General features: G+C 40.4%; 1 protein-coding gene across 1 annotated transcript; it reads right to left on the reverse strand.

Moving 5' to 3' along the window:
* Positions 1 to 21,107: 21,107 nt before the first annotated feature.
* Positions 21,108 to 104,428, reverse strand: cntln (centlein, centrosomal protein). Its single transcript, XM_053330923.1, has 26 exons — positions 104,348 to 104,428; positions 100,678 to 100,766; positions 97,682 to 97,766; positions 93,804 to 93,938; positions 92,642 to 92,821; positions 90,297 to 90,430; positions 89,192 to 89,354; positions 88,316 to 88,540; positions 81,062 to 81,190; positions 76,063 to 76,182; positions 71,444 to 71,565; positions 67,819 to 67,935; positions 60,111 to 60,211; positions 57,556 to 57,653; positions 56,057 to 56,586; positions 52,853 to 52,934; positions 50,824 to 50,905; positions 50,216 to 50,484; positions 45,310 to 45,540; positions 43,611 to 43,708; positions 40,726 to 40,852; positions 39,539 to 39,676; positions 38,598 to 38,783; positions 34,389 to 34,586; positions 30,326 to 30,400; positions 21,108 to 21,575 (listed from the first exon to the last, which is right to left on the reverse strand). Exons 1-26 carry the CDS (start codon positions 104,426 to 104,428, stop codon positions 21,465 to 21,467), a joined length of 3,906 nt encoding a protein of 1,301 aa, XP_053186898.1. The 3' UTR covers positions 21,108 to 21,464.
* Positions 104,429 to 144,179: the final 39,751 nt, after the last annotated feature.

A 144,179-nucleotide genomic window follows, 5' to 3' on the forward strand; every position in this document is an offset into this window, starting at 1 on the left:
ATGTTCCATATATTACACAAAAACAAAAACACAATACATTGTGTGGACAGTATACACACACACACACACACACACACACACACACACACACACACACATCACAACGGGAGCGGCCCAATTCTGTGAGATGAACTCCGAGCCCCCATAAGGCTGTGCAACCAGATCTGGGGCTCGAAACCCAGCTCACCAGAACCTGGCACAAGACAGAGAGTGCAGAACAGGCTATGTCACAGTCAAAACAAGTGTACACAAAATAAGGATATTGTGCATGTACATATATATATACATACATATACACACATATATACACACACATACAAACATACCTGCACACAAACCCATATATACATAGATACATACATATACATGCACACACATACCTACATGTGCACACCTATACATACACACCTACACCCTTGTCTGTGTAATGTTCTCGCTATTTCACATGAAAACAAAACTACAGGGTTTTTAATACGCTTATCACATTTAGGGTTATACCAGAAGGAAACCAAGGAGACATCTTTACAATTTGCAGATATAATCTTTTGTTCCAGCCATTGCCAGCTACCTATGTCTTCTTGGTCCTTCTTATGGGCCCAGGATACTGGGTATATGCCATTGGAAGACAAATAATATGTGTACACATCTGGTATTCCCAATCCACCCTTGTTCCTAGGAATTACTATTTTTTTCAGACCAATTCTAGGCTTTTTACCCTTCCATAGGAACAACGAAAACAATTTGTCAATTTCAATGAACCATTTCTGAGGGATTTCAAAAGGAATGGCAGAAAACAGGAACACTAATCTAGTGAGCACGTTCATTTTAAGCACTTCAGCTCTCCCCCACAATGAAAGTGGTAAATGTGTCCATCTATTCAGATCTTCTCTTCTTTCATTTGCTTTTAATCTAAGGTGTCTAATCCACTGCTCAGTCTGTGGGTGGTGATGTCATATTAAATCTGAACTGCAGAGAAATAACTTTACTAAGAAGCTTCCAGCACTTTCTACGAGTCAAGAATGATGAAGAGGCTGATTTACACAAAGCACAGATGTGATTAAATACTCATTACTTAACTGCACGGTCAACAATAACATTAGGGCAATTATAAGGAGAGTCAAATTAAAATTCATATTTATAAAGACTCATCCCATTCACATCAAGTGTGTCCAAACTTTTGACTGGTACTGTATATTTAGTGTATTATATTTACCAAAAAACAGTTCAATATACTATGCCTGCCTCTTCAAATGATCACCCTTGCTTTTTTTTTTTTTTTTAGCATAAAGCAATATAAATGAAAGCTTAAGCTGTGCGTGAATGTGAAAATGGTTTATCAGCATCAAAATCCCCACAAGAAATCAACTAGAAATGCGTCTTAGATAATAAGAGGACAGAGGAGTCATGACTCTCCGACTCGTCACATGGTACATTTGGCTGTCTGGTCCGGCACATGCAGCACGTTTCACAGATTACTGCTGCAGCGCTCCGATTCAACTCCAATATGATGCAAAGTCACTGTGCTCTGATTAATCTGAGTATAATCCCTGACAAGCCATTCAGCCTCAGCCCTGCAGTCGGTGGGAGGACGCTGTGTGTGCAATGGGAGGGTGGGTTTACTGTGTGTCAGACAACTATAAAAAAACATTAATACTGGGGAAGCATCTCATATACTGTCTGCCCAAAAACACTGCTAGACTCTCTCTACCAGCAGACATGTAAATACAATAAAAGCACACACTGTTCCCTCACATCCCTCATTACTGCGCCTTCATGAGCCAAATTAGGCATTAGATTGAGGACATGATGCTACAGCTGGCTGAAAGCACAGCCTCCCTTTTCTCTCTTTTGTCCCTGACATCCTCCTCTTCTCTGCACTTACTCCATCACTTCCTTTTCTCATCTCTTCCTGCTCTCTGTTAGACTTTATCTCTCTGACATCTTTTCTCCCGCCATCCTCCTTTCAGTTCCACACTTTTTCCTGTCCAAATGTCTCCTCATTTTCGGTAAAGGAATAAAATTGATCTGCTGTAATAAACAAGTTATGCTGTTTCATTCTTTGGTATTTTTTTGGTTGTTGTTAAATCCAGGCTGGAATATCTCTAAAATATCTACTGGATGGATTATATTTCCCAGAGGGTGAAATCAACTAAATTTGATTCCCTGACTTTTCATATAACACCATTATCAGGTCAAAATTTCAATTTATCTACTACTTTGTTTTGTAACCAAATACCTCCACAGTCAATGTCATTCCCATCAGCCCCAACTGTACTATACAATGTGTTTGATGCTACTTGACACTGATTAAAAACTGCTGATCTTTAAACTGTGTATAAAAATGATACATGCTTTCTAAATGTGTCTTATTTGGTCTTATTTCTCTCTGCGCCTCATTGTTTTATTCTGTGTTGTACTTTTACATTGTTTCTGTTATGTAAGTATTTTAGCTTTTGTACTCTTTAATCTGTTGGTTTTACTGTTAAGCACTTTGTAACTCTGCTTAGAGAACTGCTGTACATATAAAGCTATCATTATTAAATGATATTATACTCCTTACATCTTTCTAGCATTTTCTCCATATATAGTTTGAAATTTTGGACTTCAAAGTATATCTAACAGTTTGGTTTGCACTGATAGCATGTCTGCAGACTCTTTTCTTTAATATTATGTTCTATAATTAATGTATTTCATTAGTGCAAAAATATCTATCTCAAACTTGATAATAACACAACTGGATTATATAACTTGATGAGCTATCTCTGCTCTCACAATGACTGAGAAAATGCTCCACACATCACAGATAATACCTTTTACAAGGTCTCTGAGGCTCTAAACACATCCATATCTGCAAATGATGTTGCGTTGCCCTTCATTATATTCACACAATGTCAGCGGCTATAACAAAAGCCAATAACCACCAAACTGAATGGGTTTTGAGGAAAGTGAACTACAGGCTCTGGGTTATAGATTTATGTAATAATGATGTGACCGAAATGTCCCTGAAGTAGAAGTGTAGATGTGTGTGTGTGTGTGCGTGTGTGTGTATGTGTGTGTGTGTGGTGGTTTAATTTAGTCTTATCAATGTTTGCAGCTATTTCCATGCATGAAAGTAAATTGCTTCACTCTCCACAAGAATGGCAACACATTAACTGTGGAATAAACACACAATGAAAATGCTAATCATATTTGTTTTTGGGGTAATATAATTGAACTTTAATGCAAGTCATATTAATGGCAAATATCTTTAAAGGCATATAGTTTAGAAAATTAGCTAATTTTCACCTCTTAATTAGGCAAAAATTTACCTAATACTTAATCATTTCCCTTTTTCAAGCTTCATGCCATCGGTTGGTTGTCTCTCCTGCAGTGGTTGATGCCTAGAATATGTAATACACCAGTCGTGAATAAAACATCAACCATGGCCTGAATTCTGATGCTGAGAGAGAGAGAGGGGGGGGGGGGGGTGCGAAAGGAAAAGATGAAGGAAAGGAGGAGGAGAAACTGCGGACAATGATGAACAGCAGCTCACTTTCTACAGACAGACCAAAACACCTCAACTGAGCATCCCTGTCAAAATAAGGAAGGGTGAATCTGCAGAATATCACCCACCAGTGTTTTCTTAACGCAGCTCATCTTTCTTATTTGACAGATTTGAAACTGGCTTTTTTTCCTCCCTCCACATATTCATTCAGATTTCTTTTGGATGAGGATTTATAATGAGTTTATCTCGCCAGTGCTGTTACTCAGAATGCGCCGACAGCATCTAACCACAGAATGGGCTAAAAATAGATGTGATACAGGTATAGTCCGTCTGTCATTAACCTCGAGAACACAGCTGACGTCAGAACACTGAACAACTCCACAGTCCAGTTTTCAACCCTCTGGTTACTGCATGTGCATTCATGTCTAAAGTGATATTACTGACAGTTTATTCAGTTTCTGCTTTTTCTCTTCTCCTTCTATTTAATAATTTTAGTAAATCTACAGGATTAAGTCAGATATATTGGTGTTTATGGGCTTGTAAAGTTGTGATGTACAGGCAGGTAGAAGAAGCTCCGGAGCTTCTGTTTATCACATCCTCAAGACTCAATCATAAAAAGTCACTGCTGCAATGGTCTCTGAAGGATTGATGTCATGTCAGGGGAGTGAAAGAGAACATTCGCTGGAGGTGAAATGATGGAGGTGACATTTTGCACTTACACTAGTCAAAAAACTGTCACTGCTGTTTTAATATATAGCAAAAACCTGTCTGAGAACTAGTGAAAGATGTCATTGTTTCAAAGATTGTTGAAACAATGACTGTACCTGTCAGAGGGCAGACCAGAATTTATGCCTGTTTTCACAAGCCTGAGCAAACAACAGCAGAGCCCCTTGGGAAAAGGTCTCCCGATGAAGACACTTCAGAAAAAGGGCTTTACTGCGGTAAGTAAAACCTCTGTGTTGAAGCCGGAAAGCAAATAACAAGCAAAAGTAGCGCAGATTGTGAGGGGAGGAAAGAGATAAAAAGATGGGAGGTAGATGGCTGCAGGTACTGTACTGCTGGACTCAACCCAGTACAGCATCACTTTTGCTGCAATGCTGAACCGCATTTGGCCACAACTGCATTAACTAAGTGGGACTGGGCAAATGCTTCAACTCTTGGGAGACCATTACAGCAATGACTTTTTGTCCTCTGACTCATGAGCTAATGACAGACATTAAAAATCATATTTACAGTTGATACTCAACTCGGTATCCTGCAGAATTAAACCCGTAATGGACAACTCTGCACTTTGCGATTTACATCAGTGCCAACATGCTTTGCCAATGCAGTAAGTAGATGGAAATTAAGGCCTTCAGGGAGATGCATCGGTATGTAACACATCTGCCTTATGTGCAAGAGACTTAAACATCTCATCACAGATCTGCAGTAAAGGAAAATTTTCCTTTATCAATAAATGTAATAAACCACAGTCCTTCCCCAACCTGAACCATAGTTTATTTGCATGATCGGATTTAGAGGGGCTGAAATAAAATAACAGGCCCTTCATAACCCCTGGGTTCTCTTACCATCTGTACAATGTCTAATCCTACCTGGACTACCTGACAGTATTAAAATCTAAAAGGACAAATTTTAAGGCCCTTACTGTGTCCGTTTGTAGTAGATAATTACCAATCATATGTAAATTAACACAAGCTAGTTAATAATTTATCTTGTTTTTTGCCACAACCACAATGTTTCATAACCTCAACCATACTGTAGTTACTGCAGTTTACATAAAAGGTTGTCATTAAACAAGATTTGCTGAATCATCTGGTATTGATGTTCTTCACTTGTGATATAACAACCACACTTACGTAGTAGCACTACCTGCATGCATCCTATGACTGAGACAAATGAGTCTCTTCACAGACATCATCCAGTAATACTTCAATAAATAAGATGGTGCTCATTTCTCAAAACTGATAAGTAAATGTTGGCATACTGTAGTGACAAAAATCAAATTTCTCCTAAAGCCTGCAAGAATCCCTGCAGATCTGCTGTTTTCCACACTCTCTCCTGTTTGACTTGGCAGACTCCCTCCTCCTGCTCTCACTCTGCTCAGTAAATCTTGGCTGAATTTTCCCTCTATCTCTCTGCCACTCCCTACCTGCTCAAGGGTACTTTCTACTGTAGCTCCTTCTCTTTCCCCTTTCTAGTCTGCTCTTATCGCTCTTTCCTTGCTTCACTCTTTTTGTCCCTCCCACCCCATCTGTTATCTCCCAGCTGGATCTGTTTTACGCTGCACTGCAGTAGGCCCAGTGAGGATCCAGGCTGGATGAGTCACCCACTCACAATCTGCTGCCCTAAAGCCCTGCAGGCGTCAGCCACATCCAAGGACCCCACTGCTGTCCACAGGCATGCACGGATATACATCTATGCACACGTGCACCTTGCATACCCTTTTCTAAGGAAAACACAAATGCTGGATATGTTTAATGTACGTGCACGTGTGTAAAATTTAAACTTAATGGACCAAGAAAAGGCCTCCATAATATTTAATCATCTGCCTTTAATCTACAAACTAAATTGTGATGGTTTCCAAATGACAACTTAAAATGCTACAAACAATACAATGACGGTTAAGACAAGAGAGGTACAGATATTAGTATTCAGCTCACACACTGGGAAACCTCTGCTTAGACCAAGGCTGAATGCATAATAAAGGATTACTGCTCAGTCACCCTCAGTAAGAAATACACCCTGTTCAAATTTGAACAGGGTGTATTTTTGAACAAGGCTGCTCCTTGATTTTAAAACACCACAAAGGACAGATGTGTAATCCAACAGTCATCTGAGTACACGTGTGTAGTTATCTACACAGATCATTTTGTTCCCATGTAGAGGACAGGTGATATAACACTTTGTGCTGGTTGTGCAGCTGTTCCTCAAAGGTGTACTGGCTGTGTGTGTAACAGCTGAGGAGAAATTTCACAAAGATAATGGCTGACATTGTCACAGTGACCAAGTTGACCACGTGATTTTCTTTATTTTTCTTACTGTCAATAAATCTCATGTGATGAATAAATTGAGTCATCCTACTTATGTATTACCTACTTATGTAAGTATTGTCTGTGTACTCTGTGTCGTGATATATCTTATTCCTCTCTTCTTGTCCAAAAACTATTAAAAGCACATCAGTGAGTCACACCACTGCATTATAAACATACTAATCATCTGTATTTTCTCTCGTGTGCATTGGTCTCAGTTTTTTGTCTTTTAATTTTTTTGGTTTTGTTCTCTCATCGTTTTTTCTTTCTTTATGTTGTCACTTATTCTGTCTTATTATCTGCTTGTCAATCTACTGTAAAGCACTTTGAACTACACTAGCCTGTATGGAAGGTGGTATATAAATAAAGTTTCATAGATTAATATGAAGACAATAGTTACAGTAGTTTGTTTACACCATTGACCAGTTACAGAAATCATGTTTTCAGTCTCAGCTGCTAGTATTTAGCAATAGCTCAGATTGTTTACAAGTTGTGCTTTCTGTAAAGTGGCAGAAGTATCTTTTTTTAAAGTTAAACAATGACTATAATTACATGTCATAATTATTATCCTAATATTATTTCTATATTATTATGTTATAGTTAATTCACTGTTTATAGCTACATGTTGTCAATCTGCAGTGAATATTATTGATTTCAATTCTGTAGGGCTGCAGCTGATGATTAATTTAATTATCGATGAATATGTTGATTATTTTCTCTATTCTATTTATATTGCTCTAATTACTTGTTTGGCAAAAAAAATGTCTCAAATCATGAAAATTCACAAACATTACATAAAAAGAAAAAGTCAGTGGCTTTAGTCAGTGGATTCATACGTGACATGCATGTAGAGACATCCAAACTTGTGAGGAAACTTGTCAGTCTCTTCCTGACACGGACAAGAGACTAAACAACCATTCTATCTGGAATAGCTGCAAGACCAAAACCCCAACACTCTTTTTTTGTTTTCTTCTCTCGGTCACTCTGCCACACTTTCTCTGGCTTCATCTTATCTCTCTATCCTGCAGTACTATTTATCTAATGATCACATTTCGTCACACTGCTGGCAGCACACACTCAATCCATTGAGATGAAGTATGCTCTCTGCCGCCTTAAGATAAATATAAAAGAATAGTATTTTAACAAAGGTTTGAGTCAAATATAATGACAAGCAGCACTGCAGTTGACTCTTCTAAAACATCAGTTTAGAAAAAGAGTCCTCCTCATCGCCCTCCCCCCCAAAAAAACATGAACAGATTTCGCATGCACACATGCACAATCAGCTACTAACCAGGACACACATACAAGACTCTCTGCATGGGAACAGAACCATCACGAATGAAGCATCTGCTCCAAGCATGACTCATTTGACTCTGAGGTGAAGTCATGAGACGTCATGAGTGAAATATTAAAGGCAGAATTTCTAAGCTTAAGGAGGATTACGTGTTTTTTAAAAAATAACAAGATGATGTTTTTCTTAAATATATTGAATTCAGAGCTATATATCACTTTAGGACATAGCCCACAGTGAGAATGAGTGAAGGATTTCTAGGTAAATAAATAAATAAATAAAACCTACTGAGTTTACCCTTCATGCTCTATGCTTCGCTTCTTTTTTAAAATGGCCCCCGTTATTAATGCACCACTCTGAGCCCCGATGTCCTTGTGTAAGAGAAAGGGAGAGAGTGAGAGAGAGAGCTGTCTTGTGTCAGAGAGAAAGTGTGATTGTGGTTGGGTGAAATACATTTCTCAGTGATGTATGTGATAAGGTGACACTGAGGGTATTTGAGCATTTGTGTGTATGTGTGTGTGTGTGTGTGTGTGTGAATCCCATAAAATCCCAGTCACTTCATGGCATTCTGCCTTCTACTCTATAATGGAGAAATGATGCAAGATTCCATGCACAAGAATGAGGATTTTTTTTCCCATCTCTTTCAAGCTGTACACTTACTCCCAGACAAAGCTGCACAACTAATTAGCAATTAGTGACGCATGGGGCTATAAGGTCAATGCAACTTTTCAGGATATGCAATCTGTTCCAATCTACATATAAACTGATGGATGTTATCATGGCTTCATTTATTCATAGAAATGTTTCATCTTGAGGTTTTATGACATCAAAGATATGTAGACAATGAAGCCCTGTTCTCTGTGTGGGAATATTTAACATGAGATAATGAAAATTTCTCAACCTTCAGAGTATCTGCTATATGTTTTATACCTGATAATTCCTTTCATATTTGTGTTTATATTACACCATTGACGACAAAGGTGTCAATCAACAAGCAAGACATTTTTGTGACAACATTGGATCTGAGATTTTTGCATTCATGTGATTAAGTACCTTAATCTTTAGTATATTCAATTTGCTTTATTAGCTTAAAAACATTGCTGTTATTTGATCTATTAACTGTTTCTACCTTTTTGAAAATATCACTATATAAAATTACACAATACCATGATAGAGGCTTTGTCCATTTTACTCACACTGGTGTATTGACACATAAGAGAGCCAATGATTATCATACATATTATATAAAATGAACACCAACAATGCTGTTACCCATTCTGTCAAACTTCTTTTAAATCTCCCTTGCTATCCTATCTCTTAATCTCGTGACCCCCCTCTCCTTGTGTTGGAGTGGGGGTCCTTCTAATATCTGGTCAGATGAAGTGTGTGTGTGTGTAAGAGAGTAGACAGATTGCTGCCTATGTGAGTCTGGGCCTGGATTACAGGGCTGTGGCAGAGGAACAGAGGGCTGAAGGGAGCCTTCTGCCACTGGGAGTCTGGGGAAGAAGACAGGGTTTTTATGTGTGTGTGTGTTGAGGGGAGGGGGTGAAGCTGAGGAACAGACGGCAGGAGACCACAGAGACAGCTAACTTTGAGCCTAAAGCTGATGGAATCTCACAGGGAATGAAATTGTGTAGTTTAAGATCTACTAATTCAGATATATTCATAGTGTACACACTCATTCACACCTCTTTATGCATGCATTCTGACACTCACACAATTGAATTCATATTTACAGATAGAAACGCTCATATTCGCCCCCAACCACACACACACACACACACACACACACACACACACACACACACACACACACACACAGATGCAGAGATTTATTTGAGGCTGTAGAGGAACATCTACAGGGAGAGAGAGGGCTCTGCTAATGGGTGACAATAGACTCATCAGACAGAATTAACACAATCTGTGCGGCCGTCTAATGCCCCATGTGGGCTGCTGTCTACTTCCAATCTGACCAAATGAGCTCCTAATTAAAACTGAGTGTATTAACAGCAAACCACGGGCTTTTACAATTTTTATTTTTATTTAATCATTGGACATAATGGAACTCTTCAGGTATGTTTTAATTTTTTTATCTCAAAGTGCTGCTCTTATATACGCAACATTTCCCAAGCCTGGCTTAAATTGTCTATATAACCGTCTTGAATGTGACATGAGCAACTATATAAATGACTAATAACTGCTTTAAATGACCTAAAAATACCATATTGTATCTGTGCTGTATCACCATATTGAATCCCAGCTGCTAACTGTGTTAATTAACTCCTGTCACCAGACACTGCTACGTTATTCTCAGTTATTTGTTCCTATATGAAATTAAGAGTTTGAACATTGACCTTTAACAGACATGCCATTATTAGTGTCACAATTAAGTCCTTATAATTATCACCTCTCAACTCAGGGAGAATTGCTCATAAAGATGAGAAATGGTGCAAACTGGGAGCTGTAACAACGGCCATTTAGACGCTGGATGAACTGGAGAATAAGGAGGAGAGTAGTGCCTGTGATTCACCCATGCTCTGGGCTTCCTGCTGTGAGGGGCCTGAAGCTGGCTGTCAGTGTCACTGTGACTCACCCCCGAGACCCTCAAACCCCCTGGGCTCTCCGCTAAGGCCAGAAATAAAGCCTGGAGTTGTAGTGACAGATCAGTCCCATCAAAGACAATCAAAGACCAATTTAAGAGCACTGGTGACTGATGGCCACCATTATAATGGGCTCAAGAGTTAATGATGGTTAAAAATCTCAGTCTGAGCTTTTGGATACTAAAAATGGGTAAGAGCCTCTGAGTAACCTTGAACTGATATGTGCTCATGCATTGGGCCCGCATCTAACAATAACAGCTGTTTCAGCATTAGACTGGGATGGCGTAATTAAATTAATCACTGGTATCCCAAAAACAGCCTTTAAGTGCGTTTAGAGGGCGCCGAGGTCATGGCGTGCCAATGCTGACAGGAGCGGATTTCCGCCGCGGCGCACTTAACGATTGCATAACATGGTGAGAGTCGGAGTTCCCACCGTGGTTGGCTGAAAAAAACACTAATTTTAAACCCTCCTTCATTTAGGGCTACAGCTTGCGCATTGTCAGTGTGAGCGGCTGCCATGAGCTGCAGCTCTGATGGTTTTCTGTGTGTGTTGACGGTGCGGAATGTCATCTGAAGGGTACCGAGAGGAGAGGACATCACTATCATCACCATCTGCCTCCCAGACTGCCACACACAGAAATGACACTGAATATTTGTCGTGCCTTTTCCCAGTCACACATCAAATAACCTAATAAACCTGAACGGAGCCTGCAGTGTACAACATGGGTAATAAATTACTGTTTTGGTGCAATGCTGCACCACGCCAGTCTATTCACAGGATTTCAGCACCAGGACAGCGATGAGTAACTGATACACAGTAGAGGATGGATGGAGTACATCTACAGTAGACTATTACTACATATGAGTGCAGCATAAGAGGTCAATTAACCACGAAAAACGACTAAAGGTGAATCTGTACAATCCAAACGCCGCTCCACTCCTCTCCAACTATGTGACACCTCAGCGTGAAGATTTGGTATGCAGGACGTCGCGTCCTCTTACCTGAGTGGCTTTGTGGAATTGCTTCTTCAGCCCCGCTACAGACATGGTTGCTACACGGTGTTTCTACCTGCAAATATGAACTGATGTTAAAAGTACGTGGAGGAAATCTCGGTGCTAATTGTATCTGGTGATCTTACAGCCGTGGCTAAGCCCCTGTCTACGCTAGTCTTCACCAGAGGGATCTCCTGTGAGAAAGGGGCTGACTAAAGCCCCGATCAGGTTATTGGATGTCAAACCCACATGTCTCAAACGGCGCTGACGTCAGAGCCAGCCTGATTTAAAGCGGCCGGCTCCTCACCACGACTGGACACCACATTATAAAAACAGGCTGAGGGATTTCCAATCTTAGACCGTTTAGTAGCACGGTGGAAGAATATTACATATATACATATATACATATATATTACTGTCCAATTGAAGTGAACATCAATATGTCACTAAGATGAAGAGAAAAAAGAAAAAGTAAAAACATTCCCAACTCTGATAATATCAGTAGATCAAGTTTGGGGGAAGACTTCAGAAATGCGAGCTGTCCGTTGGAGTGATGGTGGTAATAATAGCCTTAATTACATCTATTGGCTACACACTTACTTAACATTAGGGACAAAGAACGAGAAAAAGACTTCAAACATACTAGGTTTCAAAAAAATATCGATGTTTGCCTTCTGATGAGACTCATGACAGACTGGAAAGTTCAAGCTGCTTCTCAACACCTCCAGCACCCTGGACAGCGCCCATCAACAGAGACAACCGATTCAACTCCTATTTCTCTTCTTGATTCAGTAAAACATCAACATAGAAATAACAGAATCTTCTCTAGACGAACACCACCCGGATCAGATACAAAAAATGTTGATTTACATGCTAATAAAAGACCAAATAGAAACAGGTGCCATGAAAATGTTGCATCCGCCTCCGCAAACTAATACTGGAGAGCTGAGAGTGACAGACTGTCCGTGTGGCAAATACAAGCATAACAAGTCCTTGCAGCCATCATAATAACATTTATATAAGCATAGACACACCATGGCGTCAGTAAATTGACTAATATCTGTGGCCACACCAATCGATTAATCTGCAGGTTATTTTCCTCAATTAATTGATTAATCGTTTGATCTATAAAACATCAGAAAACAGTCTATGTCTATCACAATATCCTAGAGCACAGGATGACGTGTTCAAATGTATTTTTTTGGTCAGGCATGCCATCCAAAACACAAAACAATTCCACAATGTTAGACAGGCAGCACAATTATCACATCTGAGAACCTGGAACCATCAAATGTTTAGCATTGTATGTATTATTATGATTATGATTTATTAAAATGATTCAGAATAGCTGCTGAACACATTTCTTTTGATCAACACATTGATTAAACGACTAAGCTGCATTTTAAAATCATGTTAGTGTTTTGTTTTCTCATTAATTGTCAATCTTTCCACATTGTTAACAGTAAAGTTAAAGACTACCTAAAGTTTCTAAATGTTAAATGATGACCTTGACCTCATCAGTCATTTCATGGAGCCAACTGGTGCGTTATGGCACAAAAAGCTGCCATGACACCATCATCGGAAGTATTAAACAGGAGTGTGTAGACATGATTGATAAATATGGACTTTAAACTAGGCATATTTTCATCACAATAGAAATTCTTGCTGTTACAACACATTGTATACACGGGCTTCTGTTAAATGTGGTGCAAAATGTGCAGTCTTCTTCCCTTGTACATACACACACTTTTATCTCTGCTGTGACACCTGCTCAATGCGGACATCACGACATTTATTGGCTGAGAAGATTAAAACGACTGCCCAACACTGCAGGAGGAATGCGAGTCATGGCACTGAATTAAAGCTAATAAGTCACCTGCACACATTTATCAGCTCAACGACAGCCCCTCAACGCCAGATGGCTGGGGTCGATTGTGGTAGGACTACTTGGGAAGGCAGTCAGAGACTCATCCCATATGGCCATCATTACAGGCCTGGAATAAGACTAACAGTGAAGATCACCACATAGGCTGTCGGACCTTATCTGTGCCCACAACTGCGTCCGTGACTGTCCAAGTGATGCAAACTAACGCTGTATTTTCCGGGATGGAAATTAACTCTTTATTTACGACTAAAGCCATAAAAAACATTTTAAAAACTTAAAAACTCCACATATATTATTTATATAATATGAACATCAAAAGCTCATAAGCATAGTCAGTTTCTTTTGGGTCCTGAGAGGTGAGAGCTATGTGATGAAATGCAAACAATGAGTATCAATAATGCGAATATTATGTGCAGTAATTTGCACAGCTGTCTCTTGTGGGAGTTGTATTTCTCATCATTACACCACAGACTGCGTGTCAGGAATACAAAGGCTTGATTATCAATTGCATCAATAAAATAACCCTAGATGAACTTCCTCAAACCAACAGCACACAGCTATATATCTGTTGACAATTCTTTATGTAAACTCCATTAATGTTAATAACGTAGTAATTAGTAATCCTGCATCACTGCATTTGAATGTCTATTAGAAAACAAGCTAACACACTTCACATACATGCACATCACCTATAAATCTATTAGACGATGCATTTTGGACATGCTGTTAATTCGTTCCTGTTAAACCCTACAAACTCCATCATTATGGTTTTATTGGTGGATGGTATTATGCTTTTATCCTATTTTTATTTGCGTGTTAATCTTATCTCCTGTAATGACTAAATTCCACCACAGCAGATAATTTAAGGCGGTGCTGCCTGAAAACAAGGAGAAACATTTGTTATGTTAGTGGCGCCACCACGTGGAAAAACTCTGGACATACATCTAAGAACAAGGAAGGCGAAAGAAAGTTTAGAGCAGTGATACTCAAACCTTTTCACTTTAAGTACCCCTAAACTGACACAAATTAGACTAATGGACTCCCGTTTGTTAAGATTTTGCCCCACCAGATATAATGTAAAATTATAGTAAAAATATTATTCACCTTTTTTCTGGAAACCACAGAAGGACCTCTGGGGTTCCCCGGACCCACATGGTGAACCACTGGCTCAGGCTGTCTATATCATCTAAGTAAATTAAATTAGGATCTATTTACCAATTCACATCATCAGCTCACCGTAAAATCATATGATGATGCCAGAAAAAATCAAAACATGTAGTGTTTTCAGTATATGTTGAGAATGATGTCACTTGTCCATTTGAGTTCTTGTAGTACAAACTATGATGATTTGCTTCCACCTAGTGGTAAAACATGATGCAGCAATGGTAATGAATATGTGAAATGGAGTGAAACTGCTACTGCAACACATGACTACAGTAAACCACATTACTTCATCAGATTAGACCAGCTCCGCAGTGAGAGCTTGATACATAAAAAGGTTTTAAAGATGTGTAACAACACCTAGAACACTAAACATTTATTTTGTGAGAGTGTCTCTTATTGGCGAACACAGAAAGTAAGAGTGATACATCAAAGCAGCTGACAATGACCTGAGTGCAGTTCTTTGCTCAGTTTTCCTGCTCACTGGCCTCCGCGGGCAGCTCTGATAAAGTGCTTGGTTCCACGGCTCAGTGATCTGTATGTGTGTGTGTGTGGCCTGAGGAGAGTGTCCATTTGTCTTAGCTCATGAGACAATAAATCTCACCTGCGCTGTACGGACAGATGGAGGCTGACCTGAAGTGAAATATGAAATCGTTGCCATTTACTTTATTACACTGACCACTGCTCTCATTTTTGTCACCAGCAGACTGAAAGCTGGAACAGCACAAGTTTTTATAGTTCACGCACAAGAAAGGGGTGTATAATAGTCATGAGTCTGTGTAAATATCTTCTGCAGGTTCTAATCTACATTCAGAGCCTATCTCTTCAGTTAATATTGTTTTTAATTATGGATACCTTTTAAAGTCAATAATTCAAAAGTTTTTTCTGTTTAATGTGTAGTATTGACACCCAATATGTTCATTTAAGTCCAAAAAAAAGCCCCAGTTTGTAGTACAACTGAGATAAACAGATATTCCTCACTTCATTAATAATCATCATGAAAGTATATTCCACTATGATTTTCTATACCCCCTCTACAGATACCTGAACTCTTGTAATTTGGGACACTCACTCATTAACTGTAGGGGCACCATATTCGCCTCTAAAAATGGCTGACTTTCAATCATGCCGGGAGGTCATCAAACTGGTTATTCTTCTCTGTGTTGATTTAAATCCCAAACAATTTAGGACAATAAATAACTTGATTGAAAGCCAACACCATCAAGAGCAGGCTTGATTGTTTTGCAGTGAACACATGTAGCTCTTCGTTAAATTATTCAAGGACAGGAATGTATGCAATGCACCTGACATCCCATTTTCACACAGTACATTCATCCCAGGGACACTGTTACAAGTCTTCTCCAACTTCACAAAACATTTGTAGACTGGACAAATGTCTCTCTAAAGACTCCTCTTGTATATCTGTAAAACTAGAAGAGCTAGTCCACTTATCCATTAACTATGACTGATTCTGTACTGCAATTGGCTGGTTCATCCCTCCAGCGTCTTGAGGACGCTGAACCGTGTGATATGCAGATGATTGGACCACATCCTCCAATCCCCATTTTTAAAAAAAGAAAAAAAAGGGACCACCAACTCCATCAGCCAATCCATATGCCCTTCTCCCAAACTTTACGTGACATTAATAAGCCAACCAAAGCAGTCCAACAATATCCACAGCTTTCAGCATCTCAGGATGAAATTCATGCATTCCTGGCGTCTTGCCATTGCAGAGGGTTTGACTACTTTATTGACTTGACCTCTGCCAGAGAAACGGGCAAGGTTTTGCTCGAGTCTTCCAACTCTGCCTCCTCCACAGAGGGTGTGTCGGCAGCCTGAGAAAGGTCTAGCCTCCCTTCGTCTGATGGTTTGCCAAAACCTCTTTAGGGCCAAACAAAAGTTGTACGTTCAAACCCTCAACTATAATCATGAGCTCTGGGTAGCGACCAAAAGAATAAGATCACAGATTGAAGTGGCCTTTGCATGGTGTCTCTGCTAACCCCTAGGGATAGAGTAGGGGTCAGGGGCACAGACATGTACGCAGAGTTTGGAGTAGATCCGCTGCTCCTTCACATTGAAAGGTGCTAATTGAGGTTGTTCAGGCATCTGATCAGGACCCCTCCCTGTTGAGGTTTTCTGAGCACGTCCAGCTGGGCAGATACTGCATGGCAAACCTAGAATATTAGGCCTGGGAACGCCACAGGACCATCATTTTTAGTCTAATTAGCTACTAGTTTTAATTTTAATCTAAATTTAACCAGAGGAGTTTTGCTAAGAACAACAGTATCTTTTACTGCTGAGGATCAACCTGCTTCACATTCAATTAGTTACATTCATTGGCTGCAACTGAAAGACTAAACTCATTGTGAATCACATTTTGCTGTTTTACATTTTTGCTTGTTTCTATTCTCCTTTAAGGCAACAACCCACTTGAAACTGACTAAACTTTTTTCTTATTCATCTTTAAAACATTTGCAAATGGTTATTTTTTATATTTAATCACAAATAAAGCACTGACTTACTTTCATCTACAGTATGAAAGCTTCAGTTGTATTAGTAAAATGCATGTGGAGGTGCAGATGGAAAAGACAAGATTGGCTGTGACAGCAGATTAGGGGACATTTGTCACCCATATGTCTGTCATGTCACGGGAGACAAACAACTAAAACATACCAGGTTGTGGTCAGGTGTTTGTGTTTCGTAAGGCTTACCAATCCCCATGCCATCACACTCCACTCAAACATGCTAATGTACCTGTGCTCTGCTCTAATTGGTCCCAGTGATGCTCACCCTGCTCCACCTGTGTTCATGGGAAGCCTCCAGTCAGTCCTGCAGTCAGGCCCCCGCCACTGTGTGCGAGCGTGCAGTGCTAATATTATGCAAACAAACACTTCTTTGTTGTTTGGCACTTCTTGCACAGACCCGCCACTGTGGAAAGGAGAAAGTAAGTAAAGGGAGAAAGAGAAAAGAAAAAGGGGTGGGTGGGATGGGATGGGGGGGACTTGAATTCATTAGTGTGATTACCTGAGGTGTGCTACTTTACAGGGGGTAATCTGCCAGCCCGCTTCATACCCTCCAAACTTCAGCCAGTCCGCTAATGAGCGCTTGGAAAAGTTAGCCAAGGTGGAGAGGTGCTTTGAGGAGCTATACACCCCAGACTAAGGTGTTATTATATATGCTGGAACAGAAAACAAAGGATGGCTGCCTATTTTACAGCAGGTGAGACCGATGAAGATGGATACTCTGCTTCAGATGTTTGGATTCTGAATTCACATAACAAAATGGTACTATGGGTGCCAATTGATGAACTCAAAGCAAAAAGAATAATAAAATCCCTAGCTTAAAGCTTGGCATATATCAAAGCAACATCTCCGAAAAATATACTGTGCCCGAGTACAAGTTTGAATGTTTCTACATCATTTGACAACATCCCAGATAAGGGCACATGGACACCAGAGGGTTCAGTTAGTCACATGCAGTCACCTCTCTCTGAGGGAGAAGGTGGATTAGAGACCAGATCAACCCCTCTCAGTCTCTTTTTTCCTCCCCAGGAGCTCAGGCCATGGCTTTAGAGAGACAGCTGCCATGAGCAAGGCTTAGGACAGTCCGTGGGGACGGAGAAAGTGTGAGTGTCAAAGAACAATAAAAGTGCAGGAAAAGCTTGGTTACGATGGACAAAACAAAGAGGTGAAGGAGGAAAGGAAAAAAAAATCCAAAAACAGAAGCCAGAGGATATATATATATAGATAGATCCTTTAACTTTCCCCTTCCTCTTGCCCTATGCCTCTGCTTTATCACACAGCATCAAAACATAGCTTTAGTCCCCTGAGTGGCTGGCCTTTTTATCTGCTCCCTCGCTTCCCACGGCGGGCCGCATCCACCCATAATCTGCTGCCGTTTCATGTCTGGAGCGCTGTAGAGGAGGATAAGGGACTTGTTCAAGTCAAGATCAATGAGGTTGTATACATAGCATATGTGCATCAGGAGAGTGCGATTCCTTTTCTTCTTTTTAAGGTGGCATCTGATCTAATGAAAAAGAAAATTACACATGGATGTATTGAGAAGCTGTGTCTTAATTGTAAAAGTTTGAAAATAATTGCCATTAATCTCTGGACTAAAATCATACACCACAGCAAGAAACACAACAGCTTGAAGAAAATTCTGTCATACTAAGTGTAAACAACCTCTACCTTTTGATACTGAACTGAACATTCTCCCTGTGGTTCAAACATGGAGGACAGACACAATGAAAACTGTAAACATGTTGCATTATACATTTGTCAAAAACACATTTGGCTGTATGTCACAAGTACCTTGTTTTTTAAGACAGTGCCAAGTGTCTGTGCGTGCAATATCAAAGCAGACTGGTGTATTGGCAGCGATAGCCAGAGTGTGAAACTGTGTCAGTGAAGTAAAGGAAATCACCAGAGGCTGTTTTCTATCCACTACACAGCTGGCTGACAAGATCTGCAAGGACTAATTGTGCATCAGTTAGAGGCTGCAGATATTCTCTGCTTGTGCTCCGACTGTTTTGTGTACTGTGGGCTACCCTCCTTCCCACCCAAGTGGCACGCACTCACACCAGACCGGGGGAACTTAAAAGTACAACAGAGAAGCCTTGGGACACACACAACACAAACACACACGTACACAAATCATCGATCGACCCAAAAGTCAACCCGTGACCCTGACCTCCTCTACCCCTCCAGGAACAAGCTCCTGCAGGAATCTGCGGAAAGAAAGAAACATAGGAAAGTTGGATTTTAAAAGAAGTTGTGGTGAGAGAAAGAGACAGAGACAGAGGAAAAAAATGACACAGAGTTGACTGTGTTGGAATGAATAAAAGGGGAAGGGAGGAAAACTTTGCATTTGGAAGTACTGATCAAAGTAATTCCCACAGGAAACCTCTCTTAATGAGAGCTGTACAAGAAAAGAAGGGTGGAAGAAAAGGAGAGAGTGAAAGAGAAGAAAAAGGGGTATGGCACGCCATTCCTACACAGGAAAAAAAAAAGAGATGAATCATATACAACGCCTAGTGCAAGACATTGGTGTGTGTGTGTATTAGGAGGGGGGCTTGTTTGAAGGGTGTTTTCAAGATCGTTTTAACGTCTTCACTGAGGGAGCGTCAGAGGCAAGGCCAGGTTAATTAAACCCAAGGGAGTACCAGCTAAGGGGGCCCGCATTTGAATATGTCACAGAAATAGCACGAGTGTGTCAGCCGAGGCCGGATGGCGGGGCTCAGCAAGCAAACATGTTGACTATGCATTACACACTAAAAGGAAGAGAGAGAAATAGACACAGTCAGACAGCGAGGGGTGGGGGCTGAGAGATAATTTGCGTGGCACCGATGCTTTGCTCTTCTATACCCACTGCGCCACCGGATTTCTCTGAGTTATTAATGTTTGTCATTAGCTGCATTACGCTGGAGGACAGTGACTGCAGAAAAAAAACTGCAGAAATTTATATGGGACAAATATTGACAATAGCTGGCTCCTGGGTATTGGAGAAGAAGAAAAGATGCAAACTATGTTAATGAATGGTAATTAACCACCAGGGTTTGTCTCTCCTGGATCCCAGCTAAATTGGTCCCCGAGTTGCAGCTAGAGACAGTCCTGGCCTAATCCTTTATTATAAAAAGATAAAGGAAAACGACATCATTAGCATATATTTGAGAAGGGAGGGGGATTAAAAAGTGGAATTATTTCTTTTTAATTCCTGAACAGAGGATTCTTCACACCATTGTTAATTATACATAATAAAAAGAAAGGAGCAAAGTAGTGAAGAGGAAAACAAAAGCTAGGAGAGGTTAAAAAAAAGGAGTTAGAAAAGGGATGATTCGAAGGGAGGAGTGTGTGTTCTCCTGTGTAGGATACTAACTCAAGGACAGTGGAGACTAGGATCATGGTTTAATATTCAAAATGAATAATAAGAGATGGAGGAAAAGACAAACAGATAAAAGGGGTTGGAGGTAGCTATGTCAAGGATACAACCACTCCTCCAATACACCCCTGTGCTGCGCTGTGCTCTGTGCGTGTGCTTACGCTCATACGGACCCTTGTTAATGATGTCAACAGCAGGGGTCACTTGTTACAGACAGGAACCATGCCAACAGTCAGCTGTCAATCATGACAGAGGCGTGAGAACCCTGCTGTCCACAAGAGCATCCTCCGTCACCAACACGGACTGACTGACAGTCCTTTGAACTGCTGGAACAAGAGAACGTTTAGACATTTAACAGGATTTTCAACAATAACGCCGTCTTTGAAGAATAAAATACAGACAAAAATAGGTGAAATTGTTTTTTATTAAGAAGCTTTTTATAAGAAAATCATTCACACATTTAACATAATTGCCTGTTAAATTATCAGTGGAACAAATATTTACAGAGTAGAAGCTATAACAGGCATTTTAAGCATCTACAGTTAATTTCCTTCAGAGATAAATACTCGTAGTGCATTTGATGAATAAAATTCATTGGCTTCAGTCAGTCCACAGGGTGTCAGAGTACTTTACAGTATCAGGTCTGATAAATGGATCTACCCTCTTACAGTGAATATTCTGCTCTGTGCTGTACTCTTGACTTTCTCAAAGTGTCAACTTGGTATTGCTAGGTCAAGTCCCTGCACCCTAAGGTCCTTGAGGTGCCAAATAAATTAAAGGGAGAGGTAAAAAAAAAAAGTCTAACTTAAACATTAGCGTAAGCATTTGCCTTATCACCCCAGGTCTGCGTTGAGTGTGGGGGAGAGTGGCTGCACTGTAAATTAGCTTGGCGCTAAAGGGCTCTGTCTGATAGACATAGTGCGCTGAGCACTAACACAGATGTCGAGGGCTCATTTACAAAAGCCGGGCTGCTGTGTTGAGCCAGTGGCCCAGAGTGAGTCGACAGCGCTTTTCTCACAAATATTGGTTCTGCTGCCCCGGCTCAGCCCAGCTCCCACTGAGTAGGAACCGGGGAGGAGGAGAAGAAGGCGGGGTTGGGGGGAGAAGAGGATGACAGTTTTCCCAGCCTCAGCCCAGGGAGTCAGGCTTTTTCGCTGACTGGTGTTGCGAGCGTGGCCAGCTCTTCTGTCAGCACTTTCCTCTCCTTCATCTTCACGCGCACAGCCTCCATTAGCTGGCCGGCAGAGGGGATCTGCAGGGGAGGGGAAGGATAGAAAAAGGGGTGTGGGGGCGGTTGTAGAAAGGGTAAGAGAAAATGAGGAAAACACACAAACGCACCACTATTAAAAAAAAAAAGTCTGATTTTTGACACCTGGCAGCTTTTCAGAGAGCCTATTTACTGTCTTGTGAGTGAAACAAGAGAACCTCAGATGTGTGCCTGAGGTCTTGTGAAACTTTTGAGGGACCGTCCATGTTGAGTGTTTTGACAAAGCAATTCACTAAACAGGCTATACAGCAGTAGTTCCAAAAGCTTATTCCACACCTTACTTTTTTAAGTATCTATTTTCAATCAGCGATAATTTATGATTCCCAAGTACCAAGTGCAGCAAAACGGCGACCATTGCCTTTTTTGGAGTAGTTGAGGAGACACTATGCTTTGCCCAGAAGCCAAAGTTGATCAGTTTTCAGCAGACATTCCTGGAGGCATTATTAAAACAGTTTGGGCATCACTTAGGACATTTACAGTATCGTTGTGTTTTTACTGGACTGCATCAGTGCTGGGAAGTTAATGAGAACTGATGTCCACTTAATCATAAAGGATTACAAAAATTGTGTATGAAGAAACTTTCTATAGGTGTTTGCTTAGTAGTTGTCCTGGAAACGATGGAAAGGTAAAAATAAAGAGGGGGGCAGGCTTTTCCTCAGAGCTCAGGCTAATTTTGTTTTTCCTCTGAATCGACACAAGGATTTTATGGTCATTAGGGCGCCTGATCAAAGGCAGGCATTCATACTGTATCACCCATAAATATTCACTTCAAGTATGTGTGCAGCTTTTTACAAGTGCCTTTTTAAAGCGAGGGAAACAAATTCATTCCCTGAGCAACTTCCCAAGTCACATGGCAAGAGATGAGAAGTGGACAGGCCACGCTGGAAATAGTGACTTCAATATCATAAAATCTTTCATTTTCTATCTCTTAAAAGAGAATGTGAAAACATGAGCTATTGAACCATACACAGAAAAACAGGCTGACACAAGTCTGAAGTACTGCACCAGAGGAATACGAGGTATCATATTGCTTTGAAGTGATTAACACACACTCACAAAACATATTGGAATTAGGTTCACAGCTGACATGTTTTAAAGTCACAGCAAAGGACTGTGATGTGATTTGAAACCATCAACTTATCACTTTCCAGTACGTATAGTGAGTGAGAACCTCGTAAAGCACTTTCAACACATGCACTTACACATGCACACGCACACTCACACACAAATGCACGGACAGTCCCTCTGCCCCTAAAAACCTCTCTCTTCTTCATTAAAGGTAAGAGGAGCAGGGAACACAAGGCCCAGTGTGCCGGGTAGTGTTTGTGTGTGTGTGCCCACTTGAGCATGTGTGCAGTGGGAGTCAGTTCCAGCAGCACTGGATGCATCAAACACACAGCGCTATTCCTCAGAGAACCACTACACTGAAGTAACTGCTGAGACATCTCCCTGTGCACCCATCCTCTTGGGAGAATTCACTCTGTCTCATACACACACTCACACACACTCACATAGGCACAAACACGTACACACAATTTCCTAATCAGCTAATTGCACTTAGAGCCACTAACTATGCAAACAAACCCACTAAAATAGAGACACAGCCACAACACAGGGCTCAATGGGACAGCAATGAGGGAGACTGGATCATTAAAAGAACTGATATGGGAATATGGGTAAACAACACTAGCAGGTAAACATGATCTAGATAAACCTTATCACTAAGACGATTCATAAGGTTTAAGATGCTAAAAGTACGAAAGATGGAAGCCCAATATGCTTTCAATTCCTTCATGAGAAATCAAAAACAAAGTGTAGTGTATCTGCAAGGGCATGACGGGATAAGGCTTCAATTAAGATGATATACTTCACGAAATACACTTTTTGGGTCTCTTGGTCGATAAATGTTTATATAGCGTTTGATAAAATACCTCTTGTTTTGATTCGTCTCCCAATCGTGTGCGACTCACATCGGCAAGATTCTGGCATCAGCAAGCGAAAGGACACATGAGCACCCCTACACAGGTTCACAAACGGGACAAGCAGGGCTTTCATTCCCTTTCATCTAACTGCCACATTTGCTGGGGACCGATACCCTGCAGGGTGGTTGGAGGTAAGCTGTGATGCAGCTGCTCTTCTGGATCCCCTGGGCTGCTTAAGGCAGTGTTAGGAACTGGCACTAATGTTATGCTACAGTTGATTTAGCTGGCCCCCCTGTCCCCTTTGGCAGAGCTGGCCAGCACCAAAACCAATGCTAAGCAACTAAACCACTGTTTTACAAGAGACCCTGTCCCCTTTGGCAACACTAAAACAGCTACCGTAGCATTAAGCCATGCTAACTCTCACCCATTACTATTCAACAGGCCCTGCAGAGCAGACCTTTTGTCTAGATATGATTTCATGAACATGTTTCAGAAGTGAACTGACATGTAAAGCCACTGACACTGACAAGTATGTGTGTGTGTCTGCTAAGACAAGGACAGGGGCTGCAAGCAAAAGGTGTTTTTATGAGCCAATTAAATGACATTGCTATTCGATAGCCTGGGGCACACCTCAAGGCAAGGAGCAGCTCAAAGTTGCAGCACTCCAGTGACCATTGTCTGGTAGTGGCATTACACACACCAACTTTTTTTTTTTCTTAACAGATCGATCATTCCTGCTCTTTTGTCTTCTCCCTCAGAACGGGTTAGTGCAATTATTTCCAAGGGCCCAATTTGTGAGTAGTTGTAGAGATTGTGTCAGGATACTGGATATCTAAATGAGTGAGAATAAGGAGGGAGGGGGAATCAGAGAGCCTAAGAGAGACATAAGGGGGTAACGTCATCCAAATTTCTGCATGCCCTCACCGAGTGACTACTGTGTTTCTTTCTCAGTCATTCACTGGTTATTAACAACCTACAGTAACAATAGTCGTATATAATTGTCACAATCAAATATTTTTACTGAATTCAATTACAACACTTTCCTATAAAAACAACATTCCGATGTCAGAAGATGTGTGTACCTGTGTACCTGTAACTACATCATAACTTTGTATATCATTGCTGTGGTTAACAAGGATGTATACTACATTTTAAATTTCATAATAAGAAGACCAAGGTAAGGTTTCTGATCTCACTGGTATGACAGCAGCGTTTTCAGTACGGTGAAGGATTCCTGATACAAATCTCTGTCCCTGGTTTGTGAGCAGTCTCCAATCTAGGCCACTATTCAAGGTAAGGGAGAAGTAGTTACAGTAGTTTTATCACAGAGGGGAAAAAACAGCTCTTTGATCTTTGATCTTCTCACTTTTGTTTGAAAATCAAATTTATCAAACGGGGGAATAACAACAACAACAACATGATAAATAGATAAAAAAAGCCCAAGCACAAAGGCACCATACTAAAAAGTCTTGCATTTGATTATCTCCGATAATGAATATGTCACATTTGCAAAGAGGGGCTCAGGTAAGAATACCACTAAAGCACCGACAAGCCTATTCTCTCTCTCTCCTTCGTAATTACCTACCCCTGCAGCGGAGCAGATCCCTCTCTTTTCTCCCCTTTAGGCCACTAGAGACTGATATGAAAGGGAATTGGACACTTGGGGCCACAAATGCTGTAATTAAAAATCTCTCCTTTTCTTGATACGTTGTTTGGAAACATCATTTCAGTGCGCAACATGCATTTGTTAGGGATCTGACCTAAATACACCCTAGATTAAACACAGGAAAGCACCGGGTCTTTGTTTCAGGTTCCTACTCATTAGGTGTGAAAAGGAGGTGATTCAGGCACCACTGGGGTTTAAATATAGAAAGGTGATATCCATACAAAAGAGATGCAACCTTTAGGTAGAATTCAGCAATCAAGAACATACCCGCGATTAACAGTACGGCTCATTGGCTGGCGTAATGTACTGGGAAGCAGCTACGATCAACAGAAGTGGCTGTGCCAACAGCAAACTGTCACATACGATACAAAAAGGTGTTGGAAATGACTTCCACCCCCCATGTTTACTTAGTGACATAAGAGGATTCAATAAATATAAAGCAGGAGCCATCTATTCAGTAAGGAAATGTCCACTTTCATCATTAATTCTCTTTCTGTGCAACAGTAACTCAAAGGGGGGAAGCCCACTGTTCTCCAGAGGACTACCCTGGGGTCCAATCAGACTGGCAGTAACCTTAAAACTCTAAAATAGCCTCATGTGTCAAAGAATAATAATAAGATTCTTCACCTGGCTTATTCCAACGATTCTAACCTCCTGAAATGTGCTGAAATGTTTTCTATACTGTAGCTGCTGAGTTAAGTAATCTCCCAAATAGTTTAATGGCAAAGAAAGAGCATCAGCAAGCTGTATTTCCCATTTATTTTTATGTGAAATACAAGATGAACAGAAGAATAAGTCACAGCGAGCTCTGGTATTAACAACTCTAACACCAGCCTTCAATTGGGGATCCCCCCCCCCCCCCCCTTGATCGTGCCACTGTTCTAGTGACATATTTACAGTACAAAGGCTCGGCTCAGGTCCCCTCCACACACATACAAACACACTTAGAGACGAAAAAAGAGTAGCTGATTTAATTAGCCCAATCATTAAATGAAGCTTAATTAGAGTCACTTTCCTTCAGAGAGAAGAGTGGGACTCAGAGCTGTTCCTTGTCATTACAGAGGCATAATGAGCCACACAATGCAACACACTGCCGCTCACCCTGCCAGCACAGACAACAATAGAAAAGTTTCTCAGTACGTTAGCACTGTAAGACACTGTGTCTTTGATATGTTTAATACAGAGGGTTAATGATGTAATGCCCTATGGAAGTACCAATAGGGGAGAGACGCCTTGACAAGAAGTGACATGAAGAAAGTCTGTTAACATTAGATAAATGATGCCATTTACCACTGTTGGAATGAGCTACAGCAGACCTTCCCCGAAGTTCAATATGGTTTCGAAATTACAGGAATTATTTGAGCCCTGTAGTCCATCCATAAACGCCTCTGATGTTTTATATCAAGTCCAGTCCAGATTGGTCTGGCCTGTCTCTACCACTGTCTTAATGTTCGCTAGCTTGTTATAGTTTGGAGGCTGATAAGAAGTGAAGCTTGTACGTCTCCCCAGGGGGTGATTGTGAGGTAAATATTAGCAGGCCCTCAGCGCCACCCCATACCAGTAAACCAAACCGCTGTCCTCTCATAAAGAAATCAACAGAGTCAATGACTTTTTAAATGTTATTATGCTGTCATGAGGCTTGAGATGGGTATGTGTGTGTACAAAATGAGTCTGAAAAATGATCTGGAGGGAACGTGAGTGTTTGCGTGCATGTGCACACGCTTGCATGCACATGCTCCTCCTGTTCATTATTGGCCAGCAGCAGAAGCCAGTCATTTCCCTGTCTTCATAAAGACTTGGCCCATTAAATTCTACCTCCAGTCAATAATTAGGACTCCACAAATAAACCAAAGGCAATTAAATCAATGCTTCCCCGGGCCGGTGCCTGGACCCCATGGCCCACATGGACACTCCATCTTCACTGCTGGCCTTATTCATGGTGGGTTGCGGTGGAGCCATACAGTACACCCCCTGGCCTGCTCATGATTATTAGATAGCACCGTCCCTCGATCCTGACAACGGAGCGTTGCTTATGGTGGCTCTCTACTGACAGGAGCAGGGTTTGATTTCATTAACTCGCCAATGGAGCTGAGGAACGAGGAAATGAACGCAATGTTTCATTTGATTTTGAGTGGACATGTGGGGCAGCGGTGAGTGGGCTCCAGAAATCTATGCCACTTCTTTGGTATGAAGGGAGCCGTAACTCAACACATACACAGTCACATATCTCAACAACACGCTATTTTCCAATGTGTTGCAGATGTCTCTCTTTCTTGTTATGTTGACATGTGGCAGTACATGACAGTGATGGCGAACAATGGCTCACACACACACGCACACACGCACACACGCACACACTCTGAGTGAGTGATGGGTTTGCTATTGACAGGGCCACTGAAATAATAAAGTGCTGTCCCACTGGCAGCTCCATTAGGCACTGACAGTGACAAGATGAGGCTGTCGTAAGAGTGTACATGTGCACACGAATATGTACACATACTCTCATACACACACACACACACACACACACACACACACACACACACACACAAAGACACACGCACACAGACGGACACATCCTTGTCCTCCTTCAGTGACAGCCCCAGCCAGTTAAGGACATGGATCTCTCTCTCATCTTTCCTTTCACTGGGTCTATTTCTGTCTCTGTGTCTTTTTATCCAAAGAAGTGTATGAGTGCAGTTCGGAGGTAAGATCATATCACTATTAGGGGAGTGTGTTATTAGTGTCACAGGCAGGGTGACAGGACAGGCCATTTCACTTCACAGATGTTCTGCTTGGTGAGCCTTTCATAAGCTATCATAGACAGCAGAGAAGCTGTAGGGGAACAGTGTGAGAGTTCTTGAAGTGTATTCCCTCACTAAAGAAAGTAAAGAATCAGTGGGCATGTATTGTACAGGCACATTATCTTTGTGGTTTTAAAACTGTCACGTTAAGAGAGCCACCTGACTCAAGTTCAGCTGCTAAAATTGTCTTCAGCCCCTCACAAAAATTACAGAAATATGTATGAGGGGACACAGGCAGAGATAAAGCCTAATGCTAGTCCCCTTGATCGACACTACGCTTTTAAAAAAACAGACAACAAGAGGAAACTGTGAGATAGAGAGGAAAGGAAGAATTTGAAATAAATAAATAAATAAAAAACAGAACAAGATGGACTTGAAAGGGGATAGAAAAAGTCTGTTGCAGTGAGGGGGGGGGGGGGGGTTACTGCAATGGTCCCAGCGGTCCCCACAGGGACCTGGGGGCAAGTCTCAGCCTTGTCATACTCCGCTCTTCTCCTCCTCCTCCATTCCCCACACCAGCTCCAGCCAAGCTCCCCCCTCCACCTCCACCACCCCTGTTCTGCCCACGGAAAACGTCGATAGCAGGCTGCCGGTGCCGAGGTCTCTAGTGGACACTAGCTCATTCTCCCGGCATCGACAGGCCCGCCAAATCAATATTTAGTTCCCCACTAACAAGCTGCCTCGGGGTCTGAGCCAGAGAGAGAGTGAGAGTGAGAGTGAGAGTGAGAGTGAGGGTGAGAGAGAGGGAGAGAGAGAGGGAGAGAGAGAGAGTGAGAGAGAGAGAGAGAGAGAGAGAGAGAGAGAGAGAGAGAGAGAGAGAGAGAGAGAGAGAGAGAGAGGAATGCGGGACAGTGGAGGATGGCAGAGAGAGACAGAGAACAGGGACTGAGAGCTGTCCAGCTAGAAGGGAAAAACATGGATTCAATAGAGTGTTGTGTGTGTGTTAGTGTAGGAGGGGGAGAGGAAGGTGGAAAGGTCAGAAGAAGATCTGGGGAACAAGAGAACAGTGTCTGGTGTGTGTCGTGGTGCGGAGGCGACGCATGAGTGCCTGCGGCAGACGCTGACAAGAACACAGACAAGACACACATACACACACTCGACACTCTCAATCATACACATATCACAATGAGCAGCCGTTGACAGCACTTGAGTAAAGCTCCAGCAGAGCACTCACAGATGAGTGGCTGTGCACACAAAGACTACAACACTAAGTGAGGACGGAGTTGCTTTTCTTTGTTTTATCTTTTGCATCCTTGTAATTTTCACAGACTGGGGAAGGACACATTGGAGTGGGAACTGAAATTCATCCAATTACAGTATTTGGGTACAACTGTTCCTCAAATCCTTCTACAAGAAGACTGATAAATCAGTGTATGTTAGACTACAATAACTGCTGTGATTGACACAAAGATGCCTAACCATTATAATTCAAACATCTAGAAATAAAGCATAAAAACACTACGCTAAATTCAAACGTGCTAAAAAATGTTTAAAACTTCTTGGCATTTTAATTATTTGTAGTTAGATACATTGAGTAAAATTATTATTCAGTACTAAAATGGCAGTGAAACAATGATTATTATTATTACAATAAATCAAATATATCACAGAGCATTTCTTTGTAAATTTTGTGGGAAACATTTTGGCAATAATTAATAATAATAATAATACTAATAATAATAATAATATAATAATTAAACAAAACAGCGCTCAGCTCATTGTGACATAAATGTAAACATCTGACTGTTTGTAAAAGAAACAAAAAATCCCTCAAATTTGAATTAAATGAGGTGCAATTTAAGAAAACCGTATTTATCCCAGTTTGAACAATGTATTATTTTCTTTGCGACTGAATCAGTCAAGCGGTGTTGTGTCTTATGTTTCAATTTGCGCTTCTCCCATTTCAGCTTTTCTTATGTTAACAACACTGAGAGAGAGGAGAGTAGCAGAGAATAAGATGCTCTGTCTCACGGCCACACAGAGACGCTTGTTTTAATAATATGAAACAGCGGTGAAGTGATAACCAATTCTCCTTTTTACTTGTATAAAGCAACACAGATTATAATCCCACTTCAAATTAACTCAATGTATGTTTTTTCCCCTACATGTTTGAGTTATACTTTTTTGTGAGAAAGAACCACTCTCCATTTTCTTTTTTTTTGGCCATGAAGTTAAAAAAGAACAACTTTCTCCCTTTCTGACAAATGTCTACCTTTTGGCACAACAGACAAATCTACACCTCAACTAAGACCACCTCAACAACAACAACAAAAAAATAAAGGAATAACTTAAGTTCTCTGTCCTGAATGTGCAGGCATGAGTAACCTGATGAAAGAGGCTTACCTTCTGCTGGAGGATGTGGTTTAGGTGGTCCAGCCACTCCTGGTCTCTGGGACTCTCTGAATGGGCCTCTGTCCCCTGTAAACACAACAAATACATATATTTCAATGACATGATGGAGACTAAAAATACACACTAATATTCCTAGGATTTACTACAAGTATTCTCTCTAATATCTGCACTAAATCCTAGGAATATTAGTGTTTTGTAGATGGATAAATTGTCCAAGTTTTCAAATGAGTCAGACTAAAGATATATTTGATGTTTCTAGAGAGAATCTGCCACTGTATCTTAACATTGGCCTCTGTGAGCCTCCTGCTTGAGGGCAAAACTGTAGCATCACTCCAGCCAGGACCTTGAGGAGGCACTCTGGAGACTCAGTGGCTGGGTACGCCAGTATACCTTTGCATGCTACTCATGTATAAAGACCGAGCAGAGTGGTAGCCTTGTTACTGCTAATGAACAGGGTGAAGAGTGACTGCATGGCCATGTACACCTCAGCACTAATGTGCTACCTCTTCACTTCGAAACCCCAGGTGTTCCTGCACGAAATGTTGTGACGAGCCTTGTACTACCTCACAGGGACACAGGAAGGACAGGAGGGAGGGGGGAAGTGTGTGTGTGTGTGTATGTGTGTGTGTGTGTGTGTGTGTGTGTGTGTATGTGTCCCTGCGCTTCTAGACTGGTGGACTGTCCAGTGACATGTCCACAAGGGGGCTCATGCAGACTTTATGTGGACTTTCATAGAGTGCACTCTGAAGATCACCCAGTATTCATAGCAATAATGGTGTGAGTTGGATAGACAAATGTTTGTTTGTCCTACTAAGAAAAATATCTGACTATATACGTTTTTAAGCTTAAGCTGAGAATAGTATTAGCAATATAAACACTTAGTCATTCAAAGTAATGGGGAGTATAACTACATATTAAATGACTGTCTATGTTTTTATCTAAAGGGGCACATTCAGGGCACAAACTATGTGCTCCTTGTATATGTTTTTATGGCTATTATCTGTGCAAATTCAGCTTTAATTGTCTGTGTGTGATTATTGAGGAAGATTAGTGTGCAGTTGATATTATAATCACTTCAGACTCATCACAGTGTGTGTGAATAAAGTCTACCCGGGCCCAGTCCCCAGGTCTGGAGGGTTGACATTTGTTGCATGTCACACCCTCTCTCTTCCCTTGTTTCCTGTCTTGTTATACAAAACTCTCAAATAAAGGCCAAATCCCCCCCCCCCCCCCCCCAAAAAAAAGAGGGAGAAATACATGTGTTTCCCTCCGGGTTTTCCCAGCTTCCTGGAACCTTAGGTGTGATCCTTTGTGATAGTACTGGGGCTAGGCTAATTTCAGTGCATGCCTAATTAGTGACTGGTGCTTAGAGTAACTGAGAAGTAGGTAGAGAGCAAGGGGGAGGGGGTATATTAGTGAGAGAGAGAGAAATGGTGTGAGAGGAGGGCGCTTCCTTGTGACAGCTCCCTCAGAGATGAACGTGGTATGTGCGTGAGTGAGAGCGATTCTCCACCCTTGGCACATATATAACAAAGCACTGACCCTCCATCTAACATTAGGTGCAAAACAAACTGGCCTGGCAATTACAGCCTTATTACATCTGGATCATTAACTCCACAACAAGTTGCCCAGGGAGCCTGGAGCTGGTCGGCCCTCCCTGGTCCTCTGTTGCACGCTATGGAGTGGATAGAGGCAAGTAACAGTGTGCAGTATGATACATGTGTATGAACATGTGTGGTGTAGGCGCTGATGTTTGAGAATACTTACAAGGCTTATGGGCATTTATATACATCCCATTTATTGTGTGTACATGTGCGTAATGGGGCAGCTTTAAGTTACTGTATAATTTTAATTGCTTTTGAAGCAATTAATACATGAATACATTTTAAAAACAGTAGGTGAACAATTTTCCCGTTGCCATAAAATCTTTGAAAATATGGACTGTTCAGTTTTGATATTATTCTGTCAAACTGCACAAACACTCAAGTCACAACCAAATTTCAGTTCAGTAAAACACCTCCAGGAAAAGATCAAATTTTCTGCAGGTACATTTCAGCCAACCAAGACTAATGCTCAGGAGGAAAGAAAATATGAAGCCCTTGAAAAAGATGGTGGGCATTACATGAAGGCCATCTGTTCCCAAATTTCTCCCAAAATATAACCACTACCAGGAATAATTCATTTAAAAATTATAATAAGCCTGAAATTCAAAACTACATTGATTTCAAAAGCAAGTACCGGTGCCCTACAAAGTTAAAAACAAATATTGCTGACAGAGAAATCTACCAAACTAAAGAAACAAACTATGCTGGCAACTGAGTATTCTCATTTAAAAGTAAAACCAAAAAGTAAAAGAAGTCCCACAGAGCCCCGAGCTCTCATTCAGCACACTTGTATCGCACAGCCCAGTGAATAAATGAATACACTTGCTATGTGTTGGACTTGTTGAAGACTATCGGGACATCCTGATAACCTCATGTCACGTCCTCAAGTCCAAAGAAAAACACACAATCTACAAAGATTGTGAGAATGTTTCTTACAATTTTTTAGTGAAGGGGTAAAAGAAGGAGAAATGTAACAGAATTTTCAATACTATGTCACAAACCAACCTTAGTTCAAACTGCGGATAATCTAAGTATACAGTATTGTATGCTGTAGTTTCATTTTACTTTGATGTTCACAGCTAGTTTCAGCCTGGTTTAGGTGGGGTGCATCTGATTTTGATTTACCTTGTTTCATCTACATATAGATACAGACTACCATTCAGGTCTTTTAAAATGTCCTGGAGTCCCAAGTAGTGTATATTATTCAGTGGCCTTTGTTTCTCCATGACACCCACTTACACACACAAACCATTTCCCTCGGGATCTATTTCTGACATTTACATTCAAACTCTCTGTAAAACATGCACGCACCTAAACCTTTCACCCCGCTCTGTGACACAGCATTATAATTCACTGGTGGGTCCCAGCACTGTGATGATCTACAAAACGTTCAATTATCTTAACAGGAAAAACACACCGACCATGTTAAGCCCGCCATTAAAAACCATTAATACGATGGAGGGAACAAGTGGCGAGGAGAAGAGAGTGATTTTACCCGCAGAGATTTCAGCTCTGATGAGGGGGACTTTTTGTCAAATGAGAAACTGTTCCCCGTCATCTCCTGGGTGGAGCTGTGCTGCAAAGGGCTAAAATTGGTTTCAAGTGTGAGTAAGTGCCTGATGCACCCTCTCTCATCTTGTGATAGATGGGAGGAAGTCCCCAGGGATTGGAGGTTGATTGTAACATGGACTTGCTAATTGATGACACGGCTGGGTATGATCTATGGTGGAGAAAGGGCCCACCAACTTGGAAAAGAGTGTGAAATTCAAACTTTTGCAAGCAGACAATATCAAGGAATTTCAGTTCAATGACTGGTGAAAGAAAAGAGTTGTACTTCCTCAGTTTGTGTCATATTAAATCTAAGATAAAGTTGGCAGCTGTTGCAGGTATTTTTGATATTGTCTAGAGCAAGAACACTGGCTTCTAACATGCAGCCACATCCTTCTGTGTTGTACTGTAACTTCCTGACTTACCTTGGTGTGTGGTTCACCTTTTACACATTACTTGGTGTTTAGCCTTGCTTACTTGACTACATCTATCTACCTATCAATAAGAGAAGGTCAGGCAGAAGCAGAGCTTTCCAGCAAGGCTAAATACTGTTAGAAACAGGTGGAGAAAAAAAAAAACTAAGAAGTAATTTCCTCATTTCTACACAAACACCAATATACAGTATCTGTTCCCAGAGGACAGGCTAAACTTACTGTACTCATTTAGTGTCAATTGACAAAGAAGATACCTCAAGCAACAAGTCAATCTTATTATATAATATAATATATATAATGCCTGTCCCATGTCTCTGGTGCAATCAATGAAAACTTTTAGGGTGTTTAGAAATTGTACAGAAACAAAAATCTATCATAGGTATGTTAAGTGCTCTGGGCATAATTTAAACTTGATATAGATCATCAAGTTAGTGTTTGTAATGCTGATGCATGGTGCCTTGGCCTTACCTGCTCAGTGTCCATTATGTCCGCAAGATCATTCTCTGACATATTGAGGATGGAGGCTGCGATGGACTTAGCTTTGATCATGGACTTGGCTGAGAGGCCGCCCTTTGCTGCCACAGCATTGGCCTGCCTCAACCTCCTCCTCTTCATCAACTGCTGTTTGACCTCTTGAACGTCTAAAAGTATTTCACTGGCCAGGGCCTGAAGGGGGAGGAGAAGACGGAATAAAAAAAGAAGAGGATGATGAAATGGATATAGAAAAACAAGAGGGATAGCTCTGCCTGGCAGATGAATAAATGAAATTGATCAAGCATGCGCCAGAGAGGCCTAGTACATTATGGAGGAATATTGAGTTTGACACACTCAGATTCTCTTCGGTTTCGCCTCATGCTCCCTTGTAGGAATGTGGACCTGAGGGTTTGTTGCCCTGTCGATTGAAAGCTGAGGGAACACAGCTTTGATATCAAACGCACCCCAAGTTTTGCTAAAATCTCAACAGACTGAGAATCATGCATCAGAGAGAGAAAGACAGAGAGCTACTGAAAATACAGCCATTCATTTATTTATTTGCTTTCAGAATGTCTCATAGTACAACAGGGCAGCATAACACTGTTAATAATTAAGCTATGAGGGGCTGTTTCAAATGGTGCCCAAGTGAATGGCAAGCGAGACGAGGAAGGCCTGGGATGGCACAGTTGTCGGGCACTAAATGGGAGTTTGCTCTAAATACAGAGAGACAATTAAATGTTAAAACTGCCACTGTACACGAGGAAGTCAATAAAGTAAACTCCCCTTTGCTTCATTTTGAGCTTATTGATCGAGGCAATAATCTTCTGTATCATTCCCTTGTAAGCCTCCTGAAAAGCTGACCTTGGAATAGATGGTCAGATGAGGGAAAGCTAGAGAAAGGAGAACTCATAGTACACAATAACAGAATAATAATAATAAAAAAACAAAAAAACAAAGAACAACTTGCTCTTAGACAGCACACAATGTAACCAAGCAAGGTAGAAATACAGTGCGAGCACACAAACACACTTACACAAAAACACTCAAGTGCATAACAGTAACAGGGGTAATCACACATGAACAATGTTGAATAGCTGCAAACATCTCCACTCCTCTCTCTTAATTCCACACAGGTGGACCAGATGCAGTTTATAAAGCCAGCGGTGATTCTCACAGAGTCCTGAGTGAGTAGTTTGAGGCATGCAGCTGACAATAAGTTGGGTATTGTTACCTGTCTTTGTGCAAGTTTGAATATATATTGTAGAGGTCAGTCATGTAGACATACAAAGGAGACATACAAGAAAACTATCAGGATCACATTACACAAAAAGCACATAGAGTAAAACAATGGTCTGCATAAACTGACTAGTCCCTTTAAACTCCCCCTAGATAACAGTGTGACCAGTTTAATTCAATTATATTTATATATTTTATTAACTGTCAACACTGCAGGACCATTTTCACAGGTGGCCTACTACTTCCATGTAGATGTAAAATAAGAAGTGTAGCACTGAGTTGCACATTAATCATAACTATTGTTCCCTTCCTGATAACAGAAGGCAGCTCTTTTTTTGGGGATCTAAGAACCGTGTTTAACCTTAAGGAATACACAGCTCATTAACTAACAATTGGAGATCCTATTCTTTTATTTACAGCCTAATAGGTATTCACTGTCACTAGTCAAGGGTTACATTTAATTGACCTAAACCCTGCATGTGGAATAATCCAGAAAGAGATTAAGGGGTGAATTTATCACTCATTCTCAGCCCTAGGAACGACAAAGAGAGGGAGGTGAGAGAGTGTGGATGCACATGCACACGCATGCACAAGTTATTCAAATACATACATGGAGGGTTTGTGTGTGTACATGTGTACGTGCCTATGTGTGTTTACTAAGAGCTGTTAGTCTGGCTAGTACCACAATCACTATAGCCAGAGGGCCAATTTAGACAGGACGAGGATTAGGGCATGGAGATGGGGATCAAATGAGCAGCTAAAAAGATATCCTCTTTAATAACTAGCTATCTCTGAACCTCTTCACACACGAGGACACAAAGGGCCATTCAAAAACATAAGAAGCATTATGGGAGGAGAAAATGCTTTAATTTTGTCAGATTATGCAGGCACTGATTTATAAAAACTGCTGTTTATTGTTTGTTTGGCCTACAAATTTGAGTGAGATGTTTAATCGTGTGAATGGGTACTGTATATCAAAGGAATTTGAGGTAATCACATATAAATGTGTTACATCACATCGTTTAGGATACTGTACTTCCCACACCTATAGCAATTTCTAGTAATAAAAAAAAAAAAACCCTCATACATTCCTATTCAGAAAAAAGATACTAAACAAACTGTGCACAATCTTGTACTTTTCAGAAGGAATGACAGGCCAAAATATTCTGTGCAAGAAAACTGTGTGTGTGTGTGTGTGTGTGTGTGTGTTGTGGAGTAGTCACTACATGCAGGGCCACTGTTTAGCAGTTCAACAGCAGTGCTTACAGCCTGGGGCGTGTGCATGGGCCAAAGGGTTTGCTGGCACACAATAAAAAAATCTCCACACACAAATACAAACACACAGGCACAAAGAACAAAAAAAAAAAAACAAGCTCATGAAGACACACAGACACATCTATACACACACACACATGCGCGTAGCCCTCCGGTCCTGATCAATACATGACAAGAGTAAATCTCCTCCGGACGTCAGGCAGTCCAATCAAAGGGCTTGGTGTTCTTATAGGGGATCACAGGAGCCAGGGGGAGACAAACAATGATGTGAATCCTCAACAACAACACAATGGCCCCACCAGCCTAAGGTTATGGGAATGGAGGAGAGGAGTAATACGAGCGTGAACTGTATGTCTATACGTCGTGTGCTTTTGCAAATAATGCAGCTTCTATATTTAGGTTATATGTAGATTGCATGCATATGAGTATGAGTGCGTAGGCTGCATTATTTGCAAAAAAGAAAGAACGCTAAAGGTTTAGTTGTGTGAAAGAAATCAGAAGTTAGAAAATGAAAACACATCGTATCTAGTTAAAATTCTCCTCAGCAGTACAAGAAAAATAATTGTTTTGGAGAAACTGTGGAAGATTGCCACTAAACTGTGTCCATAATATGCCACTTGATTTATGTGTGTGTGCAAAAACACTGTCACCACTATCCATCTCTGCCAAGCCCTTTCCTCCTTTGATAGACAGGTGTCAGCTGAACAGAGTTGATGGACAGTCTTTATCAGTCTCTGCCAGACACACACACAGACTGACACGGACACACAAGCATTCCTCAAGGTGATGGATTAGGCCTACACAAAGACAATAGTGCCCATTCCCACTGGGCACACTGTATTCTAACTGTGGTGGCCTCTATCTCCTTATACATTAAAAGAAAGTGCACATGCGTAATGAAATGGGTCATTATGCATGTGCTCTTTCTTCTAATGTATATTCCCATACTGGTGGGCAGCTGGCAGGCCAGGTGAGATGAGTAATGAGTAAATCCTGTACTCTGGGTCCGGGTCTCCTCCCAGTGGACATGCCAAAAATATATCAACAAGGAGACATCCTGATCAGCTGGTTAACCCATCTCTTCTGGCTTCTTTCACTGCAAAGGAGCAATGGCTCTACTCTGAGCTCCTCTTGGATATCCAAACTCTCATTAAAGAAAATTATTAAGGAAACAAATTTCAGTTGCTATTCCCCACCATTTTATCCTGTCAGAATGAACAACACTCTGAGATACTTGAACTCCCCAAACTGAACACTTAAAGAAGGTGGGATAGTTTGAACTGCTGTTCTGCACACAAGCACATGCAACAGTCTGAACCTTCATCACCATGACATAATCACTTCCTCCTTATTTGGGGAAATGGCAAGATACTGGCACTCCACTGGGGCTCTTGAGTATTCCCACAACTGCCTGGGGAACTCTGGAAAAGGAAAGCCCAGCCTGTAGAGAAGGTGAACCCTACTCTACAGTATTTAGTTGGCACATATCCACAAGGGAGGTGACATTCCCAGAAGCCACTTTTCATTTACCTCTTGCAATGCACCAGATCCCAACATCTAGTCGTGGATGCACACAACATCATTATAATTGGTAGGTGAAGGACGTGCTGGCATATACTACCAGTTTAAAACGAGTGATTGACTGTACAAATTTCTCATGACCTTTGATTCCTTGCCCTTATAGTACAGTACCTTGATGAAAGAATGAAACTGCTCCAGCTGGGAGTAGGCCTGGCCTAGCTGTCTCTGAAGCCTTTCCAAGGCAAAGGAGCTCTGCTGGGTCAATCCCTCCATTTGCTCAGTGGCTGTCTTTTCCAGTGCAGCCAAAGCCTGCTCACTGGCTCCCACACGGGCCTGTAGGGCGTGAATGCGCTGCTCCTGTAAAGAAAAATAGCAGGCAGAACTGATCGTCTGAAAGAAAATTATGTTTTTTTTCTACAAAAAGTAGAACGTCTGCATCTGTGTATGAAATATTAGAGGCAATGACATTAAAGACTGTTTTTTAAGTTATTATAGGATTTGGAAATTTCTGACAACACCTAATTTTAGGGTCCTGAACAGGCTGAAGGCAACAGATAGACCGCACCAAATTTCACTTGGATGCAATTATTACAAAAATCCTACACAAACTGTAGGCTTTAAGTTCTTAACAAACAAGAGTCAATGAAAAGCATTTTCCCAAACATTTTAAATGTATTTAATATCACAGTTTTACAACTTTGAAACAGATTTGTATATATTTTTCCCTTTGATTAATGCTTAATGAAACCACCATGATTCAAAGTTGGATAATATAAAATAAAAAAGTCCAGAGACAAAACTGTCTGAATTTACTACAGTATATGAAAGAATAAATTAACAGCTCAGGTGTTTCATAGATGAAATCTATGCTCTAATATGATGAGAGATAAGCTGTTTACATGTGACCATGCATATGCACAGTTAGTTACATTGATCAGTTACTGTACTCAACTTGCCTCTCACTGTCCAAAGGCTGCGGCACAAAACAAACTGTTCAAAACAAACATTAAAAAAAAGTTTTTCAAAACAATATGCTGAGGTAACATTTCAAGTTTTCCATATAATTTAATTTTAGAGACAATTGACAGTGTGGCAGTGTGTTCGTTTCCAACCTTTTTTTCCAGGTCCTCCTTCAGTTTGGTACAGGAGGCCTCATACTGGCTTTTCTCTGTGGTTGCCACACTCAGTCTTCTCTTCAGAGATTCAATGAAAGCCTTCCTGTTGGTGGCCTCCTCTGATAAAGTCTTCACCTGGACCAAAGTGGAGCAAAGGGGAAACAGGAAGGTAAAAAAGAAAGCTGAACAAAAGGGTAGCAGTGGGTACGTTTAATGTTCAAACAGGAATGTTGGAAGTCTGCATTTATCTATAAATCAATATAAGTGACTCTTACAGTATCTGTTGTCTACAGTGCTTTCTAATAATGTAAAACTTTCACCATCAGATTATTCCTTTCAGCTATCTTCAGCAGCCTCTGATTTAAAGAGGCTGCACAAATTATAAGCAAATGACACCAGGATGACACAAAAAACCATACACACCTCTACACACATCAGACTGGTTGGTTATAAATACATACATTCTCTTAACATCATCCATTCTTCCCAGCTTCATCTTTGGAAGACTGATGTTTTATTCTTTAAACCCACCGTGCAAACGTTGCTGACATATCAGTTACAATATCATGTAATAATTTACAATGTTAAATATAATTACAACTGAACTGATTGATGCAATAATATGAACAGGCTCAACAACATTATAAATGATTTATTTCCATCATCATTGTAGTGTACTATAATTAACTGTTCATTTAATTTGTAGAGTTGTCTGTCATGTGTTTGTGTTCATGCTGCAACACCCTACATATTCCAGACTTAAGTACAGTATGATTTCCTCAAGAAACAACTTAGCATTTGTTGAGCATTTGTCATGCTGTACTGTGATTGGTTAACTTGTTTAGGAGCTATGAAACCAGTGATGTGACTGACAAGAGTGTACTTATTAATCACCACATCCGCCTACCTATCCACTTCACCCTGCCCTTTTGCACTTTTTGCTGTTACACATACATGAACAAAAATAGCAAGTGTTCTTGGAGACGCCCACACAGTCCTTGTATCAAAGATCTACCAGTTTGCACATGTTGTTCCTCTTGCGTGATTAAAATTGGACCCATAATATTTGGGTTATGACAAATGCAGAGCACCAAAATATCTAACTTCCTCTGTGAATCTACCAAAGAGCATCGAACTAACTGGAAACCATGAGGATTGTAGCAGCTATGATGTGTCATCTGTACCTTCTTCTCTAGCTCCTCCACCTGTCCACGGTAACTTTTTTCCATCTCTTGCAGGAACTTCAGCCTCGTCTTCAAGTCTTCCACGAGGTGCCTTTTCATGTTCACATCTCGCTCCGTGTGGCTCGCCCTGAAAACATACATAAAAGTGAGCACACATACATGCACAAGGCATAAACGAGTATCTACACAGATATACACAGTCATGCAAAACCACACACATACACACACACACAAACACAAACACCAAACTGGCAGGCACAGTGTCCCCATGCAGTGCATCAGCCATGACAGCTCATTATGACAACTAAATACACTGGCATGCTGTTTGGGTAAGTGGTGGGGGTGAAATAAGGATGCATATATAATTCTAACTGGCATATATTAGGACAAGTGCTCTGGCGGGGAATGGCGCACTAAGTGTGACTGGGGAGTGCTTTTTGACAAACGGCATTTCCAATCAGCAGTGACACTACTTGAGAGACTGTAATCAAGTATTTAAATGTTCATTATTTTCAGCTCAGCGTTACACCAGTCACATATAAAAACACATCAGCAGGGGGACATGGATGCGGAAAGATTGATTATGAAGGGAATACTCTCTAAAAAAATGTTGTTTGTTTGTGTGCTGTACTATGCTGACAATGCTTCCCTACAGAGAGGCACAGGCTTTGTATTGTAAGCTGTTTGTCATGTCTTAACTGTTGCAAAAATACACCTTGTGTCACTTCCTATTTCAATAACCTGCTGTATTGACATGTTTAATATTCCAGCATTCTACAGAGCCCTATTATAGTGAGGCCTTGTTTTAAATGGGCTCAGTATGTTAGCATGTTTTATTCTGTTTTCATAAAAGGCAAATATGAGGCATTTTTCATGGTTGTCTATACCTTGGGGAATTGGAACAAATGGAATAAAGATCATAAGGATGCAGTTAATTAAAATGGTTTTTGTCTTCTGTTTTTTTAATTTCAAAGATATAGTGGAGCTTTTAGCTCCCACACGCATCATAGCTTGTGTGTTTTAAATAAACAGATGAAGCAACGCCAGAGCAAATGCTTTCGTGTAAGTAAATGTCCCTGCCTCCCTTGGTGGATGAATGCCTGAGGGCAGACTGGCTAAATAAATGTGAGCTTGTCCTATTGGAGTGACATTAAATTAAATGAGAGAGGAGTTTTGCCTGGGGACTTTGGGGGAGAAGTAGGGCTGGCTGGTTACCCCATGGATTTGGCCATTAATGAGAAAACCCATATTGAACCTTTCAGATGACTGTCTGGTGTTGACTTAAAGATGGAGAGCAGCAATAACAGCCCCAGCAGCTCCCTCTGCCCCAATGCTAATGGCAATTAGATGGACAACATTTATTTTAGATGTTCTCTTCGTCTGCACCCCAAAAAGAATAGAGGATAAAAAAGAATGAAGGATATATGAAGCTTCTGTTGGAGCGTGTGATCTCTATTTATGAGTGTTAGTGGAAAGAGAGAAAGAGAGCCTCAAACTATAACCCGATCACTCGCACGTTTGTTCCCTTTGTTCTGCGCTTGTTGGCAATATTGTTCATCAAACATGCGTGTATTGTAATGATAACAGTCAGTGGTCTGAAGAGTGTATGCGCAAGCAAGAGAGCCAGGGTGTACATTTCTGTGTATGTTGTTAAGAATGAAGTGCGGGAGGATGTTTCATGTGGCTGATAGACAACAGGGCTAAAGATGAAAGAAGCAGCTTCATAAATAAGGCAGGGCCATAGTGCCGGATATTGACTGAGGACATGCCGGTGTACTTTGAAATTCATTTCTTTTTTTCCCCCCTTCTCTTCTTTAAGGCGAAGCAGCCTTGCTCCCTGTGTGTGTGCTGAGATGTACATTTCAGAGACGTCTAGACATGTCTTTCATTCTGAGAAGGGGTCCCTCCATGGAGGCAAATGGAGTGGTAGGCTAGAAGAGATGGCAAGTTATATATATGTGTGTGTGGTTGTGTGTGTGTGTATGCTTGAGTGAGTGAGAGTGTGACAAGAGCCTGAAGAGAGGCTGAGGCTGTCGTGGAAACTCAGCTGAGGGATGTTCACTCTGTCTGGCTGTGATCCGCTGTGCTTTGGTCACACACACAAACACATACCCACTGTGATTGTACACATGCCCTGGATGCATTATTGAGAATGGCAGGCAGAGGACACAGCATACTAGACAAAGAGACAGACGGGAAGGAAAGCCAAGTTGTTCTTTGTACCTTTCTCTCACTTCAAAGATGAAATCCTAATGCAGAATGATGATATATGATTTTCACAACACTGTTCAAATCTTGACAGTTTCCCTGAGTGAACTGTTTATAGCTTTACATTCGGACTGTGTAATGCACTGGGTGCTACAGTAGGAGTACCATGTAACTCATTAAGGCTTGTGGCCCACAGGCCAGAGCAATGCTGTGTGGGTTTTAGTGTCATGGGCCAAAATGGTCCCTCCTGCGGCACACAAACAATCAATACACTGCTTTGATCAGCACTCCACATCAGCTACCCACATAAGCAACAATACACTAAATGACACACGACACCCACATGCACACATGTGCATACAAACTAATTCCTTCAATCGTTTTTTATTCACTCGCTCATGAGAACATGCATAATTTCACAAATGATTCACACAGAAGAGAAGCATGCATAAGTGGAGTGCAGCAGACAGAGTGCTGCCGCATGGTGGAATCAAACACTGCAGATTAGAGCTGCAGCAAATGTGCAAATATGCAGACAGAGACACAGAGTGATGGAAAGACAAAGACGGAGAAAGGTATGCAGAAGGACGAAAGGTAAAGTAAGAGCTGTACTGCAGAGCAAAAAAGAATCACAAAGAGAAAGAACTAATACTAATGAAGACAAAGATGTGACTAACTTGTCTTGCAGCTGGCGGAGCTTGTCCTCCTTCTCCTGGAGTTGGCCTCGCAGGGCTTTGTTAGCTGCCACCTGCCTTGTGACCTCCGCACTTGCACTCTGGGGGAAGGGAACACGGTGTGTGTGTTTGTTAATGTGTTTGAGCGTGTGCGATAGGGGGTGGGGAGAGTTTTCACGACACAGCTGATGACAGGTCAGGCACAGCATGCCTCCTCATTATAGTTACAGCGGGAGGGTGCAAGGTGCTAAAAGAGGTTAAGAGGAAAACAGTATTTTTCAAAGTGGATGAGATAAGGGGAGTAATTAGGAAAAATAACAATTTCTAGACCTTTACCACATAATATATAAGATTGAAGATTGTGTAGAAAATATTTTAATATATTTACCAACCAATTAAAAAATGCAGGTGTACACATTTTGTTATTATTAATAGAATTACAGCATTTTATATCTTTATAAAATATCAATGTATTTTTTAAATCTCTCATATTTTTGCATTATGACAAGACAATAGAATTTCACAATTTAACTACTGTTTGACCAGAAATGTTCTCTACACTAGAATTTTTGGGCATTTGTTAGCAACTGATGATGCTTTTATCACATTTAAACTAGAGATACTGGTGAGATTTTTGTAAACTACACCACTTTTGTGCTTTACTTTGCTTTTCTTCAGGAGTAACAGAGACATACGGCTCATGACGACAGCTTGGCTTCTGATCATGAGATTGATGGATATTTGAATGTACACGTACACTTTGGTTTAAAGGGTCCTGTGTCTCTTGTGGGAACTGTACCAGTACAAGCTTTTGACAATGCGCTCACTCAGTGCATGCACCCCCACAGCGCATCCCTCGCCTCTCCCTTCTGCTGTCACCTGACATGACTTCCTTGGCTGTGTGTAACGACAGCAGCAATCTGCTCGGTGACACTGATGAGCTGGCTGCGGAGAGGGTGATAATACTGTGGTACCACTCACGCCTCATTCCCTATGATGTAGGGCACGTCTCTAATGTTATTCCCCATTTCTCATCCTTCTGACAGGTACCCCGTAATAAGATCAAATGATAAGAAATGCTAATTCATGTCGAAATCACATGCAATTTCAGGTGATGTTAACTGTAAATTGAAAGGCTTAAGAATGTTTTTTTAATTTTTTTTATGCTACATGATTTGAGAGTGAAACCTTGACAGTTTCTTTCAGAGTTTTGAAACTCCTCAAGGACTGAGAGCTATTCAAACCAGTGAGATGTTAAAGTGACTCAGAAATATTGATGTTTGATAAAACACCAAGGAAACATTTTTTGGTTGTCTCTTCAACTACAAAACGTAAATGCATGTGAATACCAAGGCTGCTACACGGTTTGGTATGGCATAATGAGTAAAATTTAAAAAGGTAATTTTAACTGAACTGTGCAACATTCATGAACAATATTTTCTTACTTTTGTCCCTATTCTGGTGTAGCTCGGTAATGTTTGATAAACATTCACAGCCAAATAGCATTAATGCTCTCAAAATTGCCCTTGTTATTCATATTATTATCCACTTAAGCTTCATAGGGCACAAAATTGGAAATGAACACAATCCTTAATACCATCATCCTATTAAGAGATTTATCTCATAAGGCGTGCACAATAAGACAAAGCATGACGGCAATTCATTAACCCCAGAGCTCTATTTGTAACATACAACCTCTAACCTTAAGTTTGGCCTGAAGTTGTTTGACCTCATCTTCCAGGGCCTGAGGGGCAGGGTTAGCCAGAGCGGGCATGTTCCTGCCCTGGCAGGAGCCCTCTGCATGTACAGGTGCTGTTGGTGCTGCTGGTGGTGGTGCATTTTGTTGGGGGAACGTTATCTTCCTCCACTGCTCCAACTCCATCTCCAGAACCTTTTTCTGCTGCTCCACACCAGCCAGGTCAGAGGTCAGCTTCTGCAGATTGACCGACAAACAGAATTGGAGGTCTAGGCTACTGCTGATGCCACAACTAAAAACAAAAGTTGTGTCTACTGGTTACAAAACCAAGAAAACCTATTTGTTTTTCATGGAATGATGAGAGTTAAAAAGTAATAGAGAGATATATTATATTACTACATGAATCAATATTAACTAGGAGAAGTTTGATTCAAACCAAAATCCAGCTTTCTCTGCCTTAGGTTGTAAGAAAATAAATCCTCCAAGTAACACACAAGTCTTTACTTTAAATTTACATAACATGAATATGATAAAGGCAGATACAAAGAAAGCACAATATGTCTGAAATACTGTATGTGTTACCCACTGGAGAGCTGTGGGCTCTGCTTTAATATCTCGTCTGTGATAAGACTCTTTTTTTAATGCTAATTAGGAGACAGATGATGCCGTTGCCCGGTAAATAGGGCCTAATTCTCACTGTGATTGGCATGCATAATAAAGCCATCCTGCAAAATCAGAGAGCACTTTGGGACAGAGGGAGTTCAGCATTTGGTAAGCAGTTGGGTTTAGAGTGATGAACGATAATGGCACTAGCTCATCATGTACAATGTACAGTCTATCAATAATTCTAAATAAAAAACATCTGAGGTGAGTGCTTTTAACCATGTGTGTGGTGCAGGTCAAAAAAGCTCATTGTCTGCTTTTTAAGAAAATACAGGACAGAGTTTTGTTCAATACTGCCACAATTAACTGATCTGGTGTCATAAAAATCAAGAATGCTTAATGGCACAAATAGGAGACATGATACATGAAGAGGTATGCTGCACACATGGAGTAAATGCTGGAACACACACACATAAACAAGTGAAACCGCAGATTCCCAGTGGGTTGCTCTCTGCTCTGCATACATGGAGGTTATTGATATCTGGTTGCTGGCTGACACCTTTTAATAGAATCCCTCTTGTTTTAGGTTTCCTCTGCTCTGTTGAAGACACACAAGCCATATCCCCAGGGAGAGAAGGAGGGAGGCAGAAGTAGGAGTGATGGAGAGAGAGGGAGGTGTAGCGAATGAATGAAGTGGGGCTATGGATGCAGTGGTAGTGCTGCACGAATTAAGAGTGGCATTGATGACACTTCCTGTAAGACTGGCTTTGATTTCACAGGCCATTTTCAGCCCTGGTGAGAGATGACACTGACACAGACTGATGAACTGGTGGTCCATTAGGCTGGAAGAGAGGACACCTCTCTCGCTCCCATCTGAGTAGTGGTCGCACTGATGTGGTTCCAAGTGATACTAAATCATTAGCAGGCTAAATAAGGAAACAGAGGCTGCTGAAATAGCTACACACCCAAGAACATATACTAAAGTCACACATGAATGCAAGAACAAATGTGAATTTGTTTCATAAATAAACTTGGGAACAGACAAGTGTAACATCTTACTCAACCAGTTCCTCAATCACTTTGCATTCATTCCGTTTGGGAAACTTTTTATGTGATATGTGGTTAAAATTTAAATTATGTCTGGAGTTTTTTCCATTCAGTTATGTCTGTTTCAGGCCCTAATCCTGTGATAATCCCAGCACCCTTACATGAAAGAGGAGGGAAGGACACTCCACACTTAAAGAGATAAGGCTGGTAAAACGTGGGCGATGTCACAGTACACCGCAAACTCAAGTAAATGGGGAGGCAAGAACTGAGTAAGGTAATCCAAGCAACTAAATGATCCTGTATTGGGATGATACGCATGACTAGCACATTTTGTCAGGAGCTAGGTTTGGTAGGAATAGAGAGGGGGTGTTTCACCTGACACCTGAGTTTTTTAAGCTTCTTATGGCACCTTAAGAAATAGTTTCAGTTTATTACAACTTGGATCTTTTTTTTTTTAGATTTCTGAATGAAAATAGGCTCAGATAATCAACCCATCACGTTAGGAAGAGAAAACAAAGTTGGATAGTAAAATGATTACAGACTGTACCTACTGTAGTTGTGGGTCGACGCAGATTTACAGTTCAATGAGGGGTCAACCAACATTTTCAGAGTACTGAAAAGAGTACAGAGTATTTTATGGAAGTCCTGGGAGGCAATTGAGGAGAAAAATCTGGTTATCCATTTTCCATTTTCTATTTTCTAAGTCTGATCTAAATTGTTTTCTCTTCTGTGTTTATGACTTAAGAACAGCTGATAAAAAAGTTTTTTTACCAGGATATCTATATCTAAATTCCTTACTTATTCTCCATTTTAGACACAGATGGCAAAAAAGTTTTGCCAGATGAAGAAAAAAAGTTTTGGAAGGTGAAGGATTATTTTTCTGTTTGTTGTTGTGATATTCTTTTCAGCCACAAGAGGCTGAAGTGCACCACTACACAAAGCTAGATCTCGTTGCCCTTTCTTAATATTCCAGAGCCTAGAGGTGTAAGCTGGAGGAGGCCATGCAAGCTTCATAAGTAGTGTTTATTTAATAAGTAAAATACTTAAGTAACAGCAACTATGACTCTGAATGACGCTGTCTTGTTTCACAGAGGACAAAATGAGACTCATACTGTTGGGGAGAAATTCAAACGTGATCAGTTGTGCGTAGGTAAGGTGTTATAAAGTATGACTCAAACTATCCAAGCTTATTGAAGCAGTGAGAAAATGTCAAATGAGTGTTCCACTCTTAAGGTTTTTTTTTTTTTTTTGGGTAAAACATCCTACTTGTATGGGGGTGAAATGTCCCTGTTACCATGACTAATGTTAGTTAGCAATGCAGTCGACTAAACGTAGGTTGTAGCTGTTGGTTACCTATGAATAATATGTTTTTTTACTCGTTAGCTAGCTGGCTAATGGCTAATGTCAGTGTAGCTAATACTAATGGCAGATTAGTTAAAAAAGACATGCCAGTAATGTTAACGTGGAATTAAAATCAAGTGAAGAAAAAAGAAAATTACTTCTAATCCTATCTTTTATATGGTGTAGTGGTGCACTTCTGCCTCTTGTGGTTGAAATTAGTATTACAAAAACAAACACTTGTTTCACAAATGAAGAAATAGTTTTCAGGTCATAAACAAAGGAGAGAAAAAAATTGGATCACACTAAATTTGATTTTTGCCTCCAATAAATTGGTTTAAAATGATCTGGCTCTCTGACTGCTGGTTACTTTGGTGAGTATAACGTTGTCATAATCAAAAAGCAATAAAGGTAGAGAAAAAAGCCTCACAAACTTTTGTAGATTGGGTTTGAGAGTCATTGTACATTCTGTTGCTCACAAAGACATATATGCGAACATGATGGTGCTGGAGGTCATGACTGAATGATAAAAGTGCCACCACAGTGCTGAACACATGTTCCACACTGCTGCTCTATTCAACATTCATGTAGCAGATTTAGGAGCAACAAAGTATTACTAATTACAATTTTTTCAGACATTTGAAACTCATAAAAATAACAGTGAATGGGAATAAAAAATAACAGAAGGAAAAGCAAGGAAGAATGGAAGGAATAAGGAAGAGTTAATGATGGAAGGAAGCGAGGGAGGAAGCAACAAGGAAAGGACAGAGTGGCCAAAGGATCAGGAGACAGAGCAACACAAACAAGTTTCTGTGAAACTGCCATGCTACTTCTCACATGATGGCCCCTGTGGATGCTGTCCTAAGCCAATTACAAGCAGAGAGCTTTAGTTGGAGAGCTGGCCAGGACTGGCTGGAACGCACCCAAAGTCTTTCACCTCTTGCCCTTTCCAGAGAGGGCAACAAGACCTAGCTTTGGCCAGTCAGTCAGCTCCAACTTTCTCTGGTGGAGTGGCATTAATACTGCAGGAGAGAAGAGGAAACAAACAGCAAGACAACAATTCCCTCTCTGTCAACTCACTCACACAACAGAGTGTGTGTGTATGTAAGTGTGTGTGTGTGTGTGTGTGTGTGTGTATGCTCGCCTTTACTGTTGTGCCTGAGTCTAAGGTCTCGTTGGGCCTTGGCAATCAGATGCCTGGGTGGTAGCACAAGGGCCACTTCCTAGCTAGCAACACTATGAGGGCTGTACTTTGACCTGTGTGTATCCATTATACTGTACCTATACTATTCTACACAGTAAGCATACAGACATGCACACACAGACAGATACACCTCATAAGGCATACAGTGGGTCTGCATGCGAGTGTCTTGTGTGTGTCCATATGATAGTGTGTACAAGGAGGCCCTGACAGGAAAGATACTGTTTAGGGGCCAAAGTGTTGGGTGTTTTATTTATAGTCTATACCAAGTCTAAGAGTTTCCTACCTGGAAGCAGGTACTAAATAACTAAGTGGGTATGTGGCAGTAGTCTCTATGAAAAACAGTCACCTTGCATGTGTGTATGTACACACAGATGCTCATATTTGGAGAAATGTAACTGCTTGTGACAGATTGTTGTGGAGAACTGGCTTGTTGAAATATTCAGCAGGATGAGACAACAGCAAAGTCAGAGAGAGAATGAGAGAGAGAGATTCTCCTCCTCTCTTCTGCTCCATGGCGCTGACCTCCACAGACGAGGGTAAGCCTGTCAACCACACTTATTAAGCATGATAAGGGCAAAGGACCTGCTACTGCAACACTCTCAGCCCCAAGCAAATACAAAAGAAAGACAGAAAGAAAGAAAAAGACATCAAAATAAGAAAGTTCCATCCCCTCACAGATGGCTCTCCTCTTTACCCATCTCCATGTTTTTCCCAAGTTACCTGTGTGAGCTGCTTGCTGCTGCAGAGTTTCTCAGTCAGGGAGTTGAGCTGCGCCGTGATCTCCTCATTGGCCTTCCGCAGCTCTTTGGCTGAGAGCACAGCATCTTTCCTGGCACTTCGCAGTATGTCAATGTGACGCTGTAGGGACTCTATGCGCTGCTGCAGAGAAGAGGAGGAGCAGTGCTGGGCCTTCATCAGCATCATCTTCCTCCTCCACCCCCTTTTCTCTCCTCTCGTCCCTTGTTCCCAGGGCTCATGCTGTTTATCGTCTAACAGGAGGAAGTACACGCAGGCGCCTCAGAGTTGACAAGTGCACGGAAAAACTCCAAGTCTCTATTTAGAAGCTACTGCTGGGAGTTAACAGGCGAATGTGAAAGTGTCTTTGTGTATGCACAAGTGAAAACTGTGATATTTTTAACAATTTGAATGATTTACATTCATCATTTATAAGTTGTAAAAAAAAGAAAAAGAAAAAGCTTGTTAACTTCTGAAATACTTGTTTCCGATCGACAGCATGTGCATACATTGAGTGTTCTTCCTGCTTCAATTAATAGTCGATTAGATTGTTCTAGTTTTGCATGGGTGTGAAAAAGGAAAACTTGCGCTACCTTGGGCCTGAACATCAGGTTGTTTTCTGCTAGATTCTGCTGCCGGCGCTTCTGTACCTGGAATCAGTGCGTACCTGTGGGACTAAAGGAACAGAAAAGTCAGAGACAGTGATGAAAAGCAGCTGCTTAATGTAACACAACCGGTTGACATGTTGTGCTTCCTGAAACGCGGCTCATAATGACACCATGATCACAGGGTGTGCACAGTTTAATGCGACAAGACAAATCATCCTATGCTTTAATAATTCACCTGAGCATGTTCAACTAACTTCAACTTCAGCGCTTCTCAGCACGGATATTACGTTTGACAGATGCTTGCAAATGCCGCCTTTGTTCAATCACTGTCTGAAAGCCCTGATTCACTCCTACAGTATGACGCGTGTGTGCATGAGTGTATAGTCATTTGTGCTCATAAGTGTGCGTGCATGTGTGTATATGTGACACCTCCCAACTGCACCATCGTTTGTAGTGACATCAAAGAAGCCCCCCCCCCGCCCCAACACACCCCTCCACCCACTCTGCCTGTTTCCTTTGTATGGGGGTCAGGTAGGATTTGATCAGTGCCAGGTTTGATCATACGGTGCCTTGCAGAGAGGAGAGAGGAGATGAACCCTTTGCTTTGTGACATAGCACGTCGTGAGGGGCCGGGGCTGTCATAGCGATGAGCCCAGGAGGAGCTGATGGGCACATTTAGCAAAGCTGGAGTAGGGAAACTAAAGGGGATCTGAGAGAAAGGGCCCTGACAGCTCCCTGGCTTCATGTTCAACAACAACCCTCTCTCTCTCCCTCCCCACCTTCTACCTTTCTCCCCTCCTCCTGAAAAGAGAAAGACAGAATATGTTTATAGGTCCCCCTCTTTCCTCTCTTCATCTCTCTCCTTGACGGATATATCTCTCTGGGGTTTGGAGCTGCCATGTCCTGCTGTGAAGTGGTTTGATGTGGACAAGAGCAAGGGCTTGGGCCTATCGATTTCATGGTGGTGAGAAGAGATGGAAAAGAAGGAGCATAGTCTTACATACCTTTGTGAATGCAGGAGCAAAGGGAGTGGCCAGTTTGAAAAAAACAGAGCGTAGTCTGGACCAAACCATGGAACAAATAGTTATAGGAACTCTCATAACTAGCCATATTCTGACTTATCACATAAAACTCAATAAAATAGTTCCTATTGATTGTTTATTTGTGTCTCTTTATGGTAAAAAATTAGGAGCTCACATAAGAATACTTGTCCCCTGTAAAAAACTTCAACAGTTCCTTTCCTAGAATTCTGACAATCACATTTGAGTATTTTTGGTAAAGAGTAAATTCCTTTAGTGTTTAAGGTTAAAATAGAATATAATCTCTTATATAGTATAATATAATATAATATAATATAATATCTTATATTTTACGTAATTAGAGTGGCAATTAATACATCATGTTAATGTAGCTGGAAATAACTGCACACATAGGAATCTTAAAGGACTTAAATTGGCAAACTTAAGCTTGTAACCACGACTCTTTCTTAATACATATAGAACAGTTCTACTCCGAATATGCTGAATATCACTAAAAAAATATATATATACTGTCTAAATCAAACATAAAGTACAATGTTTCTACCGTACTGGTATGGCTTATGTTTCAATAACTACAGTTGGGAATCACTTTTTGAGGATTCAGGAATAGTCTTTATGAAGGTCGTATACAACCGGAATCATGGTTACTGTCCAAATGCCAGCATATCACTGTGAGCCATCACATGCTGAAAAAGGGACCGGCTGGCTTTTGCATCAGATATGAACTTCACTTGTTATTGTACAAGTGATTATATTTTTAAAACAAGCTTGAACCAACTTAAACAAAACCTGTAGGCACTCTCAAACTATTCAAACTCTAAACTAACACTGGCTTTTCACATAAATCATGAAATGCTGCTTTTACAGAGGTAGTCTGTGAGGGAATATACACATTACCCAAGTGTTAAAGTCTAACTGTAGAAGTTTATTCCTTTTTTAATCAAAAAATAGTTTAAGGATGAGGGAAAACTAACCTTTCTGTTTGTGCGTTGTCTGTAAGTCGCTGTCCTTGAATGCACACTGTTGAGACTGTCCGAGTAATCTTCACCACTGTCACTGTAGAGATAGAAGAAATTTTGTTACAGGCCAGGAGTTGAACCCACAACCCTGGTTCTAAAAGTACCACCCACGGACAAAAATCCAATTTACCTTTTATGGTTGATTTAGTTGACATCAAGCAAAAATATGTGCATTTTAACCCCCCTTCCTTCCAACAGAAAATCAATGTCCTATCCAATTTCTGAGCTGGAAGTGTAAATGTGGGTGTAAATTAAGTGAAAAGCTGCAGTGTCTGTTGCTAATGGTGAATGCATCAACATGTATGAGAGCGGCTGTGGCCTTCATTAGCCCTCTGTGTGTGACAGACGTGTGTGAGAGGCACGGCTGAGCGGAGCCAGGCAAAGTTGCATCTGACAGACACACGGTAAGGGCTTCCTGAGACACACACATACACACACACACACACACACACGCTCACAGACACACACAGGTTTATTGACAGCGACCTTTGACGTGAAGGTGGAAGCCAGTGACATTTACGCTGGCGGACTTATTAAGGTGGGGCCTGAGAGAAGCAGCAGAGGTAAAGACCACAGAGAGAGGATCTAACTGGAACATGACAAGGCTGGGGGCTAGTTAGGGTTAAACCTGGTCTGGAAGGAGCACAGGGACTTGCTGAGGATCACTAATCACCTCTAAGACCAGGGTTACATGCATTTCATGAAGAATGCCATCCACTAGTACTATAGTGTGAGACAGCAAAAACAGTCCAACTAAAATTTTGCTTTGTGAATACAGTTGTGAACCTAAACCCAATATCAATTTGAACATACTACTATAATCAGCTTGACACATTGAACTCTGTCTCCATCTGTCTACAGTGAGCATGAAACCATTCAGTCAACAAAAGCCACTGTAAATGTATCCAAAGGGTGTCAATGTCGTCTCTCTGATGTGTTGGGAACACTTTATGGAAAATGTATTTGTCTGTTTTAGAGATGTACCCATACTGTATGTAAATACATGTGCATTTACAGACAGGATCAAAAAGTAAGCAAGTCAAATATAGATAATACAAGAAAAATACAGAATAAAAGAAAAATGAGGACACAAGAAAATTATCTCAGTCATACACTGTGGCCTTCGTGGTCAACAGATCTCAACCCAGCTGATAAACTATAGGACACGATGATCAGGCACCATCCATCACCATGATAAATTATAAACCTATGAACTGCACTCATACAGCCCTTTTCTACCTTAGAGGACAAAGGGTATACCGGCCTCTCATTCACCCATCACACAGCAGAGCTGCCTCTCATGGCATTAGGTCACCTCAACATGTGAACAGAAGGAGCTAAGGATCAAACCACCTACCCAGCGATGACTGGACAACCTCCTCAAACTCCTGAGGCAACGTTTTGGACATTTTTTTCTTCTGAAACTGATATTAAATCCCTTAAGTACTGTACCAGAGACCTTGAGAATCTGTGAAAGAAGGTTGAAGCTGTTCTGGCAGCTTGTGGTTGGACAACCCTTTTTTTCCTTGTCACATTTTTTTTTAACACACATTCAAACATATGAAATATATACACATGTAACGTATTCTTTCTAACAGAACTATTCAATATAATATTCTCCATGCCGTCCTGCTCTCATTCTGTCCTGCCCTCTACCAAAACTGCTGATATGCTCAAAATAGTCAGCTGCCTCCAGCAGCTCAAAACTTGAGAGAGGGAGCCAGAGGCAGCGAGAAAGAGAAGGTGAAAAAACAAAGACTTGTCAGTATCCTTAACGAGTCTGACGTCTTTATCTGGCACCGTTTAGGCCAAACTTCTTTAGGTAGAAATACTGTGTTTCCGGGAGCGCGAACCAGACATATTGCTGTGGAAGACCCCTGTGAGATAAGAGACGCAGAAGGCTTTACAGTAACAAATCAGTTGACAGGTGCCTTAAATAAGACAACATCTCAGTTCAGACCCCTTCTTCACAAATCCACTTAGATCTTCCTCTCAGGTAAAGCGTATATTAGACTGCTGCTTATTAGCCACATGGAGAGGCATTAGGAAAGCAGGGCATAGCTGCACCCAGTCCCTGTTAAACGGCCTCATGTGGATAGAGCTGCGGTGGATTACAGTCTGATGAATTAGTTGGTGAAGAGATGGTGAGTTAGAAGGACTGAGCATAAGAGAGCGGATAGGATGAAGCATACGGGGAGAGAAAGTGAAGGGAAATAAATATCAGCGATAGCTCTGAGTGTTTGAAATCAAATCATTCCGACCATCACTCAATAAATGTTGGCTCAGTGGCTTTTTTGCATAAAACATACATGAAATAATTACTGTCGATGGTTCTTAATTTAGAGGGTGTTAAACAGCTTCTAGACATCTGGTACTGAGCCGAGTAGGGTCATTCAAAATTTATCTAACTAAATTAAGGCGGAGGAGAGAGAAGCGCGCGCATGTGTGTGTGTGTGTGTTTGTGCTAGGAGGGGGTTATGGGGTGGCTGGAGGAAATACGAGTAGCACACACACATTTGTGAATTGACATGCCACAAGATAACCAACATGACTAGACACAGGGTGGGGTTTTGTGCACGTTTGGTGGTTTGTGTGTGTACTGGTGGAGGAGGTAGGTGGGGGCTTCGGTACTTGCAGGGGGATCCTTAGTGCTGTCAAGGGGGGGTTAGTGAATATGCAAAGGACCAGTAAATTAAATCAAACTGCCAAACTGTCAATTTCGAGGTAGCGTGACTAGTGCATGAAAATGGCATCACTGGAAGGTATCAAGGCTTTGGCGGCCCCCTTATCCCTGGGCTTTTCTGGCATTGGTTCAACTTTGTGTGGATAGGTGGCTAATTTTGCATGCAAATTTCAGTCAATAAGCTCCAAGCAAGGCGTCCCAGGATATTTCAAAGGATCTGACAGTAGTTTCCCCCTCCTCTCTCCTTCTCTCTATCATTCTTGCTCGCATTCTTCTTTTGGCTCCTGAATACCAACTAGACAGACGATGAAATTCAATCACCCATTTGCTTACGCTTTGCATATGCACGTTGTCCCCTCGATGCTGCGTGGCCCCCCACAATTCAGCCGGCCCACCCTCTCCACTCAAACCACCTAAAAATAATGAGGCAAGAGGCAGTGAGAGTGTTTTGTGTGTGTGTGCGTGTGTATCATTACCTTTCGACACTCATGTCCTCCCACTCGTCCTTAGTGGGACTGGGGCTGCGGCCTTGCCAGCTGATGGCTTGATTGGGGCTGACTGTTGGGTGGCTGTGCTGGCGTAACGGACCTCTGAGCCTAGTTGTTTTGAATTTGACCTTGCTGTTAATGTTGCTAGCAATCCCACCTGTTCGTGCTGGTCCTGCTGCACGGTTCCTATAGAAGTCCCTGGCTGCTCTGAGAATCCCCAGTTCCTGCCTCAGCTTCAGCAACTGATGATGAAGCTTGGTAGCCTCTTTTTGAGAGGCAGACAGCCGGGCTTCCAGAGCTATGATTTCAGTGCGATGCCTCTCCCCCTGGGCCAGGGCCTGTGCCTGAGCTGCCTCTTCACGGACAACTTCCTGGGTTCGCAGATGATCCAAAGAAGCTTGGAGTCTCCGGCAGTTGTGGGCCAAGTCTTCGTTGGCCTCAAGTAGCTGCTCTTTCTCTTCCCTCAGCCTCTCCGTCTCTTCCTCTAGGGACATCATCCTCCGCTCCAGCTGCTCTATCTGAAGGAATCAGAGATATGGGGCCTCAATGGTACAACATATTCAAGTTTTTTCCTCCTTGGTACTAAAACTTCAGAACATACTGCTCTTGCATTGCTATTAAAACAACATGCCAATATGAGTTTATCCTGTTGTTGTTGTTGAGTATATGTTATCAATGACAATTTTAATGAGAAAGGCCAGTTGTAGCATGCACACAGGGGTTTCCCTAACTACTAACATTTTCTTAAGTCTTCCTAAACTAGTGCATACACTGTGTGGATGACTGCACCAGTAAGGGGGGAAACCCCAAAATTCTGGCAAGGTTCTATGGACATTTGACTGGCACTTCTTTACCCTGATCACCACTAACTAGACATCAACCAGGAGCACTTAGTCTATTTGTTAGATCTTTGGTGAAGACTGTTTAAGAGAACAGTGGATGCCTGCTGGGTTTGTGCCTCCAGGCAATTCTTCCCTTTTATTTGGTTCTCACTCTGCCCGCTGGTGAAGCCTGGTACCTTTCAAACAAAATTAGATGGCTATTCCTCACTCTTGATGATTTTGTGCCGTGAAAAGAGAAGGGGGGCAACATACTGTATAAACTCATGCATGCAGGGTTTTTAAAAGGATGTGTGCACAAACAAGTGCTTCCTACTAACAGCTTTGATCCAGCTGAATTATCTACTGTTTCTGGGATAACTTTCACAGTTTCGTCTATTCCACTCCTACACTTAATATTTGTGGTTATTTGCAGCATTTTTTAACTGTGAGAAAAACTCCTTTCTAGCTGACACTTGACTTTGAAATGATGACACCCAGACTAAACTCTGACCAGTGGAAATTTTCCCAAGAGTGATAACACTTTCAAATCATCTTTGATAGAGCAAAACTAGATTTTCTGAGAGGCATTGTGCTGTAGTTATGGCTCTGTCGGGTTTCTTTTATTGGCAATGACAAAGAACACTTAGTGATGGCATAGTGCTGTACCTTTTTAAATGACTGTTCCATTCGCTCAGAAGAAACAGAAGGCTTTTTCGGAGTGCTGCTCTTGACCTGGCGCTCTTCTACCACTTTGTGAAGCAATTCTGTACAAGGGAACAAAGCTTGTTATTGTGACATGATGTGTCAAACTCAGGCTGCTCAATCAATAGAATGATAATAAAGAGGCTACATTAAATCAATTAGCATTACTAAGGTCTAATTACCTTCTAAGGTCCAGTTTCTTTTTTCTCCTTTTGTCAATCAAATCAGAGGGAATATAGAATTTTTAATGCTGTTTTCATTGAGACTTGAAATTTTCACTGCTAAAACCCACCTGCTGTTTCTAAATCAAATAGCCTTTTTCATCCCGATTAACAGCAAGATGTTTTATGTAAAAGTCCATGTGGAAACAGTGTTCAAAAGCTCATACTGGTACATGCAATGTGCAACCTCTCTCTAGGGATCTTAAACAAACGAAGAGAAGTGCTTGAATCCCTTGTGAACACACAGCCCCAGGCTGCACTGCTTTGTAGTCCACTATGTTTCCCCAATGGACAACTAATCTCCGCAGACTAACATGCTGCTTTATTCTAAGAACTTCAATAGTGGCCTTGGAGAAGATATGATTCAGGCATCACGATAACAACAGGATGCATGCAGGAGTCCAAGTGTTTGAGGATGTGACAGACATATAGTCAGGGTGTGAAATTAGCAGCAGCCACCAGCCAAATGCTGGTAAAAAATGAGGGTGGCTGATATATTTCATACACAAAATGATGGTTTACTATTGATTGGCTGGTGAATTTGAACATTTATCTTTCAGTGGCTAGTGGATGTTCACATTCTAAAAAGTTAAATCCCCACCCTGCATATAATCATGCATGCGCATGAAATCCAACAAGCCGGTGTGTCACTGTTTGACATGAAGTGGCTGCGCACCTAGATGCAAAGGGTAACCCAAAATTCTGAGCTTTCATTCTCTTCTGTTAAACATTCATGACAGTACGACCAAAATAATTTGTTCAATGAGGCTGGAAACATTAAATATTCATGACCTTGACTTTTCAGGTCAGTTGATCTTTTGGAGAGTGTGTCGGAAAAAAGAGGCCATAGAAGGAGAAAGTAAAAAGAAAGAGGGCTATGTTGTGAGGAGCCGCTGCTCCCTTGCTTTGCATTTGACGCTTTGCCCAGGGAAGTTTGTTACTTTGAATTAGCCTGCTCTTTTGTCTTCCCAGCATGTCACATTCAATCAGACACAGCACCAAATAGGACAGGAGTGCTGCCGTGTTCACTGGGTACATAACCAGGTTGGGAGACAATTATCCAGCTCCAGTGCTGGTGGCTTGGGAGTTGGCACCTCAGCACTACCTTGATAAGAAGACGTGGTGGCTCCCTAGTCACCCACTGTTGGAGGAGGTCCTGGCACTGCGGCATACATTAACGTCCCTCCCACGTCTCCTCATGGGCTGCAGCACAAAGGCTCTGTTCCTTTCATCTGCTGTCTTTTGTTAGTGTAATCCTGGTGTGAGTACTTCAACCCTTCATCCCTTTGATCGGGTCACAAGAGGTTCTTCAGGAGTAAATATTCTGGCCATTCATAACTTTTTTCTTATATTGTTGAGTTTACTTCCTATTGCTGCCATGCCTATTGGTTTCAGTCTAGCTATAAATATTACAAAAATTGATAAATTGATAGGTCATTGAACTAATGGAGTTGTATTTGATAGAAACTGGAGAATGATTTTGCATCATAACACAAGAGACAAAAAGAGCAGGTACATGCTCTGGTGTAACGTCTAGATAGAGTGGTTATTCTTCTGACAAGATGTAAAACTAAGTATGTCCTTTCAAAGGAGCTCATTTCCTTGTATTCCTGACTAGACTGTCAATAGAAGAGGATCCACTATTTTAATTAGTGCCATCCTTTAAATCAGGCGCTTGTGTCTCCAACAGACACCATCATTGGTTGTGAAGAAAATTAAAGTGATCGAGGACAGATTTGTTATTGAACTAGTTAATTAAGGCCACAGTGGTTGAGGTGGTCAGTGCCTGACAAAAGGTTGTGGATTGGATTAAAAGTGATGTGCTTTTTAACATTGGGGATGATTTATGCAGACAAGATGAACACTACTCGATGTCCCAATCAATGTTCAGGGAGTTGATCAAGTCTTAATTGAGTTGTCCGATTAATTCCACTGGGAGTTGACTTATTAATTCTGCTCACAAATACCCACGGCACAGAGGTAAAAGCACAGCTTAAAAGTGCCGTCATGTTAAACATGCATACTTTTAAACCATTAGAGGTCATTCTTCAAGGGATTTTTTAAATTTGTTCTTTAAATTTGTAGGACATTGTAAGGTGGCACTGACAGATAGCAATACAGAGATTAACAAGAGAATAATTGTGTAAAATTCAATTTTGGGAAAGTATTTTCAAACCAACAGACAGGAAAATGGAAACATAAAAAACACTAACAAAAAAAGCTCATTTTGAAGAATCATGTTAACTTTGGTTGCAAATCTAATTTGACCTTCCTGAACATAAAGAAAAACATGTTCACCTTGGTGTTCATTAGCGAGACACATGTGGAGCTCCTTTACTGTGGCCCGGTCCATGGCAGCCTGGACTCGCAGCATATCCAGCTCCTCTTCCAAGCCAGCTCTGCAGTCACACACAATACGACATTTTCTTCACATGGCACTTACATCAAAATCTCCTTTAAATATGAATATGAATATGAACACAAGCCAAATATAATTAGTATCTTCTAAAATCTCCTCAAATATCACTTTGAATTACATTGCAGACTCCACTATTGTAGAAACTTATTACACATTTAAACTGGATCTTGTGCACTTGGTTGCATTCCTAACAGAAAAGACGACATGGTGGAGAAATCAACTAATTAAAATGCTTTTTAATTCATCTGGAAATCAAAGTGACAAGTAACATGAAACGCCAAGGTAGGAAAGTACAGTGTGCGCGTGTGTGTAGGCAAGTGTGTGTATCATAACAGACAAACAGACTGGAAAGTGTGCCCAATTACCTCTCTGCAATTAGCTTGATTCCTGCTAAAGGCTAATTATGTGGAGCCATGCTCGAGACTTTGCACTTTCAAGTTATTATTAGGACCCCAACTGAAGTCTACAGAGGATACACACAAGCCCACTGAGACAACCACACCTGAAACACACACCTAATTTCCCTCCCCTCAGATCCATCGAGTCAGAGTGAAACACCAGAAACAAGCTCCTGCTACTGTAGTGGCATTCTTCCCTCAGTTAACCTCATTACAACAGTAAGCCTTACTGACTGACTTCTTAAGGCATGCAGTACAGCATGATAGCACGATACAGTCTGTTATATTTGAGGAGAAACTTGTGACTATGGTGAACTATGATGAGCATAATGGAAATAACCTCAAAATAGACACCTGTTTCAATCAATCTAATTTTACTGGATCAACCAAGAGATGTGTTTTTCCAAGAAAATTACTTGGTAAAAGTTATTGCCATAATACAGGGAACTAATTAGCTTTGTAGTCCACACAGTCCAGTAAGGGGCCTACTCTAATGGCTGACCGCAGCTTAAATAAGTACACAAATGACTCTCCCTGAGGAGGGGTGAGGAAGCAGATGGATATGTGTCGCACCTCTATAGATTTTTCTCCATAAATGAACTCGAGTCGATGAGGCACCGGCATTGCCTTATGTGTCCAGGCTGTTAATGGGACAAATGAGCTGAAATACAGTATGCAGTATGTGGAAGGAGCTTGGCCCATCTCATGTTTCTCTTTTATGCCTTTTCAGATGCTGATGGTATTGACGCTAAACCAAAGTTCATGTACAAAACATTCAATTTTGCTGAAGGATAAGCCTGCTTTCTTGGATGAAGAAGGTATTACATTGCAAATGGAGTTTATTGGCTAAGAGCCTAGTGTTTCACATCATAACAGCCTGGAGATGGAAGAAGGGGAATTTACAGAACCAGGACATTACAAGAGAAAAAACACACATTTTCTGACTTATTGTCAATATTTGCAGACATTTAATCAACGTAAAATTAATACTAAATTAAAATAATTAAAATGAAATACATTGGCGCTCAGGTGGTCGAGTTGCGGACGCAGCGGACCTCAGTTCGAGTCCTGGCTGGCGGACCTTTGCATGTCACACCCCCCTCTCTCTCCCCGGTAATTTCCTGTCTCACTACTGTCAAATAATGCCAGAAAAAAATCTTAATTAAAAAAAAAAAAAAAAAAAAAATTAACATAATTTATTTATTTAATAAATGTCTCTGGGTCATACTCTTTTGGCCTCTTTAGTGTGTTGGACCCTTTGTACTATTATGCTAACACATAATTTGTGAGTCAAAACGTATGCCATTTTAAATTATAGTATCTGACAATGCAATTGAATAATTTGCTTAATGACAGAAAACCCAGAATACAACCACATCTTTATACAATATGTACAGGTTTTTCTCGTCTCGTCTAGGTAACACATAGGGCCTGATTTACTAAAGGTTTGTGTGTGTAAAACGTGTGCAAACTTGACATCACCCGCAAAAAATATGCAAGCTGATCTACTAACGCAGTGCACTGAGGTTTGCATCTTGCAACTGTGCAAGATAATATGCGCTGTCCATTTAGTACGTTTGCCATCATGAATATGTAATATGGGGCGTTTCAACCCCAGTGTGCAAAATACAGGGAGGAGAAAATGAAAATATGTTATTTAGTACGCGCATTGTGATTTTCTGACGCTAACTGCGTCTATAAATAATACCTTTGAAGGGCAGGTATTAACCGGCTGCACACTGCGCTCAGATGACTATTGTCACTGTGGTGAGGAGGAGAAGGAGACACAATGACAGAATACGCACAGGACGGAGTTTTTCCACCTGCGTTATAATTTTGGAGTGGAATATTTTTGGTTTTACTAACAGCATTGACTTTGTCACCAATAATCTCCCATATGTCGGTTTTTCTGGTAATATTTGTTTTTGTTATAATTCAATATAGTTATTAACCTCTTCCACTAGAATTTGATCACAATTCATTTTGCGCTTGCAGCTTTCTGCTCATCCAAACTCTCCATAAAAACAGGCAAAATGGATGCATCTGTTTTCATTAACGCAGTTATTCTTAGTAGATCACCAAAAATGCACACACTGTGCACGCAATTTAGTACCCACTATTTGGGATCTTAGTAAATCAGGCACATAGTGTCTAAAAACTGATTTTGTACCTATGATTTCATTGTCAAATGCACACAACTGTTATCTTGGATGGTGTTTGCTCCTTTCTTTCCTTACAGTCTCACTGCTCACTGCTATGCTGATAAACATATGCTTATTATTTTGAACCTATTGAGTCCTGATGGTGGGAAAAGAGTACTGAGAACACTGTAAGTCTGAGGTAGCACTGAGCTAAATCCCAATGTCTCAGAGCTACTGTATGTTTTAGATCTGTATCACATTATAGCCACTTCCACCTGAAACGAATTCCAGGCCTTTTCCCTATATCAAATTATGTCCACTAACCTGCAACTTCTCTGAAATGTCATATCCTAGCAATTACAGTGCAGAAAAGTTCTCTACAAGGCTACCTCCTATAAAGTACTAAATCTGAATGATAAATCAAATGAAGCTGGCCTGACAACTTTCAACTTTCTCATCTTGGCACTAAAATAACATAAATAAAATAACAATTAGCAGTCATAAAAGCAAAAGAGGTTTCTTGGCAGAAACCAAATTAAAGGCAGCAAACAGGTGTTATGTTTGGTAATGATGTGGTCTGCAATGTAAGTCTGTCTTGCGCCGCTCTTTTGGCCCCATTTTTAAAAAACAGTTTCTCTCTCGTGCAGTGCTAAAACTTGAGCCCAGAGCTATCCACTCCATGTCATTTGATCTCGTCTCTACCTGTGCTGCACCCAACACAGCTTAGAGCACAAACTGCCAACCTCCATCCACAAGGGTGTACAACACAACATCATCGGCAGCCATTGTGATTTCACAAGCCAGCCTCTGCTTGGTTTCTTGTTTGGCACATAAAGATACAGGAGAAGCAGGGAATAGGGCAAGAAAGCGAAAACACCTCTGGCATGTTCATCACTGGGGAAAGAATCTTGTTTTTAGGGGGTGTGGGGGGGATTCCCCATGGTTGAACTTAGGCTAGAGGGCTGTTCTTAATGGAGGGAGTTATGGTGAATAAGCCACTGCTGTCAGCAGAAATGGTGGCTGGTAGACTTTACATGGCTCTGTGCTGCACTTTAGCTGCAGGTGATGCAGCGGCAGCAGCAACAGTGAGACTTCAAGAGTTAGGTTTTCTAGCCACAGGCCACTGATATAAGAGGTAAATGGGGATTCAAGTGGAAACCACTCGTGGAAAGAACCTAGAATGTCCACAATGTTCCCTATTTAAGAGGCTTGTTGATGCCGCTAGGTATCCTAATAAGAAATAAAACAATATTATAAAATTGTGTTTATCAAATACCACTTCTGCAGTCGATGACTGTTGAATATTAGAGGGAATGGCCACAGTCCATTATCTACTGAGTGAATTGAATTTGAGGTTTGATTCTAAGTGAATTCTTTATGCTCTAATTTTATCCTGCTATGAGACCAGCTAAGACTTGATGGCGCACTGAAGCTTGCATCATAATTACTAACTAAGTGTAGAGCAAGTTTTTTTTTCTTTCCCGAAAATAATTAATTTAGCAAATAATTAATGAAGGAAAAACCTTAGTTGTCTGATTTAAAAACATGCATAAAACATTCTGTTTGTGTGTGTGTGTTTGTGTGAGCAAATGTGTCCCTCCTCCAACTAAGCCCTGGTCCGGGGGGCAAAAGACTCTCATTACTTCTAATACCTTTAAGCAAATCAAGATGAAACGAAAAGAAATAGAGGATATGAGGAACATCAGGGTAAACTTTATTAAACTTAATTAGAGTCAACGTCGCTTATTGGGGAGGTTCATGTCCATAATGGTCACTCTCTGTAGAGGAGCTTTCACTGTTGCTACAGTGCAAATGATCTCAAAGGCTTTTTCCCCAGTAATCGCTAGATAATTTATGCTTTGATGTCATCTGAGTATAGCATCTTAAGTCTGAGGGTGCACTGCATGTGTTTATTCTGTTTATGGGGCCTAAATAATCCCTGCCTCTTTTTACCAACAGACCTTTAACTACAATTAACAAGCATGGACATGGAGTGGAGAGAGATGCATAATGAGGCAGATAAAATGATCCCACTGCGAATTTTCTAGCCCACCCTGCCTGTAGTTACTTGCCAGCCATCTACTACAATCAAGAGGAAATCTCAATCAAATATCATGCTTGGTGTCAACTAGCTTATTTGCCTGTGTCTGTTTTGTTTATGGGACATGTTTTAAACTGATGAAATGTTGTAATTGTACAAATGTCTTTATGCCATTCTACAATTTCAACAATGCGTGACTACATGATTACATAAAAGGGAGGCGTTTTTTGTTTAGATTGCTTGCTGACTGAATAATGAAAGCAATGGGGCAGTCTCAGTCATGTAGAGTTGAAATCATTATCTGGCTAGCATAAGTACATGACGTACTGGTTAGTCCTTTCTAATCCAAGTGAATTTCTAAGTTTGCCAGAGTCCTGTTAACATCTCTACCAAGGCCAAGAGGAGGCTTTTAAAGTGAAAGGACAGACAGTGATTTAAACTTCTCCAGTAAGCTGTTTTTTTGTATAAAACAGTGGCAATTGAACCTCATAATTAGTTTTGGTTTACCTACTCAGTCCAAAACAGGTATTAATGCATTTCTAGGGAGTAACTAACCTTACAGACAGCTCAGAATTGACCACTGTGGTCTAATATATATGCAAATAATTTATATAACACTGTCAAAGGATCCAAAAAGTCAGTTTGTGAAATTTCTGCCCTGCTAAATTTGCCACAGTCAACTTCAAGTAGAAGGAACAGTTCAACACAATCTTCATTAATTCATTTGCATGGTGAAATAGCAGCACATAATTATGAATGAACAATTGTAAAGTAAAAGAATAATTTATTTAAAAGTTGTCAAAAATAAGCAAATTGTTGTTTACTGCATCTGTAAGTCTTTAACATGAGCTTCGGGAAGCTAATATATCAGCTAAACAGCAGATAAACCTGTTTCACCTTCTTGTTTAACCTTTTATTCAAGTGCAGAGATTACAGGGGGGCCTGGGCTTGATAACCTTCTTTTAACACTGTGGGGACCCACTGTGCAGGAGTTATGCTAGCAATATTCATTTTGGGAAATGGTCATTTGGGCCTTAAGACAGTGTTTTACAAGTGCTGTTTTTGGACGACGTGATAGGGAGCATCTGTGCACAATCTCATGACAATGAGGAAGAGAAAATGAGAGACAAATGGAGAGTTTAAACAGAGACTCTCCTCTAAAGCCCGCCACTAGGCATTTAAAGGTTTATAAGGAGCCTTTATTTGGCCCCTTATTCTTCAGCTGCCAGGAGTTAATTAGCCATTAGTGGATCATTGCTAACACTTACCTAGCATAACCTTCACAAGCACTATCATTATATTACGGTCAATCGAACAGCAAGCTGTAACTGCTTGCCCCAAGAGTTTCCTGGCAGTTATGCTTCCAGGAACCCTTGTTGTTGTTGCACTATGATGGACCTGCTTTTACCTCGTCTGTTGCCCCTCAACAGACATTTGCATTGCAGTGAAGTAAAGCTGTTTCGTTAAGCATCCATAGTCCCAACAACTCTATCAGTTCACTCTTGCTTTTTCTCACAGGTATGGAAGCAAGTAAGGAGTGGAATAGAGATGGGCAGTTTGCTTTCGCTTAGTTTAACACAAAGCTGTGCGTACGTGCAGATGCGTGCCCTGGATCGGAGAGTATTTCTAAAGCACAAGTTAAAAGATCCCAGCCAAGTTTACTTTGCACCAGCCACCCGGGTAAGGAGGGGCCCTGGGGGGCGGGAATGGAGGAGATGAGGTGGAGCTGGTCAGGGGCACATGAAGGGGATCAACACTAACCCCAGAGGACAGGCAAGTTACACAGCTAGGAAAGAGGCCAGGCGCTCTCCATCCCTCGTGGTTTCCCTCACAGGTCAGTTCCAAGGACCCTGCGTGTTCACAGTAGTCTGCTTGTGCCCCACACCCCACCCCCAGACCATCCAGTGCTCCTCTCTGCTCAGCTCGCGTTGTGGCCGGGCAGGCAGGCAGGTGGATGGACATCCCTTAACAGGCAGCATCGGCGGCACTAGGGCTGCTAGCCTGTAATTAGCTCGGACAGCTCAGGCTTGGAGAGAGGCAGCCGGGCTATATCATAATGAGCTCAGCTGGGATTAGGAGGACAGGGCAGGGGGTTGAGCAGAGGGGAAAGCAGTGGAGGGGGTGGGGGGGGCAAGTACCAGAATTCTGGCCTCAGTCTACTGCAGCATCACAGAGGGCCGGAGGGAGGCAACTGGGAAGACAAGTAGGAAGAGGGGAAGAGGAGGGTACCGAGAAAGAGGATAGAGGAGGGAGGAGGTGAGGAGAGGTGAAGGCTAGAGGAGACAGGAGAGACGAAGACTATGGCTTAGGGCCAAGCTTTGTGTAGTATCATAGGGGGTCAGTGGTAGTGGTAAGGTTACAGGGGCTTCTCTAGATCAAACAAGACAATGACTACACTACACCAAGAGAGGGACTAAGAGACAAAGACGGGAGCAAAGAAAGACAGGCAGAAAGAAAAGGAACTAAGAAAGAAATTAAATGAAAAGCACCTCTTGCAGAAAATGCACACTTGCTAAAACCGTCACCAATCTCTAGGTCAACACTTGAGCTAATAACACTAGCACAGCTACCAGATTTTAAGGAATGTAAAGTGTCATATTGTCAACAAAATTAGCAACAGTACTATAGTTTGGCATAAATGTCCCGATAAAAATGCAATTATTTCACAAAGACACAACCAGGGATTCTGATAATGTGATTTTGCTTCCTGTACTTTTATGTGTGAATTTTTGGGCAGCCAATTTTACAAATGAGCACAGAGTCTAATGATCCTGCTTTGGCCCCTGCTGGTTGGTAATGATGTGGAGGGGTGGATGCTGTGAAGTTGGGAAGGGCACACTCAAATTTTAACACCCATAAACAAGAAGGGACAGTGGGAGTGCGTGTCAGTATGTGCATAGTAGTACACGTGTAAGAGAGAGAGACAAACGCATGTGCGACGTACACTCAAATGTCCACTGTTAGGATTATCTATGCATCAGGCAGGCCGTTTTGACAGGAGACTTACTTTTCAGCAGTGAGTTTCCTGGTGAGGTTTTTCAAGTAGGCCAGTTCATTCCAAACTGCATCGCTGTTCTCTTGTCTGAGCTGCCACGGCTCTGCACGCTGCATCCTTCCACCTTGCCTGAACACACACACACACACACACACACACACACACACACACTGTATAAGACGACAAAAGTACAAATGTAGAGGCAAGTAGAGGCATACTTAGAAAATGAACAGATAGCCTCACTCATGGCAAATACAAATACACACATGGAAAACAAAAACACTAACAAAGGAAAATGGTTGGTACTGTACATTACCTTTGCTGCCTCTGGCTAATACACATGGGGTAACGAGGGCCCTTATTCACACTCTGTTTTTGTTATTCAGCCATCTTTAGCAGTATTCAAATGAGCAGCCTTGACTTTGACATTTCAGTGGCAAATCATGTACACACGTATGCATGTTTGTTAAAGCCCAGGGCACTGCCCGTGTGGCAGGGCAGTGGAGCATTCCCAGTGTGCCATGCAAATGTAAATAATGGCAAAAACACACTCGCAAACGAGGTCATTCAAATGTCTACACCTCACTTATGAATACTTAATGACACTTTGTGCTCAGGAGGTGCCCCCTCCATTGAACTTCCCCTTCAACTCTCTCTCTCTCTCTCACACACACACACATTTCCTACTGCAACCCTGCACACACCCAACTCATCAATCAGTCTTAGCCCAACACATTCAATTCCAATTAGCCTTTCATTTGCGAACTAAAACGGCTTTTAGTGAGAAATCCGCAGATTGCAAAAGTAGTAGATGAGAAGAGCATACCATTTTTGTCACACACACACAAACACACACACTACAGTTTCTCATTTTCACTCAATCAATGAGGTAGAGGTGTGGAAATGGATTGTGAGGGTCACTGCTATTGCGGAGGGCTCCTTTTCCCGTGGTCATTATTGGCTATGTAGAAGCTGCCACGCTACGCTAATACTAGTTAAACCCTGGTGCCTGGGAGTTGGAGGCTACTGAGGAACGGCAAATGTTTTCATTTAATACTGCTAATGCCCTTGTGAGCAATTTGGAGCCCTTGAACTTCTTCGTAGTGTATGTGTGTGTGAGTGTATATGTGTGTTATCTGTGGTCTCGGGTTAGTTTCCCAGAGTGCAAAGCTACTTAACGGATAATCTCACTGTACAGTCACAGAGATTGATACATTTTTACTTATTCTACTGAAAACACACAGTGAATTCACCTGGAAACCGTCTTACATGTAGTACTGCCTGGAGCTGTAAAATACATCATACTGTACCCACAGCTCTGTTTTAATTCTCAGTGTGATATTTAGATATGTAGTGGATCAACTGTATTTCTCATGAAAGGTGTATGAACCTTTATGAAGTCACAGTAAAGCTTTATACATTTTAATTTGTTTACAGTGGGCCTAAAAGCGGTTGAACATGGAGCCATGAGAGAGCTATCTTCTTCAGGCCTCAGTGCTTCCTCCCCTATGGCATCCTAGTTTCCATTATTAAGCAGGAGGAAATAGAGAGAACTTTTCCACGCCGCTGCGGCTAATTGCTCTGATTCAGGGGGAATCTGTTTATGGGCGCAACTTTGATCAGAGTACGGATGCTTTAATAACCTTTAATTTTATTTGCTCACCCCCATCATCCCCAGTCTGATTAAAAAACTTTTTCCCTTCTCTGATATAAATAAGAAGTTGGCTTTTTTCCCTCTCTCCTTCATGCCATTTTGGGAAAATATGGTGGTAATGGTGAATGGCAGGGTGGTTTCACTGGGGCTGGCCAACTGCGCACTGCCTGCATGCTGATGAGCCAACGGACCCGTTGTCTGCTTTGTGATTGGCTGGTAGTTTTATCCTGGGCGGGACTGGTTAACACACAGACTGGTGACGTCACTAAGCAGCTGGGCGTACAGCAAGCAATAGTCAAAATCAACACCTTACATGATGAGAGATTAAAATTGAAAAAATCAGGAAGGTGTAAGGATGATGCTGCTGTCTCAACACGAACATTTTATCTTGCATATATTGTGTGCATATATAGAAGAATGTACACAAGTACAGGTACAGGCATGTGTATATGTGTGGCAGGTAAGAAGGCACATATTGACTTATCCTTTGGTCCTACACACAAAAGGGGAACAAAACTGACCCCCTGCATCTTTCCAAAAAGGCAACAACACAGCATGGAGGCAACTGGGAAATCCCTAACAAGCTCAAAATGCAATGAGACTCGACGCCTATCCCCACTGACTTGTTAGGGCCCTTATTTCCCAGTACTAATGGGAGTATTTAAGTCATTTTCTATTGTCTCTCATTCAGGCTGGCATTACCCCAGTGGGTTTAGCAGCTATTTAAGGATGGGGCTTAATGCCAAATAAATGCCAGGATCATAACATTGAGTGACTGGCTGGTGCCATGGAGTGCTCTGACTGAAAAGGGCAAGGCTGCCTATTGCATCAATTTTATGTCAAATCAGTCATGAAATACAGATAGACTGACATTGAGACTACAAACTTCATAGCTCCAGTCTTCGTAGCTCTTTACTCATAACCTCAGCCCTGTTTGTCCTATTACAGAAACATGCATGTTTTCTTCTTACAAAAATCAAGGTTTTCATGAAATCTTTGACCAAAGTACATATTTCACCGGACAGAACATTTCTTTGATAGCTTGCTAAAATGTGTGGCACAACTGGTGTTGACTGAGAGTTTTCTCTCTCTGCATCTCTCTGTCTTTGTTCCCACTGTCTCAGACACATGCTGTTGAGCCGCACTGAGCTGACATGAGCCGAGTCGAGCCTAGCGCTGAACACGCTCTCTCACTCGCTCCACTTTCACACGGGCTCACATTGCACTGCTGTTTTCTTTAATTAACCCAGAGAGAAAACAGCTGACAGGGTCAACACTTTGCTCCCGCGCGGCCACCAAACATATGCACCTTTACTTACATTTTTAAATGGCCTCAATGACGCTGCTGGAGAGAAGAAACAGAGACAGAAGAAGTGGGAAAAACTAGGGGAGACAATGGAAAGAACAAGACCCTCATATTAATGACATTTTCTAGCACATTTTCCGCTTTGTGTAAAAATCCTGTGGTTTCTGCTGAGGATAACAGGTCAAAGCAGGAAATGGCTCTCTCCCCTCTTCGCTCTGCAAGCCTTCTCAAACACCTTGCACCCCCCAGGACCAGACACCTCCAACCTCTAGCTCTCACATCCTAATGAACGTTAAGGGAGAAGAGACGCAGAAGCGCACACACACTTGGCACAAAACGGCCCAAATTGACTCGGCTTAAAACCTCTGAGCTTTTCAAAGGCACAGGGAGGAATTTCTCCCACTTTCCCAAATCCAGCACTCAGGTCTTGTCAGACAACATGTGGAGAGGAAGGAGATCCTAAGACTATTTGTGAGTGGTTTCAGAGGGTTGTAGGGTTTCACAAAGGTTTTTCACACAAGGCAAGATGAGTTATGTGTTCTGAAATGTCTCTTACTGACTGCTGCTAGATGGAGCTGGAAGTTATTTAAGTTACTTCATACAGGTCATATGTGTTTAATGAATTTCGAGTTAGAATCAAACAAAGCTATTTACTAAACAGAAAATGATGTACTCACAAGCCGTTTGATTTTTCCATATCTTTCAGCTGGTCTCTGATTGTCTTGTAGTTGTTCTGAATCAGACACAGACGTTCACGTCGTTTATCATGAGCCTTCCTCAGTTCTTCATTCTCCTCCATCTGAAAGTAACAGTGACACATTTTTTTTCACAAACTTTTACAAGTCAGATGAAACATAACATAACTAGAAGAGTGCACTCAGATCTCTGCCAGTTGTATCTAGGGGCATGTATTGTCTCAGTTTTCTTTAAGATGCAAAGAATAGTGCGATGGCATTGTGACAAAGCATCCCCCTGGGTTAGCCTAACTGTATAAACTTAATAAGGTAACAATAAATTGTACAATAAGTCCAATTTGCCACACAAAAAAACCTCCCTATCTCCCTCTTCCTCAATGAGACTGCTTGACTAAATAAAGATTAAATAATTACAAAATACAAAAAAAATAAACTTGTATATAGATGTCAGTTTTTGAGTCATGACAATGGCCAAAATGTGACCTGCAGCAGCATCGTGTTTTTTAGCCTAGCCAATTGACAGAAACGCCTTTTGCTGCAGTTGTTGATCACTTGTGGCCCCTACCGGCCTGTTAAGAGAAATGAGGAGTCAGCAGTCAGTGGCGGTATAAAACACATTAGAAAATAGATTTTTCAACAATTATGAATCATTGCAGCCACAAGAGGCCCAACATAGTTATGAATGTGCACAAAACAGACTGATGGGTTCAGTAGTATGTGAGATTAGCTGTGAACAGACACATGGACAAAAGGACACACGGACCACGGACACACAGACACCCAGACACCCATGACCAAACACATAATCTCCTCCAGGCTTATGCTTGGTGGAGTTAGCTGACATGTACACTGGCACAGCAGTGTAGCAGTGTCGCTGAAAAAGGCCCCTTTCCATCTACATACCAAAACTGATCTGGAGCTGCAACATCTTTGTGGGACAGAAGCCAGCAGGCTGACATTCTTTTCTTTCTGCTCTTTTCCCCCTGACAAGTGCTTCTACACTGGGACATCATTAAAAGATGACATTAACATGACCAGTCAATGTGGCCACAGAACACCAAGTAGACATGCTGTACTTACACACCCTGTAACTGGTGGAGAAAACTCACTCACTGGAGTTACTAACTGATGACCAGCACGTGTTGTGTTGGTTGGGGCTGCAGCCGTGGTTGGTTGCTAACACTGTTGTTGACAGCTATTAAAACACAGCGAGATTGGGCTCCTGCTTTAAAGAAGGAGTAAGAGAAGACAACATATAGATTTTTCTTGTCAGGAGCACCCCTCCTCCCCATCACACTGACCTTAACATCGAGGGCGATGGAGAAAACACTTTCAACAGACAGGACAAACAGAGGTGGAAAGAGAGCAAAGGAAGAGAGAAAGGCAGCTGATGAAAACAGAGGAAAGAGAAAGACCAAACAGAGAAATTAGAAAGAGAAGAAAGAGAGCGAAGCAAAAAGGAAAAGGGAAAGTCAAAGGAAGAGTGCAGGACAGGTTTCTGCTTGAGTGGCCAGGGCTAGGGAGAGTTGTCGAGCGCTTTCTGAAGGGAAGGAGCTTGTTTACTGCTGATATGACACGGCTGCCCTGCAGAGAGGGAAATGCGAGCCCTCAGCCCTGTTATTATTAACAAGGACAAAGAGAACAGAGAGAGCACAAACATGCACTGTACACACATCGGGTACGCGCACTCTCTCTCTCACACACACACACACACACACACACACACACACACACACACACACACACACACACACACACACACACACACACACAAAATACAAGTTCACACTGCCAATGTGACAAGTATGGATTTTCCCTAGTGCGGATTATTCACAGAGGACATCTGCAAGACATCCTTGGCCCCTTCAAGCAGCCCCCAACCTCTCAAAAACAAGACTCTAATGAAAGGGGCCAGACCAGGGCAGTGTTAACTGGTAGAAGTAGGAGCTGGGGGAGGACACAGAAGAGTTGAGGCGGACTGATGGAGAGAGGAATAGGGGGGGCAGAATGGAGCAAGTGGCAGGGCATTAGCCACATCATGGCTTCCCGGGCTTCTTATAGAGCTTCCCCTGAGCAGCCCAGCTGTGGTCATCAGGCCACAGCCCCTTGCCCACAGATCAATACACCCCCTTACTCAGCCAGGATACACATCTGTGGACGTTCTCAAGCTGAAAAATAATTACACAGCAACAGCTACTGTTTACTTGAAAGTGTGAGGAAGAAAAAAAAAAAGCGGCCATTATTATGAGAATTGTTTGTTTGTCTGCTGCTGTTAGCTGCTAAGGTCAACATGTCAATGGTACAGACTGCCGTTCCCAATTTGAAAGGCATTGTATTGGAAAGAACTGGATAGGATGAACTGGAGAACAACCAACAGCATAGGGTGAAGAACTGTACTGTAAGATGCTGGAGGTGAGGTCTCAGCTGCGACTGATGGAGGGCATATAGCTAAAGATCTGGGCAAAGGACATAACCACTAAAGCATGCATTTGCACCAATGCCCTCACTAAACGTGGTCATAGATGCGAGTTGCCCATCATGTTTTTTTGCTGTACATTCCTTTGCTAAATGCTCCTCAACTGGCAGACACGTAAATGGCACCATTAACTAAGACAGTCATGCGTGTCATCTGAATCTATGTTGAGCATTACTGTCTGACTAGTTGTCTGCCAGTGATGTAATTCAGACACTTCAAATCTGACAAGAAAATGATGGCTAATGTGTTTCTGGGACTGTGTTCAAAGGGAGATGACTTCTGCATAATCACTTAATCACTGGTCAGCCTGAAAAAATGGAAAGGATAAAGAAAGGCAACAAGGAGGACAGCTTTAAGGTAAAAGTCCAAATAAAAAAATGGAAAATACACTCTCTGCTGACACAAAATAAAACTCGAGTAGTCATAATTTGAGACCTTATACAGCGTATAAGCGCATGTCTTGAAATCAGATGTGATGCTTTTTATGACCTCAACAAAGAAACCACAACAGAACAAATGCACATTACAACTGGGTGATATCACAGTATAAATGTGGATATTTTTCCATTATGTAAATTATATGATCCTAAACAAAAATGCAAGCAAAATCTCATATGAAATAATAAAAATATAAAAATTCCTTAATGTGAATCATTAATTTTCTTTTCAACTTTGTTTTTATTGTTTTAGCAATAGAACCATTTAATTTAACTGTATTCCACCTAGGCATGGGATGATAACCGTGTTCAAGGTATACCGCGATTTGAAAAAGCCACGATAACCGAAACCGCCAAATTTTATGTCATACCGTTCCTAAGGTATGAGCTGTTTTTAGTCTGGTCAAAGACAGGAAGTGCTGGTCAGAAATCCCTCAGTTGGTGCAGCTGCAGCGTAGAGTATCACGACCCCTCACACTGTCATTACAGTGTATATTCAGATTAAATTAACATGTCTGTCTTTATTTTTCTTCCTTTTAGGAACATTTTAGAGCTGTAATCACAGTACCGCCATACCGTGAAACCGTGATATTTTTTCTTATGGTTATCATACCGCCAGAATCTCATACCGGCCCATGCCTAATTCCACCCTTATGTGTAATTTATAACAATTTGCTTGAAATTGTTAATTTGGAGAATGAATTTCGTAAAAAAGGTTAAATAACATACAATAAATATTATTACCCTGCCAAAATGCGCATGAATACTCAAAGGGCTGTCAGTGCCACCCCAGTCTAACACAGACAAGTTCAAGTAGTTCAAGTCAAGAGTCCAAATAGCAATGACACTGAGTTATGACCAAGTCATTCCTAACCAAGTCTGTTCTTTCAAAGTTGAATATGATGTTAATTTGGGAATCAACGAGGAAATCAAACTCATCATCATCAAAGTCTGGTAACCTTCCACCAAATCCAAGTGACCATGTGGTACATGCTTTTTTATTTTATTCGGACTTTTACCTTAAAGCTGTCCTCCTTGTTGCCTTTCTTATCCTATATTCTTTCTTGCGGGGAAATTTGAGAAAGAGAAAAAAGAGGAACAAAGAATAGTGGCAGAAAGACGTCATAGAACATGTGAAGGTTAAAAGACCAATAAAGCTGATTCGTTTAAGGGAGAAAACCCTGCTGCATCCACTTTCACCAGAGCAGCTCCTCTCCTGCTGCTTCACTGCCTACGCACGCTCTGTTTGTGTGCACACACAAATACATATGTGTATATGTGGGTACAACACATTGTTAAGAAAGGTCATGGAGGATGCAGTGGCAGCAGTAGTGCAATTGAACCCTTTGGAGACCATGACTGTTACAGTGCTGCAGACCTTCCTACAGCCCAGCAGCTGATAGCAGCAATCATATGTGAGATAGCGGCCACAGCAACAAGCAGCTCCATTAGGCCCATCTAGTGCTCCATGCCATCAGCTGGACACCACTATGCCATTGAACTTTAAGTAGTTCAAAGTCACTGACAGTCAATAGCCAATTACATGTGGGGAGAATACTGAGAAAGAAGATAAGGGCTGAATAAGATATAGTGAGAATAAGGGCTAAAAAAGGAAGGAGTGAATGATTAATGTAAAAAGAGGGAAAATTAGAGTATATCATGGGTATTCATCTATGCTAGCTAGTTACCTTCAATTGCAGCAGCTCCTCAAGGTCTTGAATCCTCTGTTCTGCTACTTTTCTCCTCCCACAACCCAACTCCACACTGCTGGCTGGGGACAGAGACCTGGACCGCTGCACAGGTGCACCCTGGGACAGGTAAGTAAAGAAGCACTGGGGTGAGAACTTGAGCACACTTCACTTACACAGCAAGGCACAAACCCATGCAACAATTAACATCTGTAGACACACCGAGTGAATGCCAATAAATGCGTTCTCCTCTCACCTTGAGTAAAACATGCACATTGTCTTCCTTTTGGTATACACATATGCACACATAAACAAACATGGCACCAGAGGAATAAAGGCAAGCTAGAGCAGCAGTCCGCAGAAGCTGAAGGGAGGAGGTTCAGTTTTGTGTGTGTGTATATGTGTGTGTGTGTGTGTGTGTTTGGAAGTGAGAGTTGCAAGCTGAGAGCGGCAAAGGTTTCTCTCTGCGACTGGCTAATGAGTATGTTCATTTCAATTTACATTGTTTCTTTGACAATAATGATGTCCCATTAGGGGAGACTAAAGGGGCTATAGATTCCAGAATGTGCTGGGCTTCATTACAAGAGGTGGGCAGGGAGGCTGCTCTAATTGCTCTACTAGGGGCCTCCAGGTTACACTTGATAGGACAACTGGAAGAGCCGCCGATTAGGAGGGGTGTAGTTTGCTAGCCAGACTCTTCTGCAGAAATAAATAAAGAAGTGGAGAAGTGCTGGGGCCATGCTGTAGAAAAGCAGTGGGAACAATATGCTAGTGGAATATGAATATGAGAGGATAGGAGGCTCCCTGTGGTGCCAGGGAGGGCTGACCAGATGGCAGGCTAAAATATGCAATGCGACTAAACGCACAACAGTCCTTGGGCTGGAGTGGATGTGGAGTGCAAGCGGAGGAGGTTTATGATAGGATGGTGGATCAATAATGGCCCACCCTCCCAAAATGTGTTCTGATGGCTGTTTTAAGCTTTGTTATGTGTTAAAATGATAAAAAGATTTTCAGCTCACCCAAACACACTATAATCTGAAAGGATTCATTGTATCACATTGTTTTAATAATGAAGACAATCAACAATGTCTGACATGATAATACTGAACTCATAATCAAATGTTTTCTTCTGCTTTTTAAAAGGCAAGAATGTAACAACATTTGTGATTTCATCACATAAAGAGGCAATTACAGAATGCAAATATTATACATTCAATTGCAATGTATAATATTTGTAATGTATTGATATAATGAACATTTTAAAGGCATATTTAAGGCACTTGTCTAGTGACGTTTTTTTGCTTCTCATTTTATCACTACAATGTGTTTATGCATTAAAATTGTTTGCCCGTGACAAACATTTCCCTGTATGTAAGTGTGTTTTGAATTTGTGCCCTAAGGCTACAGTTGACTCCAGTGACCTGGTGTGGCCGGTTCTGCTATCATGCCTGCATGGGTGCCAACCATGTGTTCTAACTCAGCCTTAATGACTCTATGCAACTAATTAGCAGATTGATCTGCATATTCCCGAAGAGTGGCACGCCAACTGGCTTAGCCCGTATGTACTAGGGGGAAACAGAAAGGCCAAAAGGGGAATTTAAATCAACTAGAAGGCCTAAGATTAAAAGTAAAGACAACCAACTATAAAGTAAACTTAATGAGAGTGAATTCTGTGTACTTTTTTAGGTAGAAATACATTTTGGGGAGGATTTATTTAATAATGAGCTGAATATGCCATCATTATTGTTCCTCAGAATGTAAGAACTAAAGGAGATGAACTGTATTGTATTTTGTCTGAAGGCATACAGAGGAAGATGACATGGCGACACTGACAAATGACTGAAATTTTCTGCAGATGTTCTCTCTGGTCCAGTTGGACGCCTGTCTGACGCAGGTCGAGAAGACACATGAAAGCCGTCTGTTTGTGTGGGAAGCTCATGTTGTGACAATGATGTTAATGTTCCACGAGACAGGCCTGAAAGATAAAAAGCAGAGAACACGAGGCAAAGAAAGATGTGCCCAATGTCTACCTCGGCTCGGCAGCTGGTTGGCGGCCATGACCTGACCTGTGCATTGCACCCTGTAATGGCTCTGTAAACATGAGAGTGCAATACAGATGGAGGGGAGGATGGCATACAGAAAGAGGGGAATGAGGAGAGAGGCCCATATCAAAACAGATTCTGTACGCAAACAAGAGCAGAATTCTTATTTACTGAGGGGTCAGTGTCACTGGCTGTGGGGCAAAGAAGAAGCATTTCATCGACTGCCTGCCTACTCCTCTACCCTCTCTCCCTCTACATCTCCCAGAGAGAGGGGTCACTGTCATCAATGGGCTTCTTTATGATTGCATCAGTGTGTCATGTGTGCGTCTGGAGCTCTCAAAGCAGAACTTGTTCAGGTTCCCGGGTGAATAGGAATGCTATATACATGCACACAGGCACAGGACAAGACACATAGAGTACATACGCATACATCAATGTGTAAATACATAGATTTATACATATGATATACACACTGCAGAAATGTACACCATCACAAAGTAAAATCTATTCAAAGAGTACAAAAATTGAAAACCAAGTGAGACAACCAAACAACTGACTATTGTATGAGCCAATAAACTGAGAACTGAAAGATGCAGGTAAACAACAAGGTGTGGTAGAACATCTTGCCTGAGTGAAAATGACACTAAACATCTCTGAAAACAGCATTGGTTCAGTTTAAAATTACAATTTGTTTAATAAATTTCAAGTTTCAAACTGATTACATATTAATAAAATACGTTTCATTAATCATTGATAATCTAACCTATATTTTCCCAAATTCAAAGTACATTTTCTTCACTCAAATCTTGAGACACACCCGTTGGCTATATTTGCTTGGAGAAGACAGAGCAGCTGCTTTCTTCAAAATGGCCAACATCAGTTAAACACTTACTGTATGTTGCAAACTGTGAGTCATGTACCACTCTGCACCGCTCGTCGCCTCAGCCAATAATCACATTTCACTTTGAGCACTTACTGAAAGAGCTGCAAATTGTGTACTAGGTGGTAGCAGCGGGCTGCACAGAAGGCTCATTTCATCAGCTTTTGACCTTGAAGTCAGATATTATTGTTTAAATGGAGTGTAATGAAGCATAACAGCTTTATGGGTTCTTACGAGCATCATATGGGTATAAAGCAGTCAGAGCTACAAGAAATATTCACATGTTTTTAATAACAGTTCATTTTAGCATGATTTATGAAGTTGATATAATAAAAACAGCACATACATAAAACTAATGACCTTACGGTAGGTCTAACTACTTTTGACTAAGACAGGAGAATGAGACCTTAGTATTGGCTAAGGAGATAAACATGTAACTGTGCCACATGGCTGGTGGATGGCTAAGTAAGAAAGTTATTCCACTGGTTGTAGCCTTCAATCAGTGAGTAAAAGTCCAAAGTGCCTCCTATTTTGTCATAATCATACTCCACAAGCTTATTGTTCCCACTGCTTTTTTACAGCATGGCCCCAGCACTTCTTCTGCACTTGAAACTAAATTGTGAAAACTGAATCTAAAATGATATCGTTAACTTTCATACATTCAATTATAACCTCATTTAATTTCAAGCTATTCCATTGTCAATCTTGTTCCATTTTTTATTTGAAACAGTGTCGCACAGATTGTACTACTGAATACAATCTAAAAAATAATATATTGATTTCAACAAATATTCATCAAATCCATTTTTTAGTTTGATGGTTCCAGGATGTATTCAAATTTGCAATTCTGATCCAATCTCTGTGGACTCTAATCTCTCTTTCCAGTGGCCAATGTTGGCCAAGCAGCTGTTATATGATGCACAAGCATGATAATTTAATTTGCAAATGTATGTATGTAATAGATAGTGTGTGTGTGTGTGTGTGTTTTTGTGTATGTGGTCAAAAATAACTACAATTTCACATTAAGTGAAGCTTGCACCTGTCCAAAGTGTGACAAGGACACTCTTACTTATGAGCCATGAAATAGCATGCATCACATTCATGAGCTTAAGTAGTAGAAAAGAAAATAGTCAAATGTCCTATTGATCCACATTCTTACCATCAGGACTGATTGTATGCCCACGAAACAATTAAAAAGTGAAAAGCTTCAAAATGCTGAATTCTAAAAAATGCAACCATATCTGATCTTAATTTGCAGACATTTTTTAGAGGTTAATTTAAGTCAAGTTTGGCTTCCACAGGGAAAGCAGATTACGATTCAGGTTTTTATTCAGTTTGAAAAGGGATCAAAAATGTATTGTCAAAAATGCATTGTAGTCCTGTTTTTACATATAGGAAGCAGGATCAAAATTGGTACATTGTTACACAGATTATGTGTTTGTATCCTCAGGCAAACACAGAAGAGCCTCCAGAAAAGGGAAGCACATCAAATAATGTCAATACTATTTATCTATTTTGCACAAAATAATGATATTATATGTATAAACTGCCAGAACAGAGGCACTACTATTGAAGCTATAATGAGGACAGCGGTATAAATCAAACAATGTGTCTTCAGGCCAGCTTTAGAGGGGGTGAGGCCATCTAGAAATATGTCCTGCCAAACTTATGAGTGGAATACTGAGAAGATCAAAAGCTTCTTTCTTGTTCATAATGTACTGCTGAAGCGGTAAATTAGCCAGTGCCTGAACCCAAGGCATGCGTGAAACCAGCAGCACACGCCAGCCTGGTCACAGTAGGAGGGGCATCTCTGTGTGTGTGTGTGTGTGTGTGTGTGTGTGTGTGTGTGTGTGTGTCGGGGCGTTCAGGACAAAGGTTGGCAGAGGCAGGGTCTGATAAATCACATGATTCTCAACAGACCGACCACTTCCTTCATATCCCTTCTCTATGGCTTTGATCTAATCTGAGTGAAGTAGTGATGGATAAGTGTGGGCAAGGTAGCACCTCACACATGTGCTGTCTTTGACGTAATTAGCATTAGTACAATAATAGTTGTAGGTTGTGGATGGTAACCTACCTGCTGTCTTCTGACAGAACTGGTGGATCTGTGTTGAGGGGACTTTTCCTCTGGTCTGGGACCTGAGGCCTGGTCAGGGTTAGAGCTAGACCTTTGAGTTGGGGCATCCACCTGCTCTGACACCAAAGCCTGTAAGAAATGAGATAGCAAGAAATGAGATGAGACTAATTTCCCCACTGATATAATGCTACCATAAGCATGCTGGTTTTTGTTTTTTTTGACAAGATCACAGATATATGCAACTGTGAACCAAATCTACCTTCGGGTACAAATAAAGTTACCCTACCTTACCTTTCACAAACTTGTGGGTAATCTAGCAGAATCACTGACAATTGACAAACTCTGTAAAACTTGACTCTGAATAATTTTAAAATAAAGCATACTGTACTGATGGCAAATGAGAGCATTCCTGAAAGTTTTTGCCAATTACACAGTAGTAGAGAACACAGTAGTAGAGTAGCACAGATACTGACTCTTGTACTGTCAACATTTGATTTTCATAAGCAGCAGTCAACAACCCGATGTGTTATGTGGCAGTGGGACAGCCATCTTCAAGCTCCAGCTTTGTGTTATCAGGGACTGTGTATTAATCAGTGTCTACTAGTAAAGTGTGTAGCAGCATCTGCACACCTCAGCACACAGTGGGGACCACCCAAACAATGTCACTGTCACAGTTTTGCGGCTGTTGTTATACACACACACACACACACACACACACACACACACACACACACACACACACACACACACACGCAGACAAATACAGAAACTATAGCTAGAAAAGGACATGTATAACTTTGTATAAGCTTAATTGATGGTTCATTACTCTTGACATTAACACTCCCCCACATACCTTTTGTCTCTACCAGCTTACTGCATTCACACTTTCTTTTCTTAAATCCTTAATAAAAAGGTGTGAAAGAAATTTAAAAAACAGCAACATCTGCTGTTGTCAACAACACTTCTACTTGACGGTATACTGTTTTTCAAAAAAAAAACAACATACAGACGTATACAAAAATAATCACTCTCAATCTTCACTTATTACCCACTAGAAGTCTTTAGTATTATTTTGAGGTGTTTGGTACGTTTCTGGACATCAACGGTTGGGCAGTGGGTGTATTCAATAACAGTATGCATGGTGTGAGGTTGGGATTGGTAGTGTAGCAACCAGGTTACAATACTGTCTCCGTCTCTCTCCTCTGCTCCGCTCTGCTCTCTGTCTCTGTGACATGGATGTATAAAGAGCTGCAGGTCTGTGTGTCTGCTTGACCAAGGGTTGGGCTGAGCTACACAGACACACACAGAGCAGAGAGGCCACAGAGGACAGGAGGACTGCATTCCCACAAAATCCGGTAATGCAGCACCTTCCCGCAGAGTTGTGCATAGGTGAGGAGGTTTATTTGTGCTTTGTTCTCCCCAGTGCTGCTCGCTCTCTCCATTCACTCTCTAACTCGCTTGACCACCGCTGCTCTCGCTCTGCTCTGGTCAAGTCGCAGAGGAAGGGCCAACTTTGAATGCCGCGTTTACAAACGGCAACCAACAAATCTTGCATAGTGTATGTTTAACATGTCCAATCCAAGTCTTTTGACAAACAGAGGCCTTCACAACTGTGTTTTACTGGGAGGCCAGGTAGTGAAGAAAAGTGCACAGGGTGTCATCACCTTTTTTCCAACGAACCTTGATTGCATTATCAGAAACCTGGCATCTGGGCGTGACCTTGTTAACTGCCAGGGTAATCAACTTTAACCAAAGGGGAGGAGAGGGGATGATAAATTATTAGTGAGGAAGATTTTGTTCATGTTTTATTAAATTGGCCTGTCAAAGGGGGTTGGTCAAATTATCTGGGGCCTCGTTTATTGGAGGCCAGCCATATTGGCGCATCTGTTACAATTATTTATAATTTCCAGGCAGTCAGGAGGACGGACTGGGTTTTTCGGCATCAGCCACATAAAGCAATTTAGAAATTAACTGATGTGGGAGTGTCTGAGTTTTTCCTCCTCTCACAATCTCTCTCATCCACATACTGATTTTCATCCAGCAAAAAAAAAACAAAAAACAGAAAAACAGAGAAACAGTAAGACGGTAAAGGAGCAAAGATGCGGAAGAGGAAAAAATAAACATATACCAAGCAGCTTAGTGAAAGCAATGGATTGAGAGAGCATGGGATTGAACGAGGAGAAGAGAGCATGCAGGTGCAGTGAGAAAAAGAGAGCAAGAGATTGGGGGGAAGCTGAGGGAAGGAGGGAAAAAAAGAGAAAAAGCCGGTCTTGGTAATTACTGAACACGATTAGGTTCTTGGGGGAACTTGTCTGGCACTGGCGGCCCTCGCTGGTGAGGATGCGGCAGGCAGGACCATATGGAGGGAGGCTTGTGATTGTGCTCCCTGAAGCTCGTGACCCGTCTGCTGCCGAGCCCTTGAGCTGAATGTGAAATGAGACTTGCCAGGCCTAATGTTCTACACATGCACCATTTATGCCACAAAACAAATCTGATCACTGTTAATTATGGAACAGCTATAATCAGGAGGGGCCCCCCGCCACACATACACACACAGCTACATGCAAATACATACTCACACAATCACATTCACACACATCTGTGGAGCGACAGGATTTTTGAAAGTGATTGGAAAGGCTTCAGATGTAAAGGCTAGAAGGTGCATGACCCCCACCAGGCCAGGTGCACTTTGTATTCAAGTTGGTGATTCTTCAAAGAATGTGTGTGTGCATATATGTATGAGTGTGTCTGTTAACTGGTAGTGCAGTAGAGAGGGACTTTACAGAAGGACAGTGCACAGTGAGTAGGATGTAGGGTGCGTGTATGTTTTTGTGTGCGTGTGTGTGTGTGTACACAGCCCTGAGTCCTCCCACACAGTCTGTTTGACCCGAGTGTGTATGTGCTTGAACAAGTGCATGTATCTGCAGCAGCACATGGCTGTGCTTCATTAATGAGGCGAGCTGTGCTACACAGAGGTTCTCATCTAATGAGAGCAGTTGAGCTGGTAAAACACACCACTGGAGTCCATGTCATTAGTATGTCTCTGGCCGTGGACATGGCTCAGCTCCAAACACACACTCATACACAAACTTGTGTTGACAACAGTATTTACTGATAACACACAGCATATACAAAATAGCCTAAGTCATAATGCATTTATCAGACCATAATTTTTTAAGACTTATTTGAATTTATAACGTCTACACAATGATGTATCTAAAAGTGGCATATGTAAATAAAAACATACAACAATTTAAAAAATACTCTGAGGGAGATTTTGACAGCTGAAGGAGCTGAAGGAGTCGGGCTCCTGATGGTAAACAACTGAGGGAGCATCCGGAGTCAAAACAAGACAAAACGTACAGACTTCCGTAACATTATTCTGGTCTTCAGCAGAGAAAACGAAGATTATTCTTAATCAAGATAAAAATCATACATAAGCATGCCCCTTCACAACTGCAATTTCCTCTATTCTTAAAGTATACTATTTTAAGGTGCACAAAAAGGTCACAGGCATTAAAAATTTCAGTTTTATACAGTACATAAAAATACACAAGAGAACCCTCTGGCTTATATGATTCTGTTTGTTGAGCTCTTGGTTGAAAAATTAATTTCCATGTTTCTTTGTAGCATTATGGTTCACTTGATGGTTGCTATTAATGATGATGATGATCAAAAGAAGCACCTCACCTAAGTCAAACAAAATCCAGCAAAACTGTGGGTGTATTTGTGCATGTGTGTGTGTGCGTGCGTGTGTGTGTAACTAGCACTTTAATTATACATCTAAAAGCATTTAGATTGGCTAACATAAATAACAAGCCAGAAGCAGATGTTAAAAACCTTCTCAACAAGCTAAGGGAGAAGCACCATGTGGGCTACTTTCAAATTATTAAAAAAAGGGAAAAAAAGAGCCTAGCCACCATGGGAAAATGTTGCTTACATGCTTCAAAGTTCAGGGACTACCAATATTCAGGTGCTTAAAATCTATGCAAATGTGAATGTAGCACTGTTTTGGAAGTGCAGGTGCATTCTTCCCTTCTTTATGGAAATCCTTTGTTTCTGAATAAAGTGACTTGGCCATAATACAAGGTCAGATTTATGTATCTATGAGTATGTATATATTTAAGAACGTGAGAAGTGTACATTAAAAAAAGTTCAGTTACCATTTTACAGAAAACTATGCTGCGCCCTCTCACATTTTGATGAAACTTTTCTGGAGTGGATGAACATGCCCAATCTCCCCTTTCCAATGCTGATGAGAGAATAACCATTGCTTTGAATGACTGCCCACACAATTAACAGCTTACCACTCATTTACTGTGGTGAAGCTTCCAGAAAGCCTGAGGTCTACTATAGATTCTAATGTTGGTCTTTAATCACCGCACAGCTCTGACAGTAGCCAAACACTAAACTGCTATAAATACAATGATGCAGTTAGGGAGATGGTTGTAAATGATTAAATGTTTCTAGCTACTTTTGTAGCCATTAATGAGGGATCTTCCCTGCCTCTAGATTATGATGGTGACAGCCAACCCAGTCCTCCTCAATCTGGCAGTTTATTCTGACTGTACATATCTCATTGTTCGGGGGGGTCAGTCAGGTGTCTGATGATCGGCCAGGACCTACAGCTAGTAGATCAGGGCATGAGACTCTCTCCAGCCTGATTTAATGAAGATATCTCACTGTTTTTAGTGCACAAACACACACACAAAATACAGCGAACTCATGGAAAATAGAGAGCAAATAGTGCTGAAACAACTTGTCGATGTGTTAACTGACAATATGATGATCAATTAATTGCTTATGTTATTTATGAAGCAGACACTTAACACACTGGTTCTAGCGTCTCTAGCGTTAATATTTTGGACTGTTTGTATTGTCAGACATTTAATACACTAAACAATAATTATAAAAATAATAATCAAAGAATAAATATTGTGTGAAATTACAGCCCTACAAACATGTTTTTTCTACGTAGAGCTGAAACAAATGACAAAATGCAATATTAATTTCTTAACTTAACACTGACTTTGTTAGTTACGCAATATAGTAGATGACAGTATCTGACAAGAAACAGGGCATGATTGCCATTAACTGACAGCTAGGTAGAACTGTTTGGTTACAATAGAATAGACATTGTTCATATTTAAACCTTTATAAAGCTTGCTGTAAAGAGTTAACTTGGCATAAGACAGGAGAAAACAGACAGTCAATCTTGGTGCACAGCATGGAAGTATAACACACAATGGGTGTTATTCCTCTCACCCACCCGCCTTCTCTACTACCCCCCTCCCCCCCCTCCCCCAAAACCACTGCGGGAGGGGTGTTCAAAGCCGTAGCTCTGGTCCATATTCAAATAAGCACTGCGTCTCCCCTCTGTGCTCCCATTGCGATCAGCACTTTGATCACCTCCAATGGTAACTTCCACCAAAACATTTAAAATTAAAATCAAATCTGCCTTAACAACCTGAGCATTAGAATTTAACAGGTGTTCGGGAGGAAGTTGTTACAGAATTTGCGATTATGTGCTCGAATACACACACCTTTAGTCCAACACGCTTCACGCGGATACGCACATACACACATATGCACAACCTGTCAGTGAAATTACAGAGTGGGAAACAGAAAGCCCTCCTGACTGAGTGCTATACCTTGGGATACCTGATCTGTTCACTTTGATGTCAGTGGGTAAGACAGTTAAAGAAACAAATCAGCCAGATAGAAGCTACATGTGTTCAGTAAACAAAAGTTATTATTAATTCTTTGCATAGGTTATATATGAAATATTTCTGTAATAGCATCTCAGCCCTGAAAAAGTGTGATTTGTTTTGTAAGTCTGACCTGGATGGGGAAGAGACTCGGGGTTGGGTGCATTATCAGTTGGATAAACCACGTACACACACACACACACACACAGATACATACATACAGACACAGGCATTAATATAGTAAATGCACGTATGCATGCATGTATACCCACACTACACACACACACAGTACTAACTGCATCTCCTCTAAATTTAGTATTAATTACTAGGGGAACACTGCAGTACTGTATTTAATTACTGACTAAATGATCCATTTATACTTCACCGCTGGTTAAATTAACAGGGTTAAGTGAGACAGGGCGATTGTAACTCACTTAACATTTGAGCTGATATCTTTTAACTTCCACAGTCTAGGGGCAGCACTGTCAGAAAATATCAACCAATCAGATTAAACAATTACCGTCTGTAGAGGCAAAAAAAATGACTCAAGTGCTGAAAAAATATTATTATCTCCCCCAGCATCGGCTTCAGAATTGTTTTATCTGTAAGAGGCCTAGTGGACACAGTTTAAACTGAAGTGAAAGACACCAGTAGATTAAGATACTATAATAACAAGTGAAGGGCCCTACAGTAGTGATGGGATTGACTGATGTGGCTCAAGAGTACAAGATGTAGATAAGTCTTTGACACTGTGTGGTCCAAAAACCTATCACCATATCATTAGGACTTGTTAAAAGCCACTTAAATTGTGGCTGCAGCAATCATTTTAGACTAAGCCCTCTATCTCCTTGGGGTGACAGTTCAAAGGTAGCGAGCTAAGCCAAACCCCCGCTGACTAACAGATGTAGAACTGTAACTCCTACATCATCTTCCAAGACTTCAAGACATTAGTGGGTTTCAATTAATCTCTTCTCTCCACCTCTTATCTGTCTTTGCAATCTGACCGGGCATTTCAAAAAGGACTTCCAGGTACTTGGGTGGGAGGACAGAAAGATAAAGTAAGCACCTCAAAGGGCGCATGTGTGTCCAGGAGGACTGAGCGTGAGAGAAGATCAGATAGCTGGCATGAAAGACAGTGGTGCTAAGAGAGATGGACAGATCAAGGGTGAACTAGAGTGAAATCAAGAGAGTGATTCTTATATAAAGACTAACACCACAGGCCATGCTGGAGCTTGTCAGTTATTGCTATGCCTACTAATCCACCTACAAACTGCCATATCTTTACCTTGGGACAATTAGACACTAGCAAAGTGATTGACAGGAGTTTCATAATGTATTTATTTAGAAAAAAACATTGATATATTATACAGAGCATCACACTCAGCCATATTTTGTTGCACATACCCACTCAAATGCATCTCAAAGTTCAAAAACCTCTGCAGCACAACAGACCACTTCTTAATTTGGAGCTTCAGTGTACTTAATAAACTAGAATGACAGAGGGTCTTGAAAGGAGAGTATGGTCACGAATGGGAAAGTTGCTTACCTTAAAGTTGGTTTGTCGGTTGGGTGAGGGGTACAGGACCTGAGGAGTCTGCTGCTGCTGCTGCTGTAGTTGTATTTGCTCCTGCTGCTGTTGTAGCTGGGCCTGGAGTTGCAGGACTTGCTGGTCTTTCTGAGCCAGCTGGCTGCTGAGATCCTGGTGACTCTGACGGAGCTTGGCCTCACTTGACATGAGGGCCTGGTAGCACTGACTCAACTCGTTGTGCAGCTGTCAACAAACACAAATAAGACAGAAAGGTTGGGAAAGCAGGAGGAGGGCAAGAGGGGAGGTGGAGAAGCAGAGGAATGGGTCAAGTCAACCAGAGATGAGATGTCAAATTGAGGATGATGAGACAAAAAACACTCATTATACTTGGTGACATAGAGACTGACATAAGCTTGTTGATATTTTCTTATTTCAAAAGTAATAGGTTAGATATATGCTAATACTGTCTAATGTTAGGATTCCACTGGGCACGGCTCATTGACATTGGAAACATGAAGTTACAGAGCCACGGCTGGTGGAAGCCATTAGTATGAAGGTAAAGAAAAAATGACAGAATAAAAAGAGGACAAAGAAGACTATAATATCAGGTGGGTCAAAAGAACGCCACTTAACGCATATTATATGTTTCCAGTTATAGTGTAGTGTTGTGTATGAAAAAGCAGTACAGTCATCGAACTGAGAGATGGTAGGTAGAAAACTGATTCACAGTAACAGGATATGGGGAGAGAAGTCATTCTCTTCGGCAAGTCAAATAATTGTAGGTTACAGCTAGCTTGGAAATAAATGACCACAGCGGGTGAGGCCTGAGTGGAGTGAAACAAGGTGGTTATAATAATGACGACTTTGAGGTTTGGCATGTGTGCATATGTGTACCCTCTGATAGGAGGTGGTGTCAGCAGTATGTGACTCTTCTTGGTTCCTCAGAACTTTCTGCGTGTCTAGGTTGAGTCCTTCCAGTTGCTTGATCAGATGACTCTGCTCAGCAGCATGCTCTGTACTCTGTCTGTACAGGGTCTGCACTTCTGTAAACTCACAACTGCAGACACACACAAGCAACATGTTATTTAAAGCTAGACTATTTAAATTAAAATATTTTAGATCAATACACAATAGAGCTGTATTGCTTTTCTTTTCATTAAAACACTGAAATAACATGTTCAGTTTTTTTTGTATCTAATTGATATAAATGCAAAGAATCTGTAATGATGAAGAAAGAAATTGAAAATTAAGGTGTGAGGTACCCAGAACTTGTATTAATTCAGGTTAATGATTCCTATTATACAAATAATACCAGATTTGAATTAAGTGCATATTTAATTTCTATTACATGTAAACAGAACCACACTTTCTTATTCAAGTGAATGGAAAGGTGTGTCCAAACATTTCACTGGTACTGTATATTTGTAATACTTGTAACATATGACAATATTATAGTAAACCATTTGTGTGCCATGGAATTACCACAAAGTGCTCCTCTAACTTATAAGGACATCTTTAATCACCCAGCTAAAACCTTAAGAACGGTCTCTAGCTTCAGTGTGACTGACATGTCAGAGTGCCTCTGGCATTAAAACAGAAAAGTAGTTAAAAAAGGTTGAGATTACCACTAAGGCTCCTACGGTTCTCACAGTTTTATCATATCGACTAAAGCTTAGCCAAAGCCTGCTCAGTTTCCCTTTTCTCCCTCTTTTAAAGCACATCCACTATGCAGGGCTTATCAAGTGGCTTTAGGTGAGCCAGAGTGGAAGAGATCGGTGTCACCCCCAAGCCTCATGGCATAGAGAGCAATATACCTACTTTTGCACACACTAACCCGTGTGAGGTGAGGTGTATGTATGTGCCCACACACGACAGACACACAGTTCCTTAAAACAATACGATTAACCCAAAATATCACATATTACATTTTGGTTGTTACAAGAAAGAAAACACTAAGGTGTATGTGTCAGGTAATACTTTTACAGTTTGTAGGGCTCACCGAAGTTGATTAAGTTGACTGTCTTTTGTTGCCACCTCTCTTTCCTTGGTAGAAAGCTCGGCTGCCAGGCTGCAACTGTGGCTCTGCAATCTTGTCAACTCCTGCCAGGCATTGTGCAGCTCTTCCTCCAGATCCTGGTACCGCAGAATAATAATACATTTGAGGCACTTTCAGAAAAATAAAAGGAATAATGTAACACATAATGGGGCTTTTTACAATACATTCCACCAGAAAAAATCAAAAAGAAGTACTGACACTGATAATGACCCAGGATCATTTCATGCGGATTTACACTTTAGCTGCTACAGGTTTACTACATATTTTGTGCACTTCAATCTTATACTAAGAAATATGTATTATTAGCCTTTTTACCTAAGAATTGTGATTGTTTTATGTCAATATCTCCACTATTGTTGCACTGTTTTCTTGGACTAGTCCATGATCCATTGCATACCATTGAGATTAAGTTTATCACGGCATTTCATTTGGTAATGTGGCACAGTGTATATATTGACATCGATCAACCTCAAGCTGTTACTGTCTGTCCACACAGGACACATTTCAGCCATGATTTTCAGCTGTCTGTCTCACGCACGTCTGTCTGATGAAACATTCCGTTTTAATCGATACAGCAGTCAAGGCAGGCTGTGTAATGGCTCACACTTTATACTTAATATGACTGCAACTTTCAACATCTTTTATGCTTCAAGTCCATTTTCTTTCAATTTACTATGTAACTGCATTGTTTTAGACTATGAGCACTGTCTTAGTGCTTCTGAATGCACAGCAGTGCTGTGACTGAACATATTCAGTGAAAACACTGACGGACAACTACAGCTGCTGCTATTGTGCTGCTTTCGCATTGCAGCAGGTGTAGACAAGGTGTTAATGACAGCTTTTCCTTAATAATTATTGCATGGCATCAAATACACAAATGGGTTTCCAAACCTATACAATTATGTTTCACAGGGCCAGAATGAATTGTCAATTGCCCCCCCCCCAAAATCTGTTTAAGTTACGGAAATATAATAACTACGCAGCAGTGTACCTTGTCTACTATACGCTGGAATAAATGAAAAATTCCTGGACAAATCTTTGCAATGTCAAACTAATTGGCATGATATATCCCTGCACAACCCACATTCTCCATCTTTCAAATATACAAAAAGCGAGGAACATGTGAAATGTCTTAGTCTGTGATGGATGTGCATAGAGTAGTTGCTGGGCTCCATCCCGTCCAAGTATAATTACTGTGCAGCTGTAACTTATTCAAGACTTTCTGTCCATCTCCATTTGAAAAGGGTAGTAATCTCTTTCATAACAATTTGTCTGTAGGGGAGGGGGAGAATGTGAGGTTCTTCGGCTCCTCCTGTGTCCTGAGACTCTAGTATTGGCACGCAGTTAACAGGTGGTGGTAAAAGACTGTTATCTAAGGGCTGTCGCTGTCTAGTCACTGTTTTCTCATGCCCGCATAGATGGAGCTTACCTACTTATTGAAAAGCCTGTGACCCCACTTGGCGTGGGAAGAATGGATCTATAATGATCAATCTCAAGCAATGAGCAGATTCTTTAAAATAAGTGCTTGGTAAATGGTAAATGGGCTGCATTCATATCGCAATCTATTCCGATCAATCAAAGCTCATTACACTACATGTCAACATTCATTGCCCAACACATTCAGAGACTGCAGAGGCTGCCATGCAATGTGCCAACCTGGTCATAAGGAGGACTTTCTAATACTCATTCACACACAATGGGAGCAATTTGGGATTCAGTATTTTGTCCAAGGACACTTTGACGTGTAAACTGGAGGTGCCAGGGATCGAACCACCGATCTTCCGATTAGTGGATGACCTGCTCTACCTGCTGAGGCCCAGCTGCCCCAACTAGCATATGGAGGGAATGAATGAAAGCAAACATACAACTACCTCTCACTCATGCATTCACTCATGCAAATGACTTCACACAAAGTTTTTTGAGTCTTCAGTTGGGTTGAAGGGGGCAGGGGCCTTCTTGATAATCAACTCAAATCATATTTTATTCAAACCAAGGAAGATCTGTCGCCCCTGTGTTAAAACATGTTTTTTCCTTTCTTTAAACATAGTCCCTGCATATTTAAACTGAGCTTTGCTACAAAGATTTTTTTATATTCACATGCTGTGCAGGAAAGGGTGAGAAGGATCAGAGATTTCAAGGTGTGCAGAAGAGAAGGAAAAACTAGAGGACAGGGCCCATCCTGTACGACTTTGTGTGGGGGTGTGTGGGGTGGGTGGTTGTGTGTGTGTGTGTGTGTGTGTGTGTGTGTGTGTGTGTGTGTCTGCATGGAATTGTCCTCCTGTTCATACCTTGACTCTGGCCTGAGCAACATCCCTCTGGTCTCGTTGGCTGTTGGCCTGCCTCTCTTTCTCCTCCAGGTCAGCTCGCAGGGTGACGCAGCGGGAAGTTAATCCTTCTTTCTCCTCCTCTAGAGCCTGCACCACCTGCCGCTCCTCCTCCTCTTTCCTCCTACACTCTGTCTTCATTTCCTGAATAAGAGAGGTGTGTTGGAAGGAGGAGAGTCGGGGGTCAGGAGGGCCAAGTAAACAACGGTGACGAAAGGAGAGAAAAAGAAAAAGACGTTATTCAAACTGAGAAAATGAAAAAAGAAAGACATAGAGATACAAAAAGAAAAGCAACCCATGGGGTTGAGGCAGAAATGAATATGTAAACTGGCTTTGCTGTGGGAGGTGCCTGCATGAGCCGTTGATTGGCCAAGGTCACCTGTGCTGTAGGACTGGGCCCACGTGGCCAGATGTGGGCTGGTGTGGACCAAGCAGTGCAGGAAGAGCTGGGCTCATGCAGGTACAGGGGCCAGTCTGTCGGCTTTAATGGCAAGCTCCTAATGAGAATGGTGCTTGCTGCAAGACCCATTAGACTCAACCTAGGTCTCCTTTGATGCTGTCCCCCACGATTTCTCACCACGAGACCTCACCAAGACTGTGTAAGGACCATTCCTTTATCAATTAATCATAGCCGGGTCCCATCTAAGCATAATTAGGAGGAAGCCACACCATCACAAGCACACTTTTCACTTTCCCCCACTGAAGGAGTCATTAAGTATTAATCTGCAAGTTAACAACCTGCTTTCCTTTCTCTGTCTCTCTCACTCTCTCACACACACACACACACTCACACTCACACTCACACACACACACACACACACACACACACACACACACACACACACACTCTCTCTCTCTCTTTCTCTTTCCAGCTGTTAAGTATTCTCTGTTGTCAGTACCAAGAAAGAAATCTAAAAGCCAAAAGAGCGAGGGTGAAAAGCGAGAGGAAGGAGACACAAAGACACAGAGATTGTGTTCAAGAGGACTGAGCAATCTTCTTTCTCTTCTAAATGATTCAAACGCCTGTGGCTATAGCCACTTGGGACTTGTCGTGCTCAGTGCCACACAGAAAAGAGACTTTGGGAATCTGAGGCCCAGACTGCCACAGAAAATATGTGCTACCAACCTTAATTTCTTGACTCTTATTGACCAGTTCTTCATGCAGTGCTGTCAGCTCCCTCTTCATTAAGGCGCTGTCTTCATCCACTGTTGTCCTCTTCTTTACCAAGTTATTAATCTCCTGCTGCTGCCCTGTCACTTTCTGTAGCAGACAGTAAGACAGAGTCACACAGATAGAGAGAAAGAAAAATGCAGAAAAAGAGAGAGCCACAGGTCACATTATGCACACATCCTAAGGTGAGCAGCAAAGACTATGGCTGACCCCTCCCACCCCGGCTCAGACATAACCTTTATAAAATGCTCCATCCAGACACGATGGTAAGGTCTGTCAAGACCAAAACCTCACGCCACAAGAACATTTACTTTCCATCTGCAACATCAACAAGCCGGGACCCCCACAGAGACAGAATCTATCCCACCCATGGACATCACATCTTTTAATAATGTAAACCCCCATAATCTTACATTTACACATATGTGATCTTTCATCTAACATATTATTATTATTGTTATTGTTATTAATATTATTATTATTGCACACTGTATATAGTTTGCTCCTGTTCAATATTTTTTTAAACCTGTAGCAGCTCATCTCATTTAAAATATATTTTACTTTTTTTATTCTTCTTTGTTTAATATTATTTAGGATTACTTAATTTTGTGTACGTTTTATGACTGATATGCACAACAACACAAAGTAAAACTTCTTGTATGTGCAAACCGACCTGCCAATAAACCGGATTCTGCTTCTGATTGTTAAGCTTCAGAAACATCAAATCAGAAATATGGTCTGGATAGTGTCCTGAACATTGACTGAATACCATAAAACCCAGTCTAATTAAAGCATTAAAACCTGACTGCCTGTAACTATATCCATAAATACTAAAAAGAAGACGTGTTAAATATAAAAAAGAACCGTGATTATCTTTTTACCCTTGACACAATTATGTAGCCTCAGACAGCAACCATTGAAACTCAACTATTAAGATGTAACTGAATAAATCAAGTGAGTCAGAAAACATCCTAAAGATCCATGATGGCCAATTTGATGATTTTCAAGGTTCACTAAACTGAGGACCAGCAGAAATGATACAATGAATTTAATGACCACCCACTTCTGATGCTGGTATATGTTCACTTCATGTTTTTTGGCAGCCTTTGTGGCCTTAGTAGGAGGAGGCTGGCCTCTTAACACTGCATCAGCTGGGGTTTGGCATTGGTTGATAATCCACAACCTTCTGTGGGTACACCCTCCTCTCAAATAACACTGTGCTCTGGGATGCATTTAATTGCCATGTTGAGGGAAATCGCTCAAATATATCCAGATAGTGGATTTAGCGTTCCTCACTACTCGCTAGCTCGCCGTGCTAAGAACAGAGGGGCTTTAATAGAGATTTATACTGGAGAGCAGGAAATAAATTCAAACGTTGATAATGAGGTAGGCAAGAACAATTTGAACCCCAGTAGTGCTCAATTGATAGAAGAGGAAAAAAGGGGGGTTCCGCCAAGTTAAGAGGTCTAGGACAGAAAGATTAGCATTTGAAAATTCCCAGTACAGTTCAAAAATGAAAGCTAATTATGGTACAAAAATGGAAAGGAGTAGTGAGGGAAAGTTAAAGAGGTAGACTGAAAAAAGAAAAGGAAGAAAAAAAAACATCAAAGTTGGAGAGCAGATACATTAGGAGAAGTGTAAGATCCTTTGTGGACTCAGCAGACCATCACATCTCCAATTAATCACTATTTGGGTATGTATGGCTCAAGACTAGATGAGATGATGACTGTCAGAGGGCCAGTATGACACAGCACTGAGAGCAGTGCTAATAAGGAGATCCTCAAACAGCCTGTTTCATGTGTCTGAAAACAGTGGGTATCAACTTTTTTTCACATGAGGAGCTAAAGTCAACCTGTTGCCTGTTAAATGTCAAAGCTGTTATATGGACCAGGGATAGTTTTCTTTAAGGAGACAGCTCTGATAATGACCAACAGTTTCATTACTACAGTTTAAAGAGGAGGAGATTACTTAGGATTCACATAAATATAGAGCACTGCAAGTAAGAAAGACAGTGTTGTAAGTACACTACGGCCTTTTGCTGGGCGCCAGTAAACTTTATAGCTTATTAATATTTCAGAGGATTGGTTTGCAAGTCTGAGACAGGCACAGTCTAAGGCACAATTGGTAAAGTTTTGGTTAAAAATGTGTGTGCACTAATCTGATTAGCTATTATCTATCTACCAATCATTGGTTAAGGCTACTAATACCAGCTACTAATTCAGATTAATTTAATAAATAAAAGTTTAAATTCCTAATAACCTTGTTGAAATCCTGCTGCCTTGACTCAGATTAAATCACATTTATCTTTTTTGAGTGGAACCTTCCTATCGGGAAAGTCTGGCTCTGATACCAAAATAAAAAGGAAACTTCTCTCCTAAATTTTCAAGCTTCCTCTTTTATCATGTTTAATCCTTTTGGAATATGGAGTATAACACATTTCCATGAAAATAGTGCAACAGCTGGCCTGAAATAAAGGCCACAGATGCTTTTTATGTATATGCCCACCGTAATATTGCTAAGAAAAGGTGGTGTATTATAAATTTGTAGTGACATTAATCCAACTACAGCACAGTAGTTACAGTAAAAATATTACTATAACCCATTCAATAACGAATTTCTACCAAGTGGTTCAACTTAATACTTTTGTGTCTAAAGTTCTTATCTTACTAAATCTTTTTGGTATTTTCCTCTCATATGGTGTAGGAGCCTCTTTTCCAATTCTTTGTTGCACTGTCAATGCAGTCCTATCCAAAGGTTAAACCAATTAATTTTGTTTTCAAGGTTTGCTGTCATGGGTCCTCATGCATCAGTCAGACTTAAACACCGGCTGAGGCAAAAATGTTTTTTGTAATATACACCCACATCCAGAAGCCCACACCCACAGCTATGCTATGGAAAATATGCCTTTTGGGATAGTTTGTAAGCATCTGTGTGAAATCTATAAAAACTTAAGTCCCTTTCCCTAACTATAGACCCAATTCAAAGTTTGACTTGTACTCACATATAATGTATATCCTAATTATGAGCTACTGTGTACAGTGTTAAGATGTCTGAGGAGGGTGATGTAAAAACACACTGGCAAGCTGATGACTCCATTACGGCCATTCTCATTAGGAATGAACACAATTCTGTACAAGGGACGTTAATGAAGGATACTGACAGATGCTTCAGTGAAGGGATGATGATGATTTGGAGTCAATTTCATTAGTGATGTCATTATCGTTAGCCATCATACCATCAAGAAATATTACTCATGGGGCGATGAAAAGAAAGCAGGTAACACAGAGTAAAGGGTTGTGGCTAAAAATACTCAAAGAATTTGCTGGCAATATTTTTTTTCGAATAAACACTAGTCTGTAATGACAACTTAGAAAAGGCATAGACCCTATTTAAGTGTGACTTGCATACTAAAAAAATAAAACAAATTTAGGGGGGGAAAACACTAAGAAAAATTCACCCTGGAAAAGTGGTGAATGTGGTCAGGAAAAGTCAATGAGAATTGCCCTCCTGCTGGACCCATCATCAAAGTGTTGAGGACACTTAACTCTTAGATGCTTCACTGCAGCTGATCACTGGCCCAACATCAGAAGATTTATACATTTGTTAGATTTGTAAACATAACCAATTTGAGGAGCAGAATTATTTATGAAAATAATCTAATTAGAAATTTAATCTTGTTTTTCTCAAACTTTCTAGTGCATACAAATAGCAGCCTTTGTCAAATCAATTTTCTAGACTTGACTGAATAGCCTTCTTCCATTAATGTGTCTGAGGTCTAAGAGACATTCGCTAAACACACACGTTTTAGACTATTAAACCAAACCGTACCGTACCTGTTCCATCTCCTGTATCTTGTAATCTTTGGACTGGAGGATCTCCAACACTTTCCTGTCCTTAATCTCAGCTCTGTGCTTCTCACTAGAAGAAAGAGTTAAGAATAGGCAAGTGTTCATAAAAAACAACGTATATCCTTAAACAAGCAGATATCATGTTTATTAAGTTTATTTAATATTTTATTACTTAAATATTTTATTACTTTGAATCACAGTGGAAGTACATTAAATGAAGAGACAGTAGGCAGTAGCTTCACAACTATTGCAGTGTGATGTCAAACACAGGGCACAAAATTAGCACCAGCCACATGCTGGTCAAATATGTAAGTGGCTGGTACAATGAAATCTATTGAGTGGCTGGTCAAATTTAAACATTCATTAGCCATTTGGCTGATGGACAAAAAGTTAATTTTACACCCTGGTCAATACAATCATCAATTACACCTGCAGCAATTACATTTGTTTGTGCATTTGCTGTATTTCCTAAATAAAAGCAACAATGTTCCACAACTCAGATTACCAGTGGTGTACCACAAGGATCAATTTTAGGTCCAATTTTATTTTCAATCTAGATGCTTTCACTTGGCCAAATCATCCAATGTCTCTTTTCATTTTCTACGCAGATGACACAAAGATATACCTTCCCCCGGGGACCTGGTGTCCCTAAAAAGCCTAGCTGGTGTTATTAATTGTTAGAAATCATATAGTTCAGTCCCCCCAAATCCTCAGTGTCACTGAGAGTGTCCTTGGTTCCTTTTCTGGTAATCTAAAGCCTGCTGCCAGAAATTTGGGAATACTAATTGATTAAGATTTAAGCTTTGAACCACAGATTATAACTGAAACAATGCTCTCACACTCTGACCTCGCAATTTAGAGTTGATTTTAAGATTTTACTGATCACCTTTAAAGCATATCAGGTTGTACATAACAGAAATGTTCCCCCCATATGAGCCAGTCCGAAGCCTTAGGGCGCTTTCACATCAGCAGTTGGTGCGCACTAAACAGTCCATTCGGACCAAAAGCTCTTAGTTCAGTTCGTTTTCGTTGGTGTGAAAGCATCAATCGCACTCAGGTGCCCACTAAATCAAGCGGGCCGAGACCTCCAAAAAGAAGTGGTCTTGATTCCCCACCAAATACCGACCTACCAGAAGATGAGGGAGCGTTAATCGGGCCAATTTTGATTTGTTTGATTCGGACCACACCACAGTCTGTATGCTACATAGTAACAATTTTACTGCCTGGTACGGACCAAATAATCGAACTAGTGGTGTGAAAGCGCCCTTTGGTCCACAAATGGGGCCTTTCTGGCTATTTCAAAGTTGAGGCCTAGTGACTGTACTTCAGGACCCCTCGCCACTGTAATGACTTGTCTAAGGACATAAAGCATACAGAATCAGTGACTTTTCTTATTTCCAAAACTCATTTTTATAGGCTTGCTTTTATGTGATGTTGTCTTTTTATTGCTTCTATTATTATTTTTATTTATATTTGCTTTTTTAACTTTTTGTTTTGTATCGTCTTTTCTGTTACTGTAACTCTTTTTACAAACACTGTTCTTAAAAAGGGTGCTATATAAATAGTTATTACCATCATCATCATCATCGTCATCGTCACCATCATTATTATTGTGAAGACTATACTGTAAGAAAGGTATATATATATACTAAATGAAAACAGAAAACAACTATAACTACTATACTAATCTGCTAGGGACCCAACTCTTTCTAGCCTGCTAGCACATCTTTTATCATATGAACTTTTAGGGAGAAAAAAAAACAGAGCCTCAATTGGGGACCTGTTTGTTTCAACTGTTTAGGCCACCAGGGGCCACCCATTCCCTCTACTCATCACTTGCTCCTTCTACACCTCCCATCTTCGAGGCCTTTCCTCTCGTCTCTTTGCCTCTTCTGATCAGCCCCATCCCCTGGTAGACACTGAAATAAGTATCTGGTGTCCCCGGAGGAGCTGGAACGCAGGCTGGCCTAGCTACATCTCCTTGTATATTGGGCTGTGTTCACCATGTCCTGAGCAACCAACCAATCACTCTACAAGATCCTCACAGGAAAGGGAGGGTGGGGTGAATGGTAGTTCCCAGTGGGCACCAGCGCTTGACTGGAGTCGACACAATTACCATGTCAATATCCTCCAGCGCATCAGGTGATACAATACACATACACTCTCCGGGTGCATGTTCCCCCACCAGTCTCAGCGGATCAACATACTTTGATGGGTTTCCTATGGGGCTATAAAGGAACTGAAGAGAGTATGTAGAAGGAATGAGAGGCACAGGTACTGAGGAAGTCTCTGTATGCTGCTGCACTGTATTTTACCCCTATTAAGGGTCTACTAACAACTGACAGACAGCAAAAAGTATGTGATATGCACCCATGGTAGGCAAAACATAATTCTGTACTGTATCCCCTAAGAAAGATTTTAAAAAACTACACTATTGAATAAGGTTTTACATACATTTCAATAGCAGCTGAATCATATGCAAGTAGAAAAAGACAATGCAGTGATGCCAGAAGCAAAGACAATTTAAAGTCAAACATTTTTTTGCTATTAGGGAGGAATATATGTAATTTATCCAACTGTGTGTCGTCAGGGAAAAAAATGAACCTCTGTTCTTTTCTGAAATTTCCCATGCCACTGTTTTTGGTGTAGCTTAGCCACCCTGCAAAAGAGGTCATATTCAATCTCACAATTTATCCGATAAAGACAAGTATTTGGCAGGAGTGTTTCAACTGTCCAGAATGGGATCGGTGGAGGAAGAGTGTTTTCATTAAAAGGGTTTCCATGGTTGAACTGCTAAACCGGGGATAAGAAGGCTTAAATCAGCATCTGCACCAGATTCCGTCGTAACCCCAGAAGAATGGCCAAGGTGCCTTAAACACCCCTTGAACGACTTTCACACATATTTCTTTTCACTTGTGAGATAAAGGAATTTTCAGCTGTTGAGCTTCTCAGGTAGCAATTTGAAAGATGAATCTACTCACCGCTCAACTACCAAACTGACAGCCTGGGTCAGGTCTGGATTTGCCACTTGCAGGCGTTTCCATAGGGACCAAACGAACTCCTTGTCTGCCTGTGAAAACACAGGATTCAGTCAGTCAACAGCTGTTATTCTTAATTGAGATAAATAGTTTTTGATAATTGTGTCTCAATATGCAACAAGGCCTGCAAGGACAGCGGTAACACATGTCAGCTTTTCTCACTCAAAAACAAAAAATTAAACAGGATGCCATTAGCATACGGGAGAAGGGATAGTCAATCAATAATTTAAACATCTTGTACAAAATAGTTTTTGATCTGGCCTGCCTCAATCATGAGCCGCTCTTAATAGGATTCTCCATCGCTGAGATGTGACCTTCGACTCAAGGGGAGCAAGCATTGACACTTGTCATTATGCACTATTTATGACTGGGGAGAGCTGGGATCCAAATCAAAACACAGCAGTCGAGCTTGCATTTTCTTTATTAATCAATTGCTCTCCAGATATGTTTTCCACTACAGCTCCAAAGTAACTAGCCCCAAAGAAACTCAAAACTGATGACAGAGAGAGTCATCTTCAAGTAGAAAAACCCAGCCAGCCCCTGACACATTTCCAATTCAAATTGTCTAGCTGGTTTTTCAAACATTTTTAAGCTACATTACATTTAATGAGGGACATCTAAAAACTACATTTTCTGACATTAAAAGACAGAATTATACCAAATCGACTTAATATAAAATTATCTGATAAATTATGTTCACATCATCATAAGATAAAAGTCATCCCTCCCACTGGAATCTACTGGTCTCCAATTAGTACATGAATTTTAACCCCCTTTTCAAAAGTGTCTAATCAATTATTTACCAAAATGGCAGAAGCAGACCTTGATAAGACCATGAACTGAACATATAAAGTGGAAGGACTGTAGATCTCTGTCTCTGTATGCATCTGTGTGTAAAAGTGTGTGTGTGTGTGTGTGTGTGTGTGCGTGTGTGTGTGTGTATACAGAGTGGGAGCCGGGTAGAGATCTCACCAAAACAGCCCTGCAATGCAGCTAACAACGAAAATTAAGCAGCAATGGTTTATTTGAAACAGGTGGTCTCCCTCTGCCTGGCCTTTGGCTGCCATTAGCCGTTATACAGACAAGTGTTCAGTCAGAACCCTCATCAAGAGCTTTCCTCTGCAGTATATGTACTTAAAGATGCACTGAATGTGTGTTTGATGATGGCTGAATTATTCATTTTTAATCTAGACATTGAAATACCATGGGCTAAACATACCAAAGAGAGCCACTGGAATCCAGCCACGTATTAATAAAATTAGTATGGTCTAGTAGGAACATTTGCTGGCCGATAGATGAGCCTCTTTGTAGTTAATGGCTGTCCTGAAGAACATCTTGCCAGAGACTTAAGACATCAATAGTATTCAAATGCCACTATTTAAATGGTACACTACACAACTAAAGGTCCCTATTAGATAGACAGAATCTCTGATGTTCTTCTCCAGATAAGACCACCAAGGACGGTTTCCATGGTAGTTCAATGTAAAGCAGAAGGAGTAGTCCAAAGTGAACAAAGTGTCACAGGCAAACTAGTAGCAGTATAATGTAGTTAATGAAATGCGTTATAAAGAGGCATTTAAATGTTGGTCTTAGAGAGTAAAGTTCACCTATTTTCAAGTAAAAATGTCTCTATAACAAAAGGTAAACTATTAATAAATAACACTGTCATAAAAATGTAATGTAGGGAATTTTCAGTAATGTGGGAATATTTTCATCAAGATTTAGAGTGATATGCAACTTTTAGGAGAAAAAAAAACCTAATCATACACTGCACCAACACTGGAAACAAATAAAATAACATTAAAACATTTATTCTCTTTGTTACAAATACTTTGTAGCAATTTGTTTTTGCATCTGCAAGTAATGAAGGAGTACTTAAAAAGAGTATAAAACTTATGGAGGCCACTTTTATAGCCTTGATTCAAATGTACATTACTGTATTAGACAGAAATAAAACTGATGTGCATGTGTTTCATGAAGTCTATGAATTTTATCTGTCAAATCAATAAAGGTTTTTGTGTGGTAAATTGCATACTGTGTGTGTATACATGGCTTTGATACAGGTTTGTACAGATGCCTTGTGGAGTTTACAAATGATAGTGCAAAACTTATTTTTCTGAGTGAAGTCTAAAAAGTTCACTTCAAAAGTTAAACTGAACTTAATACACAGGATAAGTAAGGCAACAGACACACACGTGGTTACAGCCAACAGCACCACCACAAATGTTCTTGCTCCATTTGTTAGGTGGTATGTAATAGTCTAATAAAAACCCAAAAGTCACACATCATCTGCTTGAACCCCACAGCTGTCTACCTACCTGTATAGCAAGGTACTGTGTGGATATGCAAAGTGAGGAATGCTGGGATCAGTTCACATGTTATTAGGCACCACCTGGTGGTGAGTATGCAAGGACACCCTCCCTCAATCACTGACTCACCAAGTGAGGATGAAAGCTTCTCAAATGTGCTCATGAGCACATTGTGGCTGTGTATTTGTTCTTATTTTAACACGTAGAAAAATGGGGGCTCAGTTTATTCAAATACACTGTGGAAGCAGATATTTGTTGCAGACTATTCACTTGTCTTGCTGACCATTTAAATTAAAGGTGATATGGTTATTTACTGACGTATGCAGCAAAGCAGTACTCATAATGAAAATGCTCTTTGTGCAAGAAATCATAACAAACTCAATGTGCATTTCGATTTAAATTGACAAGTTCTCGACATAAAAATGTAAACTGTAATCACAAATGAATGTCTTTAAAAGCTGAAAAAGCTGATTAATGAACAATACTTTATAGTATGCATTGTTATGTCCCCCCCAAAATCCCTCTCGACATTTTTTGAATGACATAACAGGAACTCAGGTGAGTCACAGGTCTTACTCTAGTCGACATGGAAAATAATGTTCATTTTAATGAGTAGAAGAAGTTGTTAATATAATAAAGTGGGTTATTATCTATTGTCTGGCAGAAATGACAAATTAGGTTTTTTTTTTAAAAAGAGGAGGTTTAGGGTAAGATAGAGAGAGAGAGCGAAAAGAAATTGCACAAAGCATGAACTCCAGAATAAGAGGTACTGAGAAAAACAAAAAGAACATGCAGTCAGAAAATATATACACACTCTGTCCTTGAAAATAAATGATTAAGGATCTTTCTCTCTTCCTTTTTTTAACATGACAATAATCAACATCAGGTTCATGAAAAGGTACTTCTGGCCAAAAGCAAACATATATGACAAATGTCCATGTAATCATAAGTAAAAAATTACAAAATTCATCCTCAGTCCTGCATACTGTAAGTCTTATGTTTACATCTCGCTTCACAGAGATAGAATTGTGCTGGGACACATATTAGCAACATCTTAAAACTAAAGACTTTACATAATGAACTAACAGTTAACATGATGAGTGGTCAATTCAGTTATTAATGAGCACATGACTAAACGTTTTCAAGTTCTTCCTCCTGTAGACTTTTATTATCTTTAGGCAACCTAACTAATTAGTTTAACTCTTAGCCGTTTGTGTTGCATGCATTATTTTAACATAATAATTTCTAGAGGTAGCAGGTAGCACAATGCAGCATCTCATCTAGAAGCACACATTAATACATACTTGACATTGCATCAACTCCTCTGATAAACTCGTCACATGCTCCTCCAACAAAAGGATGCGGGAGTTGTCTTTGGAGGACATTGTGGAGCTGTGGAGAAAGCAAAACATAGTAAACAAATGCCGTAAGTTTGATAAAAGAAAGAACACTTGTAGCATTACTTGTTGATAGTTATAGTTGTTGATGGTTATTATACAGTAAGTTAGGGTATTTGCCATTAAAGCCTGTTCACCAGGAAAGTTAAGTGTCTTTGGCACAAATAAAACTCGCAGCATAAGACAAACAATCTCAATAGACGCTGAACAGCTTGTCTCTTACCTGTTTAGATAACTTGCTAACTAGCACCTTTAAAACACTAGTGCTGCCTTTGCTAAGCAATGCCGTTGCTAACTTAGTCACCTAACAACGGCAGCGCCTTTCACAACCGACTGGAAAAGTGTGCATTGCAGCGTTTTCTACACAACCAAAACAACCTTTTCTCGGCGAATAACACCGTTGTCAATAACTACAGAGACGCTCTTCCTGCTTTCTTCCTGCTTTCAAACAAGCCCGCTGTTTTCCGTTTCTGACCCTACCGCCCGTAGCGTAACAGTCGTACAGTCATTTCACGACGGTTACAGTTGACTTACGGCATCAAGATGATCCAGGGATGAAGTGGTCCTCAAAGCAACACAAGGACTTTTCTTTCTTTCTTTCTTCCTCCCTTCCTCCCTCCCTTCCTTCCTTTCTTTCGTTATTTCTGTCTGTCTGTCTTTCTTTCGTTCTTTCATTCTTTCTTACTTTTTTTCTTTTAATTATTTTAAACATAAATAAACATGGGACAATTAAAAAAATATTATAAAAGTAAAACAACAGCCTCACACACACAATGCAAAACAATGCAGACTACTGATAACTCATATTAAGGATTCATAGCAAATGAACCATCATACTGAATTCATACCAGAAAGTAACTATGCAACATAGAAACAAAAGAATAGAAAAAAAACATTACGATTATTTTTTTTCCAAAATATCTGTTGAACTTGTTTATCACAACAGGAACAGGTCCTATTTTGTTTTGGCAGCACCTGGAAGCTGCACAATGTCCTCTTGATCACATTCTTCCTATAGCCTATATAATAAATCCATTATAATTTTGTTATCTAGTTCCATAGGCCTACTGTATTTCTGTAATTTGTCTTTCTAGTTTTATTCTGTGCATGCAATATCTATTGCATGTCTGTCCATCTTGGGTGAGTGATCCCTTCTCTGATGCTCTTGCTAAGGTTTCTTCCTTCCCCTCCCTTCCTCTTCTTTTAGGGAGTTTTTCCTTATATGAGTCAAGGGTCTAAGGACAGAGAATGCTGTATTGCTGTACAGATTGTAAGCCCCCTGATATTGGGCTTGAGGAACCATGAACAAATAAAATAATTTATGTGCAAATGCATGGTTTGATGTCAGACACCACTACATTCATTCATTTCCAGCATCTCTGCAATTTCAGGCCTCTGACCCGGAGGACTTGAAGCTGTACTTTATATCCATATTGGTCGGCAACCCTACTGAATTGCCCTGGTGGTGACTTCTTGAATCAGCTCATGTCTCCCACTGGGCTCTCTTCAAAAGCACATTTTAGCTGACTATGAGCTCACACCAAGACCAACTCTGCAAAATGACTACCACGTCCAGACCACCATAGTTAAAATCTATTGGTTTAAATTATACATGACTTAATGTGAAAGAATTCCTAATCATTTAATGTGATGGATGGGTAATATTCTACAGTATGTGTGATTATTCATTTGTTTTCTCTGCCTGCTTAATCGAATTCAAGTGGGAGGACAGAAAAAGCAGAAAAATCAAAGTAGTATTCATCCATTGTGGGAAAAAGTTAATATCATCGGCCCTTTTAAGAGAAAACATTTCGACATGTTACAGTAGAAAAAGCACAAGTGTAAATGATGAAATTAATGATTTGACTGCTTACACTGAGCTGTTTCAGTTTCAGGGTTTTGATATTGTGCTTGTTGGCTCACTCTTACACTTTCATGACTTACTGTAAGTACCAGATGAAAAGGCATCAGTCTTCTCTACTGTAAATACTGGCTAATGTCTACAGAAAGAAAAGAATGTAACAAGAAATCAATGCAAATTGTTAATATTCTCTTATTATTCTGTACGCATTTAAAAATGAATACTGTGAAGTTTTGATTTATCGCAAATGTGATAAAATGTCAAAACAGTTGATGATAAAATTTTAATAACTTTATAGATACATTTTAAGGCCTTTAAGGTATGAAAGCAGTCTTACATGTTTTGCATGTGCTCGGTAACAAACACAAACAACTGAAGAGAGGGTATAGAATATAACCACACAATACTGTCACATTAATAAGAGTTGATATTTAATTATCTGTTTTCAAGAGCACACAGTACATTTTCAATTTATTACATGATCTTCTGTATGAATACATCAAACATGACAACTTGTAATATAATAAGAAGAGTCAGAGGAAGAGGAATAAAAAAAAATAAAACTATTTTTTAGTCATGTAAATGGGAAAAAGGTGGAAGAATAAAATGTCACACAAATCTCCAGAGAAATATCACAAAATGAAAGTACCATTCATACATTCATAGAAAATGGTAATATATCAAAGATAGGGAGAGGATGTTGTAAAAGAATTATACAGACACTCAGAGTATATAGAATAAAGGTTCCCCAGTGTCTGCAAGTGCTGTTTTGCAAGGCTTTAAATCTGTGTTGTTATATCACAGCTCAACAGGCACACGAAAGACAGTAAAGAAATATTACATTGACATATAAAATTGATCTTTATATTTCAGTTTATGTACACATGTTGTTCCTCTCTTAATAGACACACTTTTATTCTCACTCCTGTTGATATTTCCCTGGTTTTATATGTTTTTAATGATCTCTCATAAGACCAGAGAAATAATGTGCTATCAATTTTGAACCTTGAATCTATATTGAAAGCTTTTAGAACTCGGTGCAAGTGAGGGAAAGGCGAGGCAAAATGAACAAAGACGTGTGTTTGACATCTGTTTTGCTGTTGAGACAAGACAACTCCATATTGTGTGGCTAATGTACTTAACTGTCCAGCCAGATTTGGAGCACAGGGTGAGAGAGGAAAATGAAGAAATATGAGGACTGGCACTCCTCTTCAGTCAGACAAATGTTGGTTCATCTGCTCACTGCCTCACATGTGCACACACATACACACACACACACACACACACACACACACACACACACAGACACACACACACACACACACACACAGAGAAGAGATGCAATTGACTTAGCATGATTAGGCTGTTCCTTGACCCACGAACACTGCCTCTCATTAAGATCCTCATTTGCGGAACAATTTTAGAAGCAGTAGACTGGTACATAATGTGCAACATCTGCCTGCCCCCTGTTTCTAGTTCAGACACACAAACTGACACATGGTATCTATGAATAAGCCTCTCTCACTCCTTTTCTGGTCATGGGAATTAATGACCATCATGCATCTGCAACAGGGTTTTGATTCTGGACACTGTAGTTGCAACTTTAACTCTGTGTAAAGTTCTATAAAAACAGCTTTTTTACAAGAAAAAACTGTTAGCAAGTCAAATTAAAACATTTCTCTCTAAGGAAGATGGCAGCTCAAAGCAATCATCTTATAACTAGCCCTTCTTTCATCATCAAATACTTATAATTTGGCCCCAGACACCTCAGATGCCTATTACGTGTTCCTTACCGGCATGTTCCACCATGTTTTGACAGTGCCTGCCGTTGCAGAAACAGCTTGTATCTTCCTCCTCTCAGTGTTTGTTGTCTGTTCCACTAATGACAGATTAATCCAGATCTAAGAGCATTTAAGGCACATAAAAGGTAAATTTCAGCCAAGCACACTTTCATATCATCAATGACGCGCTTCCTGCATTTAGAATGTGTTTCACACATGTCAACCTGTCATTATTTAAATGTACCTCTTTCATCTGGAAGGTTACTCATCATTTTATCATTTTATCATTACCCTCTCCAACAAAAAAAGAAAAAGAATCACTGTACAGTAAGTGTGTACTGTATACCATATGCACAAACGTATTTGCTTTCTTGAATACAGTGAAGATATTGATATTGCAAAAGTTTACATTGATATTGCCTAATAGGGAGTGCCCTGGTGGCCTAGTGGTTAAGATATGCTGTACAGCTTCAACATCAAATCCTTGGTTCAGTTGTCATACCTACCTCTCATGTTTCCTATCTGTACGTACACTATTAATCTATGAAAGAGGCAAAATGGCAAAAATAACAAAATAAACATGAAAAAAAAGACTTGCAAATTGACTAAATCACTCATTGTCATTTACAATTAAATTGATATTAACAGGTTGGTGCAGATGCTTTTGGCTCTGTCAACATATTTTTCAAGCAAAACTGCTTCTTGGAGTCAGTTCTAGTGAGTTGGACAAATGAAAAATAGAAAGGCTGAGATCAAACACTCAAACTCACACACAAAATCCCACAACAAGCTTCTACTGTATGAGTTGCTTTTTCTTACATTACATAATGAGAAATATGTAAATTGTTAAATAGGACTGACCCAAATAGGTCACAGCTTTGTTGAAATTTGTCTGTCTTATTCAAGAAACACAATATTATGAGGTACCTTAAAAGAAATAAAAGCTTTAAATATAATTTGCTGGTAAATTGCCTACACTTGCTGTGTGAGGGTGGACTGATGCACTTTCCCATTAAGAGTAATACGCTTCATGCAGAAAACATCTCACACAGACTATCTTTAATAAACATTATTTCAACAACATGCTGCATTAATCTACCATTGAACTGAGCACTGTAATGGAGATGAAGCATGAATGAAGAACGAATCTTTAATTCACCACTCTGTCATCAACTTGTCTCCTTGCCGTCATGGGGATTGTGTGACTGATTTGCGACTGAAAAGAGACCCACCCTGCAGGATTCATAGACATTCAAAGTTTAATTGAGATCTTTGAAATTGATATCTGTTGACATGAATCACAGCGGAAAAGATGATAAAGTAATTAAATTCACTCCTCTGTGAGAAACAGGTTACTTTTCTTGTCATAATGAATATTTTTTACAACTCTTTGAATACTGTGTACAGCTAGCAACAGTATGGTTTAACTTCTTTACTGGATACTATAGAATATGACTTACTTAGATGTATAGCAGCAAATGTAAACAACTTGGTAGTAAATGTAGTGATTCATGTTTGAAATTGTCTTTGTGGGTATCTCATGTCTAATTGCCCAACTGTTAAACCAAGAAGGGCCACCCCTTGAAACAAGACAGCTCTTGCATTGACAATCCCAATAAGCATGCTTGTCTCACTTCTGTTCTGCCTCAGTGAAGTCATAGGGAAGTTCAAGTGCTAGGCAGCATTTAATCTACCAGGGGAAGAAGTGACACAGAATTGTGATCATGCAAATGCAACCACATGAAAAATTCAAGAACCAAATGACAAGCCCTGGTGTGCCAATGCTGACAGAGGAAGGAAGAGAGGCACATCCCGGGGAAAAACATGACACTCCATAGAGAATTGTGAAAGCACAGTCTCCGCCTGCTGCCTCAGGTAAGTGGGGATATTGTCTGCATTAATGTGGCCTAGCTTTGATGCTGAGGGAGGAAAGAACCTGAGAACTGCGGGAGATGACAATAGTTACTAAAGAGTCACAAGTCCCCAGCTTTGAAGGAACATTGATTGTATAAATGCCAGTTGGGATGTCAAGCTCACACAGTGTTTAGTAGAACATCATTCCCCCTGGATGAAGAGGAGACAGGTACCTACATGTGAGAGTTAAAGCACGTCTTTGAACACAAGTCACTTTGTAGCAAGGCTGATTACTCTATTTGTTGAGTGCCTAATGTTTTCTTGTTGAATAAGGTTAGATAATAATAAGCTGTTACCTGGGTGCCTTTTGAAATTGAAATTGGCCATCACTCACCTATGAAATTGCTCACAATACTCATGTTCCACAACTGACATTTTAAGACTTGTTTATACACATTTCTATTCAAGTGATGCCTTGAGGAGGTATATTATATCTCTCACTGGAATCCTTGGGGGAATTATCAGCCACTCTTGACCTCAAGCATGAGCCATCCTCATGCTGAATCCTGTGAGACCTTGGACTTACAAAACCCCAGGACAAGAGAATCCATTGATTACCACCTCTCTTCCTTCTTTTCAGCCTTTAGACATACAATATCTGTGCACCTAAATCAGTCAATTCTTGCTCATAACCTTCCCTCACCACAAACCTTACACTCTGTCTTTGCCATCATGTGCATTCGTGTATGCATGTGATGTCGCTGACCTCCCATAAGCCCCCCTTCAACATGCTGTGTGCACAAGCCCCCTTGTTCATGTCCTAACCCCAGCCCCAATGAGATGGCACGGACCTCTGTTTGACTCCCATCTGATGACCTTCTGGCCCTATCCTCAACAGACAAGAGCCCTCATAAAGGAGGAATTGATCCACAAAAGACCCACCTCCTGGAGACAGCCGCATGTGTGTGTGTGTGTGTGTCTGTCTGTGTGTGTGTGTTTGTGTTTGTGTGTGTGTGTATCCATGGTGCCATGAACCTCAGGGCCACACTCATGGCTCACCCTACTAGTGTGCCATCACACCCCCGGTTACCCCTCTCAGGATGTGTGGGAACAAGGAGTCAGCCTATTTCCCTCGGGCTCTTTCTAGAGAGGGAGCTTGTCCTTTGCTTGGTGAAAGGGTAAATTAAGGTGGTGAGGTTGTATTTAAGTTCATATTTCCCCTGAGTACGAGAGAAGAGACCAAGGACATGGGACATTGATCGCCCTGAGTAAATGTGAAAAACAGCTTTTAGATGAAAAAAGTATTTGTCTTATTTCCAACACCTGTACTTCTCTCTCTGTGAGTTAGGAGGAATCACAGTAAGAAATTGAGACATAGAATTGTGTCTGTATCATGGTACAATTTTCTTTTAGTGTTGCTTAATAAATCTCTTCAATCTTTGATGACTGGTCCACTGTTAATTACCTGAAATTAACATGATGCCCTTTACTTTCCCCTTCTCAGATCAAAGGTCGAAGGATAGAGGGTGTTGCAGGTTGTATTGATTGTAAAGCAAATTTATGATTTTGGGCCATAAAAATAAATAAACTTGCATAGACAATAGCACATACAGTGAGTTGAATTAAGAGAAAATACTAATTTATACTAAGTATGGCATCCAAAATATTATATCACAAGTGAAAATCGTTTAAAAAAACACTCACTGATTGGTGAGGAGAACTTGCAGTATGAGACAAACCTTTGAAAACTCCTCTGGGTTCTTGAGGTTGGTCAAACTGACCTTTCTGGGCCTTTCTATGCTTCAGTAGAGACTGGAACTTAATGAACAGGAGCACCTCTGTGGATTTGATAGATCCAGGAGTGTGGTGCAGTAGCTGATGGCCATCCCAGGAGGTGGAACACAGCAGGTTCAATAGCTCATTATCAGTGGTCCCGCTGGGTAATTAGTGAACAGTGGGATCCTGTCACAGGGACAAATAAACATATACTCTCTCTGCTTATCAAGACACTTATATTGGTTACTTTCAAACCTTGTTGGCTAATGTCTATAAATCTTGTCTGTCACAATATGTACAATGTGAGGTATTTTACATTTAGAAAATAAACTTCCAAGTGCTGTCTGCTGGACAAATAATGTAATGGAGGCAATGCTCATAACATCACATTTACACACGCTGCACAGTGACAGCAGTACATCAGCACCAGCAGCTTCAGTACTCCGTGCCTACACATGAAGCATTCAGACACAGTACTCCTGTATTGTCACCTGCATTTTGGCAATGCTCAGAGCCTAATGCAAAGTCACTACAATTATTACTGGTATAAAACAGAAGAGTGTATACTTGAAACCTAAAAAAACAAAATGCTTGAGGCAGCAGGGGAGTGGAAATGGTGGTCTATGTGGACACCTGTACTGATTAAAAGTTTATCTCTTACATCAGATGTATATGAGACAGAGGACTGACAAACATGACTAAAATGTATCCTGTCATGGTGTAAATGAGCTCATACATAACTTTGGCATTTCTGACATATCTGCCATAAGCAAATATCAGCTGACTGCTTTATGAGTCCAGCTCTAGTGTGTAGCACCACACTGCTAATAATCTAAAATCTGGAAAACAGTTTACTGATTTGGTTTAATTTGACATCTGCTAAATTAACCAATACATAGAATCATTTCTAGTGCTATAATCCAAAACCAGCATGCTTGCATGGGCAAGGCCATTAGACTCAACCTGATGAAGCATTGGTCTCATAATAAAGCTGTTCTTTATATATAACAAGTGTTGCTAGCGTTTTGATTGGCTATCATACTTGCAGTACCATATGTCAAGCACATAATTTAAACATTTACATCCTCTGTACTCTGTCAGTAACAGGCAGGTCAGTGGGGTTTTCCAAATGTGCCCTACCATACAACCATGAGTTTAGATGACTTTCTCAGAATATTACCCATAAATCTCTAAATTGACTATTGCTTGCTTAAACAAGAGAATGCAAAAGTGATGGCTGACCCTGCTCACTTGAAACAGCCTGCACAGTGACACAAAAACAGTTTTGCGCTAACAATTATGAACTAAAAGAGATAACCAGGAGCTTAGAGTAGATTATGGCTGTCGACACCCACTATCATAACTGTACTATCACATATCTTGTGCATGTCATAACATAGATTTTTCATCAGATATTTTGGCAGCACACTAGCAGCAGAGAAAAAAAGGTCATATGTTGTTTTTCTGTGCAGTATATTTCATATACTGTAACTCTGCTGGTGTCGACATGGTTCATCAACATTCCTGAATCAAATTAAAACAGCATCAAAGCATTTGAAGTTGACAAATAAGAAAAAAAAAAGATTCAAACATAATTTTTTCAGGCAACCCTTTAAAGGCTTTTTGTTTTGTTGCTCACATAAGTATGTAATATCTCATTTAATTAGCAATCTAAGCCCTCTGACAAAGAGGCATATGGTCCTCGCTCTCCCACGGCCTTGGCCAAGGAATGAATATGCATATCCTGGGACCTCAGTAGCTTGTTACCCTGGAATGAATTCTACACAAGCCTAATCCCTGATCTATTATTTACCCCTTGACCAAACATGCAAGTGGGGCTTCCAGACGCTTGACTTGATAGAAATGACTGCCCTGGGATTCAGCTGCCTCTCTCACCCCAGTGGAGGAGCCAGGCAGGCAGGCAAGCAGGCAGTCACTCTGCAGAGCGCTGTATGTCTCTCTTTCTGCTCCACTCTATCCTCACACACACACACACATACACACACACACACACACACACACACACATACACACACACATACACACACACACACACATACAGACACACACACACACACACACACACACAGACATGCATACCCACACACCCCTTCAACTCTTCACTTGAGATGTCTCAGTCAAATGTTGAGCAAATCCCCATAAAAACAAGTGCACAATGAAACTTTAATGAGCGCGCCCACTTCTGAGGGATCTAAGGGACACAACTTAGGAAATCAGTGTCACATCCCTGCAGTACACAGAGAAACCATAAACTATTTCCATGCACAGATACGTGTGTGCCTGTGCGCTCGCGAGGTGCGTGCGTGTACTCGTACAGGGGCAGAGAAAATAAAAAAAAGTGAAAGTTTGCTCACTGTAAAATGAAATGTGATGCAAGTTAATACAGCATTTTAATGGTGGTTAAAAAAAATTAAAAACTTTATCCAAAAACATTTGTATGAATAATGTAATGCATGTTTTGGTACATTTGATCAATTTTTGTATATATTATATTATTTAAAATACATATATAATTTAGACTTCAACAATATGTCTGGAATAAATACACACTGAGTAAAATATAGCAGAATAATTGCTGCTTTTCAAGTGTTTCCACAAGTTATAAAGTGCGTCTCTTTGTCGATTTCTTATCTTGGGGGTAAAGGTTTTTGGCATATTTTTTGTCGCACAAAGATGCCACTCATCCTGACACAGCATCGTAAATCAACTCATCGGGCACAGAAACTCTTTGGACCCTCAGTCACTCGGGTTACAGGCACACACGGCGTGTAAAACACTGGTCTGAATTCACCCAACATAACACAGCAGCCACCTTCTCTCCAGCCCGGACCGTCCGCAGCTCTCCTCGGCGCACTGCGCTGACTCTGCAGAAGGAAACCATCGGGGGAGTGTAGGAAGGCGTTTTTCCCCCCGTTTTTCTCAAGGTAGGACAAGCAGTTACAACCCAGCTTCTGGTTGTCAGCGATCCATACTGTCTCGTCGACTTCTACAGTTTATGGTTTTGGGAAAAGAAGAGGGGCACAGAGCGTCGTGGTCGTGCGTTCCTGTCCGTGAGACCGACGCGTTTCCAAACGTCTTGACGCGCGTTTTTCCCCCAAGTGAAGTTGCCCGGGTATCAGTGACTGTCGGTGATTGAAAGAGTGGCTGTTTTTCCAGTGTTGTACCACACAAACTGTCACACATCGTGATGAAAAGTTTTTTAAAAGAACGCCGAGTGAATCGCTTCAGATAGTGTACAGTACTGAAGAGGAGAAAGTTCCCCACTTGAGGGCGAAATCAGACTTTTTTGAGGACGCCAAGTTTGAAAAGTGCCAGGAGACCCGGGGTCTGTCAGATACAACATGCAGCAATGGTAAATATGATTTTTCAGCTTGTGCTTACTTAACTTAATAAAACGGAACACACAAATTGAATAAATTAGGGATCAGATAACTTTTTGCTTTTACAACTTCTGTGGTGTTCTGTCATCTGAACTCATCAGAGCAGATATACAGTTACCCAATAAGTGTCTATGACCCATTTATTTTCATCGCTTCCTTTTGATTCGCTAGGTTTGTCTATATATCTGAATTTAAAAAATGTATTTCTTACGCTTGTTTTTATCATTTTCTTGCTCTGCTCTTCCCTCTTTGTCTTGCAAAATCAATAGTGGTCACTGAAGCCTCTGTGAGCCTAATAATGCCATATTTATAAATGGAAAATACAGCCGATGAAATCCGAAACATGTAGATAAAATATTACTTAAGTTTATATAGTTTTTATACTTTTATCTCACGTTGAAAGTGTGTATTTAATTCTCTGCACCTCATAGCTGAATTTACACGTCAAAGTGACCCTTTAGCAGCAAAGTGTAACTCCACTAACTGTATAAAGAATTATAAAAAAGTGTGTTTAATTTCATGCATGATATTTATGTAGTAAACCTCTTTACACTGCCTGCACATTTAGGCCTTGCTATTTGCAAACTCCTTCATAATCACCAGTGAAGGCTCTAACTAAATAGTAAGTGCAATATCTTCAGATTGCAAACACACTTAAATTGAGCTGTTAAAAAACTATGTTATGTGTGTTTACTTGAATAAATATAAGCAGGCTTTTTTTTATGGCTAGCAGCAACAGTACCCAAGTTATTTTTTAGGCCTAAAATCCTTCTGCTCAAAATCCTGCTTCTCTTTTCTGCAGAATTCCTTCTTGTGTTGCATGCTGTTTTTCTGCAGCGTTTTATTGATTTCTTGAACATAGTCTTGTTTCAGTAGATTTTTGGTCTCTTTGTGATTTATCTGTTTGTCTTTTATCAGAATAGGGCTCACACAAAAACAGATAACTTCAGAATATGCTAAGTGATGTTTTGTGGCGTGAATGCAAACAAAAGCTTTATATTACTTACAGTTTAGCATTTTGCACTGCTGTTTATGCGAGCTGAACAACACTGTAATCTAACAATGAGTTTTTTTGTTTTTGTTTTGTTGGCTAAATACTTTTGCCTTGGTACCACACAGTTTTAGCCTGTTTATGCGTCCTTGTGTTACGGTTCAGCTCTAAAGGAGAACTCAGGGAGCTCATGGGCAACCTGTGACAGTGAAACACAAGCAGAAGAACACAGAGGCATTTCATGTCAGTGTAAGACATTTCCGCATGGACATATCTGAATGCTTCAGGAGACAGCCAGAAAGAGGGAGAGGGGTAGAAAAAGAGAAACAGTGTGAGTTAGATTGTCCTGGTCTGAGTGTGTGTCAGGGATGTTTCATGATCCTGAGCTGGTGCTGCTACTAATATAGTGAAGAATGCCAATTTACATTTCAGGAGTGTCATTTCATTACTTTTATCTGCGTGCTGCTTTCCCCCTGCCAGACCATTCGGGGATCTATGTCATTCGAATTTCCTTTACCGCACAACTTAAACTACTGGCGTTCCTTTTTATCTGTGTGTTTCTGTCTTTGAGTTTCTCTCTCTCTCTCTCTCTCTCTCTCTCTCTCTCTCTCTCTCTCTCTCTCTCTCTCTCTCTCTCCTGTGTCAGATAATAACACACTTATTACGTTATTCGAGTTGTTGGCAGAGCACAAGTGTTGGTGTGTTGCTGAGGGAAATTGTAACACAAACCAAAAATTATATATAGATATATATATATATGTTGAGGAAAAACAACAACAACAAAAAAAGGTTGGACAGTAAAACTCCACATAAAATAATGGAGAAAATCTTGAGGTAAATGCCCTCGTTATGCACTGAGTAGATGCCCCAGTTCAGCCTATAGCGCTATACGTGAGGTTAAAGAAAAAGTTAAAGTTGTCAGCGAGGCTGCAGCTAGGTCGTGATTCCTCTGGGTCTGTGGGAATCAGAGAGGGGAGAGTGTGTGAGAGTGTGTGTGTGGGGTGGGAGCCACTGGTTAGTCGGTTCAATAATCTGCTGGACAGGTAGGCCTGTGACGCCCCCCTTAGAGAGGCTGCTAATGAAGAGAAAGGCTGCTTAGTGGTGCTCTGCTCTGACCCCACCAACCCTCCCTGTCCCCCCTGCTGGCTTCCTCTGATTACTGCTCACATTGAGAACTCTTTCCTCCTCTTCCTCCTCTACTCCATCCTCTCCATTTCCCCTGGTTTTATTACATTCTCACTGCCTCCCTCTTTATTTGAAAAGAATGGGTGCTGAGTGCATAAAGCACCCATTGATAACTCATAATTCCATTTATATATTTTCTGCCCTTAGTTCTTTTCATTTGTGTACTTGCTTATTTTCATATTTTATGTGATTAATTTAGAGATATAATTACTACTTGACCTTCATGTTCCTACCTTTTTTATGTGCAAGTTTGGTTATGACAAGCCTTTGCTCTAAAGTTAAAACCTTAACCCCCAGCGATGCACTGGTGAGAGGAAATATGTGAGAAATGCAGAGCAGGAAGAAAAAAACAAACTAACAACATTTATTTTAGATTAAGGGAAATATGTACTTTCACCACTGCTAACAGGTAAAGATATTCAGAAAAGCAGTGAGAGCAGTCTGTCTACAGTATGTCTTTCTTAAAATCGTCTCTGGATGATAGACATCAATGTTTCTGTGATGCCTCAGCAACATCAAAGCAAAATTCTTGCAGTGTTTTTATTTATCCAGGGGTGGGTCACTGCTGTACTGATATGGCCCTGCTCCTCTCTTTCTGTCCTCAGCCCCAAATAATCTCTCAAGTGACTGATAGTGTGTCTTGGCAATGACAGAAAAGGTAATATTTTGAAAGGGGGAGTGGGGTCATATACCTAGTGGTGGCTTGTGATGAAAATCCTCAAACAAGACACTGTAACCTAAGCTGCAAGACACTGAAATGTTAAAACAAATTGGATCGCAGGACTTCTAATTTAATAAAGAGCACAGTGTGAGACATGCTTGATTTAAAATAATACACATATAGTCGACATAATTACATTTTTTTGTACCTCAGCACATAAAGTAAGAAACTAAATCTTCTAACACTTACACTCGTGAAAACTCTCAAATTTCCTCTGAATACATTTCGAAATTTAGTCTGTGTTATGTTAATTGTTTAAAAAATGCAACATAAATAGCACAAGGTAATGAATAGGGTTAACAGCTGTTATGACCTAAGGAGTTAGGATGTGTTTAGTCTTGTACTATCACACAGATTGATATATCTAAGTGTTTTAATCTGCTATATGATAGTATTGTCTCTGTGGTGAGATGATAGATCATGCTTGGAAATGGCAAGATAATCAGATTAAAATCAGGCTCAGCGCTAAAAACTGTTTAAACTGTAAACCGACACTTGTACTTACATGTGTTCCATTTTTGTGTCCTTTTTTTTGTCTACAGGCTTCATTTCACATGCTAATCCAAACACTATCATATTCCTTAAGGAGGGAATCGGGAAAACCTTGGTCTTAAACATGAACACACCCAGTGTGTGCAAAAGCCACACACTCTCTCAGTCTTTATTTGTTTAAAGAGAGAAATGATATAACACATTTTGCACAACTTGGTCTTTAGAGATACACCCCTGCTGCATTTTTCTGTCTTCCTAGACACAGCCATGATTCTGAACATTTTCAGCTATAATCTGGGGTGGTCTTAATTGATTCTGTCCAGAACTAATTACCGGCAATGTGTAAAATAAACTCTTCAGTGTCACTGGGTGGCAAATGTGTCCAATCGGTAGTGAAATTATGCTTCACTTGTAATCCATACGTTCAGCAGGGCTAGAATATAATTCATGTCGACGCTATAGAAATACCAGAGACGCTGGACCTGTGTAACGAACAGGAGTATAGTTGTAACAAAATGGCTCAGTTGGGAGGTATAGGGTTATGTGGTATAATGTATATTTTATGGCTCCCTTCTGCACTGACTGCACTCCAGAATAAAGTTGTTCGATTTTGTTCCATGAACAGTGAGTGAGAAAATCTGGGATTTCACTTGTGATGGAAACTCCAGACACCACTTTGTTCCTTGCTTTTATCTTGTATTTTTTATTTTCCTGTTGAGTCTCATTTCTTACTTTCAGATAAAAGACCACCAAACAGCAGTGCCTATATATAGTGTACTGTATGTGTATGTGTATGTTTGTGTGATTGTGTGTGTGTGTGTGTGTTTTGTGGGTGTGTGCGTTAATGGCCCATGCCCCAGTGACTCAAAAGGCATGGAAAGATCTCCTCAGGCCATACAGAGTGATTTGATTAAAAGAGAATAATTTGCCCTAAAGGTGTCTTTTCTCTTCCCTCCAAAAAAAGCTGGTGGAAGAAATCTGATATGACAAGATAAGTGGTGGCTCATGAAAAATTCCTGAGGACTGAGACGTAGCATGTTGACTTTGGAATTATTGCCCTGAGTGTCTCGTTCTTTGCTAGTAACTGTGCCTGACAATGTTATTTTTACCTGAATTGCCTTTGAAATTATTCCTCAGGTTCTCAATCCAGAAATCCCTCATTTAAAATCTGTTTATGTACTGTCCAAAGAGTGGACAAAGTAAACTCTCCACTTCATTCCAGACATTTTCTTCTTCAGGCTTCCTTGACAGTACACTTAAGCACATCACCTACTGTTATTCACCTACTGTTTATGATGCCTGTTTACTCAGGAATGTTTATGGCAACACTACCAGTGGTTTTGAATCTTACATTCACAGATATAGTCCACTTTTAAAAGGCTCTAATGCCATGTCCATGTACTCTGAGAGTACCGGGAGAACTAGTTCTAGGTGTGGCAGTCACAGTTTTTACCTCCTATCAGTAAATGAAAAAGCAATGTAACAAGATGAATACCATCAAGTATGGCCATGTTTCCTGATGCAATGCAAGCCTTCTTGTCCCAGTCTCACTATGGTGGCAGATGATGATAGATAGATGTAAGTCAAGTAGATGTTGGAGGCAATACGACTTTCTGCAGTCTACATGATACATGGTACAGTGACCACTCGCCATACTGGCATTGTGTCTCTAAAGGCCGGTCATGGTTGCTACATCTGCGTATGCAGATAGTGAACACACACAAGGTGACAACCTCACGACAGCAAGAGGAAAAGTTCCTTTGTTGTACTTGGCAAAACAACAAGAAACATTCCAAAAAGAAAATGGTGTGTGCAACTGCTGCTAGTGCCCTTGTGCGTACAGTCTGTGGAGTCACAAATTTTGTCATTTGCCGCTGTCTACGAGCCCCGTCTCCGTTGCGGACACAAACCCACATGGATGCAGAAACTGTGAATTGGCCTTGGTGGGTTCTTGTTGTTGGCCTGTTTTCAGTCAGGCACTGACTTGCCATTTTCCCTCCGACTGCAGACTGAAGTGACATCTCACATCTGTGTGTGACCCAGTCTCATAATTTTGTGTCCTGTTGGTTTCACAGTGAAGAGTAAAGCATAGCTTAGTCCTTTTAAAACCCTTTAAAAAAGTGTTCATTATTGAGCAAATCCTGTGTGAAAAACAAAAACATTATTTATGGTGTAGCAGAAGGACCTGGTAAGTCTGTCCTAGATCGACAAACCATTACATTCATGATGATATTTTGCAGGAGTAATTTGGGAAGCTTACAGAGCTCATTAGTGGCTCCACTTGTTCCCATAGAACAAGGCTTATGGTGTGTCACCTTTTTGCACAAACTTCATATATTCATATTTCTGTATACAATTTGCTGAAGTGTACCATACATTTATATGTTGATTGTACTACCAGCCTAACATAAGGCCTTAAAATTATGCTTTACTGTATCATTGCCAATAAGAACTATTATAAAGAGATTATTATTACTGAACATAAATACATTGTAAGTCTATTGCAAAAAGAAAGAAAAAAAGAAAAAGGGGGAAAAATGCAGACCATGAATTGTATCAAAAATGGGATTTCATTTATCAAAAAATCCTAAGGACGGCTTTCAGCTTCCATTAATTTCAGAACCTTTAAACACGTTTGGGACAATTAATAAATCACAGTAAACAGTTTATTTTGAAAACTATGTTTGTTGTTGTAAGAAGATTCTTCAACATGCTCCAATATTTATGTTTCCATGGTGGCTGCAAATCATAAGCAATGTTGTCTAAATTATTGTAGCTGTCTCAAGTAGCCTAAATCTATTTATTTGTTTGTTTGCTTTAGTGAATTATATGGCAGTTGTACTTTGTTTTACTGCATCCCACTTCACTTCACTTCAACTTGAATACAAAGACAAACCGACCTTGGGGATTTGTAAAAAATGGTAGTTACCTGTATGTAACTCCGGTTCTATGAATATATGCGTGACATTGTACTGTCCATTGAAGGCAACTACTCTGCAAAATGGTCACGGAGGACCTGCCCAGTCAAGATTTTGGAGATTTCAGATGCTGTAGGTGATATGTTTTTACTGTTTGACTTTGTTGTTGAAGAATAGAAAGGGAAAATAAAAGTCTTATTCCTGGTATATAATATCCTTAAATATAACCAGAATGTTTTGCAGAAAGTTGGACTAGTATGATATGATGAAATTACAAGATTACATGTTGACCAATAAAAGACAAATATTTACTCTCAGTGACCAGAAAGCTAGAAACCTTTGCACAATATACTGCAATCCAATGATATCATCCTGTAATGAATGCTACCATTGTGAAACTTCAAGTAATACATTCCTTCAATTTAGCCTTTTTGTTGTATTACTTCAGTTTTAAATGTTTACACTAATAGGTGTTAATGTAACAAGTCCTTTGTTCACTCTTGTTTAGGCCGTAAAGTCTGTAGTCAGAAAGGCAGAAGACAGAGGCTTGTTAAAGTGGATAGTCTTAATCACTGAAGATGTATTCAGGTGTTCAGGTACTAACTTTAACTATATTCTTTCTTTGGAACATTTTCACGTTGTGTTTTTATTTTTGGTGCGTGTTTTAATTAATAACTTAACCACAAAAAGCAATAATTGTTTGGATGTTTGCATAGAACTGTACAGTTAATAAAACATATTTACAGATAACATTAAAGATACATGTTCCTTGCATTGCATATGTTCCTGTACTTATTGCAGTTTATCCAAATAACTGCTATTTGATGCTTCAAAATGCTTGTGTCCCAGATGTGTCCCAGAATCGAACTAGACACTGCTCGTTGTGTACCAGGTACTATTTTTACTGTCTCGGGATATCCTTAAATTCAAGTGCTGTTTGTATAATCAACCTGCAACTCAGCGCCAATTCTCCCTGCCTCACCCTCACTGTCTCCCAGACACCACCTTTCTTTTGTGCTTCCTTTAAAGAAATATACAAATGCAGTAATCAGCTCTATAGCTCACATCTGACTCTTGTTGGCCTCTCAGGTCAGACAGTTAGTATTTGATCTTGGATAAAGTTAATCTAGGTTTTCATGTCAGGGTATAGGGACCAATGTATGTAGCCACTATAGGCTGGGTCAAGTGGCAAGAGTAGTCACCTTGGGTTTTTTAGACAGTATCTTTTCTTCCTTAAGCTTTTATTTAAAGCCTTTATTACTCTCAAGTGAATATACTGACAAATTTGTATCCTTGTGGGTTGAATAATCTGGTCCCTATTACCCAGTCATAATGCAGAGTTCAGACACTTTATCCTTGAATGAATGAATTATGTCTTTTCTTTTGAAAATTACCTTTCAGAAATCAGTAAAGGATGTCAGTGTATTGTGTGTGTATGTTAAATAAGTTGTGAACATTTTCACGTATTTATGTGCCCTGGGTAATAGGTACGTAAAAAAAAAAGTTTTGGTTATTTTCCAGTTCAACTTCGTGCAGTTGCTGAGTCAGGGGTAGCAGCTGTTTAAGCCATTTTTAATAGATTTTTATACCATGGACACTACATATCTGCTACAAAACCATTCTCCAAAATTGCAAATGTATTTACTGTACATTCTTTGTCTAGTGCAGTCTAGTCCAGTGGCTCTTGACCTCATGGTTTGGTAGGAAGACATGGATTAACCTTACAGGACTGATTTGATCTAATCTAATGTGAGTCCTTCAGTCTGATGCCAAATAAAAACATCTGCCTGTGATATTTACTACTTAACTCCCTATCAGTGTCTTAATCTGCATAACAATCTCCAAAGGATGTACAGTTTTAATTGATTATTTTGCATTTATTGAACTGTACAGTGGCATACAATCACCACAAACCTGGATGACACGTTAGAAGTCCTACTCTGTGATTGCTTGTGACAAAGGTGCTATTTACAGTGATAATCATAGTAATTAAGCAGTCTAAGGATGATGGGATTTTGTGTGTTTGTTTGCGTCTTAGTTCACTTTTTCTGTTTGAGGGAAATTTAACACTCAACTGTATGTGTGCGTATGCCTGCATGCATGTGATGGTGTCTGTGTGCCTTCAAACACATTTGCGGCTGTGTGTGTTTGTGCAGTTGAGGGATAAATCTGCTGACAGGTAGTGTGTCAGGAGGGGGACAGTGGCGCTTTTGAGACAGACACAAGAGACGAGTCTCAGAGAGAGGGAGAGCGAAAGAGGGCCTCTTTCATGTGACTCTGCATTCCACCAAGGCACAGGCAGGGAGAGGCACAAGACGAGACATGCGTCCCCCCTCGTCACTCCCTCTGCCTCTTCCCCCCACAGCACCAGCTCTCCCGCTCTCCCCTCCCCTCCCCATCCAGTCTTCACCCCTCCTCTCTGCAAGTGACCTTAACATTTATCAAAGAACCCCACGCTGGAATTCCTCTTCAGCATCTGTGTCCTGGTGAGAGAGTCAGACACACACATACATGACACAGACACAGATAAAAGTGCACACACACACCCTGTCGCAGAACAATCTGTTTTGAATATTGTGGCACTGTGGAGGGGTTGTCCTTGCTGTTCCCTGAGCAAAGGAGGTTGGCCTAGACACACACACATACATACATACACATACAGAGAGACATGGACACATGCTTGCACACACATTCTCTCCTCCTTCTTGTTTCTTTATTGTATCTCCTGTCACTTTGTCCTATTCATTTAACCTTTCATTAGAGCCAGCAGACAGCCCTGTGTGTGTCTGCACAGCTTCAGGAACAATGCCAAAAAAAGCCCCACTGTCACAGTTATTAGATTCCTCTGGCCCCCTTTTACCCCGGCAACTCAATATTAAGAGAGGCAGAGTGAAAGAGGGACAGCAGGATGAGGGAAGAAAGGGACAAGGGAGAAAAAGGGGCTGCATGGTTGAGGCTGCCGCCCAACTCCTATGGTGAAGGATCCTCTTGACTTGTCAAGGACATGTGCCACATGTTGATAGTAGACTGGTGTCAGACTGAGCAAGGAAGCAAATTTTAGTCACGACGGAAAACAGAGACACACACAGAGAGACAAGGAGAGGACAGGCGTGGTGTGACTGTCTTGTGCAAGCAGCACCCTGGAGTAGTTAGACTGAAAACACAAACAGTTTGTGGAGGAATTCTGTTTTTAATGGGCAGCCAGGAGGGGTGGTCTGGGTCCCCAAGGTAGGACAGACCAACGCCCTCTCATCCTTCCTCCCTTTTTACTTCTCTGTCTATCACTCTGTCTCTATCTTCTTTCTCTTCCTGCTTGCACACGAAGCCACATGAATGAACTCATAATTTTAAAAAACATTTTAAATGTCTAAATTGACTATGGAAAATAATTTTCTCTCTTGCATTTTGATAAAGAAGAAGATAAAATGATATTTCCCAGGATATCTGATTAATTTCACTCTTCCAGATGTCATCATGGCATTAACACACTTAGAGCTCCCAAAACACACAACATACCATCTCACAAGCTATCGAGATCACAGATGACCCTCTCCACCCAACTCACCACCTGTTTTAGCGTCTCGCCTCTGGCAAAAGGTTCAGGTCACTTGGATTCAGGGCAGAACGCCTTAACCAGGCAATACAACTGATGAACACACAAAAGCTGGTCCAATTGTATTGTATGGTATGTGGAGCAGTATAGCCTACTGCATGTGTTTTCTTTCACACTTACGTAATTTATGTTTAACTGGATTTGCACATACTGTATTGTTACAGCTATTTCATCTGTACTGTAATTAATTCCACCAGTCTTGCTGCGTGGTAATAAAAGAAACTTGAACTTGAAGGCCAATAGGTGATATATGAAGATCATTATAAACTCACAATTCACTAATAATTCTATAACAAATACTCAAGTTCACTCTCTAGTGAGTTGTAAATTTTCATTTCAGACAAATCACTCATCACCACTCTAAACCACTGCCATATGATGAACTGTAACTTCCAAATCTTATCAATGCAAAGCATTTCATTCTGGGATTTATAACAAAAGAAAAACATGTTTTGCTCCGTTCTGGGTATTTTTGAAGACAATACACATACATTTAACATTTGGACACATAAATAAAGTGGTATAAAGTAAATAAAGTGCACTGGGTAGCAAATAGGGAACAGTCACATTAGCTTTCTAACACCCCCTGCACTCAGACCAAAATATTCCCAGGGCAAATTAGTCATGTGACCAGATATAGATAATAATCAACTGAAATAAGATCATTTTTATTCACAAAAGTCAATTTCTCTGACTGAAAAAAACAAGTTGAGTTACAAAGATTCATGAGGTTTCCAGTATACAGTAGTTTAGTTAAACTTTGGCACAGGTAATGTCAAGTATCTTGTAAAATCTCAAAATTCACCATACCTTTGCAAGCTGAGTTTCAAAAGATTATAAATCTATTACATAATGTACTGTAGTTTTAGGCTAGTTTTATGTCTAACCTAAACTAAACTTTAACAAAAAGCACATCAAAGTGTGGCTGTCTCATGTTCATGGTTTAAAATCTTATGTGTAATCTTCACACGGTGAAGAAATACCTTTGGTCAAGGGTGTGTTGCCTTTCTGGTAACACTCAGGAAAGCCCAGTGCAGTCCAGTAATACCCGCTAAAGCTGTGTTTAGGTCAGTCCAGCTCAGTCAGCAGACAGCAGACACTGATGCTCAGTAATACATTAGCTGAAATGGATCAGAGCCTGAAGTGGAAAGGCATTGGTCACTCTGGTGGGGGGCAATGAATCGCTCACCTGTCGTTGGAGATTGAGCCAGTACACACACACACACACACACACACACACACACACACATACATACACACCCTGCCCTGAAGACAGAGGTGTAGAAACAGAGCAACAGTCTGAACCCTGACCATCAGGCAGCAGTCTTGATGAAGTCCATCCCTCACTTCTGTCACTGCTCCCTCCCTCTCTCCCCCCTCTGAGGCCACTGTGACTGACTCTTTATTATCCTCATCCCGTCACTTAGTTAGAGGGGTGACCAGCAGTCTGTCTCCCTCTCTCGTCCTCCCTGTCATCCCCTCTTCCACCCTTTCCCTCTGCCTTCAGGCTGTCGATCCACCTGTCTGTACCACATCTCTCTAATTCTCTGATTGGACTCTTTCTCTCTCTTCCCTCTCTCAGTGCTATAATTGATGGTGGTGTTATTGTGTCCAGTTCTCTGGCCCTAAAGCCGTTCCTCCAGGTCAGCACTATACTCTACCATTTACGACATGCTGGGAAATGGGGTAGACAGTGTAAGAGCACTTGATGTGTGCATGTTCCTGTATGAGCACGCTAAAACCAGGGTTACCCATTTGCTTAGTCTGTTTAAGCAATCAAAGTGTGCCTCATTGGTTTTCAGACTGTTCTTCAAAATTCAAAACAATCTTGACATTCACACTTGAACTCTATTTTGTCATTTTGAATAAGGGACAATATTTCCTTAGAACTCCATGTTCCTTCTCAAGTGTAGTGTCTGCCCTTGGCCACCATAGGAATGCACTGTCTTCTTTGTTTGTAGGTCCTTTCTTGTTGCATATTTCAACTGAATTTGAAACTATTTTGCAAAGCAATTACAAAGTGTAATGTGAAGTAGTAGTAGTAGAAGGAGATAAAAATCTATACCGGTTAAGAAGTTTTAATTCTAATTCTTTGTTATTTTCTTTCATGTCACCTGCACGATGATAAAGGTCCTTGAGTTCAAACTTCACCTGTATTTTTTTTTTTCACTTTTCATTTTCTATCTCAATTGAAACTTGATGATTTGATCTTGATAATGGAGTTCTTAAAAGATTTCCAAGGTTAATAGGACTTCAGTCTGAATGATTTGATACCTGCGAATGAGCTGAACCCCGCCCCCCTCAATACACTGTAAAAAAGAAAAAATTGAGAGAAATCTAAATTTCAAGGCAACTTACTTCAATAGATTTAAGTTTTGAGCCCAACTCAGTTATACTATAAATTCTACGTTTCCAACATTGTTTAGTAAACTCATAAAAGTAAATTAGGGTAATTAACTTAATATTTTAAATTGCAGCTCAAAGAATGAAGATCACAGTTAACAGCTCACTTTATTATAACTGTATCACTTAACAGAACCATACAAGTCAGTTTTTACATTTTCAGATAGGGTGAATGTGATATATTGCCAGATAGTTCTCAACCTCTACTAGTTTAATTATGAATGAACACAATACTCCTCTGAAAACCTTTGAGCTGTGCATTTTAAGTGTTTAGATGAGTGTCTTAAAATCTCATCAACAGAATGTAATTTCAAGTGGTGTGTACATCAGACGATCATGAACAATATAATTTGCAATTATGTGGGCTACTCAAAACTGATTTGTAAGATTCTTCATCTCAACACTGGCAAATTGTTCAATTTTAAAATTCAAACATGCCGATTACATCAGCACAACATTCAAAAAACTGTAATTTGTCTGTCAACAAACTACATAGTGCAAGTTTCATGACTCTAAGGACAAACCCATTCAAAACCAAATTCTAAATTTCAAGACTATATAATTTTCTTAATAAGTGACAAACTCCAGTCAAAAGTAATGGGCTGTTTTCCCAGTGACATATTAGGCAGGCATTTTGCACTTTTGTTAGTTTGAAGGACCCTACAGAAACAGTCCTCCTAGTCAAATGAATGCATAATGAATTGACTTATTTGCATCTTCCATTAATCAAAGATGAATAGATATCTGAATATTATGATAGCTCAGGTGTGTATCATTTGTGAACAGCCTCAAGAAACCTGAAACAACATCCCAGAGTTGTATAATAATGTGCAACAAGGTAGTACAGTATAGCATGGCAAATGGTGGATTTCGGTGGTATCACAATACAGAAAGTGAAATTCCTTATCCAACAATTTAGAATGGCTAGGAAATGCTAGGAAAGGGGTATGTCACCCATTTTAAGAATTCACAAGTTATGCCTGAGCTCCAGAGCTGACAGTTGTCAGTGAGCGCATCACTCTACCCTAAAGCTAGAGATCATAGACAACCCTCCAATTGGCGATGTCACTAGGATGTAAAATCTGGGGCTCCATAGACAGTAAGTGGTGCTGTAACTTTATGAGGCCATAAAATGTTTGTGTGAGCTCTTACACCTAAATATGCTTTTTAATCTGGTTCAGACCTTGTAGCAACACTAGAATGTAAACCTCATATGAGTTTAAGAGCTCATGCAACATTTTATAACCTCAAAATCTTTGGAGGTAGGTTCATGTTCACAAATACTGACTGAACTGTCCTGGGGCACAGGAAGGACATACGTTAATTCTTAAAATGAGAAGCATTATCCGACTTTAAATGCACAGAAGTGGTTCAGAGTTGTATCATGTGAAGCTGGCAAAAGTAAATTTTAACTTAATATTAAGATGATGATTTCCAACACTAAATTATCCAAAAGAACAGTTCAAATGTGTCCAATATCTACCTTGACAGATGTTTCTGTACAGTTACATGGTACATGGCACCAATCTTGATGCCTCTGGTCTGCCTATCATCTAGATTAATTTCCTGGTGAAAATGTAGAAGTAATGCCAAATTGAGAGATAATATCTAAAGATGTTAGGCTACAGCTGAGAGCAAACTCCTGAAAATGTAAAAATGTTGAGCCTCCTACTGTACTCACCAGACATGACTGAAAACGCATCTCTGAATACTCAAGAAAAAATAGGGGTAGACCTTCAAAGGGTGTGCTCTTTTGATGTACTGCCACATCTAAAAATCACAAAACAAAAGAAACCAATAGTTTATTAGTTAGAATAGTGAACATCACTGTTGTCAGTGTTCATCAAGCTTGTCCAGGAGGTCTTCTATCCCTTGGAAAACTGTGTTAAGATAAGATAAGATAAGTTAAGTTAAGTTAAGTTAAGTTAAGTTAAGTTAAGATAAGATAAGATAAGATAAGATATTCCTTTATTAGTCCCACAATGGGGAGATTTGCATTGTCACAGAAGCAAGTGGACAGTAGTAGAATATATGAGCAGCAATAAGAAAAAGAACAAACCGCCCCCCCCCCAAAAAAACAACAACAATGAAATAGTTGTGACATTATTTACATTATGTACAAGATTTACACGAGTAATATTGGTATACCAGATATTCTTATTGCACAGATTAAAGTGAAATAAATATATATTTATATTATATGAATATTGCACACAATTGAAATTATTAGTGTTGTCCGTATACATTAGGGTTACTATTAGTGATACGCTAGGGTTATTATAGCAGATTGACCTTTCCTCACTATGGCTTTTCTAAGGAAACCCTACCCTCATCACCAACTTTTGCACTTCCTCTTTTCTTGTTTACATTGACCTCATTGCCATCTGCATGACGCAGCTTTGACCAGTAGTTGCCAAGTTTTTACTTAATGCTTGTTTTCAAGCCATGATATCCTGTGCCAGTGCCTAGCTCCTTAAGGCATGAATATTTACAAACAGGTTCAGAGGCAACAGATTCAATTTGAGGTTTCTCAAAGCCAGTGCGATCTTGTCTAGAATTTCTATCTTCATATCCTTTGTTACAGCGACACCTTTCCCCATCTTCTCAGATATCTAGTTACCCTTACAGAGCTTCAAGTCAACATCATGGAGAAATGGAGGGGGAAATGGATGCATTGGACTGTGTTTCTGATTGATCAAATGCTAATATATTTTGATCCCACAGAAAGTACAAGATGGCCTGTTCTGCTGGAAACTTTGTCCAGGAAGTTACAAAGTGTATTGTCAAATTCAGGGTCTTCACACTGTATGTAGAATCCACCTTCAAGCTGAAGTTCATTTTGCTGATGCTTTACAGATTCTAGTGGTTGAATAAACTAGACTTTCTTGATGAGTCTTGGGGTTCTCTGTACTTGCTTTAACAAAGCCTATGACAATAAGGAAAAATAAATAGGAATCCTTCAATCTGCAAGCCAGAATTCATCCATGAAACCCAGTTTTGGAGCATAAGCTACCCTACTACTACTTCTGCACATATGTCACTTGATGATTTTAAATGTTCCCCATAGACTATAATCACAGAAAAAATGCTTGAGGAACCAGATGCGACGGACCATGCAAGGCTCTATTGTCATAATTCACTAGCAGGGCTTCCCTCAGCCACTCGCGCAAATGTGCAATCATCATCATCATCATCATCATCATTAGGCTTGACCGCAGTACACATCAGACTGACAAAATGTGGAAAACACAGTCACCATTGTAATTGACTGTCATTGTACTTTGTTCGTATAAAAACTGTTGTTGAACACTTATTGTTTGGAACATTTGTTTTGTTAGTGCATCTTGTAAGTCAAGCATTTGTGCGTTGGTGCCACTGAAAAGTTAGGTTTCATGTACGCCTCCCCGTTCAGCTGCAGAATATTTCCCCATTCCATGAGGGAATTTTAAATATACAATAAAAGAGCTACAGTCTACACTTATTGGGGATTGTCATCCATTTTAAGAATTCACACGATCTTCCTGTGACCCTGGGACAGTTTAGTCAATATTTCTGAACATGCGCCACTCTCTCCAAAAGCAAGAAATCAAAATCAGAGCGAGAACCCGATGATCACTGCCCTTACCACGATGTGATCATTGGGGCTGCTCCATAGACAATGATTGGGGCTCTAACTTTGTTAGGCTATAAAATGTTTGTGTGAGCTCTTACACCCAAATGAGGTATATATTTTAGAAATGCTGGAAGGACTGAAACAGAATTCAAACTTCACCTCACCTTGGGATTAACAGCTCACACAAACATTTTATGGCCTCATAAAGCCAGAGCCCAATTCATTGTCTATGAAGCAAAGTATAAAAAAGTTGTCAAAACATCAATGTGTTCCAGTTGGAATACTAATACTAGCTGACCAAGTGCTTGCAATTGAACTACTACAGAGATTGGGTTTACATATCCTTACAAGTCCTTTTAGTGCAACAGTCACACTCACACCCTTCCTGTGTTTAAAGCCAGTCAGTGATAATCATTTAAAGTCTCAAGATCAAGGATTTCTATGTCTGCACAGCTGGTTTCAACAACTTTGTAAGACCTGTGATGTTCCATAAATGAGATGAGATCTTTCAAGGGACAAATGGTACTTTGTCAAGATTAATCATAAGTACCCTATCGAAGTATGAAAGTCCACTGCATTGACCAGCAGATATTGTCATGTCATTTACATACTGGGTCCCATACAAATGATTATCTTTGGCAAGGTGCAGATATTGTTTTTTAATTGCATCCTCAGTGATTCTCCCATTGATGATGTTTCGAACATCATCAATGGAACATTGTTTTTTGGTTTGAACAGATTTTGGTCATTGAGGTGGTATGCCATCATTTGCTGACGTTTCAAAAAGAGGGTAAAAAGCACAACTTTGAAATTGTGAACATCATACACCACTTTTTTGATGAAGCTATACTTAACCTCATTGTCTCATTGTCCATAATTCCACTGAAGGTTCAAAGCAGCATGTCAGATGTGGATATTGTTTTATAAAGAAGTTCGGCCACAAGTTAAAGTGAGGAAAACTATCAATAGGCAGCTTTACATGGTCAGATACACTGCCTGGCCACATAAAAAGTCGCCACCAAAAAGAAAGGTCACACACTCTAATTTTTTGTTGGACCGCCTTCACCTTTGATTACGGCACGCATTAGCTGTGGCATTGTTTAGATAAACTTCTGCAATGTCACAAGCTTTATTTTTGTCCAGTATTGCATTCATTTTTCACCAAGATCTTGTATTGATGATGGGAGAGTTGGACCACTGCGCAAAGCCTTCTCCAGCACATCCCAAATATTCTCAATGGGGTGAAGGTCTGGACTCTGCGGTGGCCAAGCCATGTCTCATGCTCCCTGAACCACTCTTCCACTATTTAAGCCTGATGAATCCTGGCATTGTCATCTTGGAATATTCTCGTGCATGCCCATACTAAACATAGCTCTGAGTTCTACTGTTGTTTTTCTACGATTTGAGTTCACCAAACAGTCAAATTGTAGAAAAACAACAGTAGAACTCAGGGCTATGTTTAATAGTGAAAGAAAGAGCATTTCCACGCACACAATGCAAAGGGAACTCAAGGGATTGGGACTGAACAGCTGTGTAGCCTTAAGAAAATCACTAATCAGTAAGGCTCATCAGAAAAAATGGCTTCAGTTTTCTAGGGAGCATAAAGATTGGACTCTGGAGCAATGGAAGAAGGTCATGTGGTCTGATGAGTCCAGATTGACCCTGTTCCAGAGTGATGGGCGCATCAGGGTAAGAAGAGAGGCAGATGAAGTGATGCACCCATCATGCCTAGTGCCTACTGTACAAGCCTGTGGGGCAGTGCTATGATCTGGGGTTGCTGCAGTTGGTCAGGTCTAGGTTCAGCAACATTATGTGCCCAAAGAATGAGGTCAGCTGACTACCTGAATATACTGAATGACCAGGTTATTCCATCAATGGATTTTTTCTTCCCTGATGGCACGGGCATATTCCAAGATGACGATGCCATGATTCATCGGGCTCAAATAGTGAAAGAGTGGTTCAAGGAGCATGAGACATAATTTTCACACAAAGCTTGTCCACCACAGAGTCCAGACCTTAACCCCATTGAGAATCTTTGGGATGTGCTGGAGAAGGCTTTACGCAGTGGTTCGACTCTAACATCATCAATACAACATCTTGGTGAAAAATTAATGCAACACTGGACAAAAATAAATCTTGTGACATTGCAGAAGCTTATCAAAACAATGCCACAGCAAATGCTGCTGTAATAAAAGCTAAAGGTGGTCCAACGAAAAATTTAGAGTGTGTGACCTTTTTTTTGGTGGCGACTTTTCTTTTGGCCAGGTATTTAACTCTACCAGTAACTCAGCATTCCCTCTAATAATTGGTTGGAGACAACAATCTCAACGTCCCATGAAGGCTCCTGTATTAGTATACTGCTGCCAATCAGACAAGGGATCATAATAGTGCCCAATCTTTGTGTCCACTGCCACCAATACTTTCCTTTACAAAGTTTGCTTTTTGAAAGCTTACATGGCTGAGTCCCAAGGTTATCTGCACAGACACAGAATACTGTTCCCTTTACAAACATACCTAGAACCTCAGAACACCCCATGTTGTTCCAGAGACCTTACATCCTTAATCAGCGGATAAAAAATCATACCAAAACAATTTCACATTAGTACTATTTCCAAGAATTACCAGCTGAGTCAAGGGTATATTGGAGTGAAACTTCCCTGGTAAATTGAGAGCAACCCAATACACAGCAGTGATTTAAAAAAAAAAAAAAAAAAAAAAAAAAAAAAAAATATATATATATATATATATATATATATATATATATTCTTCATTTCCCCAAGGGATTACATACTTCAAATTCGTCAATGTACAGCCCTAAAGAAATGCCTGTGTCTTGCTCCCCCAAAAGCTTATTGTCCTTGAAGTACTGACTGTCTTGAAGGAATATTGGCAAGGTAAATGTTCTTGATTGAATACTACCTTATCTAAAAAATCTGCCTAAAGAAATTATTGAAACAAAGAAAACAATGTTATAAAGATATTCAGTTGGTTCAACTACAGGAAAGTGCTCCTTGAATTTTAAATTCCTGTAATCAGTGGACAATGCACCCTTTGCGTCAGTAGTTGAAATTAGTGGATTCTTCTCAATATCTACATCCTCTATTCTGCTCTACATTTTCACATGACTTTGTACTGAGTTTCTTGATTTCTTATCATTGATATAATAGATTGGCTTGATAGAAAGGATAAATTTGTCATTGTTAGACATCTTGGATCATTTAGCCATGCACAATGCTAAACTGACATCACATAATTTGATGTAATAGTAAACAAGCAAACATTAGTTGTAAACTGGCAGCTAATGTTAGTCCACAACAAAGTGGGCAAATGATCCACATGGCTTTAAGTGAATATAATAGACATATCATACAAAGCAGAGAACTTAAAAATAGCTTAAAACTTAAAAAGGGAACTCAAACTGGTCACAATGGAATGTAAATAACAAAATTACAAACCACTTCATTATTTTATGCTCCTTAACCCCTAACGCAAGCTAGCTCGCTCGCTAATGTAGTAATAATATGATTTTTTTTATAAACATGCTAATTTAAAAAATCACATTAAGGCCACCAATTTCCAAGTTTTTATATTATAGCTTGCTTTTGCAATTTTTAAAGACACTTGTTGGATGCGTGTCATATGTGTAACCAAGACCAAGATTTTAGCAACAATTTTGTTCTTGTAATAGTTATTTGGTAAAAGATGAGATGTGTTTTGCTTATTTAATATAGTCTTTTCTTTCTCTCTTTGTCCCTGTCTCTGTCTTCCTCTCTCTCAATCTAGCTCCCAGTCCCTTCCCAGCATGGACCTTGTATTTATTACCCTCTAAGTAATCACTTTGCTTTCTCTTTTGATAGACTGTTATTGCTCTAACTAGCCGAGGTCCCTATAGGTATTTGGACGCTTTCCAGTTTTATTAGACAAAGGCCTCATTATTCAAGGCCAGCATTAAGACTACCATTAGATCCATTTGCCCCCTAGTCACATGTATCCAGTTGCAGCCTATTCATATTATAGCCCCTGCACACTTAGTATTTACAACACAAACATACTCATTCCCTTTTGTCAAAGTTAGATGATATTGAGAAAGCAACTTTGATAATTTGAGAGAGGTAGCTGTGAAGTTGTGTCTTCCCCTCTCCACTTCACAATAAGAAACTTACACCACATGTTTTAGACTTAATGTTGTCATCATCAATATCTAGTAGCTTCATTTAAAAAAAAGTCAAACTAAAATTTGAATAATCACTTTTTGTGTTATGTAATATTAAGCTATGATTATACTGAAGCTATTGTGCATATTTTTCCAGTTTATGAAAAAGGGTTTTTGGATGTATTTGTGGAAAGTATCTAAGCTTCAAGCATCTGGGTTGGCATTTCCAATGGCAGCTGTTGACTGACATTTTGGAGCCAGAGTTGGCTGTAGACATGCTCTAAAGCGCTATTGACTGGAGCATGTCAAAGCCTCGTATAGCTTATGAACGTTGATACATATTTTCCCCCTTTTTTCAGCAAGTCCACATGGGGATTTAGTGATTCAAACTATCTCTGTCCCTTTACAGCTTTTAACAGTTTGAAGGACACATTGCACAATCATGTTTTGTATTCTAATTTGAAAGTGAACGTTTCCAAGCTAGGCTAAATAGCTTCTACTTTCGCTTATTAACATTAGCACTGATTTTCACTAAATGGCCCAGTACATTCTGGACATGTTATATCAACAACTGTTGAGTCATTAACAATTGCACACCTTGGTGTTTGTCACACATTATATGAAGGAGAAGGGTCTGGCTAGCATTAGCTTTCTCTCTTTTAGAGTTCACTGTGGCGATGACAAATGACCAGGCTGCCAAACACACAGCAATATGTCGTCCTGTAACCTCAGCTCTCTCTGCGTTAATTGCTGATTCCAATTGTAACATAAAATAATGCAAGGATTCACAGAAACATGCAGAAATGAAAGATGTAATTTCGCTGTACTTCTGTATAGTGACAATAAAGTTTCTACTACTAAGTTTCTACTACTACTATGAAACTAGGCAACGGCTAACACTGGCTGTCCAGGAGATGGTTAAATGACTGTGCAACTATTGTAATTTCAGTAATATTCTTAGTCTGCCACCATCATACAAACAGAAAATACAGGAACTATGTACACAAAATTTAACATGAATTATTAAATATTATTATTAATTAAGGATCCATTCCATTTAGGTTTAAGAGAGCCAGGTTCCTGCTGTTGCTCAAGTATAAGGGGAGGTCACACTAAATATCTGCCACTTTAGCCAATTGAAGCTTTTTTTCTGGTTTTTAATACTTCACATATTTACTGGTTGTATTCTATTAAAGAGACTGAGAAATAATTATATATGGTCATTATAACATTTCTAAAACAACAAATCCAATGGTGCCCTAAGGTTTTATGCACAGTACTATACTTCCTACTACTATGAGTTAGAAATATGAAGTTGCATGATCTCAGAAGAAACACTGTAAAGAAAAGAAACTCTAAAGATCACCCATAAGTATCAGATAATCACCAATTTTAGTACAGAGCACACTAAACAAATCTTGTTTTCACTCCTTTGTGGTCTTCTTGAGGCAGCCAACACGCCCTCCTACCGGGCAATCCAAAACATAAACAAACAAACAAACAGACAGACGCACAACTTGTGGCAGAGAGGCAAAGAGATTTAAGGTGCCCCAGTTTTGATTTCCTCCATTTCTTTGTTGCAGCTTTTTAATTTCTTTGTAGCCACCCGTGTCTCCAATATGGTACTCATCCCTCCTAATCGATGGCCCCTTATTGGGTTTCTGCGTTTGGTCAAATATCTCATCGCTTTCTGGCCCCTCAGGCAAGAGGATCCAAACTAATAAGAAATCTCTTCAGTCTCTCGGGTTGGGTGTACAGATGAAAAAAAAAGATTAGTGTTGAGAAGGTATGTATCAGTGACCGAAACCAGTTTTTCAACAAGTTCACCAAGTTAAAACTGAAGCTTTTGACAAAGAAGTTGACATGTTGACTGATCTTGAGAAGGTGTTTGCCCATGTCTACACTAAGGCAGGTTTATTTGAAAGCATATCTTTCCTCTTAGTTTGGCTTTTCGTCTAAACTAACTAAGATTGAGCTTTTCAAAAATGTTCTCCAGGGTGGATTAATCTAATCTTGGTGTTGAGTGGTGATCTGGATACACTTTTCCAAAACAATGGCATATGCCTAGATAGTCAACTTTTTTTTAACTCTGAAAATGCTCGTTGTGAATGTCGCTGTGGTGGATCACACAACACAAGCATTATCATTGTCCTGTATTCATGATTATGTTGCCAGACAATATACATGCATAAAATAGTGATTTTATTGACAGTTCAATTGCAGCAGTGAAAATAACCATACTACTGCTACTAATCCACTATTAAACTCTGCTTCAACAGTTTAAGTGCACCAGAAAAGTACTGCAAAGACAGGACAAAAGTGTGTTTGGCCTCTGAAACACAAAATAAGTTATCAAGTGCCAGAGACAACATAATGGAGGTTTAACATCTTCAGACCAAACATGTTAAATACTCTGTGTGTGTCTGTCTCATATAGCCAGGTCTGTTCCAGTTGTTACGATGGTGACTATTATGTGTACTTTCGTGGTTTGCAACCTGTAAGAGGAGGAAGAGGATATTCAGCAATTCTCCTTTTCTTGTTGTGTTTCATTGACAGAGAACCTTTCAATAAGCCATAAACACAAGTGGCTTTTACATGTAACTGATGCGGTATTCAGACTCATCAGCTTTATTGTGGACATGGTCTCAGATAGCTGTGTTTGCTTGTTGCAGTGCAGTGCTGTATTGGATTGTTTGCAGCTATTGTTGCACAGGTGGTGAATGTACCTGAAGGGGTTTAGAGCTTGTGATTTTGTTCATCCACACTGGTGTACTGCACACGTTGCACATGGATACAGCTGGATACAATCCTGCTGAAGGTGGTGGTATGGAAGTAATCATTTTGTGCTCGATACCAAAATATCCAATAAATCAAACAGAAGCCGTCAGAACTACATGTCTAACTTCAATTCTCAACCAGCTCACTAATCTCAAGTTTTACCAAAAAAAAAAAAAACCTCTATGAAGAATACAATCTGGTTAAAATCTCTTTCTATCTGAGCACAGAGATACACACAAAACACATATACACACAGGCTCTCAAGCTAAATAAATAAAAGCTCTCTTTAAAAGTGTCTAAACATACAAGAAGGGGCAAAGTGACACACACACACACAGAGAGAGAGAGAGAGAGAGAGAGAGAGACAGAGAGAGAGAGAGAGAGAGACAGAGAGAGAGAGACAGAGAGAGCGAGAGAGAGAGAAATGTACTAATGTACTAATTTAACATCTACAGTATCTGAATCTATCTATGTCTACACAATTTATATTTCCTGTATGTATGTAGATAAATAGAGTGTGTGTAAGAGACAGAGAGGGAGGGAAGAGAGTGAGTGTGTGTTCGGAGAGAGAAAGAAAAGGAGAGACAGAGAGAGGAAGAGAGAGAGTGCCACTTTGGAGTAAAGCTGTCATTACTCCGGCTGGCGCACTCCCTCATAAATACTGATAATGAGATGCTTTCAGCAGCCTAATCATTTGCCAATGTAGCAGGAGGTAATGTGAGAGGAACACTCTCTTTCCTCTACTTCTGTCTGGAGATGACACTCCAGATTATATTTAGACATTACCCAATCTAGTCTTATAGAGTGGTACAACAGAAAATAATAGATTTTCTTGTTCTGGTCTGAGTGGATTATATGAAAAACTACAGTCTAGACCTGCTTTAGGTGAAAAGTGCCTTGAGATAACTTTTATTGTGATTTGGCATTATATTTAAAAAAAGACCAATATCAATTGATTCTGAATCTGCATCTTGTTCATTTCCCAAACAAGCAGACTGAAGCAAAACAAAAGCAACATATATGGTAAATATGCAGATTTTGCTACCTTTTGTTGTTTTAATCAAACTTTTTGTTTCTGTAGTGACTTGCAGCAGTTTTCAAACGTCTATAATCATCATTAAATCAAAATAAAATGTTTTCCCGACAACCAACCACTTGTGGGTTTACTGACTGTTGTCTCTTAGAAGCATAGGCAAAAGTATCACCTCAGATTTTGACATAAGAAACTGCTGTTTGCATCTCATCTTCCACCAACAGTGAATGATGGTTTTTTTAAAAGTTTGCCTAAACTTAACCAAACATTAACAACATAAAGTAGCAGATCAGAAATTGCTCACATCAATCATATTTATAACAGTCTCTGTATTTTGTAAGCCACTGAAAAATCGTCTCAGTCTGCCAAATACTGTAGGTATGTCTGATCAGAAAATGCTCATGTAGGCCGATTGGTAAGGCAATGACAAACAACATTTTTCATTTGTGGATGCTTTCCCTTTCAGTTGCTCTTTTGTTTCTGTATATGCTTAAGGCAACAGTACACTTGAATACAAATAAGTTACAAAAATGTTGGATGCTGCTCACTAAATTGCAATGCTAAGAAGGTGTCGATGCAGGGGTTTTCAGATGCTGTTCTTAATTTGACAAACACTTCGCTTGGGCCATTGCTGATGTCAGTGTTATGACAAACTTGGAATATGTACATCATGTCAAAGGTTAATCTATGCAAAGCACAGGCAGTGTTATATAAGTTCACACAAGTACCGAACCAATGTGTTTGTTTTTGTGCCTTGGTCTGTGTATGTGGAGCTTCACCCTCATCATTTACACTAACAGGTTCAGTGTGTGATGTCCTGAAGAGTTGGGGAGTTTCCCTCAACAGGACGGCCACATGAAGGGTCCCCCCCCCCCCCCCCCCCCCTTTACTCCTGCCCCCTGGCTCAGAATGAACTGAGATCTCTGGAGGCATTCCCAGGATAAAATAAACAAGAAAATGCCTTTGAAAAGCAGCCATTGACACTCCACTATATATATCTTTCCTATGGGCCATCACTCTAATGGGTGTTCCCAAAGAAGTTCTATGAAAGCACTGTACAGTACAGTATGTCATCTTCTGCTGCCTATCTTCTACTGGCCATTAAACAGCATCCTTGATCATTAGTCCCTCCATACTGCCTCTCTCCAACTCAACAGTGATTGGACAAACAACGGTGTCCCTGGTGATATGATAGGAATACATTGAGGGGCTATTGTGGTTTTCCATGGCCTTGCTGTGTATTGTTTACTGGGTCTGCTTGATTGCCCTCTGTCCAAATCAGAGGGTACAGGCAGGCAGGGCAGGGGTCTACAGGGATGCAGTGTGTTGTGGACTGTCCCAACGTGCTAAGAATATTCACTCAACCCATGGCTCTGAGGGGGAACCCATCCATAGCTCAGTAAACACACACATAGTGGGAGTCATAGATTTCTGCACCAGGGACCATATGGCTGTGCATAAATGTGAGAGTGAGTATTTGAGTGTGTGTTTGTGTGTGTGTGTGTGGTGGGAAGCAATGTCTATCTCCACGTCACAGATAATTACCCCCTGTGTGACTTTGCTTTTCACAGTGGGAAAACATAGCAGACCCTCCTTGTTGACGGTGGCACTTAGAGCTATAAAATAATACCAACTATATGCTACTGGAAGTGAAATACTAGTTAAATATGGAATAATTTGAATTATTATGTATATACATATACTTCCTTTGGCCTTGGCTGTTCTTTGTTTTGTTTTTTTAATTACCCTTTTCATCATATCTGACCATATTACACATATGGTGCTCTAGGTCACACCACTCAATGCTCATGGCAGCCAATTTGATGAAAAGAGAAAAAAAGAGCTGCCTTTCTGTGCCGTAATCTTCACCCACCTCTGATTTGTATCTGTTAATCCCTATCTTAAAACTCATAATTAAGCTAATTAGACACTCTATCTGGGCACAATTTCACTTTATTGGCCAGATAGTAGTAATATTCAAAGAGCAAGGTTACGTCTCTGAGTAAGAATTAGAAAAATGCTAAAGGCCAACGCTTCAAGCTTTAAATACTTAATTTTTCCACCTTTATCTCCCATGCAGTTATTTTCAGAGGTGTGTGTATGTGTGTTTTTCTGAGGGCTTCATGGTATTCATGTTTCATGGTTGTGGTTTCAAAGCAGGTCTGGTGCTCAAGGCTGCCTTGGCTAACCTTGCTAACCAGGAAGGTAATACCAGTATGTCTTATCAGAGCAAAGCATGGTGAGCAAAGTATGGCTTTTCGTCTTTACAAACTAAAAACCAAAATTAAAGTAATCTGGATTTTTTTTGTATCAAAGCAATGATATTAGCTCTTTTTGTGACCAAAGAAAGATAAAAACTGTTGCTGTCTATCACACACAATAGTTGCATCTGAAGATTAAATGTTTTTTATGTAATCTGTGCTTTGTGATTAAAGTCAAACTGAAATGAAAATGTAGTTTCGCTAAAACAAAAAACAAAGATTTTTATATTTTTTTCTGCTGTGATAGTGCCCTCTATATTAGCGTTTAGAGAATGTGAATATGTTGTATTAGAACCGTTATGTTGTCAAAAGCACTCCTCATTTCCCATTTTAGTTAAGCTGTCTCTCTGTCATGATATACGTTTAGTGTATATGGGTTAAAATATAGATGACTTACTTACTAAGTGGAGAGACAGCTAATGCTAGCTAGACCAGTATCTTTTAACGAACACCGACCAAGAAGGACCGTCTTGTGGGAATTAGTGCAAACATAATAAAATAAAAAACAAAGATAATTGGGTTCAACCTTTGGAGTTTCCACTTTTTAAGTCAAATGCAAACTTAACTAAATGACAGTTTCTCCCAAATGCTGATTGTTTGGAATGGACAGATGTCTTAAATTGCTCATACATAATCAATGTTATGTATAGGCATGAAAGGTAAAGGCATGCTATGCAGGTTTTGGTGGTTGCTGTTTGTAAACAGAGAGAGAGAGAGAGAGAGAGAGAGAGAGAGAGAGAGAGAGAGAGAGAGAGAGAGAGAGAGAGCGAGAGAGACACACAGATAGAGTGAGAGAGAGCGAGAGAGAGAGAGAGAGAGTGAGAGAAAATGATGAGAGCAAGTGGCGGTACAAACAACAAAGCCGTGAAACAGATAAATACAATGTCATTTTCTGATTGTTTCACTGTGGTTATGTTCTCAAGCAGAAATAAATATGCCCACACCCCTGTAAACCTCTGCACAACCCTGCGGGAAGGTGCCACATTGCCAGATTTGGTGTGAATGCAGAGCTTCATTCTGTCTGCTGTGGCCTCTCTGCTCTGCATGTGTGTGTGTGTAGCTCAGCCCGACCCTCAGTCAAACAGACACACAGACAACAGAGGAGCAGCACACAGTATACTTTGCAAACAGCAGAGGAGAGAGACGGAGAAGCAGAGAAAACACACAAGTACATAAAAAAGACACAGTGATGTAACCTGGTTGCTACATTTTTATACATCACACCCTGCATGCTGTTATTGGCTGGGGGCTATACTGTACACCCACTGCCCAAAGGTTGATGCCCAGAAACATCTCGAACATAGCAAAATTAATAAGAAAATGAGAATACAGGCAGAGGGCTGGGTCTCTGCAGATAAATACACATACCTCTAGTGGGTCATACAGTAGGTGATGATTGAGAGGTATTATACATTGTTTTTTAGGAAAATCTTGTATAGTATTCACAGGTTGGCTCACCGTGAGGTAGACCGGCATTACATTGACTCAGGTGTGTGTCTGTGAATAAATAGTCAGAGTCCATCCCTAGGGACTACAACCCAGAGTTAGAGCACATCTCCAAGTCAGATAAAGTAAAAATACATTGTTACCCAATATTGTGTACCAAATAGAACACAACTGTGTGATAAAAAAATGTTTTTTGATGAGTAGTTTACAGTGTTGCAAGTCTTTGAGAGACACAGAATGATTACTTTTTCTTTTTTGGCTCAGCACGATGACAAAAGGTGAAGATATAAGTGAGTTCCTCACACTGACTGCTTTTTATCATTTGGGGGAAAAAATAAACAATTTTACTTTAGGTCTGCACATAAAAGTTTTTTTTTTCTATTGTCAATACTGTTTCAGGTTTTTTTTTTTTTAAACCAAAATGCCTCTTTGTCATGATTCTGTCATCTGGTCCTGAAATGGAAGAAGCTGAGTGAAATAAGATTTGATTATGGCAGAAATGTTTGCAGAATTCTGTTTGTGTGTGCAAAGTTTTGACCCTGTCTCTGAGGGTTGCGGTGACTTGATGTTGTTTAGACTCATCTCCCTGCCTTCTCCCCCCTGGAGACTTGTCTTTGTAGCAATCCTAGCATCCTGTTCACTGCTCCACTGCATCCATATCACACTAATGATCATGGGAGTGGACAGCTGCTTAATGCAGTAGTGTCATCAGTGCTGCTTTCTGATAGCAGCTCCATTGCACTTGACGGGACTCAAATGTATCTGCTCCACACGAGCCCCCCACATTTAGCAGATCGACTAATGTGATTTGGGAACACCTCGGTAAAGGTGTATTAGATGTGTGCCATATCACATTTGCAGTGTATGATTGCAAGACATATCACATTTGTAGTGTATGATTACAGACATGGTTGCTATCATTTTTCACTGCTTACAACGCTGTCAAATTTCAAAGTGTAGCTCTCAGTGACACAATGAGTATGTCATAAATGTTCCTTAGATAATGATATTTGCACTGATATTTATATTTAACTGTAACTTTTACCATTTATATTCCCCTTTTTCTGCCTCCATGCTTGTCATACTTTGATGACTACTTAGTGACCCATCATGCACTTGGGGGGTGCCCCCCTTTGCCACTGATGGTCACCTGACCGCAGTATGCACAGTCATCCAATCATCTGCTCTCTCTCACACTTTGCTGGAGTGCTCCTGTTCACTGCAGCTAAAATAACAGTAGAGCAGTTGGAACTAGAGGAGTGGAGTAGAGTGCAGATCTCCGCCAGGTGTGTCTGGGGGTGAAGCACCTACTGCGATGTCACCACATCTGCTACATGCAACCAATGGAGATTTGAAAAGTTTGTAATACAGTGTGGTATAGTGTATGTTTTCTTGTATAGATGTATGCAAATTTTTATAAAGTGTTTTTATATAGTCTCAGTTTTCTTGTTAGAACATT

The sequence above is a fragment of the Scomber japonicus genome, chromosome 2 (assembly GCF_027409825.1).
Source record: "Scomber japonicus isolate fScoJap1 chromosome 2, fScoJap1.pri, whole genome shotgun sequence".
NCBI lineage: Eukaryota > Metazoa > Chordata > Actinopteri > Scombriformes > Scombridae > Scomber > Scomber japonicus.

Excerpts from the sequence above, each read along its gene's own strand:
- cntln (XM_053330923.1), bottom strand. The coding sequence starts at position 104,428 with ATGTCCTCCAAAGACAACTCCCGCATCCTTTTGTTGGAGGAGCATGTG. Across the intron at positions 90,431-92,641 it reads TTGCTCAGGCCAGAGTCAAG|GATCTGGAGGAAGAGCTGCA; the intron begins GTATGAACAGGA and ends CTGCGGTACCAG. Across the intron at positions 38,784-39,538 it reads AGGAGGACCTGGAAAAAAAG|GAGCAGCGCATTCACGCCCT; the intron begins GTTGGAAACGAA and ends TTTTCTTTACAG.